This window comes from Benincasa hispida, chromosome 5 (assembly GCF_009727055.1).
Source record: "Benincasa hispida cultivar B227 chromosome 5, ASM972705v1, whole genome shotgun sequence".
Taxonomy (NCBI): Eukaryota; Viridiplantae; Streptophyta; class Magnoliopsida; order Cucurbitales; family Cucurbitaceae; genus Benincasa; species Benincasa hispida.
This window is the reverse complement of record NC_052353.1, coordinates 23,495,192-23,638,627: the sequence shown is the minus strand read 5'-3', so window position 1 is coordinate 23,638,627 and position 143,436 is coordinate 23,495,192. Positions and strand designations below refer to the sequence as shown.

At 36.0% G+C, this 143,436-nt stretch overlaps 1 protein-coding gene and 1 non-coding gene across 6 annotated transcripts; one reads left to right on the top strand and one right to left on the bottom strand.

The window, feature by feature from the left end:
- Positions 1-23,244: 23,244 nt before the first annotated feature.
- LOC120077754 lies at positions 23,245-70,253 on the top strand. 5 transcript variants are annotated; one of them, XM_039031753.1, is made up of 23 exons: positions 23,245-23,643; positions 23,967-24,073; positions 24,160-24,221; positions 28,291-28,557; positions 28,665-28,704; positions 28,785-29,033; positions 39,572-39,671; positions 39,755-39,829; positions 50,803-50,901; positions 51,046-51,162; positions 51,291-51,406; positions 51,710-51,809; positions 53,057-53,409; positions 53,766-54,096; positions 55,006-55,211; positions 62,959-63,177; positions 65,755-65,941; positions 66,510-66,760; positions 67,437-67,529; positions 67,608-67,709; positions 67,924-68,281; positions 69,006-69,143; positions 69,211-70,253. In XM_039031753.1, exons 4-23 carry the CDS (start codon positions 28,341-28,343, stop codon positions 69,880-69,882), a joined length of 4,023 nt encoding a protein of 1,340 aa, XP_038887681.1. In that variant the 5' UTR covers positions 23,245-23,643; positions 23,967-24,073; positions 24,160-24,221; positions 28,291-28,340; the 3' UTR covers positions 69,883-70,253. The 5 variants fall into 5 exon arrangements, with proteins under 5 accessions (XP_038887681.1, XP_038887682.1, XP_038887683.1 ...); XM_039031754.1 differs by lacking the exon at positions 23,967-24,073; XM_039031755.1 differs by lacking the exons at positions 23,967-24,073; positions 24,160-24,221.
- Positions 70,254-143,282: 73,029 nt separating this feature from the next.
- On the bottom strand, positions 143,283-143,389 carry LOC120078828. Its single transcript, XR_005482110.1, has one exon. It is a non-coding gene; the product is annotated as a small nucleolar RNA R71 (small nucleolar RNA).
- Positions 143,390-143,436: the final 47 nt, after the last annotated feature.

Here is a 143,436-nt window from a genome sequence, read left to right as displayed (position 1 = left end):
CTGGGAACTCAGCTATACAAGATGGAATTCACTCCTTCCCCGAAGCAGGGGCAAGTAGATAGATAGCTCCCTTAAGGGTTGATTCTAGGGCTTGAACGATATGGCGCTATACACCTTCTCTTGGCCTGAGAGGTATTCACACATAGTTGGACTATGATGTATTGTTCATTATAGGAATCAGTGGTACTTAAAAAGTGAGATGTAAGTACAGAGGTAAAATGATAAGTAGGCCCAGCTGTACTTATGAGCATCTGTGAAGGTTCATCGTACTCATGATTGGTTATATCCGATGGACATAGAAATATATCTGTGGTAAGAAGAGTTAAGCTGTTGGTCTTTAGTGGAATGTCTAGCAATTAATGGATGGTGGATCTCGTTGCTAAAGAGTTTAGTCCATTATTCACGTACCATTGGAGGTTGGTGCCACAAGTCCATAAGGTCCCCTAGGTAGCTTGGATAAAGTCGAGAATCAATTTTTGGGTCAGTTTGAAATGTTCAAATTGACAAGAGAAAGTTCGATTATATATGATATAATTGAACTGGTTAATTATATATGATATAATTGATTAAATGTATGAGATACATTTTTTTGGAGGAAATTAGATATAAATAAGATTTATATCAAGTGGAGGAGAAATTACTATAATAAATATATGATATCAAACTATAGGTAAAGAATATAATATGATTATATTCATTTATTAATTAATTGGTTAATTATGTGATAATTAGCCGGAAACTTCTCCTCAATCGTGCGTTAATGGAAAAATCTTATTCGGTTATTGTACCTGAAGGATAAAATGAAAATTGGTTTCATTTTGCAAAGGGTTCGGAAAAATCGCTCAAGGTGTGGAAACATATCGATCACTTAGCTAAGAGCCTATGCAATAGAACCATATCGCCTAAATGATCGCATACCCCGTGTCTAAATGATCGCACGCATTCTCTAAACGATCGCTCAACTTTTCTAAATGATCGCTTAGCGTGCCGAATTTTCTAAACGATCGCTTACCAAATACTAGACGATCGTTTAGTAAAACCTGCACGATCGTGTAGCTTTCTCTAAATGATAAGCATCCGCTATACGATAGCCTCTCCCACTTGTTTATCGTTCTACACGATCACCCTGTTCCTCCTTCCTCTACAATTCCAATAAAGACCACTCTTTAGATTCTCACTCCGAGAATACCAAGGGCTCTAAGTGGTGGTGTCGTCCTCACTCCTGCTTGTTCGTTTGTTGTCGTTCATGTAGACGATCGTGTTGTTGGTAGCTAACTGTTTTCTGGGCGATAAAGAAAGTAGAGGGTCGCTTCCGCTGGGTTGAGTTCGAAGTGAAGAGAGTCTTCAACTGGTGCGTATACTCAATCTTTCATTTATCAAAGCATGTCGTTAATTAATTTTGAATTGCATACTTGCATGTTATAATGTGTGTGTGGTAATTCGGTCACAATAAAATAGGAAAGATCCAAACATGCTCATGGATACTCTTCTTTAAGAGTTCCTTAAAAAACATCATTTCTAATGATGGGGTCGAGGATCCATTGTCTTATAAGCAAGAAATGGAGTCTATGTACTTCAATAAAGTCTGGAAACTTGTGAATCAACCTGATGGGGTAAAACCTAAAGGGTATAAGAGGATCTACAAGAGAAAATAAGGTATAGATGGAAAGATGCAAACATTTAAGGCTAGACTCGTGGCGAAGGGTTATACCCAGGTTGAAGGTGTGAACTGTGAGGAAACTTTCTCACATGTTGTCATGTTGAAGTCTATCAAGATACTCCTGTCCACTGCCATATTTTATGATTATGAGATATGACAAATGAACTTCAAGACTGCCTTTTTTAATGGTAATCTTGAGAAGACGATCTGCATGGCTCAACATGAGAGGTTCATTGTTCTAGATCAAGAGCAAAAAGTTTGCAAGCTTAATAAGTCCATTTATGGGCTGAAACAAGCGTCTAGATTGTGGAAAATTAGATTTGACAGTATGGTCAAATCATTTGGCTTTGATCAGAATGTTGATGAGCCTTGTGTTTATAAGAAAATCATCAATAGCTCCAGTAGCTTTCCTGGTATTGTATGTGGATGATATCCTACTCATTGGGAATGATGTAGGCTTTCTGACTAACATTAAAAAGTGGCTAACCACCCAATTCCAAATGAAAGATTTGGGAGAGGCGTAGTATGTTCTAGGGATCCAGATCATTCGGGTGCGTAAGAATAAAAGTTTAGCCTTGTCTTAGGCATCATACATTGATCAAATGTTGATCAGGTACAAAATGCAGGATTCCAAGAGGGGTTTATTACCCTTTAGGTATAGAATTGCTTTGTCTAAGGATCAGTATCCTAAGACACCTCAAGAGGTTGAGGAGATGAGACAGATTCCCTATGCTTCAGTTGTTGGAAACTTAATGTATGCAATGTTATGTACTAGACCTGACATTTGCTATATAGTAGGGCTTGCCAATCGTTATCAGTCCAATCTAGGATTAGATCAGTGGATGGCGGTCAAAACGATCCTTAAGTATCTTTAGAGAACGAGGGACTACATCTCGTGTAGGGAGATAAGGATTTGATCCTTACAGAATACACAGACTCTATGAACCCCGAATCCTAATTCCTCTACTTGAGTATGTTCCTACTAAGACTAGTGTGATGAGTAGGTTGATGTGGAAACTAGTGTGAAATGGTAGAGGAAAAAGTGGAGATTTGAAGAAAATAGGAAATTTGGAAGTTTTAACTTTTGGGAAAATTTGGAAAATTGAAATTTTGTGTGTTGATGTGTTGGAAGGGTGGTTGATGCGTTGGAAGAGTGGTTGGGGATGGCATGCGGCTGAAGGAAGAAAGATAGAGGTGATTCATTGGAAGGCAGCCCATGCGTCGAGTAGCCTCGGCCAGCACCCTTGCCATGCGTCAAGCAGCCTCGACCAGCGCCCTTGCCATGTGTCGAGCAACCTCAGCCACGCTCGTGCATTGAGCACATTGCCAAGCGGCCACGCCCATGCATTGAGAACCCTGCCAAGTAGCCATGTCGTGTGTCGAGGTGCCCTGCCATGCAGCCAAGCACGCCCATGCGGTCGAGCGAGCGAGCGATGGTCAGGATACGCCACACGCCCATGCATCGAAGCAGCACGCCTATGCACCGAAGCACCCAGCCAAGCATCAAGATGCCGCGCGCAGCCCATGAGGCCAAGCAAACAAAATGCGTCGAGCGGCCAGCGCGCCCATGATTCGAGCGACCAGCCTATGCAGCGCACCTATGCGTTGGTGATGGTTAGCTCTTGCGATAGCTAAGTTGAATTGTGATGGTAGTGATTTGGCTTGCTATGTGTTGATGATAGGCTATGCGTTGAGTATGGATTATGTGTTGAACATCCAAGAGTTAGACGCTTACAAAGGATGAGATCAGCAGAAGAACATCATCAAAACCATGTGTCTTCTTGGGAGGAAAGCCTTAAGCCTTAATAATTTGAGGTGGTGGCATCAGATTAGAGGCTCATGCGTTGGCAACGTGAGTGGAAGACACTTAGCTTACGATGATCACAGCATTGCGTTCATGGGGTAAGAAGGAGACACTTGGCCATGCAGCCAAGTAGGTGGTGTCAACTCTGGAGAAGGTTTGGACACTTATAAATAGAGCCAAAAGACTTCATTTTTAGATCATAATTCATAAATAACGTAAAAAGAGTGTGAGAGTTGAGCAAAGCTTGCGTTGAAGCCAAATCCATGCGTTAGTCATAGAGGACGCATTGGATAGTGAGGTCTGAAGAGGATGTATCAAATTGGGACGAAGAGTTATCCAATTTACTCGTGCATTTGGAGTGATTCCAAAGCCACCTAAAAGCTCTGAAAGTCTAGTTTTTAGTGTAGGGCTACCGGAGGAAAAGTTCGAAGGGATTGAGCAAGAAACTGAGAAGAAGACAGAAGGGTCAGGTTGTCGGATTAGTTTGGGCCAGTCTTGAAGATTCTGTGATTTCGGCCAAATCACGAGAGGTTCTGGGCTCACATTTTAGGGTAAGCTTCTTGAGAAATTTTAGAATATGTTTGTAGAAGGAAGTATTTCAAAATAAGATTTAGAACTATGAGTAATTTGAGCTCTAAGTTGAATCTAGATTCTAGGGGTGAAAAGGGAGCCCAAGGTAGAAAAGGGAGCTACTAGAGTGAAAAGCTCCTAAGCATTCAAGGTGAGTGGCTAAAACGTTTTGACTAAAACATTTGCTTAAAATGTTTGATTACAACGTGTTATAGAAAGCATGTTTTAAAGAAGATTATTCTCATGCCAGCTAGTTTTACAAAGTGATTCCAAGCAAACCATGAGTTATGTTTTAAACACATGCATGTGTGAGAAATTGTTGAAAAGCGATTTATATGTGTTAAATATACTCAGCATGCATTAGCACCTTTAAAGCCATGTTTTTATATGTGTTATACTTTACATGCTTTAAAAAGAAAGTCATTTATGACTAGTTTTACTTAAAACATGATACCGAAGGACATTTGAGAAGGTATCTGCCCAATTAGATACTGAAAGACAATTGAGAAGGTATCTATTGGTACTGAAGGATGTTTGAGAAGGTAAAAAAACCAACCAGATACTGAAGGACGTTTGAGAAGGTATCTGAACAGAAGTACCTAAGGTATAATGGCACTTAGTATGGCCACGTGCACGTACGTAGAGTTAGAGATTGAGAAAAGGGTTCTCTCTTGACTAGTAGTTGGTGTTGGGATTGTTTTATCCACAATAAGGGTTATTCTCAACCAAGAATTAGTTTTACTGTTTTATGATTAAAACAGCTTTATATGTTTTATGCTTCGAAAATGTTTATACTGCAATACAATTACTGTAGAAGCTTATATGTCAGTTAAACTCTTTATTGAGATTTTGCATGAAAATCAATTATCTTTCTTAAGTCACTCACTGGGCGCAAGCTCACCCCATTTTCAAATGTTTTCTTCCCCACCCCCACAGGTAGCGGTCAAATCCTCTGAAAGAAAGCTTTGCATCTACTCTGCCACTAAAGGAATAAGAGATTGGTAACCCGTCAGTTTAGGTGGTTACTGTTAATATTGTACACATGTAAGTATTATTCATATAGGGACTAGGGTTTTTGGGTTTTGGGACATGTGAATCTAGTGTTGTAATGACTCTAAATATGTTATTTTGTGAATTAATAAATTTTGGCCTAAAGACATTCCGCTGTATATAGTTTATATTTTAGTATCAGAGTTATTCCGTAAGAGTTATTAGGCACTAAGTGTCAGTCAAAGGGTTGATAAATGCTGCAGTCACGCCTTTTCTCAGGCTTAAAGGTTAGTCTGAGCGGGGTGTGACAACTCGGTATCAGAGCAAAGGTTTACATAAAACCTGGGAGAAGGTTAAGTATAAAGTTTGGGTTGATACCAGCTTGGTATCAGAGCAAAGGTATACGTAAACTTAGGAAAGGTTTGAGCTAGTTTAAAGCATAAGGTATTGGGTGAAAGAGAGAGTTCATGCATTAGATTAATTCCCATAGATAAGTCCTTAACATATGTACTTAATAATTAGACAAAGATGCTGAGGAGAAGTGGCAAGCGGAGCAAGCAGAATGAGGAGAGGAATGTTGACCCTACCAGCGGAGGTTCTGAAGTTAGACGGGACCCAGATCCAAAGGGGAAAAGAGTTAGAGACTTAGTAGAGCAGGAAGCAACTTCTGCAAAAGAGTCGAGTACACCAAGGGTAGATGTAGAACCCCAGATGGAGGATCGAGTATTTGATAGAATCACTCAAAGGTTAGCGGCAAGTGTAGGATCGATTCAAAACGATCCAAAAAAGAAATTCGGCATCGAGAGGCTGAAAGCTTTAGGAGCCACAACGTTCAATGGAGCCATAGATCTGGTTGGATTTGATTGAGAAATTTTTTAAGGTTATGAGGTGCCCTGAGGACAATAAAGTTGAGTTAGCGGCATTCTTGCTGCAGAAAGGGGCTGAGAAGTGGTGGAAAGTGATAGAGGCTAGAAGGAATAGTTCGGAAACTATGACTTGGTCTGAGTTTATACAGGTATTTGAGGATAAATACTACCCTAGTTCTTTTAAAGAAGCAAAGAGGGAGGAATTCCTTAGGCTAACTCAAGGAGTGATAATGGTTGCTGAGTATGAACAAAGATTTACTGAGTTATCTTAGTATGCCCTTCCGATCATCGCAGAAGAAAAGGAGAGGTGTAGGAGATTTGAGAATGGCCTAAGAAGGAAGATACATACACTCGTTACCTCTACATCCAATTGGGTGAATTTCACTCAATTAGTTGAGACCACTATCCAAGTAGAGCAGAGTGTAGCGAGGGAAGATGTACTCCAATCAGGTGAAGGATAGTTTAGAATGCCTGGAGAAACGAGAAGTAAGATATTTAGACCCTCATTCTCTAGACAATCGGGTATAAGGAGTTTTGAAGGCACGAGCCAACAAAGCTCAGGTCGAAAAAGGTCAAGACCTGCAACTGGACTGAGTGGTAGATCGATATCAGGTCGTGCTAGCGAGTCATAGCTAGTACAGAGAGGAAACCACTTTGTGTAAACTGTGGTAGGCCTCATATAGAAGTATGTTATGGTAATAGGAATGTGTGCTTCCAGTGCGGACAAGCTGGGCATTTCAAAAGAGATTGTCCTCAGCTAGGTCATGGAGCACAGAGTGAGCAAAGAGGAGTTACCCAGCCTAGAGTGATCGAAACTAGAGGTGATGGATCCGGTGTAGCTAAACAGAAAGAGGTAGCTGGACAACCCCAACAAAACAGCAACAGCAGCAGCAGCAGGGTAGAGTATACGCTATGACACACCAGGAAGCGGAACTGGTATGATAACTTTATGTAATCAATCCGCTTATGCATTATTTGATCCTGGTGCTACGTATTCATTCATATCTAGCATGTGTGCATTACATATAGATAGAGTGCCTGAGCATATGAATGAGGATTTGTTTATCTCTACGCCTGTAGGAGATACTCTAGTTGTACATGAGTATTACAGGAATTGTGAAGTAATTCTTGGAAATCAGAGTTTTTGGGTTGACTTGATTCCATTAGAATTACTAGAGTTTGATGTTATCCTAGGTATGGATTTCCTAAGTAAACACTATGCCACTGTGGATTGTTTTAAAAGAGAAATAGTGTTTAGGAAACCAGATGAAAAAGAAATAACCCTAGTGGGAAGTAAAAGGATACTTCCAGGAAGTTTAATATCAACAGTAAAGGCTAGGAAACTGTTAAGTAAAGGATGTGAAGCCTATTTAGTCTATGTAGCAATTTCACAGGATAAGAAACTGAGACCTAAGGATGTACTTGTGGTACAAGAATTCTTAGATGTGTTCCCTGAAGAATTATCAGGCTTACCACCTGATAGGGAAATAGAGTTTACTATTGAGTTAGTTCCGGGTACAGCACCTATATCCCAGGCACCATATAGGATGGCACCAATGGAACTGAAGGAACTAAAAGTTCAGTTACAGGAACTTGTAAATAAGGGGAACATTAGACCTAGTGAGTCGCCTTAGGGAGCACCAGACTTGTTTGTTAAGAAGAAAGACAATACTCTTAGATAAGCATAGACTATATACAGTTGAATAAGGTGACCATTAAGAATAAGTACCCATTACCTCATATAGATGATCTCTTTGATCAGTTAAAGGAAGCCACGGTGTTCTCTAAGATAGATTTGAGATCGGGTTATCAACAGTTGAAAGTGAAAGACACAGATGTTCCAAAGACTGCATTCAGAACTAAATATGGACATTTTGAGTTCCTAGTAATGCCGTTTGGATTCACGAATGCTCCTGCGGTATTTATGGACTTAATGAATAGGATATTTCATTCTTATCTAGATTAGTTTGTGATAGTGTTCATAGACGACATACTAGTGTATTCTAGTAGTGCGGAGAAACACAAAGAACATCTGAGGATGGTGTTACAGATTCAAAGGGAAAAGAAGTTATATGCCAAATTTAGTAAGTGTGATTTTTGGTTAAACCAAGTCGTATTCCTTAGGCATATAGTTTCAACTAACGGAGTTAGCGTTGATTCCCAAAAGATAGAAGTAATAGTCGACTGGGAACGACCCCTGAATGTAACCGAAGTACGCAGTTTTCTGGGTTTAGCAGGTTATTATAGGAGATTCGTGGAGGGATTTTCTAAGATAGCTCTTCCATTGACAAACCTAACCAGAAAAGATGCGAAGTTTGAGTGGTCGTCAGAATGCGAGCATAGTTTTCAAGTATTGAAACAGAGGTTAGTGTCAGCACCAGTATTAACTCTTCCTACACCCGGTAAGGAGTTTGAGGTTTATTATTATGCATCCTGACAAGGGTTTGGATGTGTGCTGATGTAGGAGGGAAAGTTAGTAGCTTATGCTTCTCGACAATTAAAGAAGTATGAATGTAACTACCCTACACATGATTTGGAGTTAGTAGCAGTTATGTTAGCTCTAAAGTTGTGGAGACATTACCTGTTTGGTGAGCGAAGTCATATATTCACGAATCATAAAAGTCTAAAGCATATCTTTGATCAGAAGGAATTGAACTTAAGATAGAGATGGCTCGAGTTGATCAAGGATTATTGTACCATTGACTATCACCCAGGTAAAGAAAATGTTGTAGCTGATGCTTTAAGTCAAAAAACTCGATCAGCTAGAGCTAGTATCAATTCAGTGAAGGGTACACTGATTCATGAGTTGTATAATGCTAGGGCAGCATTATCAATCGGTCAAAAAGGAGGGTTATTAGCTTCATTTCAAGTGCGTTCTACGCTCGTAGAAGATATTCTACGCGAGCAGTTAGAGGATTCTGATCTTTAGAAGTTAGCTGAAGAAGTAGATAAAGGATTGAGGATGGACTACCAATTAAGAGCTGACAGAGTGCTATTGAAAGAAGGTAGGATATGCGTACCTAAGGACTTAGCACTTAAACAAGCTATTCTAGAGGAGGCGCATAGTTCAGCCTATGCTATGCATCCAGGCAGTACGAAGATGTACAAAACATTAAAGAGATCGTACTGGTGGCCTGGTATAAAAAGAGAAATAGCAGAGTATGTTAACAGGTGCCTAATATGTCAACAAGTTAAACCAGAAAGATAAAGGTCAGCAGGATTACTTAATCCACTCCGAGTACCAGAGTGGAAATGGAAGCATATTACGATGGATTTCCTGTTTGGATTACTAAGACACCAGCAAGCTATGATGGTATATGGGTAATTGTGGATAGATTGACAAAAACAGCTAAGTTTTTACCTGTTAAAGTTACTTATACCCTAGACCAATTAGTTAAGTTGTATGTTGATCAAGTCATGAGTCAGTTTGGAGCTCCAGTTTCAATTGTATTAGATCGAGACTCTAGATTTACATCAAAGTTTTGGCCTAGTTTGCAGAAAGCTATGGGAACCAAGTTATATTTTAGTACCGCTTTTCATCCACAGACGGATGGTCAGTCTGAGCGGACAATCCAGACATTAGAGGATATGCTGAGAGCATGTATATTGCAATTAAAGGGTAGTTGGGATACGCATTTGTCGTTAATCAAATTTGCATATAACAACAGCTACCATTCGAGTATCGGGATGACACCGTATGAGGCACTATACGGAAGGCCATGTAGAACTTCGATATGTTGGAATGAAATCGGTGAAAGGAAATTACTAGGTCCAGAACTTGTGCATCAGACATCAGACAACGTTAAGATTATAAAAGATAATCTTAAGACGACCCGAGATAGGCAAAAGAGTTACACTGATAAGCGGAGAAGAAAATTAGAATTTGAAGTGTGTGATAAAGTATTTCTGAAGTTATCTCCGTAGAAAAGAATACTCAGATTCGGTAGGAAAGGAAAATTAAGCCCAAGATATATTGGACCCTATGAGATAATAGAAAGAGTCGGCCCAATGGCATATCGATTGGATTTGCCTCCAGAATTATCTCGTATTCATGATGTGTTTCATGTGGCAATGCTTAGAAAGTATGTGCCAGATCCTACCCATGTATTGCTTGAGTAACCGGTACAGTTGAAAGAGAATTTGTCTTATGAAGAGGACCAGTAGAAATCTTTGACAGAAAAGAACAGGTTTTACAGAATAATCAATCCCATTGGTAAAGGTACTATGGCGAAACCATAGCACGAAAGAAGCAACATGGGAAGCCGAAGAGCAAATCAGAAACAAGTACCCATAGTTGTTTAGTTAACAGACTTGTACTGAAATTTCAAGGACGAAATTTTTATTAGGGGGAGGTAAATGTGAACCCCGAATCCTAATTCCTCTACTTGAGTATGTTCCCTACTAAGACTAGTGTGATGAGTAGGTTAATGTGGAAACTAGTGTGGAATGGTAGAGGAAAAAGTGGAGATTTGAAGAAAAGAGGAAATTTGAAAGTTTAACTTTTGGGAAAATTTGGAAAATTGGCTAAGTATAAATTTTGTGTGTTGATGCATTGGAAGGGTGGTGTTGATGCGTTGGAAGAATGGTTGGGGATGGCATGCGACTGAAGGAAGAAAGATAGAGGTGATGCGTTGGAAGGCAGCCCATGCGTCGAGCAGCCTCGGGCAGCACCCTTGCCATGCGTCCAGCAGCCTCGACCAGCACCCCTGCCATGCATCAAGCAGCCTCGGCCAGTGCCCTTACCATGCATCGAGCAGCCTCGGCCATGCCCGTGCGTTGAGTGCATTACCGAGCGGTCACGCCCATGCATTAAGAGCCTTGCCGAGCAGCCATATCATGCGTCGAGGTGCCCTACCATGCAGCCAAGCGGGTAGCCCATGCGTCCAAGCACGCCCATACGGCCGAGCGAGCGAGCGATGGCCAACATACGCCGCACGCCCATATATCGAAGCATCACACCTATGCGCCAAAGCACCCGACCAAGTATCAAGGCGTTGCGCGCAGCCCATGCGGCCAAGCACGCCCAATGCGTCGAGCAGCCAGCGCACCCATGATTCGAGCGACCAACCTATGCAGCGTGCCTATATGTTGGTGATGGTTAGCTCTTGCAATGGCTAAGTTGAATTGTAATGGTAGTGATTTGGCTTGCTATGCGTTGAGTATGGATTATGTGTTGAACATCCAAGAGTTGGACGCATACAAAGAATGAGATCAGCAGAAGAACATCATCAAAACTATTTGTCTTCTTGGGAGGGAAGCCTTAAGCCTTAATAATTTAAGGTGGTGGCATCAGATTAGAGGCTCATGTGTTGGCAACGTGGGAGGAAGACACTTAGCTTGCGATGATCACAGCATTGTGTTGATGGGGTGAGAAGGAGACACTTGGCCATGCAGCCAAGTAGGTGGTGTCAACTCTGGAGAAGGTTTGGACGCCTATAAATAGAGCCAAAAGACTTCATTTTTAGATCAAAATTTAGAAATACTGTAAAAAGAGTGGGAAAGTTGAGCAAAGCTTGCGTTGAAGCCAAATCCATGCGTTAGTCATAAAGGACGCATTGGACAGTGAGGTCTGAAGAGGACGCATCAACTTGGGATGAGAAGTTCTCCCAATTTACTCGTGCGTTTGGAGTGATTACAAAGCCACCTAAAAGCTCTAAAAGTCTAGTTTTCAGCGTAGGGCTGTCGAAGGAAAAGATCGAAGGGATCGGGCTGGAAACTAAGAAGAAGACAGAAGGGTTAGGCTGTCGGATTAGTTTGAGCCAGTCTTGAAGATTCTATGATTTCGGCCAAACCACGAGAGGTTCTAGGCTCACATTTTAGGGTAAGCTTCCTGAGAAATTTTAGAATATTTTTGTAGAAAGAAGTATTTCAAAATAAGATTTAGAACTATGAGTAATTTGAGCTCTAAGTTGAATCTAGATTCTAGGGGTGAAAAGGGAACCCGAGGTAGAAAAGGGAGCTACTAGAGTGAAAAGCTCTTAAGCAATCAAGGTGAGTGGCTAAAACGTTTTGACTAAAACATTTTCTTAAAATGTTTGATTACAACGTGTTATAGAAAGCATGTTTTAAAGAAGATTATTCTCATGCCAACTAGTTTTACAAAGTGATTCCAAGCAAACCATGTGTTATGTTTTAAACGCATGCATGTGTGAGAAATTGTTGAAAAGCGATTTATATGTGTTAAATATACTCAGCATGCATTAGCACCTTTAAAGCCATGATTTTATATGTGTTATACTTTACATGCTTTAAAAAGAAAGTCATTTATGACTAGTTTTACTTAAAACGCGATACCGAAGGACATTTGAGAAGGTATCCGCCCAACTAGATACTAAAGGATATTTGAGAAGGTATCTATTGGTATTGAAGGAAATTTGAGAAGGTACCAAACCAACCAGATCCTGAAGGACGTTTGAGAAGGTATCTGAACAGAAGTACCTACGGTATGACAGTACTTAGTATAACCACGTGCACGTAGGTAGAGTTAGAGATTGAGCAAAAGGGTTCTCTCTTGACTAGTAGTTGGTGTTGGGATTGTTTTATCCATAGTAAGGGTTATTCTCAACCGAGAATTAGTTTGACTGTTTTATGATTAAAACAGCTTTATATGTTTTATGCTTGGAAAATGTTTATACTGAAGTACAAGTACTGTAGAAGCTTATATTTCAGTTAAACTCTTTATTGAGATTTTACATGAGAATCAATTATCTTTCTTAAGTCACTCACTGGGCGCAAGCTCACCCTGTTTTCAAATGCTTTCTTTTTCCTCCCATAGGTAGCAGTCAAATCCTCTGAAGAAAGCTCTGCATCTGCTCTGCCACTAAAGAATAAGAGATTTGTAACCCATCGGTTTAGGTGGTTACTATTAATATTGTACACATGTTACTGTTGTTCATATAGGGACTAGGGTTTCTGGGTTTTGAGACTTATGAATCTAGTGTTGTAATGACTCTAAATATGTTATGTTTCTGAATTAATAAATTTTGGCCTAAAGACATTCCGCTGTATATAGTTTATATTTTGGTATCAGAGTTATTATGCAAGAGTTATTAGGCAGTAAGTGTCAGCCAAAGGGTTGATAACTGCTGCAGTCACGCCCTTTCTCAGACTTAGAGGTTAGTCTGGGGCGGGGTGTGACAGACTCTGACTTTCAGACTGATAGAAATTCTTGGAAATCAACATCAGGGTCAGTGTTCACTCTAAATGGAGGGGTTGTAGTATGATAAGGCATCAAGCAAGGATGCATCACAGACTCCACTATAGGAGCTGAATATGTAGCCGTTTATGAAGCTGCTAAAGAGATTATTTGGCTAAGGAAATTCCTTACAGATTTGGAAGTCGTCCCAAATATGTTGTTGTCGATCACTCTATATTGTGATAACAACGGGGCTGTGGCAAATTCAAAGGAACCTCGGAGTCATCGTAGAGGCAAGCATATAGAATAGAAATATCATTTGATCAAGGAGATTGTGCATCGTGGTGATGTGATAGTTACGAAGGTCACGTCGGAGCACAATGTTGTTGATCCGTTTACAAAGGCTTTCACGACTAAAGTGTTCGAGGGTCATCTAGAGAGTCTGGGTCTATGGGACATGCGGCATCTTGTCTAAGGGAAGTGGGAGATGATACTGGGGTATAAAGTATGCCTTAGTTTATTATATATTGTACTTGTTTTTTCATGTATTGTACATTAGTCTCCTGAGGCATTAGGACAAGTGGGAGATTGTTGGGATTGGTGTCATAATTCTCCCAGAGTCTCGTAGTTTGTAAACATTGTACACATTGTTATGAATAAAATAAGAGTTATTTTATTTGCATCCAATAAACAAAGATCCATGGTTATTGTATGTCAACTTAAGCATGTATATGAGATATACAAGTGGATCATGCCTTAAGTAATAACTTAAAACGTTTGTAGTATAAGGATCATTCCGGGTCTTGAACATAGTCTCCACATGAATGATAAGGATCATATCATTGTAGCACTTTACAACACTTGTAACAACTACAAAATGGGTCGTATCCATAGTGTCACTAGGATAAGGTACCCAGCCTTATCCATCTATTACAAACCGTTTAGGTTATTACTTAAACATGATCCACCTGTATGTCTCCACTACATGTTTAAGTTACATAAAATAACCTAGGATTTTAGTTTATTAGATTGAGTAAATGCACATAAAATAGCAATTATTTTATTGATAACAATTTGTTTTACAGAGGTATACAAACTACCAGAATAGAGATAGATTTAGAACACCAATCCCAATATATTGTTCACTCCTTCTGTGCTTAAGTTCTTTTGTGAATTAAGGACAATGCTATATTTTAAGTTTGGATATTGGAAGTATTGCATCCTTCTGTGTCTTTGTGTGATCCTATTATGCATGTTAATTTGAAAAATATGAATTATGCATGTTAATGAAGTTAAAGTTGAACAACTAGAATTTGAGTAATTTTTTTTCGATTTGAGTATAAAATATGATTTAATGAGAGAAATTCTATAAGTATGTTGAGGACTATGATTATCTATGAGTTATTCGAAATTGCATGTTAGATGATAAACTGCAGAAATAGGGTAGCATAGGCTTGAGTTAAGCTATATTTAAGGCCATCTTTGACTCCCTTGAATATTTGAGCACGTAGCCATGTTTGTTTAAGTTTCTAATAGTGAATCATGAGTTTACTTGAAAATTTGCTTCCCTAACATTTCGAGGAGCATTGGCAAGTAGAAGGGGAGAACACCCTCCATCAGGACAAAACGAAGGTAATCGATGATCATAATAGTATTGATTGTGTTTTTTCAACTAGCGTAGTTTTCACCCATTAATTTATCGATGACTAGTAAACTTAGAGTAGCAGTAGCCATTTTAAGACTTTGCTGAAAAAGAACAAACTTATTTTAGTCTACTTACATTAAACCACTTTTTAGAAAACCAATCAAATTTTTAGCAAAATAGTTTAATGTACCCTAAGTGACATCTATTTTGCAATGATGCTTCAGTGAGGCAGGACAAAAGTCACTGTAGGGTGATAAAGTGCCCCTTTAGTGAAATGAGACATTCGAGACATTCTCAATCATTAGACAGAAACAACTCCTTGTCACTGTAACTAATAGTCACCATTGTTCGGTCTAGAATTTGTTAACATCTTTAACAATTCTGTGCAAGTGTAACCCCTCGTTTTAGGTTCTAGAGTTCCGCCTCAATGAGCCACAGGTAGGGAAAAGCTGATTGGAACATGAAGCTAAAGCAACCCTATCCATTTCTAGAGATTAAATAAAGTGTCATGCATTACAACCATCCTTTAGGGGGACACCCACGATGCCTCGAGGGGATGCATGAAACTTTATTCAACCTAATGAGAGAAACTAGGGATGTGTTATCACATGTCTGCTCCCACTTACTATAAACACTCTCTGATATGGACCTACCCAAATGCCACCCGTAAGGGTGTTGGGACTGGTGTCCTAATTCTCCAGGAGTCTCGTAGTTTGTAAACATTGTACACATTGTTATGAATAAAATAAGAGTTATTTTATTTGCATTTACTCATATCCAATAAACAAAGATCTGTGGTTATTATATGTAAACTTAAGCATGTATATGAGATATATACGTGGATCATGCCTTAAGTAATAACCTAAATGATCTGTAGTATAAGGATAAATGAGGGATACCTTATCCTGGTGACACTACGTATACGACTCACTTTGTAGAGGTTTACAAGTATTGTGAACTACTACAGATGGTCTGATCCTGACCATTCATGTGGAGATATGCGAGCGAGTGTCCTATACAAAGAGTTTGTATAAGACCGGACCATGAGATGATTCGTTTCTTTATATAATGTCGATGATACTTGAGACTTACATCTCACCTAAATGACCATAGGTGACATGACCTTAATCCTGAGTGTTTTCGGAACTCCTACCTTTGAGGGCGGTCCTTTGATTAGTATGGGTGAGAGTGGCCAGATTGTTAACTGAACAAGCCTACCTTTTGAGGATTTGTCTGATTAGGGAGTTGAGAACTCAGTTACACAAGATGGAATTCACTCCTTCCCCGAATCAAGGATAAGTAGATAGATTGCTCCCTTAAGGGCTGATTTCCGATCTTGAACATAGTGGTCATATCCTCTCTTTGGAAGAGATGACTCGGTCATAGTAGGACTATGACTTATGTTCATTAGAGAGATTAGTAGTACTTAAGGAGTTAAATGTAACTATAGAGACAAAACGGTAAATTGGCCAAGCTATACTTACGAGCGATTTGTGAAGGGTTATCGCACTGTTGATTGGTTGATATGGACACAGAAATATATCTATAGCGAGGAGAGCGCAACTGTCGATCTTTAGTGGAGTGCCCGATAATTAACCGATGGTGGATCCCATGACTTAAGAGTTTAGTTAGTTATTCACGTGTCGTTGGAGCTTCAAGCTACAGGTCCATAAGATCCCTTTGGTAGCTCAATAGTTCAAGTTGAGTATCAGTTCTTGGGATTGATTTGAAATATTCAAATTGACAAGAGGAAATTCAATTATATATGATATAATTGGTGTGATGTATGGGATACAGCAAGTGGAGGATTAATGTAAATATGATTTACATTAAGTACCATAAAATAGAAAAAAGAAATTATGATTTATATGTTTCATGAGATGAAATATTAAAACTATAAGTTATAAATATAATATGGTAAGTTGGTTATCATATTTATTTATAATAATATTAATTATTTGATAATTATCTCCTTTTCTCTAATAACCAATTGAGTGGGAGGTTATTGGTGGTTTTATGGTAACCGTGAGATTAAAGGAAAAAGGTTTTCCTAATTTTGGAAGAGTTGCTACTTTCGGAAAGTTACTCACGGAGAAAGCTATCTGGTGAAATTGTTTCACTAAGCGATAGCTATAGAGAGACTAAACGATCGTGCACATTGATTGTACAATAGTTTATTCAACTGATCGTAGCTAAATGATCGCGTGGCTCTGTCTATACGATAGGTTGCCATCTTCTACACGATCAAGCATATTATCTATGCGATAGACAACATCCTATCTCCCACTTGCTTGATTGTCTACACGATTGTTGTCTTCCAGTCTCTTCCTCAAGCTAAGTCCATACAGAGCCCACAACTTCTGGATTCTCACCTGAGAATACCAAGGTAACCATTGTGGTGGTGTCCTCACTCAACTCGATTTATTTTAAGGATCTGGAGACCGTTCGTTGGGTTCGTGATCGTTGTGTTTGTTGTGTTAGTACTGTGCACCGGTCGTTTCCGTTCAAAGGTTGTGTTGCTGAACTTGGACGCTTGGAGATTGATCGAAGGAGTTTGAAGAATGTTTCTTCAAAAGTATGCATACTCTATCCCTTGATACTTTTGGTCGCATGTTGTAATTTCGTGATGTGCATGACCTATTAGTTTCCGTTCTTGTACTGTAATTATTTATATTCAATTTCGAATGGAATTTGGAACGATCTTTCTGCTGCTCATGGAAATCTTCATGTTTGATTTCCTTTAAGGGGGACACCCATGGTGCCTCGAGGCCGAGAGTATATCTCACGGTGTGAACTTTTAAGGAGAAACATGTAGAGGATAAAATGAAGTATCATATACCCCATTTTCCTCCCATTGAGTGTTCTACTTAGGGTTAATTAACTTAGGAAAAATCGGCTACTGATTTTATCTAAGTGTTTGTTTAATTTGCTAAAAAATAACTATTTTCTTTGATGATTAAACAATTTTGATTGAAGTCTCATTAAACTCTTTAATAGACTTTTATCAAACTTGCATGCATGTAACAAATCTATCTAATTCATTTTTCTAGGTAGGTTCCCAGGTAGGGGTGTTACGTTTCCATCGACTTATGTACCCCACTCTAGTTAGAACCCCCCTTAGACAAAAGGTCCCTTATAGATACATTTGTTACATATTTAATTTTTTTTATTAGGAATCAATTTAATCATATTAAATCGATTTAAAAGATGAAACTTATATTTCTAATCTCATTAGAAATGTGATCTTAGGTCTATCTTAATCATATTTTAAAAAAGTTTTAAAAAATGATTATAGCCTAAGGTTTGCATGCAACTATTTATTATTGATTTTAATTCTAATTTCATTTAGTAATGATAATTATAAATAAATGAAACAATTAAAAACCAACTATTGCATGCTAGACACACTTTACTTAATTATAATATTTATAAATTAACCTAAGATAATGTCATGCTTCATGCAATATTCATTCATTACTAATATATATATTTATATAATTAAGTAATGAATTACGCTATAGCATACATTCTATAAACCATTCTACCATATATTATAACACTAATAATTTAAATGATGCATGGATATACTATAATGCATGCACACATATACTATAGCGCTTATATTATATGATGCATGAGCATGCTTTATGTAATTTAAATCATGCATATTCATATATTATAACACTTATAATATAAAATGATGCATGAATATAAATGTATAACCTATGGTGGGTTTTAAAACCATATGACATACATTATGACATATAATATAAAACATACATCGCATGTATATTTATACTAAAAGTTGATGGACCGGGATAGAACCTCTCTAAAAAGAAAAAACAAAATGCTAACTATTACAAAAATTTGAGTCAACCGGTTTAGAACAGAAGAACCGGGTCTTGAACAGCTCGAATCGAACTACCCTTCAAAGAACCACCTTGCAGCTGATCTGTAGCAAACACACCATGCGTCGAGCATCTAAACGATGAGCATGAAAGACTATGTGACCACATAGCTAGTGACTATGCGATAAGCATAAAAGTCTATGCGATCGTGTAGCAAGCAAGCATGCATTGAGCATCTAAAGAACCGCGCGATGGTGCGTTTGCTAACAATCACGCAGCATTAGTTATGCGATCGTTTGGCAAATACTACACGATCATGTAGCAAAAGCTACCTGATCGCATAACAAGAGCTACCCGATCGTTTAGCTGTAGCTACACCATCTAGAACCTCTGTTTCGTCTTCTTCATCAAAATAACACTCTGCAACCCTTCTTTGAAGCAACCCGGAACATCACGAGTGACTCAAAACTTACAAATTACAACTCGATTGCAACAATTAATGCCCAAAAATGCAGGGGCCTTTACAAAACAAACTTGTTAATTAAAGAAAGCCATAAACAGAGAGTTCTATCTCAAAAACATCCATTAACAAAAACATCCACAACTATTCATCACATAAATAGAATGCAGATAATAAAACCCACCATTACTATAATATGATTGAATACAAAAATGGAATTTGGAATCAGAAACCTACAACCTAGCTCTGATACTAATTGAAGGAACTCTAATGAGAGAACCTTGAGCGGAAGCGGATCGACCAAATTCCATAATTTATTTAATACAAAGTTTTACAGTAAACAAGCAAAAGATATGCATTTAAATCTAAAATACATAATGTTTTACAAGAAAGGGTTTCAACAAACCTCACATTTGAAGATCTTTTCTTCACGATTTCCCATCGAACGAATCATGAACATCTTGAAGACCTTCTTCAAGATAAACCTCAAACCAAAATCGGACACTACCACAATGGATACCTTGGTATTCTCAGGGTGAGAACTCAAGAGTGTTGGGCTCTGACTATTTTGGTTAAGAGGGAAAAGTTTAATGTGGAGGAAGAAGATTGAGAACTTTTCACACAAAGCTCAAAGACACATAACACTTCTGTAACCTTTCAATCGTTCAACAGCCTTCAACATAGAAGAAGAAGAAAAACCATTTTTCTTTTTAATCTTTTTACCATAAAAATAACCATCACCCATTAATATGGGTGAAGATAAAAGATGGGGAAGGGAGTTGTAACTCCCTTCCTTATAATCAAAATAATAATATTAATATAAATATAAATATGATAACTAACTTATTACATATATTATGTTATATGTTATATCAAATATAAACTATAACCTATAATTTTAATATTGTATCACACACAATATAAACTATAGTTTCTTTTATCTATTATATGACATTTAATATAAATATATATTAAATTTTGATAACTGTGAATCACATTTATAGAAAATATATTTGAAACTCATTCAAATATTTATTTCCTTCCATTAAGCTATAATGTATCAAATACATTATGACAATTATATCACATATAATTGAAACAACTTAATTATATCATATATATAATTAAATCCCCTATTAATTTGAACAATTCAGACTAATCCAAAAATTGATTCTTAACTAAATCCTATTGAGCTACCAAGGGACCTCATGGACCTGTAGTTTGAAGCTCCAACGATACATGAATAATTAATTAAACTCTTTAGTTACATTATTCACCATCCGTTAACTATCGGGCACTTCACTAAAGACCGACAGTTGCACTCTTCGCACTATAGATATATTTCTGTGTCCATTGGATATAACCAATCAACAGTATGATGACCCTTCACAAATTTCTCGTAAGTAAGCTAGGTTAAATTATCGTTTTGTCCCTGTAATTACATCTAACTCCTTAAGTACCACTGATCCATCTAATGAACAATAGATCATAGTCCTACTATGATTAAACCCCTCTCGGGCCACGAGAGGGTGTGGCGCCACATTGTTCAAAATCCGGAATCAGCCCTTAAGGGAGCAATTTATCTACTTACCCCTACTCTGTCTCTTATACACATCTAGATGTGTATAAGAGACAGACCCTTAAGGGAGCAATTTATCTACTTACCCCTACTTTGGGAAAAGAGTGAATTCCATCTTGTGTAATTGTGTTCCCAACTCCCAAATCAAACGAATTCCCAAAATGGTAGGCTTGTTGAGCCGGTGATCTGGCCACTCTCACCCATACAAATTAAAGGACCGCCTTCGAGTTCACAATTCACTTAAGATTCTTTTCAATAATGAACAATGATTACTTTGTTTCAATTATGCATTTAAGTTTGCAGTACATTTGGTACAAAATCTTCGTGGTCATATTTTAATCATGCAATCATGAGTTAGTTATTTTGTCTTACATTTTTTTGTACCTCCAAAAAAGAGAGGTTTATAGATGAAACACATGAATTTCATCCAAAAGTAATGTTCTTTTTTTTTTTTTTTTCCTTTTTGGTCATGTTAACCAAGGTACCTCCCAAAATGATTAAAAAAAAAAATTATGGTTAGCTTTTAGCATAAATTATAATCAAATTAATTTTATATAAATTGGTGAAACATATAGTAATCAAATTAATTTTATATAAATTGGTGAAACATATAGTCTTAATTATATTTTCAAAATATGATATTTCATATGCACAATTATTAGTATTATAAAAGATGGTAGTAGAAAAAGTTACACACGGTCTAAACTAATGTACATTCAATTACAAACTGTTATAATTTGTACTATAATAACCTACACTCCAAACACATACTATTATAAGATAGTAAAAAAAATAAAACTTACACAATTCAACTTTGAGGTAAAATTATGCATTGATGTGTTAAACTATACAATTTATATAATTAAGACAAGTCTATGAACCTTAAAAAACTTCCATTGAGCTTAATTGCTTCAAAAAAATCGAAATTCTGAGAATGGGGGAAATTCAAAATTCCCTCATACCGAAATTTCGATCGAGATTTTAAACTATAGTTGTAGGTAAGGATGTCCATTCATGGACTTGCCCCTAATAAGACATGAAATCTCTATTCATGGGGAATGATGGAGGTAGTAAAGAGAGAGAAAAAAATCCTCTCAGTAAAATGGGGAATACATGTTTCGTCTTTGTCCTCACCTTGCCCCGTTTCTCGTGGCTATCTTATTTTACCCCATGTTTATATATTATTATTGTATATACATAATATTTAAATTTCAAGTTTTATTGTTTAATGAATTAGATAATTTTATATGTTTGAGTCATAAAGTTGAATTCTTGAACTATATATACCAAAAATTAAATAATTTAATAGATCAGGTATTCTGTTTATAGTAGACGGTTTAAGAAAATTTTCAAAAAACATGGAATATAATTTATTAGAAAAAACTCAATCTCCATGAGTTCTACGTGGGAAATCCTCACTCTGATCATAAAAGCTTAATGGAGAATTTTTGTCACCACATGCTCGGGAGTGAATACCACCATATGCCATCTAATGTTCAATTCAAATTGCCACATCACCTAGATATCCACTTCCATGCTAGCAAATTTTGACAATTGAAGTGTAATGTTGTCAACAATAATTTGATGACCAGGACTGTCAGGTGTTGGTTTCTAGTTGGTTCACATCTTCATGGTTGACCATACCTTTCCCATTGAATGTTTGATTTGAGAGATTTAAAATGTGTTTGAACTCTTCTTATTGAGCTCTATGCTTTGAATATTTGTAAGCACTAAATCATAAGTTATCCTCCAAACAAATAGTACAATTGGAGCTAACTTTTTTACTCGATAATGGCAAACTAACTCTCAAGTCTACACATTGTGATTTATAGTTGATTTTTTTTTGGCAATTGCATGGCAATCCAACATACAATAATAGCAAATCTAGCATAATCTAAAATTATTGATAAATATAGTACAATTTTAACTTCAATCAGTACCTATAGTTAACTAAGGTCTATCATTGATAGACTTATCATGATAGATGTTTATCATCGAAGTGCTTATCTAAATATACCTATCCATAATTGAGGTCCATTAGTGATACATGTCTATATCAATGATATATATAATTGTTTACATCCTCATCTACTACTACTATGTGTTGTTATTGGTATAACGTATGAATAAAATATAAATATGATAAATAAGAATCACATTAGTTCACTTCATTTACTATTAGGTGAATTCTTGTACGTTCAGGTTTATAATGGATATATGTTATTTATAAAATAGAAATACTATATCAATGATATATATATATATATATATATTTATTTATTTATTTATTTTTGCAATCTTTGATTATTTGCATGATCAACGCTTATTTTCTTTAAAATATTTGTATTTATAAATCTTTCAATAAAAATATATATTTTAAACCATAATAAAAAGTATCTGATTATAATTAATAAGTAATGAAATTAATTATAACATCCTAAATTTTCAGATAAATTTAATATAATTATCTTTAATATAGGTGAATTTTGGATTTTCGACGTCAAAGAATTATTTGGATAAGATAATTCAATTTAGATCAAGCATAATAAAGATCTAAAATTTGAATTTAAAGGGAGGGATTTGGAGGTTTGAAATTTAATTTGGATTTAAATTATTTGGGCTTTAGATGAGTTTAATTTGGATTTTTTGAAGGAAAAGTGGGAAAGAAAAATATATATTAGATATATATGCATTTTCACGATCTCTAAATCTCTCTCTCCCCCTTCTCAAGTCATCAACTCACGCCGATCGTCTTGTCGGAGAGTAGGCGCACGCCGTCCGTCTCGTCAGTCGCCGCTGCTGCCTGAACAGGTCTCTCCGCCATTGCTCGTTAGGTGTTGCCACCGTCGTCCGCGTGTCCAGTGTCGGTCAAGTCGAGTTTGTCCGCGGAGCGAGTCAGATCTCTTTCTTCTCCGTCCGCTCGTGCAACCAGCCCTCATTCACCGCCGATCCGAGTTCCCTTCGAACCCTGAAGACGTCTGTCGTCCGCTTAGACCCGCCAAACGTTGACCAACCCTCACAGTTGACGCCGGCAGCCACTGCTCAGTCGTCGCTCACCTTTGCCGTCACCGGATCCATCGATTTGGGTAAGATTTCTATCGTTTTGGTTTATTTTCGGTTGATTCTTGAATACCCATTTACTTTTGGCATCAATCGGTTGATGCCATTGTGTCTCAGCTTTGGATTCGAGTTTTTGGAGGTATTGAGGTGCTAGAGAAGTTGGAGTTTGTTTCTGAGAGTTTCGTTAAGTTTTTGTCTTGATGACCCTCCTGTGGATTAATTTCGGAGAAATTTGGGTAAAGTCATTTGGACCAAGCTACACATGGTTAATTTATTTGAGACATTCATAGTGAAGTGTGTATTTGGTTTAAGCTTTAATTATGTAAATCTAATTTCAATTTATGATTAGGGGGCTTGATTCAATAATTTCACTAAAGATGAAGAGAAATTTGGTTTGCTAATTATCGGGGCTTAAATTGGAGGATTGGAGTGAATTCGAATTAAGCCACACTTTGGGTAAATTTTTTTAGATGTATTTTGATTAGTTCTATGGTTGGATTTTAAGCCCTAGAGATTTAATCTAAGTTTGGGTTGTGTTCTAGGTTTTATTCAAGAATTCTTGTGGAGATTGTTGCCGTGTTAATATTGTGGGCTTAATTTTACGGTAAGTGCTTTACTATTGGAACTACCTTTGTGCCAGGTAAAATAAATTTAAAATATTATTTGTGCTTTTTGCCAAACAGTGTTTAGAAAAGATATATTTTCATTGTTGAAAGGAATTTAATTATGCATGCTATGAGTTTATGAGAAATTATGCCATAAATTCATGAATTTATAAGATGTTATGTTATGATTTCACGTTATGGGACTTTTATTGCATGTTTCATGAAAGACCAATTTAGGGACAATTTCCCTCCTACCCATAGTTACGTACACCTCAAATTCAATTATGTGCGCCTTTGATTCCACCGGATTATGTGTACCTTCAGGTCCACCAACTATGTGTGCCTTCAGGTCCACCAAGTAGGCTAATCTTTGACAATATTCTCATCAATCAAGAATGTTTACATTATATTCTTAATAAAAGGTATGGGAATAGGGGATTGATAAGAATATTGTCAGAGATTAGCCTACCTGGCACAAATGCACTATGGGTCTCCCAAATGATACGAGGCAAAATGATTTTCAGTCTATTGGCGATAATCTTCACAATAACCTTGTAGATGACATTGCACAGACTAATTGGCCAAAAATCTGACGTCGAGGGGTTTTCTTCTTTGGAATTAAGACAATAGTGGAATGGTTTAAACGACTAACTGAACTCTTTCTATTAAGGACTTCCAGACAAGCAGCCAACGTTTTGACCTTGATAATATCTCAATACTTTTGATAAAAGGATGCAGGAAACCCATCAAGGCCAGGTGCTGTAGAAGGCCTCATTTGAGACAATGCAACTTTAATTTCCTCCTTAGAATAACCTCTCATAGGAAATGAATTCATCTTGGCCAAAACCTTTTTATGAACAACATCCAAGGCAGGTCGCATGTGCTCAACAGAGGGATTGCAAGAGGTAAATATACTAGAAAAATATTGAACAAACACATGTTCTAGATCTTGATCAGTCGTAACACACCTCCTTGAAATATTGGTGATCCCTTTGATAGTATTTTTCTTCTTTTGAATGGGTGCTTTTTGGTGGAACCACTTAGTATTTCTATCCTCCCACTTCAACCAGTGCTCCTTAGATCTCTGATGCCAATAAATCTCCTCTCGATTAAGAACATCCTCAAGTTTCCTTTCAAGAGCATGAACAACTTGAAAATCGGACCCTTTCCCATTATTCATTACTTTATTAATTTGATCACACAACAAGTAGGCTGCCTGCTGAGAGTAGTTTCTAGGCTTAGTAGAGCACCAAGCCATAGGATTTTTCCTGCAAGATTTTATAGACATAGCAAGTTGCAAACCAGATTCACTCCCACTCCCACCATTCATCACCCCTTCATTCCAACGGTCTCAGATAATGCTTTCACACTCCACATCAAGCATCCAAGCTTCTTCAAAACGAAAATTTCTAGCCTAACCTCTTCGTTGATGACTATTTGAATCCAATAGCAAGTCAAGGTAGATGGGCCGTGATCAGAACTATTCCATTTGAAATGCCGCACACGACTAGATGAAAATAACCCACTAAACTATTCATTGCCAAGAAACGTGTCCAATCTTTTGAGTATCGGTTGCCTGTTCACCCGTTTCTTTGTCCAAGTAAACTTGCTACCATCAAAACCCAGATTTGGCAGATTGACATCAAACAAAGTCTCCCTTAATCTTATCGTATTAGGCTTATTTCGAGATGCACCTCCCTTTTGTTAGCCCAATGATTTGTTTAAATCGCCCCCAACAATCCACACCGAATCGTCATAGTTATATAGACGACGAATAAGCTCACAGGTAAACTTCTTTAAGCTATTTAGACACCTATAAATCCCAAAACAAGCCTAACCCTCCACCCCTTCCACAACATTCAACCGAAAAACAATTATCAAAATTGAGTCCATATTTAATAGAATCCATTCTGGAACCACATTTTGTTTTCGACAAAAAAAACAAGGGGATTATGATCGATCACTACTTTCTTGAGATCCTTGAACGCTTTCGGGCGCCCCATACCTCGAGTGTTCCAACATATAATTTTCATTGTGACGGGCGGGGTTCACTGAGCCTCCATTGATATATTATTGATCTCCGATACTAGTTGAATTTTCTGCTTTTTTAAATCAAGCCCCAGATCTAGATCAGGACCCTCCTCCACTGAGTACATCTTCCTCTTTCCTTTTATCAGAATAATTTTGGGACTCCACTCACCTTTTTCCCTGGTACCTCTTTTCTCCCATCGAAAGCCACAAATTTAGTGCCCATTTGCTGAGGATCAGGTTGGGATATCTTTTCAAAACCCCATGTTCCTTCTCCACCTGCCTTACCATCTCCAGCCCACCAAGCTCCACTCCCAGTGCCTCCATTTCCACATCTAAACTTGTATTTGATTGGACTATTACACCAAGATTGCCCTTACCCTCCCCTTCAGCACACTCATGGTTAGCTACAATTTCCCCGTCCCTTTTTTCTCAACCTGATCTCCCCCACCTTTCACCTCATTTTCCCCATCATGTGGCTTGGAGCCCCTCATCCCCATAGTATTTTTCCACTTCTCTCCCTCAGTACGCTAATGCCTTCCCCATTTCCTTTGTCACCTCTATTCCAACCATAATCAAGCCTGACCTTACTCCTCCCTCTCCTATTCCCCTAAATCTCGTCCTCAGATTTATTTTCTTGAATCCCCTTCCTCATATGGATGATTACCTGATTCACTATTCTTGTTTGAGTTTTCCTCACATTCCCTCAAAGTATGCCCAATAATTCCGCAATTGTAGCAAAAGTCTGGTAATTTTTCATATTTAATCTCACACCAAATTTCACTAGAATTAGTTACCTTGATCTTAATGCCACGTTGTAGAGGTATGGTCATATCCAATCGTATTTTGATATGCATGCATGGGTCGATCTATCCAGTGTGTTGTTCTCTGTCAATTTCATTCACTTCTCCAGTTGAATTTTCTATAAGCGCAACCATCTTTCTCAACATACACCCGAATGGGAGATTCTGTATTTGGATCCACATAGCTGTGTAATTGAAATCAATGGATGTAATATTTTCAGTATCTTGTAAATGCTGCATAATAATAAGACCATTATCAAAAGTCCAAGGTCCATTATTCATAAACCTCAACTTATCCCTCATAGATCTGAATTGGATTACAAAAAGGTTATCTCCAGCCACGTCAAACTTGTCTGCACATGTACCCTCCAAATTGACTCGAGGACCGAACAAAGAGTGTCGACAGTTACTCGTTTTGTAGACAAACTTTGCCGCCATACACAATTGGAGATCTGCTGGTTGTAAAAAAAGATTAGAATCATCCACAATGATTGTCTTTCTTTCCCTTTCAGTGACCAACAAATCATCACACAAAGTCACCAACTCATCCATATCTTCTGCCACAAGTTCACTTCGAGATACTCAAAACCCTATAAACTGCCGACCACAACTCTCATCAAAGAACGAAAACCCTCGCCCAATAGGGAAAACGTTCTAAATTACATTTTTTGTTCCATTTCTAATTTATTTGTTTTTCTTCTTTAACGTTTTTTTTTATTTCACATTTTTTACTTTTTAAAAATTGATTAATGTATATATGCACATACCATCAATTATATTGGTGACATTTTAAAAAAAAGTTCAAATAGAAATTAACTCACAACTTTTCTGCCACTAACACATAAAGTTCATATTAACTTAAATTGATATACTAAAATAATATTAAATTAATAGACCAAAATGCAGAATTATATTAAATAAACATAAAAACCATTAGAAATACAATATTCTATGTTATAAACTCAATTTATTTGTTTTAAAAATTAAAAAAATATGTTATATTGTGTATTATAAATTATATGATATTAAAAATAATGTATATAAAAAAATTAACATAAAACATTCATAAGTCAATTAATAATAGTTTATAATCAACCTAATATTTCGTGGGTAGCTACAACTAGTTATATAATTTATAAATATAGTATCAAATACATCTAAAACAATTGTTTAAATTAGAAATCAATTTTTGAATTAGTATTATTCATGTAACTTCAATCTCTATATTCAATTTCAGTTGAATTGAAGTAGGATCCGGTCTTACTGAACTGAAGGAAGGAAAGAAAAATGTTGAGGCTAAGAGCATTCCGGCCTTCGAGCGAGAAGATTGTGAAGATACAGATGCATCCGACCCATCCATGGCTTGTTACTGCCGATGCGTCGGATCATGTATCTGTATGGAATTGGGAGCATCGACAGGTCATTTACGAGCTCAAAGCAGGTGGAATTGATCAGAGGCGTCTTGTTGGTGCCAAGTTGGAGAAGCTTGCTGAGGGCGATTTGGGTTCGATCCGTTGTGATTTTCTTCTTAATTGTTTTGTTTTAAATTCTTTTCTGAACGTTAATATGAAAAATTTCTGCTGGTTTGTCTCTCTTGAACGTCATTGTTAGATTCGAAGGGGAAGCCGAGTGAAGCTATACGAGGGGGAAGGTGTGAGTCTGGCATCTTCCTATTTTCTTTCGTTTCCATCGGTTTGAAAACTGTCTAATGGGGTGCATTGTTTAATGTAGTGTGAAGCAGGTGAACTTCTATGACGATGATGTACGCTTTTGGCAACTTTGGCGAAACCGTTCTGCAGCTGCTGAAGCTCCTTCAGCTGTCAACCAAGTTACATCAGCATTGAGTACCCCTGCCCCTTCAACAAAAGGGAGACATTTTCTAGTTATCTGTTGTGAAAATAAAGCCATATTCTTGGACTTGGTGACAATGCGTGGTCGTGATGTACCGAAGCAGGATCTTGACAATAAATCGCTTCTCTGGTAAGTTTATCACATATTTATAGAATTAATTTGTGTTTTAATTGAATGAAATCTCAAATACAGTTTTGAAATCCAAGATTTCTCGGTTCTATTTAGATGTTGTGATTCCTTGATATTGTCCTGCCTTCAAATTAATTGCAAAGAAAGTTTTGAGCTTGAAGTAGCATTACCACAAAATAATTTGACATGGATTAATATTATGGACTACTCTCTAAATGGACCATAAAGGAATTTGGTTATACAAAAATGTACTGTATCACAGTGAAAAATTAAGAAAGCTCTGCAAGGAAATGAATCATTATTTATGATTTTCGAAGCCTGGTACATAAAATAACCATCATTGTTGGCCTAGTGGTAAATAAAGGACATGAGTTTGATAAAGGGCCAAGAGGGGATGTGTTCAATTCATGGCAGCCACCTACCTAGGATTTAATATCCTACGAGTTTTCTTGATACCCAAATGTTGTAGGGTTAGCAGGTTGAGATTAGTAGAGGTGCGTGTAAGTGGGCCTAGACATTCACGAATATACAAAAAGAAAACGAAAGAAGGGCTAGTACGTAAAATGAAGTTGGTAAGAAGTAGGTTATATGTTATCTACTTTTTCTTTTTGGAACATTTCTCCTCCCGAATATCTAGAAAGGAACTCCATGCTGCAACATGGATGATGCAAGGATTTCAAAAAGAAAAGGAAAAAGAAAGACAAGCAGTTTAGTGATCCAAAACCATAAACCACAAACAAAAAATTCTGATAGCAGCATAAGTAACACAGTTAAATACATTTGCCATGTTCCTGTAGATAGAAATTGAGGATCTTTATTAAAAATATCAACTATGAAAGATTTGCATTGTAAAAGGAAAATAAAAATTTTCATAAATTTTGGAAACATTTGAATAGCCAAAAGAAAACAACTGAGAATTGGATGAGGTAAAATGCAGTCTATAGAGAGATAAACGTGTTCTTTTACCTAATACAAGCATGCTCTCTCCTCTCTCCTCTAGCCTCTTTCTTCCACAGCGGTAACACCGGCGAATCTCTTTACTTACTCAGGTTATCCCTTAGCTAGACCTTGTTTTTGTTATCATGGAGATCAAAAGTTGCAATATCAATAACCATTTTTGTTGTATTTGGGAAGAGGAGTTTGGTTTTTCTGTGGAAGATTTGAAAAAGAATAAGAAGGTTACAGTTAGTCCACATGCTATGCATTGGGTTGAAGGAAAATTGTATGAACTGTTGAAGGATCAATGCATGTTTTCTTCTCTATAAAGAACAAAATGGAGCAAGGAGTTATTCATCTGACCAAGTTTCAATCAAAGGCAGGATGGTTCATGGAGATAGCATTGTTGCTTTCTTTCGGTGGAAGAAGAAACATTCACATACCTTCTGGTTTGAACAATAATGGTTGGAGATCCTTCGCAAAGATGATTATTGCTAGCTTAAATATTGTGAACATTGAAACTCCACCTGATTACAGTATTGAGGATAATGGACTCATATCGGAAGATAAATCTTCTCAACGAACTTATGCAGATGCTGTTGGGCCAAAGGATGATGTCGGAATGAAGCCACATTTTGAAGCCTCAGAGGTATCTGAAGTCCATGACTCTTTTTGGATTAAAACAAAAAAAGATATGTTGAATTTGGAATTCAATTCTCTATTAGTAGTAACAAGAAATATTGTGTTTTATTCTTGGTGTGAGGTTAAGCATACGTTGGAAGGTGTTTTTTTCCAAAAATCAATTTCCACTAATCCTTTCTTTGATGACAAAGCTCATTCTCGAAGGCAAATGGATGGAATATGAAAGAATGCAGCTTAAGAGTGAACAATAGTCTGAAATTCCACACTCTTCCAAATTTTATCAAATGCTATGGAGGATGGACATCAATTAAAAATCTTCCATTACCTTTTTGGAAGAATTTTGTCTTTGAAGCCATTGGCCAGCACTTGGAAGGACTAGTGGAAGTTTCTTCACAAACTTTGAATTTCTTGGATTGTTCTTCAACTCTCGTAAAGATTGAAAATAATATTTGTGGCTTTATTCCATCATCTTTACCCATTGAAGATTCACTTCTAGGTAAACTCGACATTACTTTTGAAAGTATAGGGCCATTGATCTCAAACATAAGTGTCCCCTACACTAAAAGATGTTTTTCAGCAATAGACTTTTTGAATTCTTTGGATGTACTTCGCATAAAAAATGCTATGATTGATGAAGGGTTGTTAGTGGACATTTTCGAAGAAAATATTAATGATGAGAACAAGGTTCCAAAAGTCATCATTGCAAAGAGAGACAAAGAGACCCGATCAGTGTAATATCTCAAGAAATCGAAAAGGCCATGATGATCAAAATACATAGCTCTATTGCTTTGGAGAGAGAAAAGGTTAGTTCTGGAAATGAGAAGTTAATTGAAAAGGCATCCAAATAATTAATTCCACTTGTTCAGCTGGATATATAATCTGAAGTAGGGATCATGCTGATTCAACTTTTAACTAAATTAATCAAGTCATCTGTTTCCAAAGAGAAAACTCAATCGACGGGGAGAATAAAAAACATGTTATAGAAGAAGGGGAAGGGTCTAACCACTTGTAGAAGAGGAAGATAGAGGTCAAGATTTTCAGGGAGATCACTTGGACGTTTTGAGTCCCTGTTATTCTCTGAGTACAACACCATATTTCAAGAATCAGAAGTTCAAGCAATCGATTGATGCCTTGATAAATCATTCTTCTAATCCAGATGCTTTAGAAGATACTTGTATTCGTGCACTTGTTCCCCAAGATGTAAGGCCTTCAAGAAAATGACATTCCTTTCCGGTAATTACTCAATCCAACTTCACAATTCTAGGCTCAAAGGTCGTTTTTGTGAAGGGAACATTTGCTCAGGATTATAAGAAGCCAAACACTCAAGAGTCAGATGACGAATTAGATGTAAGCTTTAATAGTGAGGAAATTGACCATGATGAACCTATAATTGTTGAGGAATCCACCCTCGATCATCTGGGGGAGGCATTTAGAACACTTCTTGTTAGCAACAACAAGATCTTGGAAGTGTTTCACACTGATCCCCATCTCAAATTTCATCTAAATTTACATCTTTAGTTGCGGCATGTGGCTTCCAATTGCAGGAAATCTCCAAAGGAGGTGGTTTAAGTATGAAGATTATTTCATGGAACATTAGAGGCCTTAATGGCAAATCCAAGAAGACAACTTTGAAGAATTTTCTACAAAATCAGCATCCAGACTTAGTGTTGATTCAAGAAACTAAAAATAGGAGGTGGATTAGATTTTTATCAAATCAATTTGGATCTCAAATGATCTCGGTTGGACATTTGTTGAAGCTTTTGGCAAATCTGGAGGAATGCTTACAATGTGTGATGAAAGCAAGGTTGCATCGCTGGAATTTCTTAAAGGTGGTTATTGTCTTTTAGTTAAAATCATGACTCAATGTTGGAATATCTGTTGGGTGACGAATGTGTATAGGACCATAGTTTATAGAGGATGAAGATTTCTTTGGCCTGAACTCATATCCTCATATCATTATTATGTGGAGTCATGGTGCATTGGAGGAGACTTCAATATTACAAGATGGATTCCTGAAAGATCTCCTATTGGGAGCCACTAGAGGTAAGGATAAATTTAATTCTTTCATTGAAGAGGTCGGGTTATTGGAGATTTCATTGTTTAATGGTAATTACACTTGGTCAAAGGAGGGAACTTCACAATCACACTCTCTTATCGATAGATTTGATAATTCCAGGGTATACAGAAAAGCAAGAGTGTTTTCAGATCATTTCCCATTGTTGTGTTAGAGGCTGGAGTAGTTAGTTGGGGACTTTCTCCTTGTAACAATTGGATGCTGATCAAGGGATGCTCATTGATCATCAATGGGGTGCTAGAAGTTGAGTATTCTAATGGCTGTGCTGGTTTCATAATTAATCTAAGGCTGCTAAAGGTGAAAGAGGAGGTGAAAGCATGATTTCCAAATATGTAACAGATCGGAAAAGAAAGGAGAGGGATCTACTCTTGGAGTTGGAACTTTTTGATTCAGAGGCAAAAATGGAAGAATTATCAACCTTAAAGATGGATGTTCGCTTAGCAATTAAAGGTGATCTATTGAATTTATATCTTTTGGAGGAGAGGAACCTAATTCGGAAAAGTAAAATGAATTGGTTGAAATTGGGAGATGAAAATACAAGTTTTTCTCATGGATTTCTTTTCGCCAACGAAGCAAAAATATCAAGTAGTGGGGTTGTTTTGAAGACTTTTTGAGAAATTGAATCAGAAATAGTGAGTTATTTTGCCTCTTTGTACACCAAAATACGAAGACTGAGAACCATCTGATATCTTATGGAAACAAGTTTCAGATGTTCAAAATTCCTCTTTAATATCACCTTTTCGGAGTGAAGAATAAAGCAACTATCAAGGCCCTTGGGAAAAACAAAGCTCTTGGCCCTGACGGATTTATAGTGACGTTCTTCATTGAACACTCGTCAAAATTCAAGGATATTTTCTTGAAAATGTTCGATGAATTCTATACGAATGGGAGGCTCAATGCTTGTGTCAAGGAGAATTTTATTTGTCTTATTCCCAAGAAGAAGATTCCTTAAACTTCAAAGATTTTAAATTTAAGATTTTAAATGAAATAAAGGAGAGACCCCAAAGCACCTAAAGGTGATTAGAAAAGATATTTCCTATTGGAAACTAAAAAGGAAAGACTCAAATATTTCCTTTCCAAACAAAATTAAACTTAAAAGATTTTAGACCTATAAGTCTAACTACATTGATGTATTAGATATTATCTAAAGTTCTTGCTGAGAGATTAAGGAAATTATTGCCAAGTCTCATTTCTAATACACAAAGTGCATTCACAGGTGGAAGATAAATCCTAGTTCTAATCCTTATAGCCAATGATGTAGTTGAAGATTATCGGGCCAGGAAACAAAAGGGGTGGATTTTAAAGTTAGATCTTGAGAAGGCCTTTGTTGGAGTTGATTTGGGTTTTCTTGAAAGAGTTCTTACTCTTATGGGTTTTCATTCAATCGAATGAATCATTTGATCGTCATATTGCCAATCGAATGATGGTTTATTGGGAGGACTTTCTTCCCCATCCAATCGAATTTGTAAGTATTATCACCACCTTTGTGAGTCGTTTGATCGTCATATTGCCATGGCCTTCCCAAAAGCACATAGCGAGCGTCTAAGACGTCACAAATTATTTGATCTTTGTAATGGTTTCCTATTGATTAAGGAACCGTACAAATGTGGTTAACCATCATTTCCCCCCTTTTATGATCCAACTTACTTTATAGGGACTGGGATGGTGATCAACCTTGAGTTTAAGAGCCTGAACCAGCTTCTTATACACTCACTGCTGCCACTATCTATGATGATCGTACAAACTTTACCATTTATGGTGCACTAAGTACAGAATAAAACATGTCTTTGTGGGTGAGACTCTGATGTTGGGGTAAGTAGGTGTGTTAAACCACACAAGATAGTTCATCTCCCATGTCCGGTTGTGTAACCTCAAGGTCTTCTTCATGTTCTTCATCTTCCTCTTCCGATTCTTGGTTTTCTTGAATTGTCAAGTTCCTTCTTTGAGGGCAGTCATTTGACAAATGAGCTTATGGCCACACTTGAAACATTTACCAAGATTAGGTCTTTTATATGGATTGGAAGCGGTCGAAGTCATACTCCCCTTTGTCTCTTGTTTGGGCTTTAGAGGACCAAGATCCCTTGTCTTTAAGGTTGAAGGGCTGGCAGCTGTAGTGGATTTTGAAGTCTCTGTGGGTTGTCTTTTCCCTTGAGCGGCTGAGTTATCCCAATTGTTCCTTCTTGTTGACCAACGCTTCTACTTTTGAGCTTCATCTTCTTCAATAGTTGAATTAATGGAAACGGCCTCTGACAAAAGAAATTGGATGTAGGTGAAGCTTTTCTTTTATGTCATTGTGAAGCCCTTCAATGTAACGAGCAATTTGCTGATTTTTGCTTTTTGCCAAGTTGTTTCGTGCACTCAGCCTCTGAAACTCTTCAATGTAATCTTCTACATTCCATGTCCGTTGCTAGCAATGTTGAAACTGATTGTATAGCAGTCTTTCATGGTTGATTGGTAGAAACCTTTTCTTCATAAGCCGAAGCATCTTAGGCCAACTTTGTATAGGTGGTTTTCCATAAAGCCTTTGGTTAGATTGTAATTGATCCCACCAAGCGGATGCTCCACTTTTGAGTTTGAGGCTTACAAATTTAACTTTCTTTTCCTCTGGAGTGCCCATATAATCGAAAAAATTTTCAACACTTTTAATCCAATCAAGAAATAACTCATTATTCATCCTACCATTGTACGTGGGAAGATCAATCTCCATTTATAATCTGGTTCTTGTATCCCACAATGGTGTCCATGAATTTTGGGATGATTTGGATGTTCTTGATTCCGTTCTTGATGGAGGTTTTTGTTGCAAACCTTCTTGCCTTGGTTCTTGGAAATCTTGATGAAATTCTTGAAAAGGAGATGGAGGAAGTGCCTGCCAAAATTAATAATCTGCAAAGGGTGGTACGGTTTCCTCATCCTCGGACGAGTCTGTTCCCGTGCCCATGACCGGATGGATAGGGATTGGTTGTTTGGCCTTTGAATAGGAAAAAATTGACTCAAGCTTTGGTTTTGAGTTGTATTTCCGTACCGTGGACCGAGGAACAACTTTCTTGAAGTAAATCTTGCTGGTTCTTGGACAGTTTGATGCTGATTCTTGGCTTGCTGGACGTGAAATCCCTTAATTTCTTGATTCTTCTTATGGCCATGGTCAATCTCCTTGCCCTTGTTTTGATTCTTCGCAATCTTGTTGGATGCCTGCCGCGGTGTTGCTGAGAGTGCCGATGGAGTCCTCCAAAACAGTGAGGCGTTGATTGACAACTTGAGGTGAAGAAGATGCTTCCGCATCCATGGGGTATGAATCGTTGTTCTTGGGATTTTTCCCACCCATCAGATCCTTTCATGAGGTGCTCTGGTACCACTTGATGAAGTACTCAAATCTGGGAGTAAATCTTGGACAGAAATTTTATTGATTGTGTAAATGAGATGGAAACAAGCTATCCATTAAATAGACCCAAGGGATAAGGGGTATACCTAATTAACTAACTAAACCTAGGCCCCTTGAATAGACCTAAGGGGGAAGGGTTGGATCACACCTAATCTAAAATTAAATTAATACATTGTATTTAGAGACAATTTAACAAATGAATATTGTTTCAAAATGCCCCTCTATCATGATGTTAGATACTCTGACTCAAACCATTGAATTTTTTAAATGATGTTCAGGCCAAAAAGTCAGTTGGGACAAATCGGCAGTGTATGGGGTAAACATTGATGAGGATACCTTGAAATTTACTTCTAATTGCAAAGTAGGTAAAATACCATTCATCTATTTGGGTTTGCCTCTTGGTGGATACCCGAAACAACACTCTTTTTGGCAGCCAATTCTAGATAAAGTCCATTTGAAACTTGATAGATGGAGGAGGTATAATCTATCTAGAGGAGGCCGGTTAACCCTTTGTAATGCGGTTTTGGCCCATCTACCTACTTATTACATGTCTCTCTTCCATATGCCTTGTTCGGTGTTAAATTATTATTTTTCAGATTACCAATTCCAAGGCCTCCATGCTGTAGGGCTTTTGCAACTGCATCCCATTTCACAAGATTATTGAGTTTGCTACCTTTATGACCTTCCCAAAAGAAGTCCATTTGAAACTTGATAGATGGAGGAGGTATAATCTATCTAGAGGAGGCCGGTTAACCCTTTGTAATGCAGTTTTGGCCCATCTACCTACTTATTACATGTCTCTCTTCCATATGCCTTGTTCGGTGATATTGGAGCTAGAAAGGATTATGTATAAATTCTTTTGGGAAGGTCATAAAGGTAGCAAACTCAATAATCTTGTGAAATGGGATGCAGTTGCAAAAGCCCTACAGCATGGAGGCCTTGGAATTGGTAATCTGAAAAATAATAATTTAACACTTCTATTTAAATGGAATTGGAGATTCTTGAATGAACAAGACTCTACGGTGCAAAGTGGTTAAAAGCATACATGGAGTAGATCCTCATTATTGACATACTTCTGGAAAGTTTGGTTTGAGTTTGAGAAGCCCTTGGATTAGCATATCAAAGACTTGGAGCGAATTCGGCCCCTTGGTTAGATTTAAACTTGGCAATGGTTGTAACATTTTCTTTTTGGCTTGATTCTTGTGTTCAGATTGTGCTTTTAAGATGAGCTTTCCAAGACTTTTTCGCATTGCTTCAATCCCAAATGGGAGTGTTAATGATCATTGGGATGTGGCTACTTGCACTTGGAATTTTCTGTTCCGAAGGCTATTAAAAGAAGAGGAGATAATTGAATTCCAACAGCTACTATGCCAGGTTGAAGGAGTTGGGGTTAATCAATCTTCTGATTCAAGGCTTTGGTCCTTGGATGCTTCAGGGAGGTACTCGGTCAATGTCTAAGCATCTGAATGATTCTTCTCCTATTGACGAGCAGTTATTTCATGCTTTTTGGACTAAAGGTCCAAAGAGAGTTAACATACTGTCATGGATTGTGATATATGGATGTCTTAATTGCTCGGGAACTTTGCAGCATAAGCTTTGGGACCAATTTTTGCCCCCTTCTATTTGTCCACTTTGTTTAGCAAATGGTGAAGATTTGCAGCATCTGTTGATTACTTGCTCATTTTTCAGCATTTGTTGGCTGAAGTTATTCTCTTATTTAAACTAACATTGGGTTTTTGGGCAATTAATTAGGGAGAACGTCTCTCAATTGTTGGTTGGTCCGTATTATCCTCCAAAGCCTAGATTCTTTGGTCCAATGCAGTTAAAGTCTTGATTTAAGAGACTTGGTTTGAACGCAAACAGAGAGTATTTCATTGTAAGCCTTCTGATTGGTCAGATTGTTTTGGTTTGGTCGTCTCCTTGCTTCTTCTTGGTGTGCTCAATCCAAGCTATTTGCAGATTACTCAATTCAAGATATATGTCTTAATTGGAATGCATTTATCTCATCTATATAGTTTTGTATCTAAGACTTACTGATTTCATGTATTGGGATATGATGAGGGTACTATGGATGTCAACCTAGTTGAGATACCCAGGTGCACCTACTGACCCTCCTACATTCTATGTTCTATGATCTTTGTTCTAGTGTTTACTTTGAAATTTGGTTTCTTTGTATTTTGAGTAATAACCTCTTTTCATTATATCAATGAAAAGTTCCGTTTCGTTAAAAAAAAAACATTTCTGATCATTGAATTTCTTCAAGAGGCATCTTATTTCTCATACAAAAATAGAGATTAAATCTATTGCTACTTCCAGTATCTAAACCTTCATTTTCTGTGAAACTAATAATGCTTGATTTTACATGCATGCACACACACAAAAAGAAAAAAAAAACCCGATCATTTTCCTGTTGTTTTTGGTTCCTGTTTGGTGAACGAACATGACCCCTGTGGATGCTCTATTTTTTGACGTCATTTGACAAGTGGACCTTTAAGGCGGTTTCGTAATCTTATAATACCAATGCAGCTACTTTGCCTTTACATTTATTTTGGCCAATGCATCTCATTCTGTGTTTCCCTGGGATCTTCGTGAATATTGAATGAGTTGTTTAGGCTTGACATGATAATTAACCCTCTTGCATTATTTATTTTGTTGTTTAACTTGTTTATTTATTAGAGGTTTTATGTTTTTATTATTGTAAAACAACACATTCTTGTTGGACTATGCATTCATCCGGTAATACCTACATCGTCAAGGAGTTTGGTTTTATGTTGGCTCATTAGAGGGATGTTAGAGTTTCGATCAAAAAGTTTCTCCTCCATTTTGCCTTTTAGTTAGAAGTCGTTTTCTTAAGTTTGCTGGGGTGTGTGCCTTGTTATGGGATCTTTGAAATAAGAGAGTTTTTATGGTTGTGGAGGGGGACCCTATTGCTCTTTGATCCTTACTGGAGTTTTATGTTTTTCTTTGAGCTTCAATTCAGAAAACATTTTTTAGTTTCTCTTTAGGCAATATTTTACTTAGTTGGAGCCCCTTTCTTTAGAGGGTTTTTTTTGGCTTGATTTTTGTATGCCCTTGTATTCTTTTATTTTTTTACAAAAGCAGTTGTTACCATTGTCAACAATCTCTCTTTCTCTCTCTCTCTTTTCAATAATCCTCTTCTTAATAGTCCTATTGCTTGTATTAAGTAAAAGAACACGTTTATCTCTATGTTGACTGCATTTTACTTCATCCAATTCTCAGTTGTTTTCTTTTCTCTATTCAAATGTTTCCAAAATTTATGAAAATCTTTATTTTTCTTTTTACAATGCAAATCTTTCATAGTTGATATTTTTAATAAAGATCCTCAATTTCTATCTACAGGAACATGGCAAATGTAATTAATTGTGTTACTTAGGCTGCTATCAGAATTTTTTGTTTGTGGTTTGTGGTTTGTGGTTTTGGATCACTAAACTGCTTGTCTTTCTTTTTCCTTTTCTTTTCTAAATCCTTGCATCAACCATGTTGCAGCATGGAGTTCCTTTCTAGATCTTCGGGAGGAGATGGTCCTCTTGTGGCCTTTGGTGGAGTAGATGGTGTTATCAGGGTCCTTTCAATGCTAACCTGGAAGGTTTGAGATATTTACTTACCGATCAAGTTTGATAGCATTATTGAAATGTTATTCTTATTTTCTAATTTCATATTTTCTTGCAGCTGGTGCGCAGATATACTGGAGGTCACAAAGGATCAATCTCCTGTTTGATGACCTTCATGGCTTCCTCGGGTGAGGTAACTCCATAAAATGTGATCTGGCTGTAATCTATGATTCATTGACTCAGTTCAAGTAATTTGATAGGAAATGCCCGTCTCATTTTTATCTAATGAGGTCATTTATTCATCAATTAAGTAAATAACATTTTGGGAAGAGAGGAATGATCATATTTTCAAAAACAGAACGAAGACAACAAAGGACATTCTCGAATCTTCTATTTTTATTGCTCTTTCTTGGTGTAAAGATTATCAACCCCTCAAAGACCACAACTTAGATTTTCTTGTTGCTAATTGGTCACATCTTTTATACTCTCTTTGATAGAGACCTTTTGTACATCATTTTAATTATTTCATACATCAATGAAATTGTTTCTTATATATATATATGTATGAAAAAAATATTGGTTTAATCTACATTTTTTGACATTTCTTTTTCAATTGAGTATCATCACGGGGTGTTTAGAAATAAGTATCATCACGAGGAAAAGTTAAGATTGGAGATAACATGTAAGTTTGAGGGAGTGAAGTTTGGTAAATGTGAAGATTCTGATGAAGATGATGGAAAATGGACTGTGATGGATTTACCCTTCTCACTGGAAGTTTTTATTGGTACTTTGGTGAGTATGTGTTGTGATCTAGTTCAGCCAGACACACACACACACATTGACAAGAAACATAATTTCCATTATCAAAAGAATTTACAAAAGGAGGGAGAGATAAGATATCCATGCACACGAACAGGTTACAAAAAAGAGACCTAACTAGTGTAAATTAACCTATGATATAGAAGACCAAGTAGAGGCAAAAAGAATAGCCAAATCTTGAAAGACATCCCCGTTCATTTGTGGACCATGAACAATTATGGAATTCCTTTCAAACCAAAGTCTCCAGAGGAGGGCAAAGATTCCATTGGATCAAATGATTTTCATTTGAGCTTTGAGATGAGGGTCATCAATTAGTTGAAGGAGGGCATTCAAAACTTTATTGGGCCAACAACATTGTTTAGCCATATTACTAGCCTCATAACTGGGATTGAGGGTTTGTGAGATCGGGACAAATTGCTCAACTCTAAGTAGACTTGATCATATTCATATTTTGCTATTAGAATTAATTTTCTTGTGGCTAGAACTTCTTTCCTTCATTCAACTCATGGGCTCTCAAAATGGTTCTTGCTTTAACATCGATCAATTCAATTGCTCATACCCATATCAACCAAAAAAGGGAAAAAAAAAGGGAGAAAAAAGAAGAAGAAGAAAGAATCGAATATATGGAAACCTCTAATTTGCAGGAAAGAGTGGAATGCCGGCCTACTCGTGCCAATGCATTGTCCAAGATGTTTTTGCTCTTGTTGGAAGACCATGGAGTCCATTCGTCTATGATGCTCACTTATGGTATGACACATCATGTGCCATGGGATGACTTATGTAGACCCAACTGGCTAATGGTGGTGGCAAGTCTAACACCATACTCCCTACAATATTCACTAAAGCAATTTTATTTTTATTTTTTATTATTTCTTTTAATATCCTTGTATGTCAAAATTAGCAATACTTCTGGAGTTTCGGAATACCGTAAACCAAATTATCTTTAGGTTTTGAAGCTTGTCATATGTTGTGGTTTGCGGTATCTTTATATTTCTTTCTATTTTTCAAGTTCTGTATCAAGTTTCTCTTTTCATCTCATCAATGAAAAGATCTCTCGTCAAAAAGTGGCAAGCAATTACTGCATGATCCACATATTTGGCTACATAATCCATGTTAAACCTCCAATTGACCCAAAAGCAGTAATTTAACTTGATATCAGAGTAGAGGAGGGCTAGGAGGTCTTGTGTTCAAACTCCTGCAATGTTATTTCCTCCTCAATTAATATTGATTTCCACTTGTTAGGTTTTCTACATATTTCAAGCCCACAAGTGAGGGGTGTTTATATAAATATTAAATTTACCATCATCCATCAATTTAAGCTTTTGAGTCAATTGGTGATATAACATAGTATCAATGTTTTAAAAATCCGAAGAGGCTTATGCCTTGAGGTGAGGTGGCTTCCTCATGCCTCAAGGCGTACGTTTATGTTAAGAAAAAAGAGGCTTACGCCTCTATATAGAAAGGCATACGCCTTTTGTCTTAGGCACCATTGAGGCTAAAGCCTAAAAAAATCTGAAGCACAAAATTAAATGGGTTGGGCCCCACCACCGAAACAATTAGGTTATTGTCTGCATGTGTTTTAATCCTTGCAATTTAGAGGAGTGGAATTGTCACTGGCAGACAATTAACAAAATATTGTTATTAATTGATATTTTTGGTGGAAGTGGAACCGACAGCAAGTTTTAAAATATAAACTAACCTAATACTGATTTAAAACCACTAAAAGATTAAGGCAGAATCGACAACTCAAAATATTCCAAGTGGGAGAGTTTTGTTCAATTTTTTCTACACAATTCAATCAACTTCCAAGGTTAGATTTTTTCACATGTTTTCATCTTCATAATAAAATTGGTTTCTATTTACTTTTGTTATTTTTAAAGAGTTTTCCCCTTAATAGTCACTGTTATTCTTTTGTTTTTTTTCTTAATTGATTTTTTTCTGTCTTATTCTTTTGTTTTTTTTCCTTTGGTTTAAAGAGTTTTTTTTCTTAATTGATTTTTTCCCCATCTTATTCTTTTGTTTTTTTTTTTTTTTTTTTTTTTTTGTTAAAAGTTACGATCTTATTCTTTTGTTTTTTTATACATCTTGAAGTTTTCTTTTTTTCGACTTTTAAATTTTTATACTTCTTTTTCCACAGTTTTTTTTTCACACATTTTTGTATTCTTTATTTTCCTAAATACAGAATTTTTATTCTTTTTTCCTATTTTGTTTGATCTATTAAGACTTTTTTCTTTTCCAGTTTTGTACTTTTCCTATTTGTTCCCCATGTTACCTTCCCTCAACTATGTCCATATTTATGTTTTCTTCCTAGATATGGTTGGAAGTATTAAAAAAACAAATAATGGGACTAGGAAAGATCCAGCTTGGAGGTATGGCATTGAACTGCAAGAAGCTCGAATAGGAAAATTCAACATTTATATCAAATGCAATTTTGACAAGAAGGTTATTATGGGAGGTGTCAAAAGAATGAAAGATCATCTTGAAGGAACATGTAAAATTGTTGCATCATGTAATATAGTTCCTGTTGAAGTTAAGCACGAAATTCAAGATCACCTTAAACAAGGAGAAATGGCAAAGATGGCTAATTAGAAGCAATTTGAGGATATGTGGGGGGGGGGGCGACTTTAAGTAGTTGTGATGTTTCTTTGAGAGGAATTTGAGGGCCAACGGATCGATATATGACAATTGATGCTAATGGTGTTGATAATGAAAATAAGGTTCAAAATCAAGTTATTCCTATGAATGCAAAGGAAGCGCGCAATTCTGTTCGTATGGATATTGGGAGATTTTTTTTTTTGAAAACGGTATTTCGTTTAATGTGGCGAGAAGTCCTTCCTTCGTAAATATGTGCCAGTCCATTGGATTATATGGTCGAGGTTTGAAGCCACTGAATATGCATGAACTAAGTTCATGGATAAGGAAGAAATGAAAAGTACAAATAATATTGTTAATGACATCCGCAAGACATGGGCGAACACTGAAGTTTCAATCTTATCGGATGGTTGGAAGGACGTGAGAGGAAGGAGTTTAATTAATTTTCTTGTAAACTCACCAAATGGAACAATTTTCTTGAAATTGACTGATGCTTGAAATGCCATAAAAGATGGAAACTTGTTGTTTCAACTTCTCGATGATGTAGTAGAGGAAATTGGAGAGAACCTCGTAGTTCAAGTGGTGATAGACAATGCATCTAACTACAAGGTAGCTGGAAAAAAATTGATGGAAAAGCGAAAACATTTGTATTGAACTCCATGTGTTGCTCATCGTCTTGATTTGATGCTTGGAAAACTTGGTGAGCTGCCTCAACATAAGAATGCATTGTTAAAGGATAAAGGAAGTTGGTAATTTTATTTATAATCATGGTAGAAAATGGGTGGATACCTCGGTGAGTTTTTTGGGACCATGTCCCGACCTCATTGGAAGCTCTTTACCCTCCCCATAATGAGGGCTCTGTAGTCTTGGGGAGCGTTGAAGCTTGCTTCTTCTCCAAGTTGCCCCCGTTTTCAATAACAAAAAAGAAAAGAGGGGCGAAGCAGCTCGACCGAGAGGGAGAGGGGCCGCCCGCCCTCTTTTAGAAGGTGTTAGCATTAATGAGATCTTTCACAAAGAGAGCTTGTTCGTCCAATCGACACTAGATTTGCTAATGCCTATTTGACATTGCAAAGTATTTGCCAATCTAAACAATTGTTACAAGCAGTGTTTATTTCTAAGGAATAACAAGATAGTGTTTCGGCAAAAAAACCTGAAGGAAAGGAAGTGGAGAATAGTTTCAAGTGACAAATTTTTGGCCCGTTGTAGTCTATGCAATTTTTTTGAAAAAGGAAACAAACCTCTTCATTAAGATAATGAAAGATGTTACAAGATAATTGTCAGGACACAAAAGCAATATAGAAGGATCAGTAAGTGCACCTAGACATCTCAACTAGGTTGACACTTCCTTAGCACTCTCATCATATCCTAAATAGAAAGGTAAGGAGGGCAAGACAACGACACGAAAACCATGCCTAGTACAATGAGCTTACACAAACGTAAATAGACCGGACAAAATAAAATCAACATAATAACTAGATACATTCAAACGTTTTTTAAGTAGAAGGAAATATGAAGACGTTCCAGTTGAGGCTGATGTCTTGAATGGAGAAATCTTCGAAAGCTTTGGATAGAGAGCACCAAGAAGAAGCATTAATATAGGCTATCTCATTTCTGTACGCCCAAGGAGAAGCTTTGTCATGGAACACTCTTTGGTTTCTTTCGAACCATAACTTTTATAACAAGGCTTTGACTGCGTTGATCCAAATTAATCTCAATTTCTTTTTCATTTTAGGACTAATTAGAAGTTGGAGGACATTAGCTTTGAAGTCATTACCAAAAACCCAACTAGTATTAAAACAATTAAGCAGATAGAGCCAACAGTTTTCTGCATACACACATTTGAAGAACAAATGTTGCAGATTTTCAGAATTTTCCGAACAGAGAGAACAAGCCTGTGGAGGGATATTGTGAGTGGGAAGCTTCTGTTGCAAAATATCTGCACAAATTAGCAGCCCATACAGCATTATCCAAATCGTAATGTTTATCCTCGGGCTTTTAGATTTCCACAATGCCATTTCTAAGTGTTTTCCAATTGGAGAGGCCAATGTTAGATGTTTGACGAGGGATTTTACTGAAAAAGAACCATTAGATTTTAAGATCCACCGTCTTTTATCTAGAACCGTAGTTAGTGTAGAAGTAGAAAGCTGTCCAATAAGGAGTTGAAAATCTTCCAACTTTTCTTCCTTCAGTAGTCTTCGGAAGTGAATGGACCATGATTCAAGTGCATTATCCCAAAAAATCATGGACAGCTTCGTCAGGCTTTGTAGAAATGGTGTAGAGTCTTGGGAAGGAGGTTTTTAGTGTAACAAAAACCAACCAAGGGCCGTTCCAAAAAGCAACCCTTCTACTGTTACTTATTTTAAATGCTGCCAATGTTTCTAACCAAGTCCTTGATATATATTAATCCAAGGACTTCGTAAGCTACAATTAACTTTTCCATTAGTATGCCAACTGAATGTGTTACAACCATGGATACTTTTTATCACTTGGCTCCATAGAGAATTTTCATCAATGATAAACTTCCACCCCTATTTAGCCAGAGACTTTGGTTTTTAATTTTCAGACCTCCAATATCGAGCCCACCATCTTCTTGCGCACAAGTGACAAAGTCCCATTTAACTAAGTGATTTAGTTTACCTCCTGAATGCCCTTCCCAGAAGAAGTTTCTCAATAGTCTTTCAATAATTAGGATCACCTTTTCTGGCATCAAGAAAATTGACATGTAGTATAAAGGGATGTGTGATAAAACAGACTTACAAAGCTCAGTTCTCTTGTGTTCCATGACAGAATCCTCATGATATGGAACTTGGGTGTGGGATCCTTTTCTCTGGGATTATCCTGGGATCAAGTCACAATCTTCCACAATCGAAATCAGATTTTTTGGAATTTCCTTCTTGTCAATAGGCTTTATGAAAGGGAAGTTGTTACAGTCTGTCATGGATTCTTCTTTTGATTGGAAAATGCATTGCGGGGCATTCAAACTCAATGAATCCACCCCTTCGTTTTCATAACTTGATTTAAACGAGCCAAATCAATTGGATTTGAAAAGCCTTTTTCAAATAATTCACCTTTAATTTTGTTGGGAGGTTCAAATAACTCTATATCTCCATAGTGTAAAACGATGCTTCCTCTGTTTTCCTTTGAATTTCTAATGTCGTAGGCATAAAACCCCAAAAGTTTTTCTTTACTTGGATTTTTGCTTCTGCCACGTTGAGTGGATTCAACGTTTCATTTGAAATTGATTCTAAACCTCTGAAGTAGGTCCCTATTGCTTCAAATGTTTGCTTACATCAATAGTCTAGATTTTTTATGGATATCCAACCTCCATATCCTTTCATTGATTTTGGCTGGCTGTGAGCTAATTTGTTCCACTTTTCGAACTTCAAGTGAAAATGTCCTAGCTTTTGCCATGTTCCGGGTTGCTCTATTTGATCTTCGAGATTCTCACTCTCCAATTTTATCAAAGCATTTTCATCTGAAAGAGGGTTGATTATTACTTAAGAGTTGAAATAGAGCTTTAGCACTTTGGAGACTTCTGGCCATTTATTGAACTCAGAAAGTTTTGTGACTACCCATAATTTGTTGAAGTCTTCCTTGAAGACTTCTTGGTTATTTTGGGATCCAAAACCCTGTCTTGCTTCGTTTTTAAACAACCGGAGCATGGGAGGAGCTCTGTTTCTTGTTGCTTATCTTAGATGTGCTTTGTTACATTGGTGGTAGAACGGAGTTTGTTGGAATCTTTCTTCCCTTTAACATATCCGCAAAGCTGACATCTTGAGTCGACTTAAGTGTTCGAGCTGTTGACTTCGAATGCTTTTGCGCGAACAAACTTCTCTGTATAGCTTCATAGAGTCACTTAACATGTTGACGAAGGAATGCCAACCTGAATTTGAATTACTTGATGGGATGTGGATGAAAAATCTTCCTCTAGATGCAGGCCATACAACACATCTCAATAACCAACTCGAGGATTTGCGAATCTTGGATAACCTTGTAACATTGGATTCATCTTTTCCACTTTTAATGAAGAAACTTGAGGTTGGGGACTTAATCAGTTCAAAGATATTCTCCACGAACCAGAAGAGCTGCGATTCTGATAAAAGTAGATGTTTCTTAACTTCCACGTCTTCTACGTAAAACTGTCCATCTTGGAGATAAGCACAAAAATGTATTGTATTTATCCTACAACTTTTGACTTCCATTGACAGAAGCTTTTTTGCGCAATGAGCAACTGGCGTTGAGATACTAACTAGTGGCTGGAATTTCTAGACGGAAAGAGGGAGAGGTGGGTATGGGAGAGGTGGACGGAAAGGAAGAAGGAGGTTGCTGTAGTGTATGCAATTAAGACTACAAAACCTTTGGTGGGTGTTTTGAGATTGGTTGATTCTGAGAAGGTGCCTGCAATAGGATTTATATATGGTGCCATGGATTCAACAAAAGAAGAAATTGCCAAGAATCTTGGTGGGGAGAAAGTAAGTTATAGGGAGATATGGAATATTACTGATGAAAAGTGGGAGTTTCAACTACATCGACACTTACATGTGGTAGCATATTTCTTGAACCCACATTTTCAATATGATGATAATTTTACCACTCTGAAGATTAAATTGGGCTTGTATACATGTATGAACAATTTGATAGCAGATGAAAACGAGAGAATAAAAGCTGACCTTCAAATGGATTCATTTCGAAGGAGGGAAGAATTCTTTGGGTTCCAACAAGCAATAGCCTCTTGCAAAAAAAAAAAAAAAAAAAAAAAAAAAAAAACTCCAGATGAGCATCATGAAGATAATATATCATAGTTTTATTTATTTTGGTTTTCTTAGTTGATGTGATATTGGGCGATGCAGTTGATTGGTGGATTCAATTTGGGGATGGAACACCAGAACTAGCGAGATTCGCCATCAAAGTTTTGAGTCTTACTTGTTCAGCATCTGGGTGTTAACGTAATTAGAGTACATTTAATGAGGTTAGGAAGTGTTCAATTGTATTTCCTTACTTTGCAAAGAATTGTCTAAGACTTTTACCATTAGTGATAAGTTTATGTTTCATGGATAGGTGCATACAAAGAAAAGGAATCGTTTGAGCACAACTATGTTAAATAACTTAGTTTTTATCATGTACAATAAAAGATTAAAGGATAGACACTGGAAGTGAAAGGGTCTCAAGGAAGAAGTTGATCCATTGGTGGTAGATGATGTGCCATCTGATGATGAGTGGATTGTTGAAAATAATTGTGGGGCTACAAATTCCTTTGTTGAGCAGGATGATGATTTTAACGTCAATGTTTATGAGCTTGGAGAGGAAATAGTTCTCAACAAAAGTAGTGATAAGACCAAACAACCAAACATTAAAAGTGGAGGTATATTATTTATTAAAAATATTTAATTTAAACAAATTTCCAGAATTCACTTAGTTGTAACTTTTATTTACCAATTTTATTTCACAAATAGATAAAGGGAAGAGGTCGATGACATTGGATGAAGAGAAATGGGTAGATATTGAGAGTGACAATGAAAATGAGGATGAAATTATTAGATACGAGGATGATTTTATGGAAGATCCTAGTAATGCTAATGATAATGATATTGAAGATGAGATTTAGATGGGTCATTGAGAATTTTTTTCTTTTTTGTGATTAATGATTGAGATTATTGTCATTGTCATGATTAGTTTTGAGTATGTTAGGTATTTTTAAGCAATATTATAGCATTATAAATATATAATAGTATATATTTTATGATTAAATTAGGGAGTTTATTTTAAATGATGCTATTGAAAATATTTACAAGCAATAGCAAAATATCACAATCTAGGCAATAGACTGTGATACACTATGTCTATCACGACACAAAGATACGCAAATAGTAGTCTATCGCGATCTATCACATATAGATTGTGATATTTTGCTATTACTTGTAAATATTTTGGTTCATTTTTCTATATTTGAAAATAGCCCATTTAATTATGTCTTATTAATTTAAAATGAGGCTTCCGCCTGTCTCATGCACGGTTTTGAATGAGAGAAAGAAGTGAGGAATCCTCTTTTCGACTCTGACTCTCCCACTCCAGTCGTTGCTTTTCTTTCTGTTACTTCGAAAGTAGCTGCTTCAGCTTCAGCCACTCGAATTTTCGATATTCCTTTTTATTTCTCATCAAACGAATGACATCTTCTTCTGGAAATCCTAGCACCTCGAGGATTACGCCTCACCTCTTTAAGAGAAAATGCCTTGAGGCCGCCTTTAGCCTTTTAAAACATTGCATGGTATCAGAGTAGGAAGTAAAGGAGATCCTATTTTCAAATACTATGATGTTTTTCCTCCCCATTTAATATTGGTTTCCACTTATTGGGTCTTTTACAAATTTTCAAGCCTACAAGTGAGAGGGAGTATTAAAGTGGTTATATAATATTAAATTTACCTTCACCAGCTTAAGCATTTGGGTCATTCGATGATTTAACCATACCCAACCTTGGCTTGCTGTCATGTGTTATTGGCATTGGCAAGTCCACTAAGAAGGAAGAGAATAAACTTGGTCTGAAAGGAGTTTTGGGGACAAAGCTTGTAAATTCCTTCAAATAATTATATGTAGTTTTGGGGACAAAGCTTGTAACAGACTGCCTCGGGTTCATTCAGAGTGCTTACTCTCAATTTAATATTATAATTATTGTCAAACAATTTGATGTACACTTGTAATTTTGGGCTTTGACTTGGGATAAGGTTTTAATTATAATTATTGCCCAACAATTTTGGGGAGAGGAATGATGGTACTTTTAGATGAATTGAGAAGAGTCGTATGACATGTGGCCCCTTGCCAAGTTCTGTCTTTTTGGGCATCGGCAAGAATCCTTTTTGTAATTATTTCCTAGATCTTATTATTCTTGATTGGAGTCCTTTCCTTTATTTGGACTCCCATTTGTGGGTTGTTCATTTTCTAAATGATATTGCATTCTTTCATTTTTTTTTTCTCTCAATTAAATTTGGCTTTTCATTAAAAAAAAAAATACGCATTTCAATAAATTGTCTTTCTGAGTTAGCTCTCTTATATATTTGCACTTAGTTATATTAAACTTGTATGATACACGAGTTGTATCGTATGATTCAAATTGAAATGAAGGAAAACAAAGAAAAAACTAAAAGATACAGTGTTTGGTCATTGTTCGCATGGTGGCCAAAGAAGATGACTTTGTTTTGTGCAGCGGTTTGCGACGCCGCTCAAAGAGCAGCGTGTATGAAATAATCATAGAAGAATGTGCTTGAAACAAAAAGAAAAGGGGAAAAAAAGGAGAAGGAAAAGTCTAGAAGGAAATGACGAGGCAGTGGGCACGGCCGCACGAGTAGTGAGAAGAAATAACAGAAAAGGAAAATGAGACGGCTTTTTGAAAACCCAAATGAATTTTCGTTCTTATTTTTGAAGTCAACTGATGTTTTCTTTTCCTGGTATTTTGAACTTTGAGGTTAGTTAATGTTTTAATACTTATTTTGGAGTTGCTTAATATTTGACTATTCATTCCTTTTATTTTAGGCTTTACTAGTTATATTTTTATTTTAATGTTATTTACCAAATTGAAACTTATAATACACGATGCCTTACGATACACGATACACTAAATTTAAACTTCGATATGTGTTCTATTTCACGAGTTAAAAATCTTGTCTGCACTGTCTTGATCTCCTGTTTTTTTTCTTATTGATGCTTTCCCTGCTTTTCCTTTTGGATTTATTATCATTTTGTATTTGTGAATTTGATTGCCAGGCACTTCTGGTATCTGGTGCTAGTGATGGCTTACTTGTACTCTGGAGTGCAGACAACAGCCAAGATTCACGAGAACTTGTACCAAAACTAAGCTTAAAAGTGTGTCCTCTACTTCTATCTGGTTATTTCTTTAAAAGTTGTATACTTAATGCATTCATATCCTTTCCATGATAATTATATTTATATGTGCTCCATAAAGATTAATGAACGGGTTAATGATAAGATCTATTGCATTCTTGATAGGCACATGATGGTGGGGTAGTGGCTGTTGAACTTTCCAGAGTGATTGGAGGTGCTCCACAGCTTATCACGATTGGTGCGGACAAAACACTTGCAATTTGGGATACTATCTCTTTTAAGGTATTTTTGCATATCTATAGTGCATTACATTTTACAATATTGGAGCACTTGACGTATATTTCCTAGCTTTTCTTCTTGCAAGTCTTCTTGAATATTTTATGATATCCCATTTAATCTTTTCTTCTCAGGAACTGCGTCGCATTAAACCTGTTCCAAAATTTGCCTGCCATAGTGTTGCATCTTGGTGTCATCCTCGAGCTCCGAACCTTGATATTCTCACTTGTGTTAAAGATTCCCACATATGGTAGGATTTTTATTTATTATTACTTTAAATTTTATTAATAGATTATGTCATATAAGAATGTTGAGCATTTCTATCTTTTTTTGGCGAAATAAAGAGTGGTGAGCTTGTGATATCAACTTCCATCTATTTCGTAGGTTATTTAATTTCAGTTCTGTTTTTTCAGCTTTCTTATTACATCAAGCCTCTTATAGGGTTTGTTTTTTTTTTTTTTAAATCATGAAGATTGTGTTTCTTATAAAAAAAATTAAAAATTAAAATAAATAAATAAACAAAATCAAGGCTCTGATAGATTAATTTTCTCAGGGCTATCGAGCACCCCACGTACTCAGCTCTCACAAGACCACTTTGTGAACTTTCTTCCCTTGTCCCTCCTCAAGTACTTGCTCCAAACAAGAAAGTTAGGGTACGACTTTTATCACAAGCATTAATTTTGTAACTATTCCTAATGAGTTTGTTATGTTTTTGGCTTCTATAAACATTCAACCTATATTTTTGTTGTTTTGTTGGGATTTTCTACCTAGCTCCTTGGTGCTCTTGCATTTATTTTTATTATTCTATTACTTTTTATTTTTGTTTTGTTTTGTTTTGTTTGTTTTTTTTTTTTTTTTTAATGGGAAACAACGGAAAGTATATTCATCAAAAGAGAAGAACACAACCAAGAGGCTTTAGAGATGAGGGGTCCCTAAGCCTAATTCAGAGGGTTGACAAGGAAAACCTCCAATCTAAGTTAATGAGGACACTGTGTATTACAAAAAGAATTGTGTGAGGCAGTCCAAGATGAGGCTGTAAACTATACATTTTCAAAAGGAGAAATTTGTATTTGTTAGACACCCATGAAGGACCCCCTATTTGTTCCATAACCACATCTAGAAAGACCAATCAACTTTGGTGCCATTTTTGCCTTGGAAAATCTCAAATCCCCAGGCCCCAATGGCTTCAATGCTCAGTTTCTGAAAAAGTTGGAGGACCATTAAAACCAATTTGTTGAAGGTATTACCGGGGCTTTTTTTTTTTTTTTTTTTTTTTTTTTGGTTTTTTTTTTTTGTTTTTGTTGTTGTTGTTGGTAAAGGGCATTATCAACAAGAGAACAAATGAAACACATATGACAGGTGGGAGGTTATAGACCAGTTAGTCTNCTAGAAAGACCAATCAACTTTGGTGCCATTTTTGCCTTGGAAAATCTCAAATCCCCAGGCCCCAATGGCTTCAATGCTCAGTTTCTGAAAAAGTTTTTTTTTCCAAATAACCTTAAGAATAGGGTTCATAGCTCAATTTAATTTTTTTTTTTTTTTTTTTTTTTGGTTTTTTTGTTTTGTTTTTGTTGTTGTTGTTGGTAAAGGGCATTATCAACAAGAGAACAAATGAAACACATATGACAGGTGGGAGGTTATAGACCAGTTAGTCTCGTTTCTTCTCTTTATTGGGAAGGTCCTAGCCGAAAGACTTCGAAAAGTGCTCCCTGCTATCATACTTGAGACGCAATATGCCTTTATATGGGGAAGGCAAATTATAGATGCCATTTATTCTTCCCTAGGGAATTCTTTTTCTTTTCTCTAAGAAAAATCAAACAACATGAATTATCAAACAGCCACCTTAACAATCTCATGTTGCTGGTTTATTGTATAATTGCTCATCAGTCTCATGTTGTAGGTTTACTGTATGATTGCTCATCCATTACAACCTCATCTTGTTGCTACTGGAACCAATATTGGTGTTATCATCAGTGAACTTGATGCTAGATCTCTTCCAGCAGTAGCTCCTCTTCCAACTCCATCAGGCGGACGAGAGCATTCTGCTGTTTATATTGTTGAAAGGGAGCTAAAGTTGCTAAATTTTCAGTTGTCTCACACTACAAATCCATCTTTGGGAAATAATGGATCCTTATCTGAAGGAGGAAGGTTAAAGGGAGATGAGCTGCTACAAGTCAAGCAGGTCAAAAAACACATCAGCACTCCAGTTCCACATGATGCGTATTCAGTTCTTTCCGTTAGCAGTTCCGGAAAGTAAGTTGGCCTCATATTCTTCTTTTTTGAACCTTTTGTGTAAAGTGGATTTTATATATTTGGTTGTGCATCCATATTAATATAGGAGGGGTTATCAGAATTTTCATTGGATGGTTAAGTTTGATCTGTATTTCCTTCAAGTTTTTGCATCAGGATCTATAATTGTTTTCAGCGTCTCTAGTAATGAGCAATCAATACATGTTTTTTTTTTCCTTTGGAAATTGTTTCTCTAGGACTTAACAGTTCTGTTTTTTCTGTAACATGCTATTGCTTGCCTCCCTTAATTTCTAGTAGATTAAAACAAGAGTCTGGTGAAAGTGGTAATTTCATTCCGAAGTCATAATCATTTGATGCAGGTACCTTGCTATAATTTGGCCTGATATTCCGTACTTTTCCATCTACAAAGTAAGTGACTGGTCCATTGTTGATTCTGGAAGTGCGAGGCTTTTGGCCTGGGATACATGTCGAGACAGGTTTGCATTACTGGAATCTGCTATACCTCCTAGATTTCCTGTAATTCCCAAGGGGGGATCATCAAGGAGAGCAAAGGAGGCTGCAGCAGCGGCAGCACAAGCGGCTGCAGCAGCTGCTTCTGCTGCTTCCTCAGCCAGTGTTCAAGTTCGTATATTACTTGATGATGGGACATCAAACATATTGATGAGGTCTATAGGTAGCCGCAGTGAACCGGTATTTGGCTTTCTGTCCTCACCATTTTTTCCCTTATACTTTCTCGTGAGACAATGGTAAAATGTACTTCCATAGTTCAATGTTATGGCAAATGCATCTTCGACAATTTAATAGACTATTTACACTTTACATGGTCTAATATCATAGTATGACAAATGAATGTCAACCTACTTCGTTTTACCTTGAACACTCTTATGTCTCTCTCTCTCTTTTTTTTTTCCCCTCCTTTTTTGGTGGTGTTTTTGATGAAAAAGTACGCTCTTACCATTTAAATTAAATGAAAACAACCCCTTCATGATTTGATGCTAATTTAACTATTCTCCAACAAGTTGTTTCCTGCTAAAATTCCTTGACACTCCTGCATGCGAGATTGCCACATTAAGAGAAACCTAGGTGAAGATTAAGCATTGAAAGTGAAAACAAAGAATTTGGTGATGAGGAGTTCTTTTGAGGCCACATTGGTTTATGAAAAAGAGAAGGCAAATCCATTGAGATTATATTAGTATTGTGAGAAAGTAGGGGTACCTACAGTTTGATTTAGGCTAGTGTTGGCTCGAACTTTAATCGACATTACATCTATAGCTATATAGTGGGAAACTGACATGTTAGAAACTTAGATATCTGGTTGAATTTTTTGAAAATAAGAAAACAAAAGCAATTATATTGACCAACCCAGTGCTTTTATATGGCTGAGATGCTTATGGAGCTTTAATATTATTTATGTCTAAATATTTAGCTATTTCCTATACATTTGTCTGATTATCAGAGATATGCATTTCTTTTCAGTCATTGGATATTCTACTGCATTCATCTCATGTAATGCCAAACTTCAATGAGCTTAGCAAGTCATTGCACTTTTCATATTATTTTCTCAATTACTTCATGTAATTGCTAAAATAACGTTTTTAGGTTGTTGGTTTGCATGGTGGGGCTCTTCTTGGAGTTGCATATCGAACATCTAGGAGAATTAGTCCTGTTGCTGCCACAACAATTTCAATGATGCCTTTATCAGGATTTGGCAACAGTGGTGTTTCTTCCTTTACAAGTTTTGACGATGGTTTTTCATCCCATAAATCTTCATCTGAAACAACACCACCAAACTTTCAATTGTATAGGTGAGAATAAATTTGCATGGGGAGCTCATTTCTTTCTTTCTTTCTTCTTTTTGTTCTAAATAAGAAAAAAAATCTATTCAATTCAAAGAGTCAATGGACACTAGAAAAAGGCTCTGATTAGCATGAATCACAGAAAAAAAAAAAATAAAAGAAAAAGAAAAAAAAAGAAAAAAGAAAAAAAAGACAAAGTAATTGAATAAAAAAAAAGTAATTACAATCTTTTTTGATATATAATTAGGTTATTTTTCAATTATTTGGGCTCAAAGACTTGAGCCATTGTGGAAGCTATCCTTCAGCCCAGATATATTATGAATTTGTAGGTTGGTTGATTCTTGATTTTTTTGAACAAGAAACAACCCTTCATCGATATATGGATGGAAGAAAAATGTTCAAGGAATAGGATTCAAGTTTCCAATGGGAATAAAAAAGACAAAACAACCAAAAAGAAATCCAAAAATTCAAGAGGAAATACACATACATATATTTTAATATATATCTTGATGAAACAAGAAGAGGAGGAAGAGGATTTCTTATAAAAAGAAAGATGAAACAAGATGATAAAATATTCAAAGAACAACAAACTGAACATCCAAAAACACATCAAGAATCTTCATAATGAACTCCGAGTGACTTGAAATATCCATGATGAGGTCTACTACCACCCTCAACAAAAAACTCTGAAGCCTCTTCAGAAAAGAATAAATCACCTTCCTTTCAACTAGAGACATTCTTGCTACCTTCAAGAGAATTACAAAGGAGTGTTTTTCCATAAGGTTGACATAAGCTTCTACTAACTTAGAGTAGAAGCTTGTTACTTAGAGTAGGTTTTTCCATAATGAATTTTCAAATTTGTTACTTAGAGTAGGTTTTTTGTTCGTCCATTTGATTGATATGAATGAAAATACAAAAGGGCGTAAAAAGAGTTCCCTAGTGTATAGAAGTTAAAAGTTAATTACAAAAAGAGTCTAGTACAACAAGAGGAAGCTGAAAGAATGATGGAGTCCCTATTACTACTTTGTAGTTGAAACTCTTCTATTACTTTCCAGCCAAATTTGACCAAGGAAGGTCCTACAACCATTAGTCGATAGACTTCTTTTTTGCCCTCTAAACTTGTTAACAAAAAAGCTTCACAAGTCCTGGACAAATATTTTTGGAGAAGTGGAGCTGAGATTCAACCACCGGGTATTACTAACTCCTGACTATATGATAACAACCTTGACTATGTTGATTATGGAGACCAAGGTCAATTTCTAATGGCTATGAAAGCCAGCAAAGCAATGCCAAAGTACTCAGCTTTACTATGATCACGATCTCTATGTCAGCTTTCACTAGTGTGTGGTCTGCTTTTGAATTTTTTTCAAAGTAGGTTTGTAGAACTCATATAACAAAAACAAAAAAGCTAAAGATTTGGTTGGAGAAGGGCCATCTTCAACATGGGTGTGCTATTGACTTCCTCCTTGTTTGTTTTTTGAACCGGGTGATTTGGGACCTGATTTTTGGGCTTTCTATCGGCTGTTGTATTCCAACATGTGCTTCCTTATAGCTTTATATCGTGGTCCCCTGTATTTTTGTTTCTTTCTCCAATTTGGTTGTACATCTTTAGTTCATCTCATTTGCTTCATATCTTTATTGGTTGTATCTTTACCTGTGTTCTGGGCATCGTTTATTTGGTGTACTCTCCATATTGTACTCTTTGGATAATTCATTCATCAATGAAATATTTCTTATAAAAAAAGATTATAAAAAAATAGGTGTTTTGGAACAATAGCTTAGTGAAACTATGTTTGGCTAGTTTTTCTTTTTGAAAATCTCAATTTGTTAATGCAGTTAAGGCTCTTCTTTCCAGCTTGTGGATGGAAAGAAACATGCTGAAAATATAAAGCTAGTTCTTGTGTGGATATTTTCAAATCAGCTCGCCTCAATGCCTTTTTGGTGTTCTTTATCTAAATATTTTTAGGGCTACTCTCTTCAAGATATAAACTTAAATTGGGCTGCTTTTATTTTTGAGAATAGTCTTGTTATGTCTTTTTATCATTTGGTTGTTAGAATTGCTTTTTGTTATTTTGTATGTTGATTGTTGTTATTTCACTCTCCAGTAGAGTTTGTATCTCTTGAGCATTATGATAGACCCCCCATATTTAAAAGGTATGAAAGAAAGGGCAAAAGGAAGAATAGAGAGAGGGGCTCAAATGTAAATGGGGAAAAGAATCAAATTAGTTAGAGGGGGACCACCAAATCTATGACAAATCGGTTAGTAGTGGGAAAGTTTGTTAGTAGGGAGGGGGATAACAAATTAGTATAAAAGATAGGAGTATAGAGGAGGGGAGGCATCTTTTATCTTGTAAAAGCTTAAGGCTGTATTGAGGGGGAGGACTCGACCTTCCGTGGCTATTTTGGGCCAAAACAGTGGATAAATAATTGAGGTTCTATCATTTGGTATAAGAGCCATCCGTTTCGTGGGAAAAGGGTATGGTGAAGAAGATGGAGGCAAGATTAACAGCTGTGGAAGAACAACTTACCTTGCTTCACATTGGAATGGAGAACAGAATGGATCCAAGGTTCGGAGAAATGCAGTAGATCACGGAGAGCTTGTTGATAGTGAAAATCAAAGCACTAGGAGAGTCAATGGAGTAGAAGATGATACGAGCACTAGAGGTTTGGTCAAAGAAATCAGAAACAACCAAGGAGATGGGGTCGGATTCATCGGAAAGAACAGTGACTGATAAAGGCAAGCAGCCGACAAGTGAGGAAAAGGGAGAAAGAAGGGAGGTGCCCTTGTTCGATATGCGATCGAGAAAGCTGGAAATACCAATATTCAAAGGAGAACCAGGTGAGGATCCAATGGGATGGTTCCATAGAGTCGAGAGGTATTTTATTGTGAATAGGTTATTCGAGAAGGACAAAATCGAGGTTGCAATCTTGTGTTTAGAAGGAGAAGCTTTGGAGTGGCACCAATGGGAGGAAGAAAGGACTGCGATGGATACATGGGCCAAATTTAAGGAACAATTATTGCTACGATTCTTACCAGTCAAGGAAGAGGATCGGAGGGCTCTGTTTCTCACCTTGAAGCAGGATGGTAGTGTGCGAGCTTACCGGCGGCGATTCGAGCAGCTTTCAGGGTCGTTGAAAGACCTATCTGATGAAACATTAGAAAGCAAGTTTGTTAGTGGATTGAAGGAAGACATCCAAGTCCAAATGAGAATGTTTAAGTTGATTGGGCTGAAAGAGAAGATGAGAATGGCCCAAATAATAGAAGACACAGAGGAGGCCTGAAGAAAGAAGTGGGGCAACTCGAATCTGGCAAAATCAACAAGCACATCCTCGAGCTTGGGAGCTAACGCGGTCACGAGTCAAACCGCCCCAACCCGAATCAAAACATGCACGCAGCTGCTCGGACGATCTCTCTCAACCCGAACCGGCTTTCTAGTACGTCTTCAAACTCTGTTACCTTAAAGGATGTCAACGGAAAACCTTTCAAGTGCTTATCCGATAGGGAGATGCAAAGCCGAAAAGACAAAGGACTTTGTTACCATTGTGAGGAAAAATATACGCCAGGGCATCGATGTAAAAAGAAAAAGTTGAGCATTTTGCTTTACCATGACGAGGAAGAGGGGGATGATGATACGGAAGCAGTGAACGAAGCAGAGGAGGCCGAGATGCCCATGACAACTACCTTAGAATCGATGGTGATGGAAGAGAACGAACAAGAAGCAAAGCTATCCTTGAACTCTCTCGTCGGGATTGACTTACCTCGAACGATCAAAGTCAGGGGAGCCATAGGAGATAAGGATGTGATTGTCCTCATTGACAGTGGTGCTTCACACAATTTCATTGACAACAAGTTAGTATCAACCCTGCAACTACCACAGACGCCAACAACGAGTTATGGAATAATGTTAGGAACAGGGGTATCAGTGAAGACAACAGGCATTTGCAAGGGAGTAATTCTTAACCTTCCAAACTTAACTATCATCAATAACTTTTTTCCTTTGCCTCTGGGTAGTGCTGATGTAGTGTTAGGAGTGCAATGGCTGATGACCTTAGGACGTGTTGAATGTGATTGGGGAACGTCCGAGATGGAATTCCAAGTAGGTGATTGGAGAGTACACTTGCAAGGTGACCGTAGCTTGAGGAAGTCACAGATTTCACTGAAGACAATGATGAAGTTGGTAAAAGGAGAGGGCCAAGGTATCCTTCTTGAGCTAAAGTCCCTCATGACCTCTGAAAAAAGTAGAGAAATAAGGTCAATAACTGAGCTGCAATCGGAAATACAAGACATTTTAGAAAGGCACCAAGCCGTTTTCAGTCCAGTAGAAGGGTTGCCACCTATGAGACACCATGAACACCACATTCAACTCAAACCAGGGGCAGGGCCAGTGAAAGTGAGGCCGTATAGGTACCCACAATTCCAGAAGGACGAAATTGAGAAGCTGGTAGAAGAGATGCTTACTGCTGGGATCATTCAGCCTAGTGTGAGTCCTTTTTCAAGTCCAGTGTTATTAGTGAAAAAGAAGGGTGGTAGTTGGCGGTTTTGTGTCGATTATATGGCTTTGAATCAAGTGACAGTTCCAGATAACTTCCCTATTCCAATGGTTGAAGAACTCCTTGATGAGTTGGCTGGTGCATGGGTATTCTCGAAGATTGATTTGAAGTCAGGTACCATCAGATCCGAGTGGCTCTCTCAGACATACACAAGACCGCATTTCGAACTCATGAAGGCCACTACGAGTTCTTAGTTATGCCATTCGGTCTGAGAAACGCTCCATCCACCTTTCAATCGGTAATGAACGACCTCTTGCACCCCTACTTAAGAAAATTTGTGTTAGTATTCTTCGATGATATCTTAATCTACAACTTTTCTTTATGTGATCATGTGCATCATTTATCTGTGGTATTGCAAGCTTTGGAAGACCACCAATTCGTGGCCAATCTTAAGAAGTGTATGTTTGGGGCAAGGCAAATAGACTATCTGGGACATATCATTTCAGAAGGACCCTTCAAAGGTGGAAGCTATGCTCAAATGGCCAACACCTCCAACCGTCAAGCAAATTAGGGGATTCCTTGGGCTAACAGGCTATTATTGCAAGTTTGTACCTCAATATGGTTCGTTAGCCTTCTCTCTAACACAGCAGCTCAAAAAGGATAGATTGGAGTGGAATGAAAATACTCAGGCAGCCTTCGAAGCCTTGAAGCAACACATGACCCAACTACCCACCATTAAGCTTCTTGATTTCAATCAAACTTTCGTAATTGAAACAGATGCTTCTGGGGTAGGAGTGGGGGCAGTCCCGATGCAAGAAGGAAGACCGGTGGCTTATTTCAGCAAGGCACTCCCACCCACACATCGACTCAAGGCTGCCTATGAAAGGGAACTAATGGCCATAGTTATGGCTGTGCAAAAGTGGCGCTCCTATCTCTTAGGAAGGAAGTTTATTGTAAGAACAAATTAGAAAAGCCTCAAATTCTTGTTGGAACAGCGAATCATAGCAGGAGATTACTAGAAATGGGTTGCAAAACTGATAGGATACGAGTTTGAGATTGAGTATAAGAAAGGGAGGGAAAATTTGGCAGCAGATGCTTTGTCTGAGTACTTCCTTTGTTGGAATTGTCTATGATCAGTGTATTACATGCCCTGAATCAGGAGATATTCACGAGTCAAGTTGAGAGATCAAGAACTAAGGGCAATAAGGGACAACATTCGGGCAGAACTACCACACCCCAGGGATATACACTGCAAGGGGAACTTCTATTGTATAAGCAACGCATTGTACTACCACCTCAATTACCTACCATTTCGTCACTCCTACAAGAGTTTCACAACAATCCAATTGGGGGACACAATGGGGTAGTGAAGATGTACCAACGACTAAAAAAAGAATTTTTCTGGACAGGAATGAAGGCAAGGGTAAGGGCTTTTCTAGGAGACTGTTCTATCTACCAACAAGCCAAGTATTTGGCCTTAGCCCCTGCTGGGCTGCTCCAACCTCTACCAATACCCGAGCTCACATGGCAGATATCAGCATGGACTTTGTGGAGGGACTGTCGAAATCAGAGGATTACAACTCAATCTTGGTAATGGTCGACAGCTGTCCAAATATGCACATTTCATTGCCCTTCGCCACCCTTATACAACAGCAACAGTGGCTACTTTATTTATGAAGGAGGTCATACGTTTGCATGGAGTACCCAGGAGCATCATTTCTGACAGAGATAAGGTGTTTACTAGCCTATTTTGGGAAGAATTGTTTAAATTGATGGGAACACAACTCAAGAGAAGCTCATCCTATCACCCACAAACAGATGGGCAAAGAGAAGTTGTCAACGGAGGCTTAGAGGCTTACCTAAGGTGCTTTACTATGGAGACCCCTTCACAATGGCACAAATGGCTGGCATGGACTAAATATAATTACAACACATCCTACCACACAGCCATCAAACGAACCCCTTATGAGGTATTGTATGGTAGACTAGCACCTACTATCGTCTGTTACACATAGAGGAATGCCACAGTAGGAGAAGTTGATGTCCTACTTAAAAACAGGGACGAGATGCTCAAACAACTGAAGAAAACACTAGAAGCAACACAACAAAGAATGAAGGCCCTAGCAGATTCAAAAAGAAGAGAGGTAAACTTTGAAGTATCTGATTGAGTTTACATCAAGCTCAAGCCCTATCGCCAAGGATCATTGCTGGTGCACAAGCACCCAAAACTAGCACCATGTTACATTGGACCCTTTCAGGTAATTCAAAAGATCGGACCTGTAGCATATAAGCTTGATCTACCCCACAATGTCTCCATACACCCAGTGATACATGCTTCACAACTAAGAAGGGCAGAAGGGACCATATTGCCACGATTTTCCTCACCAACAGTAGGTCCTTGGGGAAACAACCAAAACCATTGGCAGTTTTGGGAGTTAGGAAGATTGGTTCAACAATATCTTCACCAAATGACTTCGAAGTGCTTATACAATGGGAAGACCTACCAGTAGAAGATGCAACTTGGGAGGGAGGAGCTCAATTGGCTGAACAATTCCCTGATTTTCACCTTGAGGACAAGGTGGTGCTTTGGGGGGAGGGTAATGTTAGACCCCCCATATTTAAAAGGTATGAAAGAAAGGGCAAAAGGAAGAATAGAGAGAGGGGCTCAAATGTAAATGGGGGAAAAGATTCAAATTAGTTAGAGGGGAACCACCAAATCTATAACAAATCGGTTAGTAGTGGGGAAATTTGTTAGTAGGGAGGGGGATAACAAATTAGTATAAAAGATAGGATTATAGAGGAGGGGAGGCATCTTTTATCTTGTAAAAGCTTAAGGCTGTATTGAGGGGGAGGACTCGACCTTCCGTGGCTATTTTGTGGCCAAAACAGTGGATAAATAATTGAGGTTCTATCACATTAGTCTCTTTTCATTTCAATAATGAGTTTTGTTGCTTGTTCAAAGAAAAAGTTCTAAGTAGTTTATTCTCATGTATGATTTATCTTTGACTTGTAAATGATGCTTTTGGACTTTTACAAGTCACCACCTCTATAAATAGCATGTTTTTTTTGCTATTGTTTCTTTTTCTTTTGTATTCTCTCTTGATGGTAGTTATTGTGTAGATTGGAACTTTTCACCCTGTTGACAATTTTTTTTCCTTAAAAATTGGGTAGGGGATTGATGCTGGTTGTTGGGATTAACATTATCCCCTATCTCTCCGGTTCTATTTTTCCTTTTTATTCACTCTGGATGTTGTATCTCATGCAGCTGGGAAACTTTTCAGCCTGTTGGTGGGCTTCTGCACCAGCCAGAATGGACTGCATGGGACCAAACTGTTGAATATTGTGCTTTTGCATATCAGCATTACATTGTCATATCTTCTTTGCGGCCTCAGTATAGATACTTGGGAGACGTAGCAATTCCATATGCTACTGGAGCTGTTTGGCACCGTAGACAACTGTTTGTGGCTACTCCGACTACCATAGAGTAAGTTTATATATCCCCCTTGTTCGTGTCACTTCTGGTTGTATTCCTGGCTTAACATTCATCATCTTCCTCATGAATTCTGTTTTCTCTCAAATATTGCAAGGGACGTGTCTTCAATTCTGGAGTTCAATCTTTTTTTTTTTTGGGATAAGAAACATTTTATTGATCAATGAAATAATCTAAAGAGTACAATATGAAGATACACCATAGGAGAAGTCCAAATGAGAGTGAACGATTACATCCAAAAGAAGAACAAATGAACATGTGAAGAAAAGATGAAGATATACAACCAAATATGGATTAAAAACAAAAGGGCAGTGTGTCTCCAATAACAAAAGCAGCAAGGATCTCGAAGATGAAGCATGTCTGAAAAGAAAAAGGCCAAGCTCTAGTAAGATCAGCATGGACGAATAATAGCCATAAAAACCAAATTATCAGCATTTTTAAAAAATGAACAACGCGGAGCCGTAAAATCAGAATCAAGTTGATAACAACCCCTCTCTAAGAAAATCTTTAACTTTCTAGATTTCGAAGTTCTCTCAGCCCCTTCTTTTTCTTGGTTGATAATCGGTTGGGATGCTTTTGAGTTGGGACCGCCTTTATGCAAAGACCAAGTTCTCTAAACCAAGGAGCCAATGCCATCTCATAATGTATTTGTTTCTGGAGTTGAATCTTTTAATGTGTTGGTTTCTTGAGTTCAATCTCGCAATGTGCGTACGCTCTGGGCTGTTTCCCTCTCAACTTTGGATCTTAGCTTTGGGCGTGGCACTAGTCTGACTGCTTTCCTAGCACAGTCAAAGTAACGAAAAAAGACGGGTTTTCCTGAAAGATGAGAGATAGGCCTTTAGCAAGGGGATATCGCACGGAGATTCAGTGTTAAGTGACTTGGGGAAAATGTACATCGTTCTGGAGCTTTATAATCTATCATCTCTTTTGACCAACGGGAGAAATCTTTTGTAGCTACATTGGTTTGGGCATCCTGGCCTTCTTTTGTAAATTTCATACACCAATGAAATTTGTTTCTCATAAAAAAATAAATTAAAAAAGGGAAGTTTGCCCATCCTTCATAGTCTTCCCCACTTTGTTTCCTTTTCTTCTAGAGTTTAGAACTTTCGTAGTCTCTAAGAAGCTTCCTCCATTTTTTTTTATTTTTGGTTCTTTTTTTCCCTTTTGGATCCATATGAATTCTCCATTACATTACGTTTTCCAAAATAACTTGTGTGACTGTTAGGGGATCAGAAGGTCTTCAATGACATTTGATTTGATTTGGTTTTTTTTTTCGAAAAGGAAACAAGATTTTTCATTGATGAGATGAAAAGTGACTAATGATCAAAGTAAATAAAACCTGAAAGAAGAGAAGAAAAAGAAGACCAAGAGAACATCGATTTGGGAAAAAATAAGTATCTCAAATAAAACATAAAACTTATAAAGAAGCCAACACATAGATGGAAAACAAGTGCAACAGGACGAGACATTGAAACGAGTTGGCTTCAAACTATCAAAAACATGTGAGACCATGAGAAATCTTCCAGATTACCAAGAACAAGACCTATCAATTCAAATAACTGAGAACAAGGCCTATGATGCCTAAACCCAAAAGAAACTGTTATCTTCCATCAACTTTGCAACATAACCAAATTAATGACTTTCATAGCTAACTATGATACTTGCTGTCATGCTACACAAATGAATTTGACCCCAAGCCCATGAGAAACCCAAGAAGATTGATCAAGTCATAATAGAATAACTTTGCCCAATCAAGCTGAAACCAATGGAGATTTGGGTGAAATACTTCTCAATTGTAATGAGCCATTTGCAATTCATACGTCCGCAACCATTTCTCTACTAATTGCAAATGTATTATTTGAATGGGCTTCTGAAACTCTTCCTTTGCAGTTCTGGTCAATCTTGCAATGTGAAAACCTCGTTTTTGATCTTGGTCATTGTTTCATGCCACATGGAGATGAGGAAAAAATTTGTACCACCTCCATTTTTTCTAGTAATGCATAGTGGAGAAAGGGGAGACAGGGTATCCAGGAGAGAGATGGGAGAAATTTGTGGTCCTTTTTTGTTGCTTGTACAAGTAGCTTTTCTCATCCATCTTTGTCATTTAATGTAATTCTTATTCTTTGATATCTTCTAAATTATTGTAAGTTCTAGATATTGTGTCTTATAAATTATTGTAAGTTCACATTGCATTCAGTAGATTTTTCAAGGCATTCCATTTTGATGGATGGATCTTTTGGGTTATGCTCCTCTTCTAGACTCTTCTTGGCATTCTTCATCGAAGCCTTATGCTAATTATTCTATTCAAGACATTTGCTTGTTTTTGAAAGTTTTTATTTTTCCATGTTTAAGTTTTGTATTGTTTCTATTATCTTATTACTCTTCTATGTTTTTTGGTATTTTGTATTTGTGAGCATTAGTCTCTTTTCATTTTACTTTTATCAATGAAAAGTATTATTTCCTTTAAAAAAAAAATTAAATAAATAAATAGAAAATGATAGACATCTGAAGTTTGAACTTAAAGGAAATACTACTAGAACTTATGCTACTTTGTTCTGCTGAATGTTCTAGATGTGTTTTTGTGGATGCTGGAGTTGCGCCCATTGACATTGAGACGAGAAGGATGAAAGAAGAGATGAAGTTGAAAGATGCACAAGCTAAAGCCATTGCTGAGCATGGGGAGTTAGCTCTTATCGCTGTAGATGGTCCTCAAACTGTTACCCAAGAAAGGATAACGTTGAGGCCCCCAATGCTTCAGGTCAAATCTTATTCCCTTTCTTTATAAATGACTCTGTGGTCACAATATTAGCAATGTTATTTAATTTCGGGTTCACATAATGTGAATCTTGATTTTGTGCACATCCTTTACCAATATGGGAAAGATCCATTCCTACTGACTTTAGAATATTTGCAGGTTCTGATGGGGAAAGTCTCTTCCATTGTGATATTTAACAATTTAAAATTTTTAATAGTGACTGACACCCCTCTTCAAGAAATAATGATGACATTTGGTTTTCCAATTGGAAACTAGTTCCTAAAACCATTTTTTTTTATTAGTTTGCTCTACTAACCATCCAACGTTGTGTTTTGGCATGTCCCAGCAAAGTAAAATTTATGAATAATTATTAGAAAATCACATTAAGAAATCGTGTCCTACAGATGTTGAGTGCACATCCATGTTGAATGTATGTTCAATACCTACCCTTTATTCAAAATAGTGTTTCTACGACTAAATTTTTGGTATATTTACCATATATGGTTTCTGAATCATGTGAATAATGGTGATTTCTCTCTAAATCTTTTAATATTAATCCATACTACTTCAGGTCGTGCGATTAGCATCATTTCAGCAAGCTCCTTCTGTACCACCATTTTTATCATTACCCAAACAGTCGAAAGCAGATGCAGATGATTCAATGATGCAAAAAGATTTTGAAGAAAGAAAAGCAAATGAGATAGCAGTTGGTGGTGGTGGAGTGTCAGTGGCAGTTACTCGTTTCCCAGCTGAGCAGAAACGTCCTGTCGGATCTCTAGTTGTGGTTGGTGTTAGAGATGGAGTTCTCTGGTTAATTGACAGGTACTTGAATCTTGTAATATATAGGAATTTAAAGGACAACTACCGTTCCTCTCAAAAGAAATCAGAAATGTTGAAGTTTTTCAGCACAAATGTTAGAAATGGTTCAGTATGCCAACGTGATGGCTCAACTAATCGTTACCATGCAAGCAGTTCAATCAGCAAGAAATTAGCATGAACATTGCTTGTATTTGTCAGTTTGAGATCACTATTCTCTGTATGTTTAAGTTGCTTTTTCTCCGTTTTCGAATGGAAGATTAGACGACTGATATTATCTGTGCTTGAAAAAGTTAAAAGACATCAAAATGCTAAAATTTAAAAAGTGCGTCTGCCATTTGTACATCATGGTTGGATGCGTTTATTCAAAAAATTGATAAGCTGGTTTTCTATTTGTTCACATATTTTCATTTTGTTGTACCATCCGAGAGCTATTGGTGAAAGTTCAGTAAATCTTTCATTGAACAATGTGCTTGTGAAGTATTTAAGAAATTACACTAGCTTTCTCCATTTTGATCATGTTAGTCTGGATAGAGTTTATACTGTCACTCGATCAATTCTCATCTCATTTCCAATTTCATTTTCTTTTATGCTCAGATGGATTCTTGAATTTTAAATCAGAAAAGAGTTTAAATATAATAATGAGAATCAGGACTTATGCTGCTCAAGTTTTCTTGGCCAGGTATATGAGTGCACATGCTCTATCCTTGAATCATCCTGGTATCCGTTGTCGGTGTCTTGCTGCCTATGGTGATGCAGTCAGTGCTGTCAAATGGTATTAACTTTTCTCATTCTTTTACATGTTGTCATGGTGGGAATTGTTTCAACTCCTAAATATTTCTTTTTCCTGCAGGGCAAGTAGGCTTGGTAGAGAGCATCATGATGACTTAGCTCAATTTATGCTCGGTATGGGTTATGCTACGGAAGCTCTACATCTGCCTGGAATATCTAAGAGGTAAACAAACACTTGCAGGAAAGATGATACCCTAATGTAAAATTAAAGGGCCTATGTTTCTTAAAGTCTGTTGTCGTTTATAAGCCCCTTAACATAGTTTCTCAATCACTCATTGAGTAGTTGCTAGTCTGTCACTTGATATGAGGTCAATGTGTCAAAACCATGTCCTAGTCCTAGTTCTACTTGTTAATCCATTTCTATTTGAAAATTTCAGATTGGAATTTGATCTGGCTATGCAAGGAAATGATTTAAAAAGAGCGCTTCAGTGTCTGCTTACTATGAGCAACAGCAGGGACATGGGCCAAGATAATGCAGGGCTTGATTTGAATGACATTCTTAGCTTAACAACTAAAAAGGAAGATATGGTTGAAACGTTTCAAGGAATTGTGAAATTTGCAAAAGAGTTTTTGGATTTGATTGATGCTGCGGATGCTACTGGACAAGCTGATATTGCTCGTGAGGCCCTAAAGAGGTTAGCTGCTGCAGGCTCCTTGAAAGGTGCATTACAGGGTCATGTGTTAAGAGGATTGGCTCTGCGATTAGCAAATCATGGGGAGTTGACGCGACTGAGTGTAAGTGCTTGGAAACACTTTTCTAGCCTTGGTTCATTTATGTTCAAAGCTTGGTAGTTGTTTTTCTTATACAAAATATGCCGTGCTCTATAGAATAATGCTTTTCCTAGGTTGGTTCATCCGATCCAAAATTTTGCCCCATACTGTTGTTTTGTGTAGCTTCTATCTTAACTATTAAATTTCATGTTGCATTTAAATGTCATTTCAGCATCATCGTTTTCTTTTCTGGCGTACTCTTATATGAGAATATAATTAGCAAAGAAGGGAGCCTGTATAAGTAAGGCTCTTCGAGCTGTTACTTGGTAACTGTAATCATTGCAAATTTGGGATCTTTAGATGACATTTACAATCCCAATTTTTTGGTGAAATTAATACAAAGCTGAGCTCAAAAAGTTGAGCTTTCTCTGAAATTGGAGAAAATTTCAGGCAATTAGTTAATGGAGTTTGACGGGACAGCAGTTTTTTTTCCTGAAAATTACCACTTTCATCTCTAAAACTTTGCTAGAATTTCAAGAATTTGTTTGAGTAAAATAAAAAATGAAGCAAAATATTAAAAACATATAAGGGAAAACAAAAAGAAAACATTATCAAAATGGCCTAATAATTTTGCATATTCTTCATCTTGTGAAGTTGCAGACTGGATAATTATTGCCTGCAGTGGTTGCATTGATATATTATTGTTTCTTAGGAAACCTAGTCTTAAATGACGATGTAAATGCTACAGGGATTGGTAAGCAATTTGATCTCAGTCGGCTCGGGGCGCGAAGCAGCATTTGCAGCAGCAGTTTTGGGAGACAATGCTCTCATGGAAAAAGCATGGCAAGACACAGGAATGCTGGCGGAAGCTGTGCTTCACGCTCAAGTAGGTCATCTTTATTTGTGCTATGTATGTACTTCTGTTTGGGAATTAACTTTCATGCAATTTCCAGGCTCATGGGCGACCGACATTGAAAAGCTTGGTCGAGTCTTGGAACAAGATGCTACAGAAGGAGATGGAGCACACCTCGTCAGAAAAGACTGATGCCACAGCTGCATTTTTTGCATCCCTTGAGGAACCAAAACTCACAAGCTTGGCAGATGCAGGTAAGAAGCCTCCAATTGAAATTCTTCCTCCAGGAATGCCAACTCTTTCATCTTCTATTCTCGGTCCAAAGAAGCCAACGCCTGGAGCACAAGGTGCATTGCAGCAACCAGCCAAGCAATTACTGTTGGAGGCACCACCTGCTAATCCACAACCACCACCAGAAGGTACACCGATCCAATCAGAACCAAGTGAACAGACTTTGGACGGTAATGCCCCAACTTCAACAGCAGCTACGGACACATCTCCGACTACTCCAGCAGAAAATGTTCCTACAACATCAAATGGTTCAGAGCCATTTGATGTCCAATTAGCGTCCTCAACACCAGTAGAGACTCAAATACCACTGTCGTCTGTAAATAATACCGCACGTCCAGAGGCCGTGTTAGAGTCGCCTGAGGCTCAGAATTCCTCTGTTCCAAATTCATCATCCACAAACAATGCACCGCCACCCTTAGAGGCCCCATCTGAGGTGCCAGAGCTTCAGAATACCCCTCTTCCAAACGTATCACAAATTTAAAATCTAGCTACAGTTGAGTATAGAAGGTGAGATTGATTTTGGTACCAGCTGTTGCGGCCTCTTGACCGAAGCACCAACCCACCTCACACCCAAGGGGTACTAACTAATTGCTGAGTCCTCTCTGAACCGCAGGTTGTAATGTATTCTTCATGTGTTTGAACTCTTGCCTATTGTGCTATATAAAGTTGCATATATTCTTTTGTTCGTTATTGCATCAGAACACATTTCATTATATATACAGTTCAATCTGTAAATTTTTTCTGGTGTGATTTTGTAATTTAGTGTTAGCTAAAACGTAGGATCGGTCTCGGGTTTTGACTTTCGTTTTACACTGTTCAATATATTAGTTCTTAGTATTTTTCCTTGTTTTACACTGTTCGATATATTGTTATGTTTTGTTTTAAATGTGTAGTCTATGAAGTATACCTGTATGGACTTCTTTGATTGTCGTGGTGAATGTGTCTGAGGACTATTTAGAACAACTATTTGAACTTTAAAGACAAAAGGGTTGATTTTAAAATTTGAGCTCAAATAGATGCCAATTTTAAATCTTATGAACTAAAATTTTATTTTTACCATTATAGGGTTAAATTGTAAATTTAGTCTCTATGGTTTGAAAAAAAAAACTTAAAATTGTCTCTCCCATGCCAAAAACTTCAGTGCTCCTCTGTGCTCTTTCAGCTCTATAGAGATGACTCAGATGAGGATATTGAAATATTGAAATAGTAATATAATCATTGTGATGTAAACATCAATTTAATTTAATTTAATCAGTACTATTTTTTATTTTTTATTTTTATCTTGCAACCTACAAAAGGGCAAAATATTTGAGAAGTTGAACTCAGCTAGTGAAATGGTAGAGATGACGCAGAAAATTTTAAAGTGCCTTAAAACTCCTTGATTATTTTACTCGTGGACTTTTTTGCAAACAATAACGAAATTGCTAAATTGGACATAGTTTAATTGACATCCGAATATGTTAGAAATCACGTGACTTCAAATTGTATTAAAAAAAAAAGAACCAAATTGATCACTATTTTTTTTGTTGGTCAAGCAAAGAGTAAACATAAACCCCTAGCAGTTTTAGTGTCAAACCATTATATCTCTCTTATTTTAGGATTAAGGTGTGTTTAGTTTTACAACTAAAAAAATGTGTTGGTTTAACTTTTTAAATGTTTAATTTTGAAAATAAGTCATTTTGAAAAATTAGTGTTTTGAAATCACTCAAAATAATTTTTGTAACATTTTCACTATATATTTTACAGTTTTTATCAAAAGAGTAAAAATAAAAATGAGTTTTTTGAAAATGATTTTGTTCTCTAGTCAATCCAAACAAACAGGTTGGAACTTATTCTCTCGATGCTAAAGTGGATTCCCATGCTATGCACACCTATAAAACATCCAATAAAGTAATAACATAAATTAAAAGTCTATAAATTTATTATCACGCGTAAAACTACAAATTTGAGCACTCAAAGAAATAATATAATCTTTAAAATAATAAAATTTTCTCTACCAAAAATGGAACAAGAGGAAGCTTTTAAAGTTTTTTTTAAAGAGCTTTAACCAATCGAACCTCACTTTTATGAGAAGAAAAGTTGAAAATGAGAGGCGCTCATACAATTAAATATACATAAAATTTAAATATCAAGTTTTGTTGTTTACTGACTTAGATAATTTTATATACTTGAGTCATAAAGTTAAATATTTGGACTATATAAACCAAAAACTAAATAATTTAATAGATTAAGTATTTTGTTTATATTAGAAGGGTTAAGAAATTTCTCTTTAAATGAAGATTCTCCTCGTGAAAATTAATAATTTAAATAACTATTTTGATGAAAAGTTAAGTATTTAATTAGAAAAAATATAAAATATAATTTATTAGAAAATACCCAATTGTCATAAATTTTATGTGGGGAGTCTTCACTTCGATCATAAAAACTTGATGGAGAATTTTGTCACCACATGTGTTTGCCTCGGGAGTGAATGCCACCATGTGTCATCTAACAATCGATTAAAATTGCCACTTCACCTAAATATCCACCTCCACAGTAGCAAATTTTGACAGTTGAAATGCATGTCGTCAACAATAATTTGACGGCTAGACTGTCACGTCAACCCACCTGCCAAGTGTTGGTTTTTAGTTGGTTAACATCTTCTTGGTTGATCATAACTTTCTCATTTAAGAGTCGTTTGAGACGTGGAATTAAGATATGATGTCTAGATTTCATGTCTATGGAGTTCATATATATGTGAAGTTCATATGTCCGTGTTTGAGGTGTAGAGTTGTGAGTATGAATTCATATGTTTGTGTTTGGAATGCAGTTGAATTTGTATCTATGGGATATCTGATGCAGTTTTTTGGACTCTAAATAATCTACTTTTGTTTTGAAACTTTCTTATTCAATAATTCTACCAATCTTTGTGTTGAATAAAATATAGATTGCAATTTTTTCTTTTAATTTTAAAAGTTTTTCTTTCTATCTTTTTTTTTTTTTTTTTTTTTTTTTTTTTTTTGTAATGAATGACAATTAACCTACTACATTTCTTTCTGGAATGCAGTTAAATAAAATGAGAAACCAAAGAAAAATCAAAACTTTTGATTCCTAGTTTTTCTCCATGGATTTCATCATTATCTACTTTTTCTTCTTCTTCCTATTGCACCCCATTTCATATGCGAGTAAAACCCTGAATCCTGCTCAACTTAATTACACCACCACTGAAAAAGAGCTCCTAACTATGATTTTTGCGTTGGAAAAATTTCAGGCATACTTGTTGGGGACCAAGGTACTCATTCATACTGATCACTTAACAATCAAATATTTGATGACAAAGAAGGACGCAAAGCCGAGATTGATCAGATGGGTTCTCCTCCTTCAAGAATTTGATATCAAGATAATTGATCGTACGGGGACAGAGAATCAAGTTGCAGATCACTTGTCCAGACTGGAGAATCCTGAAGTTGACCGCAATGAATTTGAAGTGAGTGTCGTGTTCCTGGATGAACAGCTGTTTCGCATAGAAGAACTGCCATGGTATGCAGACATCGTTAATTATTTGGTATGTGAACAATTTCCTGAAGATTACACCTACCATCAACGGAAGAAGCTCAAGAATGAATGCAGACACTACTATTGGGATGAGCCGAATCTGTATAAAAGAGGTGCAGACCAAATCATTCGATTATGTGTACCAGATGCTGCTCAACAATGCATATTGTCATAGTGCTACGATTCACCTTATGGAGGGCACTTCGGAGGACAACGCACTGCATCTAAGGTTTTGCAAAGTGGATTCTTTTGGCCTTCATTATTCAATGATGCTGCTGACTACGCAATGAAATGTGATCGATGTCAACGCACTAGCAACATTTCATGGAAGAACACAATGCCGATGAATACTATCTTGGAGCTGGAATTATTCGACGTATGGGGGATTGATTTCATGGGACAATTCCCTCTTTCAAATGGTAAGCACTATATTTTATTAGCTGTGACTATGTCTCTAAGTGGGTAGAGGCAATTGCATGCGTCGCGAGTGATGCGGCAGTAGTCTCCCAGTTCCTGAAGACAAATATTTTTATGTGTTTTGGCACTCCCCGTGCCATCATAATTGATGAAGGATCGCACTTTGTCAACCACCATATAAAGGAGCTTTTGCGCAAATACAATATCCTTCACAAAGTGGCCACTGCATACCATCCACAAACAAATGGCCAGGCTGAAGTGTCCAACCGTGAAATTAAATTGATACTTGAAAAGGTAGTAAAACCTTCACAGAAGGATTGGGCAGTGAAGCTTGATGATGCATTGTGGGCATACTGGACCGCATTTAAAACACCAATAGGTGTGTCCCCCTATGTATTGGTATTCGGCAAAGCATGTCACTTGCCCTTGGAGCTGGAATATAAAGCATTGTGGGCAGTCAAGAAAATGAATTTCGATTTAAAGAAAGAAGAGGAAGTGTGGAAAATGCAATTGGTCGAGCTAGAAGAATAGAGGAACAACACATATGAAAATGCAAAAATTTATAAGGAGCGTACCAAGCGCTGGCACGATCAACGCATATGCAGCAAGAACCTCCAAGTCAGACAGAAAGTCTTGCTTTTCAATTCACGCCTATGACTCTTCCCGGGAAAGCTAAAGTCTTGTTAGTCCAGACCGTTCATAATTTGACAAGTACTTCCGCATGGTGCGGTAGAATTATCAAATGACACGGTACCAACATATTCAAAGTCAATGGGCTACCACGGAGAAGTTTGGCATCGCCAAGTCGACTCCATGGAACTAAGAAACTTTGAATAAAGAAGGAAGTAGGTGGTCCCTGCGTTGTCACATGATCGCAATTTCTCANCATGGAACTAAGAAACTTTGAATAAAGAAGGAAGTAGGTGGTCCCTGCGTTGTCACATGATCGCAATTTCTCAGGGACGCAAGCTTGGGCTTCAAGTCTTCAACTCTTTTTCTCCACTAACTTAGAATCTTCACTATCATTCAACTATCTTTTTATTTTTCATTTCTAAAAAAAAAAAAAATTTAATTTGCGTTAACGATTTTCCTTTTGTTTAAAATAATTTGACATTCTCTTTGTTTTCTTACAACGATCGAGGCGCTGGATCACGGCGATGTCATGCGAAGAAGCATTCATCTTATTCCATCGCTACGACCCACAGAAGAAAGATCGCCGCAAGGATGGATGTGTCAACACAATGTAGGCGACATCGCAAAATTTGGAGGTGTACTCTTCCTTATCTTTATTTCAAATTTTGCACTATCACATTGCATATCGCTTTTCGAAGTTTTATCACCGCATCCTTCTTGATTACCACAATCATTTAACAAGTAGATAAATTTAGTAGTTTACCGTATTCTGTTTCTTTACCAAGTAAGATTTCAATGATGAAAAATATGCTTCTATTTCTTTCATATATATTAGAGTCAACTTAATCTTAAGATAGCCACCTCATAAAATATTCTAGAAGTTAGGAGTTTGCTAGCTTTCTTTCAAAGTCTCTTTACAACGTATTCTAGAACATCATATAATTTATTTTAATCTTTTGGCAATGGGAACATTGCCGCATTTCAAATTTGGGAGTGAGGTATTTATTTTTCGATCTTGCTATTTTCATTTCTACAAAAAAAAAAAAAAACCTTTTTTTTTAGAATAACAACTCCACTGTCAATGAGAAAGGGAAACCTATGTTGATAAGAGTTAAGTTATGAAAAACACTTAGCCGTAGTTGGATGTCCGCATGACACACGTGGGGGCAGCCAAAACGAAAGTAAGTTACCAACGCATAAATCGATGATCGCAACTCCAATGCCAAATCGGTATGAGTTTAGTCTAAGAAAGAGTGCATTGCTCGTAGTTGGATGTCCGCATGATACCCGTGGAAGCAAGTCAAAACGAAGGCAAGACACTTGAATCAGTGCAAGATAAAAAAAAAATAGTAATAAAGAAAATTTTTGTGCAAGGATAAATCTTTTGTCACCCCAGTAGAAAATTTTCTTGTTGAAATAAATCATGTGATGCCCAAGAATTCAGTAAAGTTCTTTTGAAAGTTAAACTTGCAGTCCCCAGGTCTTAGAAATATTTTAAGAATAGACTTGAATAAGACTTAGTAAGTTCTGGTATATAGGATTTGAATGAAGTACCCTTGAGAAATCTAGGAAAAGAACTTTGCGGTGGACTTGCTAAAGGAATCTTTAGCTTATGCTTGAGGACAAGCCTTGTTTAAATTTGGGGGTGTGATAACGGGCAGAAATGCACGTTATCATAGCGCTAAGTTATTAAACAATGTTGGATTGTGTTGATGAAAAAATGATAAATTGCATTCATTAAGCATAAAATCTATAATATTGCGGCCGCGTGCGTCAGCGCATTGAAACTATTGATTTTTGTATTTTTTGGTGCAGAATATGGGTTAACGCATTACAGAGATTGCAATCATAGGAATTCATCGGTCGAGTGTAACTTGACCACAAGATTTTGTGTTGATCACGCTCGCAAATATTCACCCAAGAAAAATCACCGCAACAAGGTGGGTGAATCCGGATGAAAGGACAATTAAGATCGATGGGACAGAAAGCTGACAGTAGTCAGATCCAAATTAAGTTGACAGCCGATAACGGTCACAAAGTACATCCAGCTTTATTGGTGACAATTATCCAGCGCATCAGTTAGGAATTAAAGCAGTCCCATCTGTACAGCCAGGGAAGTCGCCTTTCACATTTGATGCCTTATAAATACCAAGTGCATTCTTCAAAGAAGGGGTTAGGCAGTCGATTACTCCATCACTTTACAAGTTAACGCCTCTGTTTATAGTTTTCTTTTTTATTACACGACGGAGCTAGAGAAGAGTGGTGACGCCGGAGATCGTCCAAGGCAGCTCGAAAGAAGACCTAATGTCTTAAGAGAGCTAGGTTAGAATCTGACTTGAAAGAGCAAGATTAGGCCTGCATAAACAAGAAATAGGGACTTAGAAATAAGCTCTGTTTGTCAACGTGCATCACATTTCAATCCTAGAATAGGAATAGTATTATGCGGTCGCATATTTGTGTGAATGTCATGTTGTCATCACATAAATAGAAATAGAGGTTTATGTGTAAACCCTGTAGACTTATCGCATATTTATCGCATGCGTTCTAGCCTTAGAAGCCGTAGAATTCACACCGAAAGGTGGTTTACTATTGTATTTGCAGGATTCGCAAGGCACGAACGCAACCCAAGGAGCGTTAGCCGAAACCCTTCTCAACCCATTCACCGTATATTCATCGTATTTTTCGTTGCCAACTCTTTTCAAACTCTGCTGCATTTATTATTATTTTCATTAACGCAACAACAACCAACCACCTTATTTAATTACCGGTTACCACAAAGTTTTCATAAGAAAATTATCATCACAAACTATTTTCACAAGTCCCTGTGATCGACCCTAAACTTACCAAGAAACTCAGAGGAATTTACACTTGGATTCCGTTGAGGAAACTTGAGTGCACAACGTACTTCCACCAACGCATTCCATCCATATTTCCATTCAATAAAAGAACGCATCAAGTTTTTCCTACATTGGCTACAAAGATAGAACGTTGAATGCACAATTAACGCAAAATACTTTGTTAGCTGAGATTCGACATGCTGATCGATGAAAACTCATATTCTCGTGAATTCTTATCATGATCGATGCAATTTCTGCCTAATGACCTTCCTAATTCTAAGTAAAAGGCCTAAGATGACATGCAGTCACAATTTTCTGAGACCACTGCCACCCCCAGACTTGGCAACGTTCTCACCGCAAAGCTAAAAACAAAATTACAAGAATGCGATAATAAATGTTTGAACAAAGGTTTGCACAAAATCAAACTCAATACTTTCAAAATTTGAAGAAGCTAATAAAAGTAAAGAATGCCTTGTGTTGATTAGTTAGAAAATGCGGTGAGCTATACGTACCATCATAGAAACATTGCAAAACAACGCAATCGAGAAAAAGAGAATTTCAAAAGGATAAGGCATACAAGATAACAAGAAAAAACCTTAGGTGGAACTACGCATGCGCTCATGCATTGGAATCCATGCAATTGAAGCCATGCGTTCAAGGGTGAAAGGAATTCTTCCGTTGAACTATGAACCGAGGTGACTTATTGTTGCACCTGCAAGAGCAAACGTACCACAACCAAAGAAGCAGCCATATATCTAAAATAACAATAAAAATGAAAATAACCTATATTAAGAAAGCAATTTAAAGATAGAGTAGAAGACGTCCCTGGAAAAAAATAAGAGTGTTGTCACTGCAAGGAGTCTTCCATGCAGGAGATGGCTCTCAACTGCTTGGGTCAACTTGCCTTGACCATTGGAACTTCCAGCAATTGTTGGGCACATGCAACCGACATGTGCTTAGAATCACCTTCAGCTCTTTTGCGACTAATTGCCCTTCTACCTTGGGGTCAACATTGGCTTTCAACACATCGCCTACACTTCAATATTGTTTGCAACCTGGTTGCACAAGCTACAATACTCCCAAGATAAAAAGTTTGCTCGCAGAGACACAAAACATAACAAACATTTAGCTACAAAGTCCCCGGAAACGGCACCAAAAACTTGATGGCGAGAAATTGGAAGTCAATTTTACTCGACAACCAAAATCCCATGAACGCGGTATGCGATGCATGTTCCTAAGATATGCGTTGATAGTCATACATCGATGGTCATGCATTGGAATGAATATGCGTTAATAAATGTATGCGATGACCATGCATCCTGCCACAAGTTTTCTTGCGTTCACGCCATGTATAACATGGACGCAAGTTTCTTGGGTAATCCGAGGTTGAACACAGGGACTTGTAACTATATGTTTGCGGTGATGTGCATGCGGCGGTTTGAATAAATGAATGGAGGGGATATTACTAAGCTAATCCTATTCCTACTTCTATCTAGCAGCAACACAATGAGGATATTCATGAAAGGTAGAGATATGACAAACCTTGACATGAAATAAATGTATGGGAAAATAGATAAAATGCGGAGATGTTTTCATTGCAACCCTTAAGAGTGACTGCAAGGGCAACCCTAGTCAATGCAACCAATGCGCTCATGCTACACTCATGCACGACAAATCATTTTCCAATGGAAATGTGGTGCTTCTAAGTCTAGGACGCATGTGTTGAATACAAAAGTATCCATAGAGCTTATTTCTAAGTCTACTCTTTTTCTATGCAGGATGGAAAATGCACACAACGCTGCGGTGACCGCACTCAATCGTATCCTATCTCTAAGATGCATGCGATTGGTTAATAGCAAACAATGCTTATTCCTAAGCTTCTATCTCTTGTATTATGTGTTCTAATTTGACTCTGCCGAGCCTAGATTCTGACCTGACCTTCCCAAGCCTAGATCCTGTCCTTAGACTACCCTCCCGAGTATCCCTAATGGACGAATGAAGCATACATACTACAAGACAATCGCATGAACTTGGTTGACATAAGTTTGTTACTATCCCTAGTGAACAACGCATACATTGCTTAATGCGTCCAACCACTTACCCTTCCAGGCAGTTGATTGTTGCTGACTTCATTCATAGACAAGCATTGTGTTAGCCCATAGACAGGCATTGCAGTAGCTTCACACTAAGCAGATAAGGTTTTCTCACACACTCACGCAATGCACACCTCTCGGTGGTTTGCTACATGCTTCATATCCCTAATCCACGTGACTAAGTATGCAATACCCATGCAATCCCACTAAGTGTGCAATGAAAGTAATGATGCTAAGCAAGAAGATGGAGATGGAGTCGAAGGAACAGAGAAATGCATTGAAAACAATTGTATTAATCCCTTAATTCCAAATGTCATACAATACAATATAGAAAAAGAAGGGAAAAGAAATGACTGGCTGGAAGCAAAAGTTTTGCTTCCAGCAGATGTGCGTCAAGGCTGCCGGTGATGCCATGGATGGGCAGAGGAACTGACTCTCTCGAGATCTAGCTCCGGTCGAAGGCTCCGGTCATCACTCGAAAGGGATGAAGGAGGTGAAGAACTCTCAGCCGTCTTTTCACACGTTTGTCTGGATCGCAAGGATCTGCCATAGGCGAACCTCAGGCGAAAACCTTGGTTTCAACCTCGGGTGAAAACCGTGGATAAAATGAATTTCAGCTCATTGGCTTCTATTTATAGAGCTTGGATTGGAGATAACATTAATTGGACTACTCTGAGTTTGACGTTCGGTGCGTTCGTCCTTTCTGAACCTCTGCCACTAACAGTGTGGTAGGTGAAATGTCAACATCATCTTTGGATTTTCTCGAGGTAGATGCATTGATGCATTCATTCCACCTATCTTGCGTTGATCCCGTTAGTTTGCGTTGTCGTATAGCCGCAATCATTCAATGACCGCATTCGCTTAATACCGCAACTCTACACGATGACCGCAATCGTTTGACGAGCGCAACTCCCATGCGATGGACGCATACGGCTGATTACCGCAACATCCATGCATTGATCGATGTGTTTGCCTTTGCGATGGAGTGTTCCTCCGCGTGCGGTCATCTATGCGATGGTCCGGTTTCTGCGTTTGCGTTCATTTCCTGCATTAGCTACAAAAATAGAACATTGAACGCATAATTAACGCAAAGTAACGGGTTAGCTGAGATTCATCATGCTGATCGATGCAAACTCTTTTTCTCGTGAATGCCTATCATGATCGACACAATTTCTACCTAACAACCTTCATAATTCTAAGTAAAAGACCTAAGATGACATGCATTTGTGCATGTCATCAATAGGATACCCCCGCTCACATGCTTCCACATGAATGATCAGGATCAGATCATTTGTAGCACTTTACAACACTTGTAACATCTACAAAATGGGTCGTATATGTAGTGTCACAAGGATAAGGTACCCAACATTATCCATCTACTACAGACTGTTTAGGTTATTATTTAAAAAAGATCCACCTGTATGTCTCTATATACTTGTTTAAATTACATAAAATAACCTAGGATCTTAGTTTATTGGATTGAATATATGCTCATAAAATAACAATTATTTTATCAATAACAATTTGTTTATACAAAGTTTACAAACTACAAGAATACAAGAGATTTAGGACACCAATCCCAACAATCTCCCACTTGTCCTAAAGCTTAGGGAATCTAATGTACAATACAAATAAAGTATAAAATACAATAAACTAGAGTATACACTATACCTTCGTAACATCTCCCATTTGCCCTAGACAATATGCCACATATCCTGTAGATCCAAACTTTCTAGATGACCCTCGAACACTTAAGCCGTGAGAGCCTTTATAAATGGATCAACAACATTGTGTTCGAAGCAATCTTCATGAAAGTCATGTAACCTCGATGCACAATCTTCTGAATCAAGTGATATTTTCGCTCAATGTGTTTGCCTCTTTGATGACTCATAGATTCCTTAGAATTTGCCACAGCACCACTTTTATCACAATAAAGTGTGATGAGTAAAGACATATTTGGAACAACTTCCAAATCAATAAGGAACTTCTTAAGCCAACGTCCTCTTTAGCAGCTTCAGAAGCAACTATGTATTCGGCTTCCATAGTGGAGTCTGTGATGCATCCTTGCTTGATACTTCACCAAACTATAACTCCTCCATTTAGAGTAAACACTGACCCTGATGTGAATTTTCGAGAATCTCGATTAGTCTGAAAGTCAGAGTCCGTGTATCCTGTAAAGATCAAATCCTTATCTCCATACACAAGCATATAGTCCCTTGTTCTCTAAAGATACTTGAGGATTATTTTGGTCGTTGTCTAGTGATCTGATCCTGGATTAGATTGATATCGACTGACAATCCCTATTGCATGAAAAATTTCAGGTCTAGTACATAACATTGTATACATAAGGCTACCAACAGCCGATGCATAGGGAATTTGTTTCATTTCCTCAACTTCCTAAGGAGTCTTAGGACACTGTTTTTTAGACAATACAATTCCATGCCTGAAAGGTAGTAAACCCTTCTTGGAATTGTGCATCGAATATTTGACAATTATCTTGTTAAAATACAATGCCTGAGACAAGGCCAACCTTTTGTTCTTACGATCCCTGATAATCTGAATCCCTCGAACAAACTGCGCCTCTCCCAAATATTTCATTTGGAATTGGGTGACCAGCCATTTCTTATCAGTAAAAAAACCTACACCTTTCCCAATGAGTAGAATATCATCCACATACAACATGAGGAAAGCTATTGACCAAAGCCATAAGATTTGATTTTCTTGTAAACTCAAAACTCATCAACATTCTGACCAAAGCTATAAGATTTGATCACAACATCAAACCTTATATTCCATGATCTAGATGCTTATTTTAGTCCATAAATGAACCGATTAAGCTTGAAAACCTTTTGCTCTTGATCTTGTTAATGAATCATTTTGGTTGTTTCATATAGATGGCATCTTTAAGATTACCATTAAAAAAGGTAGTCTTGACGTCCATTTACCATATTTCATAGTCATAATATTAGGCTATGGATAAGAGAATTCTGATAAACTTCAACATGACAACAGGTGAGAAAGTTTCTTCATAGTCCACTTCTTCAACTTGGGTATAACCCTTTGCCACAAGTCTAGCTTTAAAGTGTTGGGGTTGATGCCCTAAATCTCGTAGGGTCCTATAGTTTGTAAACCTTGTATGCACAAACTTTTAAGTGATTTATAATATATGATATTTTATTCACTTTTTCTATGAAATATGTGATATTTAGTTGCATTAACCACAAACCAATAAACTAACATCTAAGGTTATCATTGTAACTTAAACATGTATATGAAAACATATAGGTGGATCATGTTTAAGTGATAAACTAAATGGTCTGTAGTATATGGATAAGGCTAGGTATCTTATCCTGGAGTATGGCCCGCTTTGTAGGTGTTACAAATGTTGTAAAGTGCTACAAATGATCTGATCCTGATCATTCATGTATTAGACATGCGAGCTGGGATATTTTATACAAAGAAGTTTGTATAAGACCATACCACGAAATGCTTAGTCTCATTATATAACACCGTTCATAATAGAGACTTTCATTTCACTAGAATGACCATAAGTAACATGACCTTAATCCTGAGTGAGTTGTGGACTCTTGCCTATGAGGGTAGTCCTTTGATTTGTATGGGTGAGAGTGGCCAGATCACCAACTCAACAAGCCTACCTTTTGGGGATTCATCTGATTGGGAAGCTGGGAACTCAGCTACATAAGATGAAATTAACTGATTCCCCGATGCAGGGGTAAGTAGATAAATTGCTCTCTTAAGGGCTGATTCCGGGTCTTGAACAATGTGGCGCCACACCCTCTCCAGGCCTGAGAGGGGTTTAGTCATAGTGAGAATATGATCTATTATTCATTAGAGGAATCAGTGGTACTTAAGAAGTTAGATATATCTAAAGGGGTAAAACGACATGGCCCAACTGTACTTACGAGTAATTTGTGAAGGGTCATCGTACTATTGATTGGTTATATCCAATGGACACAAAAATATATCTGTAATGCGAATAATGCAGCTGTTGGTCTTTAGTATAGTGCCTGGCAGTTAACAGATGGTGGATAATGTAATTAAAGAGTTCAATTAATTATTCACGTATTGTTGGAGCTTCAAGCTACAGGTCCATAAGGTATCCTTGGTAGCTCAAAAAGATTAGTTGAGAATAAGTTTTTCGGTTAATTTGAATTGTTCAAATTAATAAGAGAGAATTTAATTATATATGATATAATTAAATTAATTAAATTTTATATGAATAATGTATTTGATACATTATAGTTTAATGGGAGGAATAAATATTTGAATGTGATTCAAATATTTTTTTATGAATGAGATTCATAGTTGTTAAATTTAATATAAATATGATTTATATTAAATGCCATAAAATAGAGAAAAAGAATTATAGTTTATATTGTATATGATGCATTATTAAAACTATAGGTTATATATATAATATGATTAGTTGGTTATCATGTTTATTTATCTGAGTTATTTTTTAGTTGGTTATCATGTTTATTTATATGAGTTATTTTTTTGGATAATTAATCTCTTTTTCTCTCTAACCACCTTAGTGGGTGGTTAAACAATGTTTTATGGCAAATGGAATAAATAAAATATGATTTTATTTTTCCCACAACCAAGCTACACGAAAAACAGAGACTATACGATAAACACTCTTCTTTACTATACGATTGAGGTTTCTTTGCTACATGATAGAGAGCTTCCTCTATCATCTTCCTTCTCCAAACTCTCAAACTCCCTCTTAACCAAAATAGTCAGAGCCCACCACTCCTGGGTTCTCACCCTGAGAATACCGAGGATACTAAATGGTAGTGTCTTCAATCTTTTAGTTTGTGATTTACTTGAAGAGGGTCCTCAAGTACTTGTTACTATTTGTAGAGTTCGTAAAAGTTTGATGGGTTTACGCGAAGAAAATTTCTTCAAAGGTATAATCACTTGAACCCTCTTTTTTGTTTAAAAAACATGCTGTAATTTTGTTAAAATGCATAATCTTTTTGTGTTTACTGTAAATTTATGTTTTCAGTCGAAATGGAATTTGGACGATCCACTTTCACTCATGGATCTCTTTCCATCTACACCATTTTTTCTCTTGTAGATCCATTTACAATCTATCGATTTTACCCCCATCAGGTTGAGCTACAAGCTTCTAGACAGAATTGAAGTACATGTACTCCATTTCTTGATTCATGGCTTTAATCCATTCATCTTTGTCAACATCTTCCATTGCTTGTTCATAAGACAATGAACCTTTAACCCCATCATCAACTATGATGTATTGGGCTTCTATTAAACCCATGTAGCGTACATGTGGGTTCATAATCCTCCCACTACATCGAGACAATCTCAACTCTTGAGATGGATGTGTATGACTAGACGAACCCACATCAACAACTCTTGTTGATGTATCAGCCTCAACAACCTTTGTTGAAGTCTCAGTAGATTCAATAGAAATTTCACTTAAAACAATTTTACTTCATGGCTTATGATCCCTCATGTGGTCTTCTTCAAAGAAGGTAGCATTTTTCGACACAAACACTTTATTCTCTCTTGTATCAAAGAAGTATCCACCTCTCGTTTTCTTGGGGTAGCCTACAAATAGGTATACTTTTGAACGAGGTTCCAACTTTTTAGGGTTTTCCATGAGCACATGGGCTAGACATCCTCAAATTTGAAGTGGCGTAAACTACCTTTACGATCTCTCTATAACTTAAAAGGTTTTTCAGAAACACTCTTTGAGAGAACATTGTTCAAAATATAAACTGTAATCTCTATTGTATATCCCCAAAATGAGTAAGGAAGTTGAGCATAGTTCATCATCACCAAACCATGTCCAACAAGGTTCTGTTTCTCCTTTTCGATATATCATTCTGTTGAGGTATACCAGGGGCTGAGAGTTGGGATGAAATTCCATGTTCTATCATATAGTTTTGGAATCTTAAGTCTATATACTCTCCACAATGATCAGATTGTAGTGTTTTTATCTTTTTACCTAACAAGTTTTCAACTTCAGTCTTGTACTTCTTGAACTTTTCAAGAGCTTCAGACTCATGTTGCATTAGGTATAGATACCCAAATCTAGAATAATCATTTATGAAAGAGATGAAATATTCATACCCTCCTCGTGATTTTACATTCATCGGACCACATAGGTCTGAATGTACAAGCTCCAAATTTTCTTTGGCTCTATAACCTTTCCAGTAAAAGGTCGTTTTGTCATTTTACTTTCAAAACATGACTCACATACAAGTAAAGAGCTTTCTTCTAAACCATTTAGAAGTCTGCTTTTTACCAATCTCTCATTCCTATTGAGATTGATGTGACCTAATCTTAGATGCTAAAGATGGGCATTTTCTTTAGGACAAACCCTCGGTCTTTTTACAGTTGTTACTATTTTGAACATTTTAGTATTTAGCATGGATTTTGTACCCAATGACTTTAGTACATATAAGTTATTTTCCATTGAACCAAAGGCTAATTCCATTCCATTCTTGAGAATAAATAATTTATTCTAAGAGAAGGATATGGAATACTTTTGTTCAATTAGACAGGAAACAAAAATTAAGTTTCTCTTGATATGAGGAACTACATATACGTCATTTAATAACATATATCGTTTCTTATCTAAAAATAACTTAAGCCTACCTATAACAACAATTGAAATGGCCTCACTAATTTCGACTCTGCAAGTCATTTCTCCAGCTACTAATTGTTTTCAGGAATTAAATCCTTGATGGGAAGAACATACGTGATTAGTAGCTCCTGAATAAACTATCTAGGTAGAATCATCATTCTCTATTAAACACGTCTCCAAGAAAAATAAATCAGATTTATTTTCTTCAGAGTTCTTCCTTTTTTGGAGAATAGTGGGATCAACTCCACAACATATATCATAAACTCCAAGTTTCATCTCAGAAGACAATCCTCGGTGATTAACTTCACTCGAGTTAGCAACTATTGCTTTCTCTATTTGTCCCTTGACATTCAATATGGACGAGAATTTATCAATAGAGCTGATATTAGTAGTTTCATTGTCATCAACCCCATTTTGCTTGAATTGTGAGAAATTTTGCTCAAAAAATTCTTGCATTGATTGCATGATCTCATGTGTAGTGATCATGCTCTCAAAACTTTTGGCTAATGCATCAGATATGCTTCCCAAAATGTGAACTCGGGCCTTGGAATTACTCTTTGTCCACTTCTCTATGCATCACGAACATTTTGTGTTGCATCTGGGGTCGGAACTTGAAGACAATCCTAAGTCATAACAATGTTTAGGCCGTTAACCACGAAATAGGTTTTAAGTGATTCTTTCCCCGTCATATAGTTAAAGGCGGTCAAACAATTAAAGTAAATTGATGAAAAAAAAACTATTTGACATTATTGCTGAAAACAAACAAATTTATCTACATTAGATTTTAGCATAACTTTAAAACATCCAATCAAGTTTAGCAAAATCTAAATGAACCCCATATAACATATAATTTTGCAATGATGCTTCAGTGATTTAGGACAAAAGCCATCAAAGGGTAGTCAGTTTTCCCTTCACTGAATTGAGACACCCTCAACCAATCATTACGCTAGAATAACTCTTATTCTTATAACAATCAATCATCATTTATTTGGTCAAGAAATCATTAACTTGTTTAATAATTTTCCGTAAGTGTGACCCTTCATTTTAGACACTAGAGTTTCGCCCCAATGAGCCAACCGAAGGGAAAAATCGATTGGGACAAAAACTAAAATGATTTTATCCATTTTTGGAGTTCTCCTTGATATTGATCTACTGGACAAACCATCTGAAAGGGAATGCTCCCAGGGCGCCTCGAGGTCGTGCAAGAAGATCTTACGGTGCAAACCAATGAAGGAGACCGTAGGATATATTGACACACAACCCTCTCCCACTTATTATAAGTACTCTCTCATTCATCTTGATATTGACCCATGCAAACACCATCCGAATAGGGATGCTCCCAGGGTGCCTTAAGGCCAAGCATGAGTCTCATGATGTGAACATTAAGGGAGAAATATAAGTAGAAAAATTTGATGTATCATATACATCTTTATCATCCCATGGAGTATTTTATAACCTAGGTTTATTTTACTTAAGAAAATTTCGACTAATTATTTTTACTAAATTACTGTTTAAGTTTGTCCAAAAGTAACACTTACTTTGGATAGTTAAACAATTTTTATTAATGTTTGTTAAACACTTTAAGAAACCTTAATAAAAAATTGCATGCTTGTAGCTAACCTATTTAATTCACCTTTCTAGGTCAGTTCTCAGGTAGGGGTGTTCCGTTTTCGTCAACTTAAATACCCCAACCTGGACAGAACTAGACTTAGAAAAAAGGTCTTGTATAGATATGTTTGCTACAATTTTAATCTTTTATTAAAACCAATTTAATCATATTAAACTGATTGAAAAGATTAATCTAATTTCTAACCTTATTATAAATTCGTGACCTTAGGTCTATGTAAATCAAATTTAAAAAAATGATTTTACCTAAGTTTGCATGCAATTCTGAATTATTGATTTTAATTTCTAATTTCATTTTGTTATAACAATTATAAACAAAATTTGAAACAAATTAAAAGCATATAATTGCACAAATGATATACTTTATAAAATTATAACATTTATAAAATCATCTAAAGTAATGTCATGCATCATGCAATTACCATTTCATTACTATATACATATAACAATTATATAATAAAGTAATGAAATAAATAACATACATTGCATCCATACATCCGAACTATATATTATAACTGTTATAATATAAATGAAGCATGACTATGTTATTTATGCATGCTAGTATAATACTTATATTATGATGCATATGCATGCTATAAAAATAAATCATGCAAACATATATTATAACATTTATAATATGAATGATGCATGAAAAATGCATAACCTATGGTGGGATTTTACTATACGACATACATTATGACATATATAAAACAATTAAACCATACATCATATGCATAATTTAAACAACAATTATGGATCGAGATTGGACTCCTAAATGTTGGGGATGATGCCCTAAAGTCCCGTGTTCTGTAGTTTGTAAACACAGTTTGTATGAACGCTTGTGATGTATAATATATGATATTTTCTTCGCTACTTGACTTTGAATATTAGATGTTTTATTTTCTTCACCACAAACCAATAAACTAAAATCCCAGGTTGTCATTATGTAACTTAAGCATGTATGTGGTGACATATAAGTGGATCATGTCTTAAGTGATAACCAAAATGATCTGTACTATATGGATAAAGGAGGGAAACCTTATCCTGGTAACGCTATCGATGCGACCCGCTTTGTAGAATAGTTACAAGTGTTGTGACTTGCTACAGATGGTCTGATCCTGATCATTCGTGTGGGGACATGCGAGCAGGGGCATCCTATACAAAGAGTTTGTATAAGACTTGACCATGAAGTGTTTAACGTCTTGTATATAACGCCGTTCATGACAAAGACTTCACTTCACTAGGATGACCATACGTAACATGACCTTAATCTTGAGTAAGTTGGGAACACCTGCCATTGAGGGCGGTTCTTTGATTTGCATGGGTGCGAGTGGTCAGGTCACTGACTCAAACCTATCACTTTGGGGATTAATCTGATTTGGGAGTTGGGAACTCAGCTATACAAGATGGAATTCACTCCTTCCCCGAAGCAGGGATAAGTAGATAGATTGCTCTCTTAAGGGCTAATCCTGGGGCTTGAACGATATGGCACCACACACCTTCTCATGACCCGAGAGGTGTCCACACATAGTGAGACTATGTGTATTGTTCATTAGAGGGATTAGTGGTAGTTAATGAGTTAGATGTAACTACATGGGAAAAATGGTAAATTGGCCCAACTGTACTTACGAACATCTTTGAAGGATTATTGTACTGTTGATTGGTTATATCCAATAGACATAGAAATATATTTATTGTAAGGAGAGTTTAACTGTCGATCTTTAATGGAATGCCTGGTAGTTAATGAATGGTGGATCTCGTGGCTAAAGAATTTAGTTAGCTATTCATGTACCGTTGGAGCTTCAAGTCATAGGTCCATAAGATCCCTTGGTAGCTTGGATTTAAATTGAGAATTAGTTTTTGGGTCAATTTGAAATCTTCAAATTGACAAGAGGGAGTTCGATTTTATATGATATGATTGAACTAGTTAATTATATATGATATAATTGACTTTATGTATGAGATATATTAATTGGAGGAAAATGGATATAAATATGATTTATATCTAGTGGAAGAGAAAACACTAGGGTTGATATATGATATTAAACTATAGGTTAATGAATATGATATGATTATATTCATTATTTTATTTTAACAATTATGGGATAATTATGCACGTTGTTTTCTCCGTAACTGTGCGTTAGTGGGAAGTTTCATTCAATTTTCATAACTGAAGAATAAAATGAAAATTGTTTTCATTTTGCATCACGGTTAATTGCTCACAAAGGTGTTTACTGCCTATCGCTTAGTAAATCAAAGACTATATGATAGCTTGAGTTTACTAAACGATCGCTGACACATGCGCGCTTCTTTTTAAACGATTGCCTACTTTTTCCTAAACGATCGTTTAGCGTCGAGCTTTTACTAAACGATCGCTGATCTTTTCCTACACAATCATGTAATTCACCTAAACGATGAAGCACTTTGTCTATACGATAGACATAGCCTTCTCCCACTTGCTTGATCATTGTATACGATCTTCGTTCCTCCTCCCCTCTACCAAATCCGAACAGAACCCACTCTTTAGATTCTCACACCGAGAATACTAAGGGTTTCAAGTAGTGATGTCATCCACATTTCCTTCTGTTCGTGTGGAGTCCGTTCATGGTAGATGACCGGAGTCTTGGTGAACGATAGCTTGTTGTTCCAGCGAGAGCGAGAGCATCCATTCGTGGAGAGAGTGAGATTTGTCGAGAAGAGTCTTCAATTGGTAAGTTTTCTTGTTCTCTTGGTTGTTTATTTCTTAGCATGCCGGTAATTTAGTAGTTTAATGCTTATATGTTTGTTTGAATGTAAATGTGGTAATTCTATCACAATGTCTTTGAAAAGATCTGCTTCCGCTCGGAGGTGCTCTTGTATAAGAGTTCCTTCACTGAAAACATTAATTAAATTAATATAATGTTTATATTAATTTAGTTAACCAAAACTACCCATTACATTAATAAATAGTTCAATCGGTTTGAAACAAGTGAACTGGGACTTGAAACAGCTCGAATCGAACCATCTAGCAATCAAACTGTACTTGACCCACTTGAACCAAGCGAACCGGACCTGAACCAGCTGTAAACCAAACCGAACTGCCTATGAATCGATCGTTTTTCTCCGTCTCGAAGCCTTGCAACACTATGCCCTAGCGTCGTGACATTACAAAGCTCACAGCGTCGCGACGCTATTGTACAGATTCGATCCTCTTCGAATCAACGTCCGATTTGAGTCCCATTTCACCATAAATTCACTGAAAACAACATGAACGACTCAAGACACTAAAATTTCATACTCTATAACAACTTATGCCCAAAAAAAAAGTGTCCTTACACAACAAATTTGTAAGAAGAAGTCTGTAAAACTAAGAACCCAATCCCGTAAACATCCATATTCGCAAACTACATTCATAAACAATTCATCAATATGAATACATAATGATACCCACCATGGATCTGTAATTAAATTCTAAAAAAAATGGGATTGATATCGTGCTCTGATACCAATTGAAAGGAAAGCCAATGACAGTTTCGCAGTGGAAAGCGGGGATCATTCCCATTTTTCGTATTTCACAGAATTTACAAAAATTATAGAACCAAAAAGAACAGAGATTATGCATAATTAAACCTTAATTTTTCTAGCATGCTTTTGAATAAGGAAATAGGGAGAAGAAATTACATACCCTTGAAACACCCTTCTTCATGTCGTTCCTAGATCCTCTTTGTCTCCAATTGGTAGACACCACCACAAAAGAGATCCTTCTATATCCTCTCAAAATACTTTATATTCTAATGTATCTAATACATTGTATTAATTATATCATATATAATTAATTTAATTAAGGAAAATTGCATTGTATGTCATACATTTTAAGAAACCGAAGTCACGATTTCAACTTTTTTGTAATAGCAGATGTAGCAATCACATAGTAATCACATAGAAATTAGATAACAATCACATAACACTCACATAGAAATGAAATAACAATCAAATTTTCAGATGGAAGTTTTTTGACATGTTTGCAAAAAAGCAGAACCTAGAGTCATATGCCCAATTTTCAATTTTTTTCTATTAAAGTTGCAATTTCTTCTTTAATCAATTATATCATATATAATTAATTCCCTCAATTAATTTGAACATTTCAAATTAATCCAAAATTAATTCTCAATTAAAGCCTTGTTGAGCTATAGAGGGGACCTTATGGACTTATAGATGGAAGCTCTAATGGTACTTGGATAATTAATTAAACTCTTTAATTAAATTACCCAACTTTCATTAACCGTCGGTCATTCCACTAAAGACGAACAGCTGCACTCTATGCACTACAGATATATTTTTGTGTCCATTAGATATAACCAATCAACAGTTCATGACCCTTCACAAATTATTCGTAAGTACATTTAGGTCAAAATTACCGTTTTGACTCTGTAGTTACATCTAACTCTTTAAGTACCATCGATTCTTCTAATGAATAATAAGTCATAGTCCAACTATGATTAAGTCCTTCTCGGGCTAAGAGAGGGTGTGCCCACATTGCTCAAGCTCCGAAATCAGCCCTTAAGGGAGTAATTTATCTACTTACCTCGACATCAAGAAAGGAGTGAATTCTATCTTGTGTAGCTGTGTTCCCAAATCCTCAATATGAAGAATCCTCAAAATGGTAGGATTATTGAGTTGGAAATCTGGCCACCCTCATTCATACAAATCAAAAGACTGCCTTTACGAGTAGAAGTTCACAACTTACTCAGGATTCAGGTCATGTCACCTATGGTCATCATGGTGAAATGTAAGTCTTTACTATTAACGGTGTTATATAATGAGACTAACTATTTCATGATCCGGTTTTATACAAACTCTTTGTATAGGATACCCCCCTCACATGTTCCATATAAATGATCAGAATCAGATCATTTGTAGCACTTTATAACACTTGTAACATCTACAAAGCGAGCCGTATCCATAGTGTAGGATAAGGTACCCTATCCATCTACTACAGACCATTTAGGTTATTATTTAAACAAGATCCACTTGTATGTCTCTACATACTTGTTTAATTACATAAAATAACCTAGGATCTTAGTTTATTGGATTGAGTGTATGCTCATAAAATAACAATTATTTTATTAATAACAATTTGTTTATACAAAGTTCACAAACTATGAGAATACAAGAGATTTAGTACACCAATCCCAACATTTTCATCACGAGCTTCAGTTGAGTTGGATTGAGCTTGTTGAGCTTCATTTTCCTTTTGTAAAACTTCATGTTCTCCTATATTGGTCATCTCTTTATCACCAAGGCTGCTCACAGGGCCTCTAAACGAACAACATCCAATGCCTTTCTAAAATTGTCTATAATTTAATATTTTGTGCTGATATGTTCCAACATATATAATTTGTTTACTCTCAACTAGGTCATGAATAAAGTGGTATTGTATGTCAACATGTTTAGCACGATTGTGTTGAACAAGATTTCTAAAGATATTGATGGCACTCATGTTATCATGTTAAAGAGTCATGACATCTTATGGAACATCATATGCTTTTAACATTTGCTTCATCATATCCATTGAGTGCAACAACTCCTAACCACTAAAAAATATTTTAAAATGAATGAATTAAAACTTTTTTCAAAATTATCATAAAAATGATAAAAAAAGAAATACACCAGAGGTTATACAGTTCACAAAACAATCATTAAAAAACACATTAAAATAAATTAGCTTACACAAACCCATGCCTGCACCCCAAATACAAGCTTTGTGATTCTTGAGGGAATGATCCCCTTTTCCAGGCTTTTGATTTCGAATCTGTAGCCCAAACACCCCCTCAGGGTATCTTGGTTGAATCTTAAGGAGAGTCTTAGCTCATAATCATGAAACAAATAAAGTTGGAAATGTAAAGAAAATAATTGATAGATCACTCACAAATGCTTTCATTGATTTAAGGTCAACAATAACTACACAAGAAGTGATGAACACCTAAAATAAAAATGGAAACTAAGAACTAAAAATGAAGTGTTAACACAAGATAAAAACTTAACAAAGCTCAAGATTAATCCCCTAACTCAATTTTTCTTCATACTTGAACACCTCTTTTAAGGGATAAGTCCTTCTTTTGAACGGATGGTATAAAGAGAATAACAAGTTAGGGTTGTCTTGGTGTAGCAAGCTTACAGAAAGAAACTAATAGAATAACAAAAGGAGTACTTTTCTAATCTCTCTTTATTTCCTCCTCATTTTATATACTTTCTATGAGCTTGAGCTGCCCATTATAGATTAGGGTTTATGTTGAGATCAATGTGACCAAAACTTGTCAAATAATATCTCTTGATTTGAGATAAAATCTTGAGAATCTGGTTATTTTGTGATTCCTGAAGTTAATTTTACTGAAAAGGTCAAAATGCACCTGGAGTTGCATTTTCTTGAGTACTTTCACCTCCATTATTCTTTGAGTAGTTGATATTCATATAAATATGAGGCAAAAAAACAATGGAAATGGTAAGCAATATTCATTTACTTGGGAGAACAATAATAGTTTGAGAACTACTGTATTATTTTTGTATCAATTCCTATATTGGGCTTTTTCTCATTGGGTCATGTTTTGGGCTCCTTCATCCCCACACAAATTTTAGTTTCCAAATATTCTATCACAATTATGGGTTCAGGTTGGAGTATTGAAAATATTAGTGTGAACATAAAAAATAGATACTTGTATAATTATTAATTCAATATTTTTCCTTTAACGTTTCATTTGGGGTCTTTTGGTAACTATTTTATTTTATTTTTTATTTTTTTGAAAATTAAGTCTATTTACTCCTCATTTCTTACCATGATTTGCATTTTTACTAAGTACAATGATTGAATTCTTAGACAAACTTTAAAAGCAAAAACAAATTGTAAAAGCTACTTCTTTTAGTTTTCAAATTTTGGCTTGGTTTTTAATCATTGGTAAAAGATAGATAACAAATAAAAAATTTGAAGGTAGAAATAATAACAATAGGCTTAATTTTCAAAAACAAAAACAGAAGCTTAAAAAAACCGTTCTTAAAAGTATGACTCATATGAACAAACAAAGATTGTTCTAGTAAAGAGGATTCAATCTTGAACAATAATTTTGTAATGTCGATCTTCTACTCACAAAAGAGAGAGTTAATGAATGAAACAAAATCTTTTAAGATTAGTTATGAAGTTTGAGATTAGCTCCTACAAATGATTTTTAAGTAAATAATTATTTTGAATGATAGCACTAGCTATTAAATTGTTTTTTTTCAAAACCTCAAAAAAAAAAAAAAAAAAGTGTTTCCTTTCGAATAAGAACTTTAAACCCCATTTGGATCAACTTGAGAAAGAACTGTTTTTCAAAAAATTCATTTTTGTTTAAACACTTTTGATAAAAATTGATTAAAATACACTTCAAAAGCTATTTTGAGCAGTTGTCAAACACTCCAATTTCTTCGAAAATGACATATTTTTAAAATTAAATACTTGAAAATGTATTCCAAACACATTCTAAGATTAATATTGTGTTAAATTTATGATCCGACTTCGTTAAATCCTAATGAATCTTTAAGGCCCATTTTTTTCCAAAAATAAACTCTTTAAATAATTAAGAAAAATCGAGCCAAACATGTGCACCTATATTTTGGAAATGCTAGGAACAACTCAATAGTTCTGTGGGTCATGTTTGTAAAAGAGAGATTTACAAGACACATGGGATATGTTTGGTCCAAATAATTATTTGTTGTACCAAATTGTAGCCTTAGATAGCTTTAAAGGATAAATATGATAAACTCTATTTATTAAAGATAGACTGCATCATTGATTACTTCCTATAAACGATATAACCTATTACTAATAGATCCTGAGAGCTATATCTAAATTTTTTCTGTATTTAAAAAAATTCTTATATATTATAGTACATCTGCTAATACTTTATACCTGATTGCTATATTTGTAATTGCCTTAACTTAAACTATTGTGGATCCCACAACTAAAAAAACATCGATTTTTGATTTATTGAATCCTTACCTAATTACGAGCCTTACAACTAAACAACTCTCTCATCTCTACCATACAACTTAACTTCTTCTAGTTGGTAGTGGGAGGGGACATGATATTTAGTCACCTAAGTACATGAACCCCACATATTCATGTACAACCCGGTGGTTAAATTTATTAAAATTATCACTATATAATTTGAAATATGAAAGATATTCAATATCGCCACTATAAAGTTATAGAAGTTTGAGCATTAAAATCCTCATATTTCAAAGGATATATATGCCATTCATTTGTTGCAAGTGATATTAAAAGCTTCCAACTTAGATCGCGTATGTATTTTTCATCATTTTTTTTAAAAAAATATTGTAATTAAAGTGTGGAGTGGAGGATCAAACCTCAGACCACAAGGTTAATAGTATGTATTCATTTTCATTTATATCATACAATTTAGTTTCTTAAATGAATTATGATAGTCTCTCTTGAGATGTTTTCTTTTTATCTCTCATATTTTTGTCCATCCTCTCTCTTTTTTTTTTTTTCAATTTTTAATGCTTAATTAAAAAAATGTTTTGAAGTTTAATTATGAGTATATATCATAAAGATTTTATACAAAACTTCCTTAGATTATATTTTTAAATAATTACATAGGTGTCCGTTTTTAAATACAAAATATATCATCTGAGGTCTTAGTCAAATCTCTCAAAAATTACAAACTACGCATTTTAGTTTTCAAATTTTACTTTGAATTCTGAGAGAACTCCTAAAAACGTCAACAATTAGTTGTAATCCAAACCATTACGGATTACGATCAAGGAAAGAGAATACGCGACGGCTATGGTCACCTATATAGTAGAGCAATTAATTTTGTATGATAATTAGTTATAATGTCATCTTAACCTATGTACTTTGAGATAGGTTCAATTTTAATAGTCAGAGTATTTTCAAATGGACAAAATTTACTCATCATATATTTTCAATAAATCTTAAATATAGTTTTTGCAACTATTTTTTTATTGATTTTTTCAAAAATTTTTATTATCTATTATCATTTTTATTATAAATTTTAGAAATTATTCACATCTTTATTATTTTTTTTTTAAAAAAAGTAATTATTCTAAATGATAAAACTATTGAACATATTTTCAAGTATAGTAGAATATCATCGTCTATCAGTGATGGATCGTAATAGACCGCAATAAACTTCTACCACTGACATCAAAAGAAGTCTGTCGCAGTCTATTATGGTCTATCACTTATAAATTGTAAAATTTTTGCTATATTTATAAATAAATTGATTCATTTTCCTTTATTCGAAAGAACATAAATAAATAAAGAATTTCTAAAGAAAAAAAAAATACTAGAAATTATTTAAAAGTAGGGGTAAAATTGAATATCCTCCGACATTTTTGATGGATCGGCTCCTGAGGAGGAGGAATGGTCTATTTCTTGGGAATTATACCGACACCACATTCACAAACACAGCTAATAACCCCCAAACTCATCCTTCCTACTCAACTTGCCTTCAAACATAAATGCTCCCATTTCTATCAATACTATATTTTTCAATGGTTGCAAACTTTCAAAATACCTACCATAGTTTTCTCCACAATATAATACATATGCCTTTCGGATGCCCGGTCGGGTGATTTTTCAATTTAGTCTCTCATAGTTGGTGAATATTAAAATTAGTTGGTGATAGATTTATGACGTTCATATACTTACAGCGTGTTTGATTTAACTTTTCAAATGTTTAATTTTTAAAATAAGTTGTTGTGAAGTGTTTCACAACCACTCAAACTAGCTTTTCAAATATTTTCAAAGTGTATTTTGAATAGCTTTTATCGAAAGGGTTTAAATAATAGTGACATTTTTTAAAACGTTTTTTTTCTAGTCAATTTAAATAAGTTCTTGGTCAATTGGCACGAATTTAGAAGAGGAGAAAAGATCATTATGAAAAGAAAAATTGAAAATTTGTACCATTTTGAAGTGAAATTAAAAGTTTTCCTTTTAGCTAACATGATCTTTTTCTTCCTTTGAATTTTTGTTCAATTTACTAAGTATTATATCATGTATGTTTATCATTTATTAATTTATTTTTTTTACTTTTACTAATTTTAGTATTTTGATATGTAAAGTCTAAATTGTTTTACAAATAAAAGATATGAGACAATGTTCATAAGAGCCAAAGGGATGTATACTTTTCAAATAGTGCCCTAAATAAAATCAATGCTCTCAATTGATTGTGTTATCATTAAAACAAAAACATGTGATGAGGAACCATGGTCTTTTAGATTTGCCAAAATTTAGTTGGGTTATTTTTTATTGATATTCTTAGAAAATATCAAATGATAACCATAGATTTACGAGATTGTACCACGGTGAAAACCCTTAACTAATAATTGTACTAGTTTAAACTTGAATTTTAATAAATTTATCAATTTTTAATTCCATTTTAAATTTCAAACTTTCATAAGTGAATCAATTCAACTCTTTAGTTAAATTTTTTCTTTCAAAATTGTTTATGGATTAACTCAACCATCCATTTAGTAAAAATCGACATTTGAAAAATATCTACAGACTTACAAGATTTGATGTATAATTTATTTTCAAATGTAATGAAGTATCTAAATTGATTTGTTTATGAAAACTTAGGAGTTTAAGTGATATAAATTAACTATAAGCTTCCAATGGTATTCGTCAAATAAAATTTAAAATCTAAGTTTAAATTAATACAATTATCAATTTAATATTTTAATTGATACGGGATATATCGATAATTTTTAAAGATTTTTTAATAGTTTATACAAAAGTTCTTGATAGTTAAAAGGAAAACGAAGTTTCAAAACCCTAGAGGAGGTGGGAGAGTGAAAGGATAGCGACTTTAATTTAATTTTGTCCGTTCAAAGGAAACAAATGTATCAATCACATCAAATTAGTGTGGACCAAAGAAACCAACTGCCAAAATCAATAAGTTAACGAAAAAAAAAAAAAAAGGAGAAAAAGGAAAACAAACTACCTAAAGTTTACACGAAAGACCACTTTAAAAAAAACTTTTAGGTGCAACCAAACTCCAGACTCTTTATTTTTCTATATAAAATTAATTTTTAATAATTTTAATAAAAAAAAGTTTAATTATCATGTAACAATTTTTTCTTACTACATCTAAGTTTTTTCGACCTTTAAAAAGTGTGAAGCTTAAATTTCGAAGGAAGAAAATGAGTCAAAATGTATGAACTAAAATAGTAATTCTGTAAATGATAAAATATCTTTTTAGTTTCTAAATTTTAGGACTTGTTTTTATTTAGTCTCTATGGGTCGAGTTACTAACTTTAATATATTAACTCTAAATTTATTAACTTTATTTTGTGGGTCAAATGACTCCTTAATTTAGAAATATTACATATTTAGTCGTTAAGATTTGAGTTGGATTCCAATTTACTTAAAAAAAAATGAGTTTCCATAAAACACTGAGTCAAACAAAAATAAGGAAGAAAGTGGAAAAAAAGTCTCATAAGTTTAAAAAACACACGTATTTTGTGGAAAAAGATGAAAATTTTAGTATTTCCTAAAATTGTGATTGTGATTAGATGTTGTTAAACATTTATTAAGAAAGAAAAGAAAAAAGGAAAATGAATTAAAATTAACCTTAGCTTCTTTTTTCTTTTCATCTTCTTATTTCTCTATAGTGAAAAATCAGCCACACCCACCGTGAAGCTTCAGTCTGATGATTGGGAGTATGACAATAAGTGTCTTCTTCCCTTGCGAAAACTACGATCGTGCTACGACGAGCAACAACAAACCCAGAAATTGCGTTTCTTTGCTATCTGTGAGGAACCATTTGGATTATGGTTTTTTCAATATCCAAAAATTAAGGATGCTTGAGAATTATATATCTAGGAATAAAATTATTGGGAATCAAGGATGACTATGTTTGGTTGTGCATGGAAAAACAATGCCTGGGTATGTGTGGAAATTAAAGATAACTATGTTTGATTGTGTAGGAAATGTGTTTGGTGTTGCATGGGAATTAGGGGTGTTTAAAAAAACCGAAGACCCAAAAAAACCGAGCAACCCAATCCAATACAACTGGTTTGGGTTGGTTAAAAAAAAAAATAGTTTTGTTTGGGTTTTTTTTTTTAATGAACTCGAATAGGTCAGTTCGGTTCTCGGGTTTGTAGGAAAATCGTTCGGTTCGAACCAAACCGACCCAGAGATTAGACGATCGCTTAACAAGTCCAAACGATTGTTTACAAAATACTATATGATCGCTTAAATTATCTACATGATCGCTGAGTAACAAAATGTTATACGATAACCTACCCAATGCTAGACGATCACCTACCAAATGCTACACGATCGCTGAGCTCGACTACACGATTGCTGAGCTCGACTACACGATTGCTGAGCTCGGCTAAACGATCGCTTAACTCTGCTACACGAATACTGAGTAACAAAATGCTATACGATCTCTTACCCAATGTTATACGACCGCCTACCAAATGCTACATGATCACCTACCAAATGCTACACGATCGCTGAGCTCGACTACTGATGCTTTATTTTATGAAGTGAATTATGGATGATATGTGATGGTGAAAATGCATTGTGCACTCAAGTTTCCCCAGCGGAATCCAAGTGTAAATTCCACTGAGTTTCCTAGTAAGTCCAGGGTCGAACTTAGGGGCTTGTGAAAATAGATTGCGATGATAATTTTTATGAAAACTTTGCAGTAATCAAATAAATAAAGAGTTGTTTTATTGTTGATTGCATTATTGAAAATAAACAAATGCGGCGGATTTGAGAAAAATCAGTTGTGTGATAGATACACTGAGTATGCAAATGAACGGGTTGAGAAGGCCTTTAGCTAGTGTTACTTGGGAATACGTTGAACTATGCAATCATGCTACAACCATACACCGCAAGTCATTTTCCAATGCAAATGCGATGCTCCTAAGTCTAGGACGCATGTGTTGAATGCAAAAGTATCCATAGAGCTTATTCCTAAGTCTCTACTCTTATCCTATGCGATGATGCGAGATGCATAAAGGCAAGGTGACCGCACACAATCGTATCCTATCTCTAGGATGCATGTGATGCATTAATAGCAAACAATGCTTATTCGTAAGCTCCTATCTCTTGATTATGCGTTCTAATCTTACTCTCCCGAGCATATATTCTAACCTAACCTTCCCAAGCCTAGATCCTGTCCTTAGACTACCCTCTCGAGTATCTCTAATGGATGAATGAAGCATACATAATACAAGATAATCGCATAGAATGAAGATTCCCTAGTTCTGCTAGCTAAATGCTTCTAAACGTATTCAACAAATTTAGTTACGCATGCATAAATAACAGAGAGTGAACAGATATAGAGAAGGAAATTCTATTTTTATAAATAAGTGGAGTACAAAATAACAATGGAAGTTAAAGGTAGAGAGCCTGGTAGCAATTCCTTGGTGAGGCTTTTACACTGTAAATCTCTCTTCGGTTCCAAAGATGTTCCCGCTTTTGCAGGCATCAGCCCTCTCCCTATCCTTGAAGCGTCCGGCGCTCTTCTAAGCTTACCGAAACGATCTATCGGCACAACCTCCTCTCTCGCGTCTGCCTTAAAACGAAAGAAAAATATGAACAAAGACGTCCGAATTGAAGTATGAAATTTCGAACTGCTGAACCCCTTTTCTGAAGGTCGCCCTTGGTATTTATAGTGCATCCAGAGTGAAAGTCGGCTTCTCTTTCATTATTGTACAGATGGGACGACTTTAATTCCTAACTGATGCAACGAATTTTTTTCACCGAAAAACTGAATGTACTTGTGTTCGTTATCGGTTGTCAACTTAATTCGGATTCGACTGTCATCAGCTTTCTGTCCCATCGCGATTAATTTGCCTTTCCCCAGATGTGCCCATCATATTGCGTTGACCAAGTTGCGGCGATCCTCCTTGAGCGAATATTTGCGAACACGATCACCACAAAGCCTTGCGGTGATGCTGCGCTCAACCAACGATTTTCTACGATCGCAATTTCTACCTTGTTTATCGCATATTCTGCACAAAAATACAAAAATCAACTGTTCTAATGCGATGAACGCATGCAACCACAATATTATGAAATTGATGCTTAATGGACACAATTTAATATGTTTTATCAATGCAAGCCAACATTGTTTAAGAACTTAACCCAAATTTAAACAATGCTTGTCCTCAAGCATATGCTAAATACTTCCTTTAGCAAGTCAACCGCAATGTTCTTTTCCTAGATTTCTCAAGGATACTTCGTTCAAATCGTATATACCAAAGTTTTCTTAAGTCTTATTCAAGTCTCTTCTTAAAATATTTCTAAGACCTAGGGACTGCAAGCTTAACCTTCAAAAGAACTTTACTAATTTCCAGAACATCGCATGATTTATTTCAAAAAGAAAATTTTTTTCACCGGGGTGTCAAATGATTTTATCCTTGCATATTTCTTGTCATTGTTATTTTTTTTCTGACCTTGCGCTGATCCAAGTGCCTTGCCTTTGTTTTGGCTTGCCCTCATGTGTGTCATGCAGACATTCAACTACGAGCAATGCACTCTTCCTCAGACTAAACTCATACCTACTTGGCAGCGGAATTGCGGTAATTTATTTATGTGTTGATCCTAGTGACTTACTTTCGTTTTGGCTTGTCCCCACGTGTGTCATGCGGACATCTAACTACGGGTAAGTGCCTTTCACAACTTATCTCTTATCAACATAGGTTTCCTATTGCGTTGATAGTGGAGTTGTTATTCTTAATTTTTTTTTTTAGAGAAGTAAGAACGATGCTGGTAACAAAAAGGTAATTGTGATAATAAATAATGAGATGATAAAAATTCAAGAAGTGTTTGATGCAGGAAAAGGATATTCAAAAGGATTGCATCCCTAATGAGGTTGAATTATATAATAACTCAGAGACCGCTTATTCCAGGCTGGGTTGTTCACGTCCATGGTGGCTTTTCTCTCTTTTCTTTATCCTCTGGGATCTTTACTGCCTTAATCTGGAGTTTTTCCCCATGAATGCTCATTACAATTTCCCCCTTGTGCACATCAATCTGAGAGCGACTGGTTGAAAGGAATGGTCGTCCCAATATGATGGGCGCATCTTCGTTCGCTTTATAATCCAAAATGAGAAAGTCTGCCGGCAGGATGAATTTATCGATTGAAATTGTGGCATTTTTCAACTCTTCTTCAAGGTGTATTCTGGATCTGTTAGCGAGTAGGAGAGTTTCCTTTGTGGACGTAAGTGTGCCAGCATTCAATTGTTTGAAGATTGATAGCGGCATTATGTTTATACTTGCCCCAAGATTGCATAGTGCTTGGCCACTGTAGGTCCCTCCGATAGAGCATGGTATTGTGAAGATTCCTAGGTCGCCCATTTTAGGTGGGATCATAGCATTTTGCGCTGCAATCACTATTGCGATCTTTTCTTCTTCATTTTGTTCCTCTTTCCATCTTTGCGGAGTTATTGGTGGTTGAACTTCTTTTGTCTCAAGATCTAGAGGCTTAAGGGTGGACGCAACTTCAGGGTCTATTTTCTTGGGCTTCTCCAAACTATAGGTCAACGGGTCCTCGTTTTCACCGCATTCAAGTTGTCGCAATGGATTCTTCCTTACGTCCATAGTCATGTTGTCGCTTAGCAAGAAGACTGCTAAGCATTGTTTCCTTCCCATTACCCCTAGCATTGCGAGGGAGCTCAGTTGAACTCGGCAACGCTCCTTGCGGACTATTTTTCAGCTCACCCGCAATTTGTCCCATTTGAATTTCAAGATTTCTAATAGATGTAGCTTGATTCTAAAGCACTAATTTGTTTTTCTCAATGTATTGCTTCAACAAGCTCTCTAAGGATGAAGATTATGTGTTGTCAGCTGCTAGCTTGGCTATGCGCTGATGTTATTTTGGGGGAAAAACCCGGGTGGACCTCCTTTTTGTGCCATAGGTTGAATGCTTTATTGTTGATTTTTCCACGCAAAATTTAGGTGGTTTCGCCACCTCGGGTTATATGTATCGGAATAGGGATTATTCTCATGAAGCATACCGACTGTGGTTTTTTGGCATTCTTCCATCGGGGGAGCAATCTCCGCAAATGACACAACTTGCGTAGTTTGAATAATTGCGCTGACCTACCCTTTCTTCGCTCCCTTGTTGTTAATTGCGATGCCTTATATCAAACTCATCATCGCAAGTCATTGATTTTGCAGAGAGGTAATGGCCCCATTGTTTGCATCATAATATTTAATTCTTAATCTTTGATCACTTTCCTGCCAATCCTCGTGATTTTTGGATATGCGATCAAGTATACTCTTTGCCTCCTCATATGTTTTGTCGAGCTGACCACCAGCGGCTGCCGCATTGGCAGCTGTCTGCGAAGAGGGATTCAGTCGTTGGTAGAAAATCTCTATTGTAGGTAGTCTGGTAAGCCATTATGTGGATAGTCTCTTACCAGCCGCTTGAACCTTGCCCAGGCATCGCTAACTGATTCATCATCTCTTGTTCAAAATTTGTTATTAATTTCTGTCTCCTAGCATTCTCGTTGTTGTGGAAATACTTCTTCATAAACTTTCCACCACTTGTTCCCACGAAGTTATCTCTATCAGTTCGAGAGAATATGCCCATTTCCTTGCCTGATCACACAAAGAAAATTGAAACAGAGTTAGTCGAACTTTTCGGTGGAGATATTCGGGAATACAAAAGTGTTGCAGATTTCTATGAAGCTTCAGAGGTGGGCGTGCGGGTCTTCGCCACACCTTCCTCCAAACTGCTAGTAGCCTGAATCATCTGCAACATTACCGACTTCATTTCAAACCTCGATCATCTAATGCGGCCTCATGATTCCTAGAGAGAAAATCATAGATTTAGGTGACGCAAAGTCTCGGATGGGTTTATTGTGATCATTCGCCAGAAAGATGGGGTTGGCCATTATGTTATTTCGTGTTAGCAGCCCTGCGTCCGGTTGTTCCACCATTCTGGTGTTCTCTCTTGTGTGTGTTGGCGGTCTCTTAATCTTCTTCTGAATGTTCCTTTTCAATCTCAGGCGTTAATTCGCCAGAGATTGAGAGTCTGCAACGAAATAAAAAAAAAAAATTACCGTTAGCACACTATTTTGCCGAAGTCCCCAGCAACGGCGCCAAAAACTTGATGCTTTATTTTATGAAGTGAATTATGGATGATATACGATGGTGAAATTACATTGTGCAGTCAAGTTTCCTCAGAGGAATCCGTGTAAATTCCACTAAGTTTTCTGGTAAGTCCATGGTCGAACTCAGAGACATGTGAAAATAGATTGCGATGTAATTTTTATGAAAAACTTGCGGTAACCAAATAAATAAAGAGTTTTTGTTTTGTTATTGATTGCGTTAATGAAAATAAACAAATGCGGAAAGATTTGAGAAAAGTTAGTTGTGTGATAGATAACTGAGTATGTGGATGAACGAGTTTGAGAAGGTTTTTAGTTAGCGTTACTTGGGAATGCGTCGAACTATGCGATCATGCTACAACCATGCATGGCAAGTCATTTTTCCAATGCAAATGCGATATTCCTAAATCTAGGACGCATGTGTTGAATGCAAAAAGTTTCCATATAGCTTATTCCTATGTCTCTACTCTTGTCCTATGCGATGATGTTGTTGGATTTTATGTCCTAAAACTTGTAGTTTGTAAATTAATAAATATATTCTTTTTTGTTTTTCGATAAAGTTGTTATTGAAATTTGTAATCTTTGAATCAATAAACTAAGTTTCCGAGGCTATTTAATGTAATTTGAAACTTTATGTAGTGACATAAATGTGGATCAAGTTCAAATAATGTAGCCAAATTTGTCTATAGTATATGAATAAGGTTGGGTGCCTTATACTGGGACACTATGGATGCGGCCCACTTTGTAGATAGTACAAAGGATGTGATCCTAAATCGTTCATATAGAGATATGTGAGTAGAGGTATCCTATGTAAAGAGTTTACATAAGACTGAACCATGAAATAGTCACTTTTTACGTTCTTAAATGCCGTTTATGTATAAAACTGACTATTTCGTTAATTGATGACCTAGGTAACTTAATCTTAATCCTGAGCTAACTATGAACTCCTGTTCACTCAAAATTATCCTTAGATCCCATAGGTGAGGGCAGCTCAATATCGCTGCTAATAAGCCTCCCATTTCAGGGGTAAGATCGGGTGGATAGCTATGTGGAACATAGGTGCAAGGCGGAATTCACTCCTACCGTTATAGGGACAGTAGATAGGTTGTTCCTTTAGTACTGATCCAGGTCTTGAACAACGGGCCCCCACCCCTCCTTGGCCCGAGAGGGATTCAGTTTATAGGTTGGACCTTAAACCAATTGTTTATTAGAGGATCAGTGGACTTAAGGAAACAAATGTAGTCTTGGGGGTAAAACGATTTTTATGACCCAGCCAAGATTACGAACAACCTGTGAAGGATTCACTTACTCATCATGGTTATATCAAATGGATACAAATATATCATAGTGAGGGGAGTGTCAACTACGGGACTTTAGTGAATGACCCGTTAGTTAACGAATGTTGATTAGCTCCGTCTAAAGAGTTTAGCTAGCTAATCTTGGATTCGTTGGAGCCCATGATCTATAGGTCCATTAGTTCCCTACTAGCTCTTATGGAATAAACTTAGAACAGTATGATAGAATAATTGAATTGTTCGAATTAGGTAGAGAGAAAGAAACGACAAGTATATGTGATATTGTGGTCGGGTCTTTTTTAGCTAGAGATACAGCTTTAATATTTAAAATTTGATTTAAATATCAAGAATATGAATACGTTCATATTCAGAAGTCCGAAAATGATGGAAATGTCAAAGTTAAAAAAGTCAAAGAGTTGACTTTTGACTTTGAAAAGTCAAAACTTTGACCGACCTTATATTCAAATGATTTTGAATTTCGAGAAAATGAATGTGGATTCATGCTCAGGAGGTCAAAAATTAGTCAACACGGAAAAAATCATAAAAAGTCAAAATGTTTGTCTTTTTGGTCAAAGTTTGACTTTGACCAAATGACTATTTTGCCCTTTGACTATAGTTAGTGGGAAAAACAAACCTTTTATTGGATAATTCCACTAACAAAATAGTGGGCTAGATGTTGGCTTATAGTGGAGACATTAAGCCTACTAAGTGAGTGGATTCTAGGTGTTAGGTTTTTGTGAAGATTTTTCATGCAATCGTTGCATGTCTTTTTTCTATAAATTGGGTCTTAGTTAAAAGACTTTTTCCATTTTAGAAAAAGGGTGCTCTAAATTTGGGCTGGAAAATCCTATGTTCTTTGAGTGAAATAAAAATCCAAACTCAAATTCATCTTATTTTCCATCTCTTTTCTCTCTCTCGGTTCTCTTCATCCACCGGGTCCCACAACTTGGTTCTGAGTCCAGAGGATAGTAGGTCAACTCTAGTGGTGGTCCGAAAGAGTTCGGGTCGAGATTCAACAAGGAGAAGCAGTTTTCGGGGGCTTCAAAGGTAGTATCCTACACTTTTTAATTCATTGTTTTTTCCTTCATGATGCATGCTTATTTCCTTTAATTTAAGAGCAATTAGAGTGTAATTAGATCCTAATTCCGCTGCGTATGTCTCGAGTTCCATCAGACGCGAGATGCATAAAGGCAAGATGACCGCAAACAATCGTATCCTATCTCTAGGATGCATGCGATGCGTTAATAGCAAACAATGCTTATTCCTAAGCTCCTATCTCCTGATTATGCGTTCTAATCTGGCTCTCCCGAGCCTAGATTCTAACCTAACCTTCCCAAGCCTAGATCCTGTTCTTAGACTACCCTCCCGAGTATCTCTAATGGACGAAACAAGCATAAATAATATAAGATAATCACATAGAATGAAGATTCCCTAGTTGTGTTAGCTAAATGCTTCTTAACCCATTCAACAGATTTAGCTACTCATGCATAAATAACAGAGAGTGAACAGATATAAAGAATGAAATTCCATTTTTATAAATGAGTGGAGTACAAAATAATAATGGAAGTTAAAGGTAGAGAGCCTGGTAGCAATTCCTTGCTGACTGAGGCTTTTACACTGTAAATCTCTATTTGGTTCCAAAGATGTTCCCGTTTACACAGGCATCGGTCCTCTCCCTATCCTTGAAGCTTTCGGCACTCTCCCAAGCTTACTGGAACGATCTGTCGGCACAACCTCTTCTCTCGCATCCGCCTTAAAATGAAAGAAAACTATGAACAAAGACGTGTGAATTGAAGTATGAAATTTCGAACTGTTGAACCCCTTTTCTGAAGTTCACCCTTGGTATTTATAGAGCATCCAGGGTGAAAGTCGACTTCTCTCTCACGATTGTACAGATGGAACGACTTTAATTCCTGACTGATGCACCGAATATTTGTCACCAAAAAGTTGAATGTACTTGTGATCGTTATCGATTGTCAACTTAATTCGGATTCGACTGTCATCAGCTTTTCTGTCTCATCGTGATTAATTAGCCTTTTACCTAGATGCGCCCATCATGTTGCACTGACCAAGTTGCGGCGATCCTTCCCAGATGAATATTTACGAACATGATCACCGCAAAGCCTTGCAGTGATGCTGCGCTCAACCAATGATTTCCTACGATCACAATTTCCGCCTTGCGTCATCGCATATTCTGCACAAAAATACAAAAATCAACTGTTCTAATGCGATGAATGCATGTGACCGTAATATTATGAAATTGATGCTTAATGGATGCAAGTTAATATGTTTTATCAACGCAAGCCAACATTGTTTAAGAATTTAGCACTATGATAACGTGCATTTCTGCCCATTATCAGCTACACGATCACTTAGCTCTGCTACAGGAACACTGAGTAACAAAATGCTATACGATCGCCTACCAAATGCTGCATGATCACTGAACTCGGTTACACGATCGCTTAGTTCTGCACATGAACGCTGAGTAACAAAATGCTATACGATCACCTACCCAATGCTATGCGATCACCTACCCAATATTATACGATCGCCTACCAAATGCTACACGATCGCTGAGCATGGCTACACAATCGCTTAGCTTTGCTACACGATCACTGAATAACAAAATGCTATACAATCGGCTACCCAGTGCTATACGATCGCCTACCAATTTGGCTTTAATCATTGAATTTCAAAAAAAAATTCCCACATTTTGAATAGAGAAACATGTGCAAAGACGGGTTCTGATTACAAAAGAGAATTTGCCTAAAGTAATAGTTTGATTATAAAGAAATAATGATAATAGTTTAGAGAAATGATAATAGTTTGATTACAAAAGTGAATGATATTTTTGTGGGAACAAAAAAATCCCGTATAACAAAAATGTGGGAATAGAGAAACATGTGCGAAGATGGGTTCTGATTACAAAAATTTTCATATATTACAAAGGGCTGAATAAATGGAGAATAAATCAACACTGAAAAAAGAAGATAAATCACACCGACGAGAAGAGAGGAAGAGAGACAGCAACACCAAAGCAGAGAGATGGGCGGCACTCAAGGTAGAGAGATGGGTTTTCACGGCTGGAAGGAAGGAAAATGGTGGTAGGAAGGGGAAGAAGAAATGAAAACTCACACTTCTCAATGGGTATGCAATTCCTTCATTTATGTGGGTAAAAGATACCTAGGAATTACCTTTTCCAAGATAAATAAACAAAGCCCACCAACCAAAAATGGGCTTTGTAGACCCATTCCCATTCCCACCCTCTTTTCCCTCCAACCAAACAGCCCCTGAAGGGTATCTTCTCCTCATAATATTTCTATCACAAAGAACGATGGTACCCTCAAATGACAACCATAACCTACAAATGATGGGTGTCTTCTTCTTATAGAAAATTATTTTAAATGATAAAATGGCTATAAATATTTACAAATAATAAAAAAATATCACTGACTATCTATAATAGACTGCGATAGACAACGATAGACTATTATCTGTATCTATCTGTATCATGATAGACACAGATAGTTGTCTATCACTATCTATTGTGGTTTATCACAAATAGACTGTAATATTTTGCTATTAATTATAAATATTTTAATTCATTTTCCTATATTTGAAAACAACCCTCTTCTTATGATACGACTGGTTGTTATTCGATAAGCTTCTCTAGCAACCCAGAGTGACCCACACAATTTCAGCAAGATTATTAAGTTGTTCAAAAGTATTAAGCATAAACATGCTAAAATAGTCCATGCATTCAATAATCCAAGAAATAATATATAGTAAAATTGTCTAGAGATCGAGTATCATCGTCGGAGAATTAGCTATCCAATTTAACTAGCTATCAAGCAATCTTCTCAACTTTATCTAGGCAATCGAAACTGGATGGTTTTGTAAGCATAAAAATAAAGAAAACAAATAAACGTTCGAATTAGATATTCACTTGACTAGAACGTCCTAGGGTATTGATCTCATTCAACATTGTTATAGATTCAAAATATTTTCTTTCAACTAATTCAAATTATCAACTTAGGCCTAAAAAGTCTATAAGCTAGGTTTCCTCTTTCGAGCTCAACCCTTTTTAATGTCTAAAAGCTGATTTTATTTTCATGCAATTGAAACTAGTAGACATAATATTAAGCCTCTTTGTTCTTAGCATCTAACGTTTTTTTATCACTCTCATGCATATTCCAACTTAAGTATATCATGCTAATTTTGATTTAGAAATCTTTTTCTCAAGTAGGTTAACAAGCCTAAATCAATTAAATGATGATCAAACATTTAATTGAGAAATCACAAACATGATAAAAGCCAATAATTCAATTAATTAAAATAGTTAAGCACTATCCATAAACAATATCGAAATCAACCAATTCCTAGAACTACAAATATGTTTAACCACTCATGTTCAGAATACGAACCTTAAACATGTTTTACATAAACATAAATGAAGAGATCAAAGAGAAAAGAGAGTTATTTGCTGATCAATCTTTTGTCGACATTACATCAACATCCTCTTCTTGATCCAACTTTGACACACCCCACGATTAAGCTCTAAAAATCCCTCTGAATAGTAGCCTCACAACCCTTGTGGAAAGCTTTCAATGATCCCAAGTCGAACTCCCTTTTAAATGATGATGAAAAGAACTTAAAATAGGGCAGAAATCGATATTGCACTACGACACTACTTAAAATACGTGTTCGAAAAATGAGTAAATAAAGCATCAAAGAACTTATTTATGAAAAAAAAAAATTAAAAACCCAACTAAAATCTAAGCTTAAGAAAGAACTTTTTAAGTGCTTTGTGCTTTTTAGGCCAATAGGCATTAAAAACTCATGCTTAGAATAAGACTCATCAATGCTATCACGTCTATGACACTACGTACCTTGTTTGAGCTCTTTAAGGATCGATAAATACTAAAGGTTACCTTTTCCTCATTGACTCTAAAGGTGAGTTTACCTTCCTCCAAATCAACGATAGCTCTCCTCGTGGGGAAGAATGATCGTCCTAGGAGCTCTCCTTGTGGGAAAGAATGGTCATCCTAGGATGATGTGGATCTTAGAGTCCTCCATGTACAAGACCATAAAATCTGTAGGAAAGATAAACTAGCCCACCTTTAATAACACATCCTTGATAGCACTAAAAATGTGCTATCTTGTCCCGCTTAATTTGAGATTATTCTATATGTGTCTATTTGGCTATTTTGTAGATTTCGAGCACATTAAGGATAAAACTAGACATTAGTAATAGAATTGAGCTAAAACGGGCTAAAATGGAGCAAACTTGCACCAACCAGAAAGGAAGAATGAAGTATTAGAAGTTTTGCCCCTGCCTGCATGGTGTCACGACGCTCTATAGTGCCATGTTCGACACTGAAAATGCAGAATGCTCCAAATTGTGAAAAGCACACAGCGCCGTGGCACTGCCTTAGAGCGTCGTGGTGCTTCGAAGTCTAGACGCACATAATTTTCCATCAACGCTATGGTGTCGTGCCGATTTTATAAATAGTTTGTTTAGCCGTCTAGGGTGAACTCTCTCCAATTTTTGTCGACTGGAACTTGATTTCTCTCTATTTTCCTCTTCTTTCTACCTATTAGATGTACTCAAACGTAAATTCATTGATCGACATGTCGATTATGGGATAAAGTAACATTTTCTAGCTTGGATTTTAGGACCTTTTCCCTATTCTAATGTATTTGTCAATTTTCGAACTAGGTTTCTTGTAATTGATGGATTCAATTATGCTTCAATTTATATTATGATCATATAATTGCATGCTTGGTGATTTGTGATTGTTGCTTTAGATTGACATTGGATGTCTAACATTTAACCTTATGTTAATTTCTAAGAAGCGATAGGTTAAAGTAACTTACGAATCAATTGAGATTAGTATTGTTCTAACCAACCTAGAATTGAACCAAAAGAATATTTAATTAGGAGCTTGAAAATTAAATATTCAACCTAATTTTGTCCTAGATTTTAATGCAATTAGTAAAACTTGAATTTTTATGCTTTTCATCAATTTTAATTGGACTAATTAGTTGATTAGCATGAATTAATTGACTTTTCCAATTAATTTAGTTAGGTTTAAACAATTACTTGGCCCTAGTAAAGAACATTCTATGATCAAATATATTGACTAGGGGAAGTCCGTTATTACCCAAGCTAGGCTTTCTCATATATAGTAACGACCCGACCCCCTAGGACTTAAGTTAGACCGTTACTAAACACATGCATGCATGGAACTTAAAACGACACTCTGTTATGGTGAAATAAATGCTAATTAAATAAGGTAAATTTAAAAGACTTTGCATTTAATTTCAAATATTAAAAACAACGGTAGGATACCCATAAATCATAAATGATAATAAATAAATCTGGAAGCAATTCTAAATAGTAAGTTTTAAACATCAACACTGAAAGCAAAGAAAAACATGAAAAGAAGTTTAAATCTCATGAGCGGAAGCATAAAACTGGTCCCAGTGGCTCGTTCACGAATTCCGCTTGTCATTCGCCGATGCGTCCCTACTCTTACCTCAACTTGGTAAAAAACACAAAATAAAATCTCCTTAGAACTTCTTTAGCACACTTGAATCAACCTAAAGTTATGGCTTGGTCCAAGACAAATTCCAATACTCGATTTAATTAGCCAATCGATCTTCACCAATTTTTTTGCAAAACAAAATGGTATCTAGCTTGATGGTCAATGCCTTAAAACTTCCAAACCTTGAATCCAAGGTTTTCCTCAAAATTCCGGCAAAGATCAAGGTAATGGAGGCCAATGGCACGTTGAATTTTGGCTGCTATAGATAGGCAGCATGTGTTGCTGTCGGACGACATAAATTGTTTAGGCTAACGGCTGGTAGTGAGGGTCTTGTTTGTGGAAGTTTTGCGAGAGTGGGAGAGAAGGGGAATTTTCTAGTTTACAGATTTTATTCAGCAGCTATTACGAATAAACTAGAGTTTCAAACAATGATCCAAACTTTTAAAATGAAACTCTATATGTCTCGAATAGGCTGACCAAAATTTGAGCATGAATCCAACGGTTAAAACTCTGGCAATCAACAATTTTATTGGAAGTTTTCGCTAAAAAATCGAATTGCTTTCTCCCCCAATTTTTTTTACCTCTTTTCACCTCATTTAATTTCGAAAAAAAATCTCAATTCTTTTATTTTTTTTCAAAATTTTGAAAAGATAAATAAAATATTTTATCAACAATATCTCCAAAGATTCTATTAAATTTAGAAATCAATTAACTTTTCAAATTATCTTAATTTAGGCTTCAAAAACCAAAATTAAAGGGCATAAGATCCATCAATTTGTTACATATTAAATCCTTCCAAATATTTAAATCAATTCAAAACCACATGAAATTAATTATCTCTTTTATATTTATTATTATTTTTTTAAGTTGGCCCTAAAATCCAAAATCAAAGGGAAGTAAAATTCAATATTTTCAAGATAATTAGTTCAAATATCTAATCAATTAAATTCAATTTAACCAATAAAAGTTTTTCAATTATTTCAATTTAACCCCAATTTTCCAAATGAAAAGGAAAATTAAACTCAATAATTTTAGATAATTAACTTAAATTTTCCTGAAATTCGGGATGTTACAGATCATATATTGACTAGGGGAAGTTTGTTATTACCCAAGCTAGGCTTTCTCATATAGAATCTAAACCTTATACTCTTTTCTTTTATTTTATGCAATTAAAATTTCTTGCATCAAAACAAATTTCGATCCCTCCCTAACGGTTAACCTCGGGTTGATTGAGAAATTCAAGAGCTCCCTATGTTCGACCCATGCTACCACTACTACCTTAATTTTAGTGGAAACACCAGTTATTTGGTCTGGATTTAGGCAACGAAATTTGTCTGACCAAATTGACGCTATTGCCAGAGAAACAAAAATTTTCTCTTTTAAAGGGGTTTTAGTTCTTTATTTGTCCATTGTTTTTTTCTTTCTTTGTATGACCTAGTCCTCCCAAGATTGAAATTCTTTGTTATATTTTATTGAGTTAGGATGAGAAGATAAGCGACATAGAGAAAAGCTAGAGAACGAAGAGCTTTGAAAGAGAAAATTCATGCAGAAGGCACATTGGAAGAAGAATATTCGAAAGAAGATGAAGGGACAATGGTCCACCTTGAGCAAAAACATACATTAAGGGGTCTTGCTACCCCTAATGTTAACCAACACTCCCCATTCTGAGACTACAGGTAACATTGAGCTTATATTTGGATTGATTCACTTATTACCTACTTTCTATAATATGGCAAGAGAGGACCCACATAAGCACTTGAAAGATTTTCATATTGTGTGCGACAGTATGAGACCTCATGGCATTACAGAGAAGCAGATGAATATGAGGGCCTTCCCATTCTCCCTCAAGAGCGATGCTAAGAATTAACTTTACTACCTTCCTGCTGAATCAATGACCACCTAGGCTTAGAAGAAAAGCAGTTCTTAGAAAAATTCTCCCTTGCATCTAGAGCTGTAGGGATTAGGAAAGAGATAATCAACATCAGCCAATATGGAGAAAAGACCCTTTTATGAGTATTGGAAGCGTTTCAAACACCTCTATGGCGGTTTTCAACATCATCAAGTTTGTGATGCATTCCTGATACAATAATTCTATGAAGCGCTTGTCTTTAATGATAGGAGTAACATTGATGCAACTGTAGGAGGAGACATCTCCACCATGGTAGTAAACGACATGAGATTGCATCTCCCAGTCTTCTACATCTTCACAAGAAGTAAGTACACTTAGAGCTTAAATTTACGAATTTGTTCGGGTTGATGACCTAAATCTCATGGGTCATGTAGTTTGTAATTATAATGTACAACTGATTTATTTATTTAATAAAATGTGAAATATTTTATTCGAAATTTAGTAGCATTAACCCATAAAACCAATAAACTAATATCTAAGGTTATCTTCTGTAGCTTAAACATGTATGTAGAGACATACATGTGGATTATGTTTAAGTGATAACCTAAATGGTTTGTAGTAGATGGATAAAGCTGGATACCTTATCCTGGTGACACTATAAATACGACCTACTTTGTAGATGTTACAATTGTTGTAAAGTGCTACAAATAATTTGATCCTGATCATTCATGTAGAGACATGTGAGTGGAGGTATTGTATACAAAGGGTATAAGACCGGACCACGAAATGAATAGTCTCATTATATAACACCGTTAATAATAAAGATTTACATTTCAGTAGGATGACCATAGGTGACATGACTTGAATCCCAAGTGAGTTGTGAACTCCTACCTATGAAGGCAGACTTTTGATTTGCATATGTCAGAGTGGCCAGTTCTCTGACTCAATATGTCTACCATTTTGGGGATTCATCTGATTGAAAATTTGGGAACACAGCTACACAAGACGAAATTCAGTCCTTCCCCAATGTTGGGGTAAGTAGATATATTTCTCCCTTAAGGATTGATTGCGAGGCTTGAACAATGTGGCACTACATCCTCTCTTGGCCCAAGAGGGGTTTGGTCACAGTTGGACTATGACTTATTGTTGATTAGAGGGACTTAGTAGTACTTAAGGAATTACATGTAACTACAGGGGAAAAACAATAATTCTGGCTCAACTGTACTTACAAGCAACTGTATATATGCAGTTTGAAGATTGCAGTTGTCGGTCTTTAGTAGAGTGACCGACAGTTAATTAATGTTGAGTAATTTAATTAATTATTCAAGTACCATTGGAGCTTTAAATCTATAGGTCTATAAAAGGTCCCCTCTATAACTCAATTGAGATTATTGAGAATTAATTTTGGATTAATTTTAGTTGTTCAAATTAATGGAGGAAATTAATTATATATGATATAAACAATAATGTATTTGATACATTGTAAAATAAAGTTTAATAAGAGAGGAATTAAATATTTGAATATGATTCAAATACTAATTATATGGATGAGATTTATATAATTATGTTTAGTATAAATGTGATTTATTAATACCATGCATTAATGAGAGAATTAAAAACTATAGGTTATATTGTATTTGATACAATATAAAAACTATAGGTTAATTATTAATATAGTTATATATACATATAATAAGTTAGTTATTATATATATATATATATATATATAATTATTATTTAAATTAAATTTAGTTTAATTTAATTTTAAGTTTTAAAATTAAAGGGAAGGAAATAACTTCTCTCCCCTTCATTCTCTCCTCAATCAATCATGGAAAGGGGAGTTGAGGGGTTTTGATGTTTTCTTCTTCTTCCCAAGAGAAGATAGATTCTTGTGTAAGCTTTACATAAAATCTTCCCTGAAACTTTTCCTCTCAATTTCTTCTCTCCCTCTTCTAAAAGAAAGAAAGCCCACACCTCCTACCAATTCTCTACCTAAAACAGAATAGCTCCGCTTGGTGGTGTCCTCATTGGGTATTCATGATCAAGGTATTCGTGACAGATCGAGGAGGGATTTCGTGAAGACAGATTGTTTCTTCAAGAGTAAGTTGAATTCTAACCATTTTCCTCTCTTTTCTAAAGCATGTTGTCAATTATACTATATATATGCATAATTTTGTTGTTCTGTAAATTTTAATATGTGAAAATTGGGAATTGGGAACGATCATGCTTCCATAGTGGACCTCACGGTTCCTTCAGAATTATCTACTCTTGTGAAACATATTTGTTCTGTAAAGGCTGAGCGAGCTTAGGAGCTAGAAGTTGCTGTGAATTATGTTGGGAATCAACAAAGCGGTCGGTTGAATAGTCATAATTATTGGGGCAACCAAGAGAACCATGGTCGGAGCAGTTCGAGTATGTCCTTGGAGGACATGGTGAAGAGTCTGGTCGAGTCTACCTTACAAATCAAGTAGAACCAGAAGTAGTTTCAACAGACTACTGCCATTTACATGTAGAGTATGACCACTCAGATCTCCCAGCTGATCGACGTGGTCAGCAAGCTGGACACTCAGTATAGGAAACTTCCTTACCAACTTGTGTTCAATGTGCATAATGTTAGTGCCATTTTTTGCTATCAGCTGCATTGAAAGCTCCCCAATGCCTATTTCTGAGCTTTTGATGGAGTCAATAGAGGCTGTAAGTGAAGGCGATGTTGAGGATGTTAAGAAAGAGATGAACATATTCCTAAGAAAACGTAGGGTAAGTTTTGATCCCCCTTTGAATTTAACATCTTATGTTCCTGATGCTCATTCCCCTTGTAGGTTTACTGTTGCTAAGGGAGTTGTGCATAAAGAGAAGGTGCATTCTATTAAGTCTTCTGTTGAAAATAACCTTATTAGAAAGGGTAAGGAAATCTGGGCTGAGGTACCTTCAGAGTGAAAAAGACAAGAGAAAAAGGTCAAGTAGGAAGTAGTCCTTCCAAATAATTTACCTACAAAGTAAGAAGAGGCAGGTACATTTTCTATGCCTTATGAGATTGCTACTAGAAAATTTGAACATGCGATGTTAGATATATGGTTTGTAAGAAACATAATGCCTAATCCTGTGTATGTTAATTTTTAGTCCCATTTCTTACACCCTACTGATATTTTGGTGTAGTTAGCCGACCATTCTCTTGTTAGGCTAGTTGGTTTGATTAAAGATATGTTAGTTTGAGTCAATGACCTAGTTTTACTTCTTATTTTTATGTGATAAATATGAATATTGATTCTTCTTCTTTTGAATTATCTATGCTGTTAGCATGACCTTTCTTAAAGAATGCTAAACTAATATTGATGTTGATAAGGGGAACTTAACTCTTAGGCATGATGATAAATTTGATTTTTTTTTTTTTTTTGTTTCTAAAACTTCTGCTACTACTTATCCTGCATTTTCTAATTCTATTCTTTTTAAGATGATAGCCAAACTTCTAAGTTGGGGGTGGGAGATGGTGACTTGGCAAAGTTTGATGGATATGGATGATAGAGCCGAGTCCCATTGAGGATAACAACCTTAAAAAGTTGTGCTACCTAGAGGCAACCAGGATTTACATTTTTTTAATTACTTTCTTAGTATAGGTTTCTTTTTCAGTTATTTTTATTTTTGATCAAGTTGTAGCATTTCTATCTTTCTTGATTATTAGGTTTTTGGTAGCACAATGAGAAGATGGATAGAATTATTTTTTTTATGAGTCATAAATAGGCCATCCAATGTGCCAACTTTCAGGGAAGATTTCTATTTTCCTTGCATTTGTCCCATATTTTCTATTCTTTATCACATTGGGAATAATGTAGGATTTTAGGGTGGGTTGAGGGATGCATGTGTTCTAGCTGGAGCCCTTGCACACTTGAGCTTAGGCTATTTTGTTTGTGTGCTTTATATGCATGTTTGCTCATGTTATGTGGTTCGTTAATATGACTAGTTGATGATGCACTTCATTGTGATTGTAATTTGTATTGAATTATATTTGAGATGAATAATCATGATGTTTAGTCCTTTAAAAAAAACTTTCTTATTTTTCATGCACGATTATGTTCTTTGTCTGCCTATATTAGGTCGTGCATGCTTAGAATCTTACGTTTGGTGATTTATGATTATTGCTTTAGATTGACATTGGATGTGTGACATTTAATCTTATGTTAATTGCTAAGAAGTGATAGGTAAGGGTAGCTTGTGAATCGACTGAGATAAGTGTTTCTCTACAACCTAGTATTGAACCAAACGAGTATTTAATTAGAAGCTCAAAAATTAAATATTCATCCTAATTTTGTCCTAGATTTTAATGCAGTTAGGACGACTTGAATTTGTATGTTTTTCATCAATTTGAATTGGAGTAATTAGTTGATTAGAATGAATTAATTAACTTTTCCAATTAGTTTAGTTAGGTTAAACAATTACTTGACTCCAGTAATGAAATTTCTAGGATCAAATACGTTGAATAGGGGAAGTTTGTTATAACCCAATCTATGCTTTCTCATATTGAATCTCAACATTTTACTCTCTGCTTTTATTTTATGCAATTGAATTTCCTTGCATCAAAACAAATTCCAAACCTCCCCCCTCCCAATCGGTTACCCTTAAGTGTAGGCTGTTTGATTGAGAAATTCAAGGGCTCCCTATGTTCGACCCATACTACCATTGCTACATTAATTTTAGTGAAAATAGTAAAAAAGTTATTTGGCCTGAATTTAGGCGACGAAATTCATCCAACCAAATTAGCATCGTTGCTGGAGAGCTAAGAAATTTCTCTTTTAAAGGATTTTCAGTTCTTTATTTGTCCTTTGTTTTCTTTTCTTTCTTTGTATGACCTGATCCTCCTATGATCAAAATTATTTGTTATATTTTGCATAGTTAGGATGGGAGGAGAGGCAGTGCAAGAGAGAAGTTAGAGAAAATAGTGAAGGATATCATTAAAGAGAACCTTGAGCGGAAGCGAGATCGTCCCAATTTTCATTTTTAGAGAAAGTAATTTTTACAGAAAAGAAATAACATATTATGCATTTACATAAATTATAGCATGCTTAATTAAAAGGAAAATTTGGGTTTAGAAATCCTTACCTTTGAAGATCTTCTTCAAGAATTCTTCGATCAAGAAACGAAACTATTACGAAGGTGACCTTGGTATTCTTAGGTAGAGAATCTAGGAGTGGTGAACTCTGACTATATTGGAATAGTGAGGGAAGGATTGAGAGTAGAGAAGAGGATGAAGAATTTTTATTGATCTCTAAGAATAACAACTTTCACAGAATGTTGTCTGTCTTACACCTTGAAGAAGGAGAATATTTCCCTTTCAAAGACAACAAACACCATCCATCCACTTAACTCCCCCCATTAAAAAAAAAGTAGTTTTAATATTGTATCTTATACAATATAAGCTACAGTTTCTTTTCTCTCTCATATGACATTTAATATAAATCACATTTATATTAAATTTAACAATTATGAATCTAATTCATATAATTAATATTTGAATCATATTCAAATATTTAATTCCTCTCATATATGCTATAATGTATCAAATACATTATAATAATTATATGATATATAACTAAATCTCTCAATTAATTTTAACAATTCAAATTAATCCAAAAACTGATTCTCATTTAATCTTATTGAGCTACCTAAGGGGACCTCATGGACCTGTAGCTTGAAGCTCTAACGGTACATGAATAATTAATCAAACTCTTGAATTAAATTATTCACCATCCGTTAACTGTCGAGCACTCCACTAAAGACTGACAGCTGCACTCTTCGCACTACAAATATATTTCTGTGTTCATTGGATATAACCAATCAACAGTACGATGACCCTTTCACAAATTGCTCGTAAGTACAGTTAGGCGAAAATTACCATTTTTCCCTTGTTATTACATCTAACTCCTTAAGTACCACTTACCCTTCTATTGAACAATAGATCATAGTCCAACTATGACTAAACTCCTCTCGGACAAGGAGAGGGTGTGACGCCACATTGTTCAAGCCCCGAAATTAGCCCTTAAGGGAGAAATTTATCTACTTACCTCGACCTCGGGAAAGGAGTGAATTCCTTCTTGTATAGTTGTGTTCCCAGCTCCCCAATCAGATGAATCTCCAAAATGGTAGGCTTATTGAGTCGGTGTTCTGGCCACTCTCACCCATACAAATCAAAGGACCGCCCTCATAGGTAGAAGTTCACAATTTACTCAAGATTCAGGTCATGTTACCTATGGCATCCTGGTGAAATGTAAGTCTCTATTATGAACGATGTTATCTAATGAGACTAAACATTTCATGGTCGGTTTTATAGAAACTCCTTTATATAGAATATTCTCACTCACATGTCTATACACGAATGATCAGGATCAGATCATTTGTAGCACTTTACAATAATTGTAACACCTACAAAGTAGGTCATACTCGTAATGTCACCAGGATAAGGTACCTATCTTTATCCATCTACTATAGACTATTTAGATTATCACTTAAACATGATCCACCCGTATGTTTCTAGATACATGTTTAAGCTACAAGATAACCTTAGATGTTAGTTTTGGTTTGTAGTTAATGCAACTAAAATATGGAATAAAATATCATATATTTTATTAAATAAACAATGAGTTTGTTCAAAAACATTTAAAAACTATAGGACCCTACGAGATTTAGGGCATCAAACCCAACAAAAATAGCTTTGGAAGAGCAAACCGTACGGAAGGAAAATTGGATGAAGAGCAATAAGAAAAAGAAGAAGAGACGATGGCCCAGTGATAGCTCTCAAAAAGAGCTATAATTCCTAGCTTAATTTAGGCTCGTTAATGGATTTTACGTGTTAAATATCCTATTTCTTAGGTATCGAGCAACCAAGAGGTAGAATTGACCAAGTGATGAGAAATGGGGTTAATTTGAAGCAATTTTGAGGTAATTTGAGCATCCAGGCTTCAATGGAGAGAGAATGACTATACTGCCTCTGATTAGAGCGTTGTGATGCTCATACATGCATAGCTCTAATGCCTGCACTATGTTGAATGGCAAAAACTGAAGATGTAGGACAACATCTGAACGTTACCTTTGGCATTGCAATGCTGCGATGATTAACAGAATGCCAAGCATCCGCGAGCGCATGCTTGTCGCAAGGGAGAGTCACATCATTGTTGCAACGCATGCCTAACGCTTGAGGGTTAGATCGACAAGAGCATTGCAATGCTCTTCCTAGCGTTGCAATGTTGAAATTGTATTATAAATATTTTCTTTCCAAAGTAGGTATGGGGGAGGAGAGTTACGCCATCTTAGAGAGCATGTTGCTTGATTTTGGCCATTCCAGACCAAAAGTCATTACATTTCCTTTCCTTTTGAGTTGTATTTGTAAATCTTATCATTATGAGTTAGTTCGATGAATGCCACTTCATCAGTTTTTTAGATTTGTAGGGATTTTCTTGAACTCTTTGAGATTTCTTATTGATTTTTGATTGGATGTTTCTGTTTCTTTATAATTTCCATTCTTTGGTTAAATTTTTAGCATAAGCATATAGAATTGATGAATTGAAAACTTGATTTCTGGTATGTTTGTCTTTGCTATGTATGTTTTTGGTGTCCATAATTGCATTGAAAACATGCTTAATTCAGTAGCAATAGGTTTTAGTTTAGTTTATGGCATGATGTCTAGGCTATCTAGAATTACCTAATTGATAACACAACCTAAGGATTGAAAATGCATTTTGATAGAATTGGTTGTTTTTGTTTAATGTATTAATCAATCTAAGAACATAATGCAATTAACTAAGTAAATTGCCTTTGTAATAAGCTTAGTTAATTTAGGGATTAACGACATGTTGATTCTCATTAGGGAGTTTGTATAGGTTGACCCTACATTTGACTAGACTTAAGAAATAGTTAATTCAAGCATATTTTTTCATAAGTAATCGATGATTAGATTCATAAAAAACCCTATGATCTATAAATCGATGAAGGTAATCTTATGTTCAATCTCTCTCTTTCTCAATCTATCTTACTTTTCTGCACTTTAATTTTCGCATTTAGTTTTCCTGTCAATCAAACAACAAAACCTCATTTTTATCGCTTGCCATAGTCAAATTTAGCTTATAAGAAGATTAAATCCTAACCTCCTTGTGGTTCGACCCCGTACTTGCGACTATTGCTACATTTTTGTAGTGATAGGATTGGTTCGATGTATTATAAATTTCTTTTGATTCTTGGCTCTTTTCAGGAATTAAACGACATTGAAAAGTGCGAACACCCAACCTGAACAAGAGTGTACATTAAGGGACCTTACTATCCCTAATGTTGACCAACACCTTCTCTACATCAGATATATGAAGACTATGGGTAAATTGAGCTTAATTCTTGATTGATTCACTTATTACCTGTTTTCTATGGTTTGGCAGGAGATGACCTGCACAAGCATTTGAATGAGTTTCATATTTTGTGCAATCATATGAGACTTCATGGCGTTACAGAGGAGTAGATGAATCTGATGGCCTTCCCATTCCCCACTCAACGACGATGCTAAGGATTGATTTTACTACCTTCCTGCTGGATTAATGACCTCCTTGGTTTAGATGAAGAAGTAATTCCTAGAAAAAATTTTACTTGCCTCCAGAGCTTTAGGGATCAAGAAAAAGATATAAGGTATCACCTAGTATGGAGGAACAACCCTGTATGAGTATAAGGAGTATTTTAAATGCCTCTGTGGAAGTTTTTCACAACATCAGATCTGTGATGCGCTCCTAGTACAATATTTCTAAGAAGGGGTTTGTCATTAATGATAGAAGTGTTATTGCTGCAGCTGTAAGAGGAGCCCTAGTTAATAAGACCCCTTCAGAGACTAGGGCACTCATCTTCACCATGATAGTAAATGTCCAACAATTTGAGACACGAGATTGCATCTTTCGGTCTTTTACATCTTAACAAGAGATAAGTGAACTTAGAGCTGAAATAGCTGAATTATATATTATGTGAAATAGGTTTGTTCTGCAAAGGCTCACCAAGCTCAAGAGCTAGTAGTTGAGGTGAATTATCCTGGAGTCAACTGATAGGATAAACATGCATAAAACGGAAGCTAACAAAATCATTAAGCATTCTACTTACACTTAATTTGAGTTCAAAGCATGCTAAAAACATTTTTTTTCACAAAAGAGGGTTTCTAGAATGTATACCTTTGTAGATTCACTTCAATTCCTTGCTGAATACCATGAATTGAGTCTTTAAATCCTTGGTAGACCACTAAGAGGAACTTCTCTACTATTCTCAGCCTTGGATTTGAGTGGTGGAACTCTTAATTGAGATAAATTAAGGTTGGGAATGGAGAGGTTTGAGAGAGTATCAAAACTCCAGAATTTTCAAAATACCAGCATGCAAATCTACTCCAGTTTCTGAAAAGTGAAGTATTTAACAAGTTTAAGCATGTAACCATTTAGTATTTAGGCTAATTGAAACTTCATAATCCATTAACTAAGTGGCCACTTCATAATCTAACACATAGGCCACTTAGTTAATGGATTATGAAGTGTCAATTTTGGGGTTAACCCACTTTCAAATTAAAATCAATTTTAAATTTGAAATTTAATCTAATTAATTTTATCTTAAAATTAAATTAGATAAAACTAAAATTCAATATTCAAAATTGAATTTTTTAAATTAAAATTTATTTATTTAAATAATTAATTAGTTAAACATATTTAATTAATTAAATNAAATAATTAATTAGTTAAACATATTTAATTAATTAAATAATAATTTAATATCAAATATTAAATTAATAAAACACCTAATTCAAACATGAATCCTTATTTATGTAATCAATATTTAAATCAAAATTTAAATATTTTAAACTCTCCAATTGTGTTTAATTTTGATAAAATTAAGCGTTTAATTATATCGAATAACTATATAAACTCTATGTAATCAATATTTAAATCAATATTTAAACATTTTAAACTCTCCAATTGTGTTTAATTTCGATAAAATTAAGCATTTAATTATATCAAATATAATTATCCAAACTCTAAATTGAATTTGAACACTTCAAATTGAAACCCTTATTTTGGATTTGAATACCTCAAATTTGCTCAATTTTATAATCCAAGGTGTAATGTTTTACGAGCTAGTAGATGGACGTTATGGACTTATAGATCATGAGCTCCAACGATTTGAGATTAACTGCCTATACTCTTTAAACTGAATTAATCAATATTCGTTAACCACCGAGACATACCACTATAGTTTGATGGTTGCACTCTCCTCACTGTAGATATATTTCAATTCACTTGATTTAACCATGATTAGTAAGTCGATCCTTCATAGGTCGTTCGTATTTACAGCTAGGTCAAAATTACCATTTTATCCCTGTAAATACATCTATCTCTTAAGCTCCCACTATCCACTATTGAACAATTGGTTTATAGTCCAACTTATAAATCACGTCCCTCTCAACCACGAGAGGGCAGGGCCCCTTTGTTCAAGACCAGGAATCAGTACTTAAGGGAACAACCTATTTGCTAACCCTAAAATTAAGGGTGGAACTGAACACCTATTTGTTATATTTTTTTAATTAAAAAATGATTCGGTTCAATTCAGTTTTAAATTCGCTTTTGTTCTTTAAATTAAAAACAGTACAATTTTAAATTCGATTTTACTTTTTTTTTTATATATATTAGTTAAAAACATTTTGATTCGGTTTCAAATTCGGTTTTCAAAATTAAAATCAAACTGAACCGAATTAATTCGGTTTTAAAATTTCTTCAAACCGGACTGAACAACATTTTTTGGTTCCATTGAGTTTTTGGCTCGGTTCGGATCGATTTTTAGAAACAATTTGGTTTTTGCGGTTTGAATGACCACCCCTACCTAAAATGGGTAGGAGTGAATTTCATCTTGTAGGACTATGTCCCTAGCTATCTATCCGATCTTATCCCTAAAATTGGAGGCTTGTTGAGCAGTGCTATTGAACTACTCTCACCTATAAAAATCAAAGGATAATCCCAAATAAATAGGAGTTCATAGTTAGCTCAGGATTAAGATCGAGTTACCGCCAGGTTATCAAATTGAATAGTCAGTTTTAACAGTAAACGGTTGTTATAAAGAATTGACTATTTTTTGGTCTGATCTTATGCAAAACTCTTTTGCATAGGATGCCCCTACTCGTATGTCTCCATATGAACGATACCGGGATCACGTTGTTTGTATCATTATACAAAGTAGCCTTCATCTATAATGTCCCCAGGATGAGGTACCCAATCTCATTCATATACTTATAGACCCTTGTTTTGGCTATATACTACAATTTGATCCTCTTTTATATCTCTACATAAACAGTATTCATACTATAGCCATGGATTCGTTTATTGAATTCTTATTACATAATGCAATTTCAATAATACTTTTATTATGCTTCAATAATACTTTTATTGGTAAATAGAATATGTTTCCATGATTACGAACTGCAAGTTTTAGAACATTCCCAACATTAACAAATCGATCGATTGTATAGTCACCACCGTTGGGGCAACTAGGGGAACTATAGTTGGAGCAGTTCGAGTATACCCTTGGAGGATATGGTGAAGAGTTTGGCCGAGTCTACCTTGTAGATCAAGCAGAATCAGGAGCAGTTCCAGCAGACCATTGCCACTCACATGTAGAGTATGGCCATTCAGATCTCCCAGGTTGCTGATGTGGTCAGCATATTGGACACTCAGTATAGGAAGCTTCCTTCCCAACATGTGTCCAATGTGCATAATGTTTGTGCCATCTCTACTGTCAACTGCATTGAGAGCTCTCTAATGCTTATTTCTGAGCTTGTGATGGAGCCAATAGAGGTTTTAAGTGAAGGAGATGCAGAGGATGTTGAGAAAGAGATGACCATCTCGCCAAGAAGATATGGGGTAAGTTTCAATCCACCTTTGAATTTAACATCTTATGTTCCTGTTGCTCCTTTCCTTAGTAGGTTTGTTGTTGCTAAGGAGTTGTGCACAAGAAAGAGGTGCATTCTGTTAAGTCTTCTGCTGATAAGAGCTCTACTAGAAAGGGCAAGAAATTTTGGGCTGAGGTACCTTCAGAGGGAAAGAAACAAGAGAAAAAGGTCAAGCAAGAGGTAGTCCTTCTAGGTAATTGGCCTACAAAGCAGGAAGACCCAGGTACATTTCTGTGCATTGTGAGATAGGTGATAGAAAATTTGAACATGCCATGTTAGATCCAAGGTCTGCAATAAACATAATGTTTGCTTTTTTGTTTGTTGGTTTTCAGTCCTACATCCCGCACCTTGTTGATATTTTGGTGCATTAGCTGACACTTTTATTGTTAGACCAGTTAGTTTGGTTATAGATATGTTGGTTAGAGTTGATGGAATAGTTTTTCCTTCAGATTTTTATGTGAAAAATATGAATGTTGGTTCTTCTTTTTTGAATTATCTGTCCTGTTAGGTCAACCCTTCTTAAAGACTACTAGGGCTAATATTGATGTTGATAAGGGGACCTTCAATCTTAGACATGATGATAAATTTGAAAAGTTTTTTGTTTATGAAACTCTCACTACTACTTATCCTGCATTTTTTAGTTCTATTATTTTTCAGGATGGTAGCCAACCTTCTAAGTTAAGGGTGGGAGATGGTGACTTGGAAACTTTGGATGGATATGAATGACAGAGCCGAATCCAGTCAAGCATAATGACCTTAAAAAATTATGCTACTAGGAAGTAGCTAGGATTTACATTTTTTTAATGTTTTCTTGGTGTAGTTTTTTTAGTTATTTTTACTTTTGATTGGGCATAAGTATTTCTATCTTTCTTGATTATTAGTGTTTTGGTAACCCAATCAAAAGATGGAGAGAATTACTTTTTTTGATGAGCCAGAAATCATTGTCATCTAATCTACCAAATTTCAAGGAAGATTTCTATTTCCCATGCATTTGTTCCATATTTTCTATTCTTCATCACATTGAAAACAATGTAGGATTTTGAGTTGGGGTGGGGGAATCAATATTTTGGTTAGAGCCCCTGAGCATCTTAGCTTGGACAACTTTATTTGTGTGATTTATATTCATGTTTGTTCATGTTGTGTCATTTGTTATTATGACTAGTCGATGATGCACCCCTTTCTAATTTTAATTTGTATGAAATTTTGATTGAGATGAATAATCATGATTTTTTCCCTTTTAAAAAATCTTTCTTATTTTTTGTGCACATTTAGGTTCTTTGTTTGCCTATATTAGGTCGTACATGCTTAGAATTTTATTACTTAGCTTGTTTGTTTGTTGTCACCCCGATAGGCCCCATTAATGAGAGAGTGTCTTGCATGATATGTTAATATAATATTGAGGAGTGAGAATGATTTATTTTCCATTTTGAAAAAGAATCTGCAAATAAAAAAATATATTGCAATGAAAAGAAAACATCATAAAAAAAAATAAACTTGTAATGTTGTGCATGTCTAGAGACAGAAAGAGTTACTTTTATTATGATTATCATGATGTGTGAGAGCTAATGCCTCTAGGTAAAATAAATGCAAGTTTAGGGTGCTAGAGTTTAATTTCAGGCACCTCTGTTGACATATTACTGCTTTGATTTTTCTTTGGCACTTGATAGTTAATGCATGAGCTATTGTAAGGGAAAATGAATTGAGAGCTATTTAAAACCATTGCAGGTTGCTAGAACTTAATTAGGAGGGCAATGAACTCACTGTTGCATGAATAAGTTTCAAATTAATTTTAAATTGTGCTTTATTGATTGATTATGAGTTGATTGCATTGTTGAGTATAAGTAAATTGATTATGAGTTTATTGCATTGTTGAGTACAAGTAAATCCTAGCGAACTATTGAAACTTAAGTAACAAACCATGCAATTTGAGTGAAACTGGGTACTTTATTCTACCTTGCTCAAGGACAATCAAGAATTAAGTTGGGGGTGTTTAATAGCACTGAAAATGTGCTATCTTATCACACTTCAGGATTATTCTAGATTTTACGTGTCTATTTGGTTATTTTGTAGATTACAAGAACATTAAGGGTAGAAATGGGCATTAGAGACAAAATAAAGAAAAAACAGACTAAAATAAAGCCTAATTACATCAACCGGAAAGGAATAATAAAGAATTACAAGTTTTACCTCTGCATGCACAATGTGGCAGCACTTTATGGTGCCCTACTCGGCGTCGAAAAGGCAGACTGCTCCAAATTCGTGAAATGCATTGTGACGCTTTGAAGTCTGGACACACATAGTTTTCCGTCAGTGCCGTGGCGTTGCAGTTTAGCATAATCCCATTGTGCCGATTTTATAAATAGTTTGTTTAGCCACCTAGGGTGAACTTTCTTCGAGTTCTATCGTTTGGAACTCGATTTCTCTCTATTTTCCTCTTCTTCCTTCCCAGTAGATGTATCAAACATTAACCCATTGATCGGCATGTCGATTCTGGGCTAAGGTAACATTTTTTAGCTTTGGTTTTAGGATCTTTTCTTTATTTTAATTTATTTGTGTGTTTCCGAACCAAATTTCTTGTAATTATTTGATTCAATTTTGCTTTAATTTATATTATGATCATATAATCATATGCTTGGTGATTCATGATTATTGCTTTAGATTGACATTGGATGTGTGACATTTAATCTTATGTTAATTGCTAAAAAGCGATAGGTTATGGTAGCTTGCGAATTGATTGAGATAAATATTGTTCGAACCAACCTAGAATTTAACCAAACGAGTATTTAATTGTGAGGCTTGAAAATGAAATATTAAACCTAATTTTGCCCTAGATTTTAATGCAATTAGGAAAAATTAAATCGTATGCTTTTCGTCAATTTGAATCGACTAATTAGTTGATTAGGATGAATTAATTGGCTTTCCAATTAGTTTACTTAAGTTCAAACAATTACTTGACTCCCATCATGAAAGTTCTATGTTCAAACACGTTAAATACGCCAAGCTAGGCTTTCTCATATAGAATCTCAACCTTTTACTTTCTAATTTATTTTATGCAATTAAAATTCTTTGCATCAAAGAAAATTTCAAACCCCCTCCATCGGTTACCCTCAAGCTATAGACTATTGAAGGAACTCTTATCAAAGAGTACTTATGAGCGGAGGCAAGATCGTTCCAAATTCATTGTGACAAAATACAAGCATTCACAAACATACATACAAGTTATGCATTTCAGAATAAATTATGGCGTACTTTCAAAAAATTGAATACAAAGAAACGATGGACTCACCTTTGAAGAACTCTTCCTCTGTCTATCTCCCGTTCTCGTCAAGAACAACACATCTCGTTGTCACTACAAATGTCTACCCAAATCTCTCGCTATCGCTTAGCAAACGAACTGTCTTCTCCACAAATAATCAGCAACTAGGACACCACCACTTAGTGACCTTGGTATTCTCGGAGTGAGAATCCAAGAGGTGTGGGCTCCGTTGAATTTGATAGAGGGAAGGAGGAAAGAACAATTACACTCAACGACGAAGTAAGTGGGAGAGGTCTGTGTCTATCATATAGACTTGTGCTTGATCAAAAAAAGTGCACGATCGTTTAGGTAATGTAGGTCTGATTGATTAGATGATCGTGTAGTGAAACTCGCTCAGGTGCATAATCGTTTAGTAAAAGCTATACGATCATTTAGACAGATGTGAGTGTACACGATCGTTCAGAAAAATACTTTGAACTGTTGTGTAGGCTCTTGATAATGGGCAGAAATTCACGTTATCATAGTGTTAAGTTCTTAAACAATACTGGCTTACGTTGATAAAATATGTTAAATTGCATCCAAAAAGCATTAAGTTTATTATATTGTGGCCACATGCGTTCAACGCATAGGAACAGTTGATTTTTGTGTTTTTATGCAGACTATACGTTAACGCAAGGCAAGAATTGCGATCATAGGAAATCATTGGTCGAGCGTAGCATTACCGCAAGGCCTTGTGGTGATTGTGTTTGCAACCATTTTCCCAAGAATAATTGTTGCAACCTAGTCAGCCAACATGGTGGGCGCATCTAGGTGAAAGACATAATTAATCACGATGGGACAGAAAGCTGATGACAGTCGAAAGGCATCCTTCAGAAAAGGGGTTCAACAGTTTTTACGAGTTCACCGTTCTGTTCATAGTTTAGCCTTGTTCTTAGATTTTCTTTCATTTTATGGCGGACGTAAGAGAAGAAGGTTGTGCCGACGGATCGTTTTGGTAAGCTTGGGAGAGTGTCGGAAGCTGCCAGAATAGAGAGAGGGTCGACGCCTACGGAAGCAGAAATATCTTTGGAACCGAATAGTGATTGACAGTGTAAAAGCCTCGATCAGCAAGGAATTGCTACCAGGCTCTCTACCTTTATCTTCCATTGTTATTTTGTACTCAAACTCATTTATAAAAATGAAATTTCCTTCTCTATATCTATTCACTCTCTGTTATCTACGCATGAGTAGCTAAATCTGTTGAACGAGCTGAGAAGCATTTAGCTAACACAACTGGGAATCTTCATTTCATGCGATTATCGTGTATTATGTATGCTTCATTCGTCCATTAGAGATACTCGGGAGGGTAGTCTGTAGGGATCTAGGCTTGGGAAAGTCAGGTTAGAATCTAGGCTCAGGAGAGTCAGATTAGAACGCATAATCAAGAGATAGGAGCTTAGGAATAAGCACTATTTGCTATTAACGCATCCCATGCATCCTAGAGATAGGATATGATTGTGTGCGGTCACCTTGTCTTTATGCATCTTGCATCATCGCATAGGACAAGAGTAGAGACTTAGGAATAAGCTCTATGGACACTTTTGCATTCAACACATGCGTCCTAGACTTAGGAGCATCGCATTTGCATTGGAAAATGACTTATTGTGCATGGTTGTAGTATGATCGCATAGTTTGACACATTCCTAGGTAACGCTGGCCAAAGACCTTCTCAACTCGTTCATTGGTATACTCAATGCATCTATCACGCAATCTAACCCTTTCTCAAATCCGCCGCATTTATTTATTTTTCATCACCGCAAACAACAACCTCAACAACTATTGATTTATTTGGTTACCGCAAAGTTTTCATAAAAATTACCACCGCAACCTGTTTTCACAAGTCCCTGAGTTCGACCCTGGACTTGCCAGGAAACTCAGTGGAATTTACACTTGGATTCCGTTGAGGAAACTTAAGTGCTCAACGCAATTTCACTATCGCATATCATCCATTATTTCACTTCATAAAATAAACGCATCAGCTCTCGTTAGCGAAACGATAGGTAATGTACTCTTGTGAAGCGATTAAGCGATTCTTTTGCAAAATAAAAACATTTTTCATTTTATCCTTTCAATTATGAAAACTGAATGCAACCTCCCATTTTCACGCATGGTTGTGGAGAAAACCACCAAGAATTATCTCATAATTGTTTAATTATAAATAAATATAATAACTAACTTATCATATTTTATTTATAATCTATAATTTTAATATCACATCATAAGCAACATTTAAACCATAGTCCTTTTGTCCTCTACTAGTTATAAATCATATTTATATCCTTTTCTTCCAATTAATGTATCTCATACATCATGTCAACTATATCATATATAATTGACCAGTTTAATCATATCATATATAATCAAACTCCCTCTTATCAATTTGAACACTTCAAAATGACCCAAAAACTGATTCTCAACTTGAATCCATTGAGCTACGAAGGGGACCTTATAGACTTGTAGCTTGAAGCTCCAACAGTACGTGAATAATTGACTAAAATCTTTAGCCACGAGATCCACCATCTGTTAACTGCTGAGCACTCCACTAAAGATCGATAGCTACACTCTTCTAACCACAGCTATATTTTTGTGTCCATCGGATATACCCAATCAACAGTACGATAACCCTTTACAGATGCTTGTAAGTACAATTGGGCCAATTTATCATTTTGCCCCTATAGTTATATCTAACTTCTTAAGTACCACTGATCCCTCTAATGAACAATATCTCATAGTCCTACTATGAGTGGACACTTCTAGGGCCATGAGAAGGTGTGTGGCACCACATCGTTCAAGCCCCGAAATTAGTCCTTAAGGGAGCAATCTATCTACTTACCCCTACTTCAGGGAAGGAGTGAATTTCATCTTGTGTAGCTGAGTTCCCAGCTCCTCAATTAGACAAATCCCCAAAGTGGTAGGTTTGAGTTGGCAATCTGGCCACTCGCACTCATTCAAATCAAAGGACTGCCCTCAAAGGCAGGAGTTCTTAACTCAATCAGGATTAAGGTCATGTTACGTATGGTCAACCTAGTGAAGTGAAGTCTCTGTTATGAATGACGTTATATAACAAGACTATACACTTCGTGATTCGATTTTATACAAACTCCTTTGTATAGGACACCCCTGCTCGCATGTCTCCACATGAATGATTAAGATTAGACCATCTGTAGCACGTCACAACACTTGTAACAATCTACAAAGTGAGCCACATCTGTAGTGGCACCAGGATAAGGTTTCCTTCCTTCATCCATATACTACAGACCATTTTGGTTATCATTTAAGGCATGATCCACCCGTATGTCTCCACATACATGTTTAAGTTACAACGACAACTAGGGATCTTAGTTTATTGGGTTGTGGTAAAGCAAATAAAACATCTCATCATAGACAACAATGAAAAAAATATCTCATATTATTACATCATAAGCGTTTGTTCAATACAGGTGTTTACAAACTACAGGACCCAACTAGAGTTTAGGGCATCATCCCCAACAACTGTTTGATTGAGTAATTTCAGGGCTCCCTATGTTCGACCCATAATACCACTGCTACAATAATTTTAGTGGAAACATTAAAAAAATTATTTGGTTCGAATTTAGGTGATGGAATCATGTCGACCAATCCTCAAATATTCCTCTCAAATAAGCTAAGGATCTATTAACCATCTATAGTGAAATTGTGGTGACCTTCCCTTCCTTAAGACCACGTTTCCAATAGACAGATGAAGAAATAAGATTAATAAAAGCACGTAAATTACATAGAGCTTTTTGAATAGAAATAAAGCCAATGGTGCTAGAAATAGTCAAAACTCCTTCAATCTTTTAACTTTTGAGGTAGCTTCTTCTATAAAATAGCATTGCACTTGTTAATTGTTAAAATAGCACCGCACTTTTGTAAAATAGTCAAACTCCTTCGATCTTTTGACCTCGAGATGTAGACTGTTTGATTGAGTAATTCAAGGTATTGCTTTGCCCAGCTTAATTCAGGACCGTTATGCTACTTAATGTTCAAATTCCTTATTTCATTGGTATCAAGAATGTAAGAGGTGGAACCCAGTGTTAGGAAGAATATAGAGCAATAACGGATTAATTTGGAGTTTTAACAAAGCAACCTTTCAAATAAAAAGGAAAAGACGAAAATGTTCCTGAAGAGGTCTGGCACAATGGCAGCGTGCTTGGTGTAGTTTCTATGGGCAGCACAAGGTGGGAGTGTCGTCGCTCTCCAGGGACTGACAAAGGGCATGAGTAGTTTGTGCACCACAATGTTACCCAAAGTGTTGCAACACAGCGTTGTAGGCAATGGGCTATCAAGGCGACAACATCACAACATTGCTTTTCAACGTAGTGGCATTATCGTGATTTTATAAATACTCTCTTCCAATTTAATTCCACAATTTTAAATTTTAGTCGATCTTTTCAGCCCACATATGATTTTCTCGTCTTTAGTTCTCCGTCCCTCTGTTTTTCTTTGTTCATGTGGATTGTTGATGATTCTAAAGGTCATCTTGGATTGATTTTGTGGCTAAGGTGAGTTTTAGCTTAGATCTAGGTGAAACCCATGGATTGATTATAAGGATTATGTTCTTAATCTGTATTTCTCTTTGATTTTATGTGATTATTGAATGCATGATAACATCTATGCTGAGATGTGTGTTTGATGTGGCGAATCTTCTTATGTTCTTTGTTAGGCTAGAAATGAATTCATCGATATGTATGAATCTCAACAAGGCAAAGGTTAAAGCATGCTCGGGTGTGGATTTCAAGTTGTCAAGGACGATCCTTTGACAACATTGCATGATTAATCAATTCAAGAATAAAATTGATTAGTAACATAGTTTATCCAGGTTATTAATAGTCTTCATTGAATCCATTGAGCTTAATGCAATTGTTCATTTGTTTTGGATGCTATAGAACACAAAGAATTGAACAGTTACTCTAATTAAGAATTAATTAAGGTAGATTTAAGGTTTATATAGACTCTATCGAACCCAAATAATCTAGCATCTAGTTTAATTAAGAAATTTATTAGTAATTTGGGTGTTTGACTTGGCTCTCCGAGCAAGTAGACTAAGCACATTAATTCAAGAGAAATAATCCTTAGTAATCCTATCAATCAAACACTAGGTTCATCCAAAGTCTTAAGATAGGCATTTTTATATTTCTTGTATTTAATTTTCCTGTAATTTATATTCTTGCACTTTATTTTCTAGAAAATCTAACACTCCAAACCCCTCATTACCTCTTTAGTAAGAAAATCTAACTAGTTCGAAACTATATTCACGCTACCTTACAGATCGACTTGATCTTGTCACTTATACTACTCAGTAGTATAGGTAGTCTAGATTGATAATTATAAATTTAATTTGATTGGTAGAGAGAGGTTTATGATACCCTTTCTTCTGTCCTATCAACACTCCTCGGTGAAGTTCAAAGTCTCATATTTTTCAAACTTCTTTTTTTTTTTTTTTTTTTTTTTGGATAACAACTCTATCATAAACTTCACTTAATTAGGCATTTTTTCAAGTGCATCTATGAAAGGAATATCAATGTGAAGCTTCTTAAATATATCTAAACATTGAGGGAATTGTGTATCCAAGTTCTTCTTTTGAAATATTTGATGATATGGCAATTGTTTAATAGGAAGAAGATTGGGAGTTGGAAACTTCTCTAAAGATGATGACTTAGATGCCATCTGCTTCCCTTTGTCAACTCTCTGTTCTTGATCATCAACATTCACTAACTTTTATGTTTCATCTTTCTTAGGTTTAAAGCCGAAAACAACTAGCTCATTTAGGGGCCCTCCACTTCTAAGGATCACTACATTACATTGCTCAAGGGGCCTTCCTCTAAATGTGCTAGGAATATTACTAACCCGAATTGATTTAACTACACCAACGATCTATTCTAGTTTAGTCTACATGTGTTGGATGGCCTTATCATGTCTTGCAACTCTGTATATGAAGCTTTGCACAGTGTTTTTCATATCGTACATGTTGCTAACTACGGTCTGTATAGTATTGTCTAGTGTTGTTGCTAAGTTCTTTGACTCCTTAATGAAGTCAATCCGTCCGACTGCTTTTGCTAAAATCATTACTTTGAATTCTCTCATGCTTTAGCAATTACACTACATACTGATTTCTTTTCGGTATTTAGGATACCGAAAAACACATTCCTAATTTTAGTGTAAGAGAAATTCTCATAGTTTCTCAAACCTAGATTATACTATGTTGGTTTGTTGTTGTGGGCATCCCTAATATCCTTCATTCATGCCCACATAGTTTGATGTCTTAAATTCAGATTGCTCCTATGTTTGTTGGGTAGTAATTTAAGCTACCATAGTTATTTGGCTGCTATGGTTGAAGGATTTACTTGGAGTATAAGTAATTGAAGTTAATTGAGCTTTTATAGATTTGACCTGATCAACTTTATATAACCTTGTTGCTATTTTGGTGGATGATTTTTCACTGGGTCAATTGTAACTTGTAGTGGCCATGTCTTCCAAAATAGCTTGAGCTTTTGATGTAGGTTTTTCAAAACAAGATCCTCCAGTAGCAACATCCATAATGGATTTAGTATTACTGGTCAACCCATTGTAAAACAATTGCATTTGCAACCAACTAGGATATCCATACTATGGGCACCTTCCGAAGAGAAATTAAACCTTTCCCATACCTCAAATAGTTGCTCATCAAGTTGTTGACAGATTGTGACAATTTATGACCTTAATTTTTGTTGGAATGGTACCAGAACACAACCGAAGTGACGAGGATTGATAAGCACTCTAATGGATTAATTTTGGTAGAAATGAAAGCATGTTCAAACAGAATTTAATGGGTTTTAAAACATACCTTTGAAGAACCTTTGGAATCTCGATTTCCAGCTGCTAATTCCTCCAAATCTTCATGCAGACCACCACAAGATCTTCCCTACTATTCTCTTGGTGCTCTAGATTGAGTTATGGGACTCGAAATAAGCTGGAATCAAAGGGAACTTGGAGAATGCTCACAACAGCAACCCAATGAAGAACACCTTTTTCTACCTAAATTTTCAGCTAAAATTCTATCGGTTGCATTGCTTCAACTTGACTCCAATCTCTTTAATATATTGCAGACTATCATGCAAAGAAATTTGCTACATGGGATGCAGCTCATGCTTGGAGTAAATGAAGCTTGAAGATGGTGGGTTGTTTGTAAGCTACTTGAAGATGAAGTAGGAAAAATCTAATTTTTCCATTTTGTGTATTTTCTATTTCCAAAATCCAAAATTGATTTTAAAATCATATTTGATTTCTAAAATCAAAATTTATTAATTTTACAAATTAATTTTCTAATAAAATTAATAAATAATTATTTAAACAATTTAAATAATTCTAATTAATTTAATATCCAATATTAAATTAATTTTACACAAATCCATCTTCATATATTTAAATCATATTTCAATATATATTCTTCAATTTCGTTTGATTCTAATTTGAACGTTTCAACTTAACTTATCACACTATTCTAGAGCTAATCCATTTTCGAGCTAGTAAGGGACCTCGTGGACCTACAGATCATGGACTCCAACGATTCGAGATTAATCGACTAAACTCATTAGACTGACCTAACCTCCATTCGTTAACTAATGGGTCACTCCACTAAAGTCCATAGTTAAACTTCCCTCACTGTAGATATATTATGTCCACTCCATATAACCATGATTAGTAAGTCAACCCTTCACAAGTTTTTCGTAATAACGGTTGGGTCGAATCTCTTTTTTACCCCGAAAATACCTCTTGCTTCTTAAGTCCTCACAGATCCCCTAATGAACAATTATTTTGTGATCCAATTAACAAAATCGAGTCCTTTTCAGGCTAATGAGAATGCGGGCCCCTTATTCAAGACCCAGAATCAGCACTTAAGGGAAAAACCTCTTTACTATCCCTAAAAGCGGGTAGGAGTGAATTCTATCTTGCATCCTGTGTCCACAACTATCTATCCGGTCTTACCCCTGAAATGGGAGGTTTATTGAGCTGGCGCTGTTGAGTTAATCCTCACCTATGAAAATCTAAGGATAATTCCAAATAAACAAGAGTTCATAGTTAGCTCAGGATTAAGTTCAAGTTACCTAGGTCATCGCTTTAAAATAGTCAATCTTAAACAGTAAACAGTGTTATAAAGTAAGAGTGACTGACTTCATGGTCCGATCTTGTATAAACCCTTTTGTACAAGGACACCACCACTCCTCATGTCCCAACATGAACGAATTAGGATCATTTCATTTGTAGCACTTTACAACTCTTTGTAACAACTACAGAGCAAACTGCATCCAACTTATTCATATACTATAAATCATTTTGACTATTTACTCGAACCTGATCCACCTTTATGTCTCCACATAAAGTTCAAGTACTCATCCAATAGTCAAGGGACTTTTAGGTTTATTGGATTTCTATCAAGCAAAACATCTATTTAATAACACCTTATTAAATTTTTCAGTATAAGTTCCATTGTTTACATACCACTAGTTTTAGGACATAAAACCCAACAAACTTCCACTTGAACTAAGACTGAGTTTCTGAGTTTTATAGAGAAATACAATAAACTGGGGCATCCCATACCCATGGTTTACCATTCGGTATCATATACCCGATATTTCTCCCACTTGCCCTAGGTTATCTGGTATTCCTAGTCCTATTAGGTGATTCTCAAACCTTTAGCCTAGAGAACCATTGTAAACATATCAATATACAATTGGCTTTTGAATAAACTATATGGGGAATGCATCTCAATAATGGCTAGGAAGCACACTTTCCTCTTACTACATTGAGGTACTCTCAACTTTTTGAGTAAGACGTATCTGACCTATCTTTAACAACTCTTTGTTAACAGTCACATCTAGAAATTTTTAAACTTTCTATACTTTGATGTAGCCCTTCAAATATCTAAATATTTGCAAATGGCTTTTAACAATTTGATTCTTTAACAGAAGTTGCTAGAACAAACATAATTTTTTTAAAATGAACATCTCATTTATCACAAAAATATATACAATTTGTTCTTTACAAGATTTACAAAAGCAGTAAAATCAAGCAGCAACTTCTCCCACTAGATGAGCTAAGCAAATGGTCCCTAGGAACTAGTTAGCCTGTTTACCTTTCTCTGCTCTCTTCTCGACAAGGTACCAAGGACAGTTTCTCCTCCAGTGCCTTTATTTGTTGTAGTGGAAACATTTCCCTTTCTCTGCAGTGTTATCATTGTCTTTCCAGCAGGCTTCTTCTTCCCTTTCCCATTGCCTTTCTTCACAGGAATACTCTTACTCTTTGAAGAAGAGGCATCATCAGGCTTGGAGGACGTTCCTCTCTTTTCAGCAATAGTAACATTTACTTCTGACTCTAGACTCTTTGTTCTCAACATTTGTCTGGTAACCCTGTAGCTCATTCAGCAGAGTAGTCAAGCTGTATTCAATTTTATTCATCAATGCATTCTTACATAATTGTAGAAAACTCTTCGAAAAAGATTTGAGAATAAAACCAACTTGACTTCTCTCATCCATGACAACACCATTTACCTCTGCCACATTAAAGTGGACCATCATGTCCAGGACATGTTCACGAACATTGGTCCCCTCTTTCATGCGGCTATTGTAAACATACTTGATGGCATCATGCCTCAGGGTGAAGGATGGTTGTCCAAACATCCCTTACAGAGATTCCATAATCTCTTTGGTAGTACTCATATCCTCATATTTCTTTGCCAACATATTAGATAAGCTGGCGAGGATATAAGCATGGGATTTATCATTAGCCCTGACCCATCTGTCATATCCATCCTGAACATTCAGTTTGTGTTAGAGCTAGGAATGGGAGGACATTCCTCCGTTAAGATAAATCACAAACCGTCTATCACAAGTATCATGTTCAAATTTGATTTCCAGGTCATGTAGTTATCCCCAATAAGTTTATCCGATGCCAACAATTGTATTATTAAACTTGTCATTATGAAATTACAAACAAATTCTATAAGTGATTTGCTTTTAAATCCAATCAAATTTTAGCAATTTTAATAATGTACCCAAGATTATTCTTCTGCAATGATACTACATCAAGACATTCTTGACTAAATACTACCTCTATAATAACTCACATTCCGATAGTCATTTAGGTACCGCTTTTGGTTAGAAATTATTAACACTTAACAATTCTGTAAGTGTAACCCCCCATTTTCAGACGTCAGAAGTCGGCCCCAACTATGCTACCGTAGTGGAGAGTCAAGGTTGGGAATGGACCTAAGAAATCTTATCCATTTCTGGAGCTTGAGTTGTTCTAAATCCTATATTACAACCCTCCGAGGGGATAGACGCGTTAAATGACTAGCAAAGGGCTGCTTAAAGCTAACCAGTAGGCACAACATAGGAATCTCATGGTCCAAACTAATGGAAGAGACTGCAGGATATGTTGACACATTTCCTTCACCCACTTACTACGAATTACTTCCTCCGTTCGCCTTAGTATTGACTCATACATCCACTTTTCGAATGGATGTCACTTCTAAGGTGACACGAAGCATCATATGAATCTCACAGTGTGAACTATGTGGAGACGTGGCAGTTGAAATCGCACACTTGATTTTTGTTCAAACAACTTTCCCTTATTCACCAGAATCTAAATTTAAGCTAAAAAATACTTTCCGAATGGAGGTCACTTCCAGGGTGACACGAAGTACCGCTTAAATCTAGACTGTTAACTCTTAGGGACGTAAGAGCTAAAAATAACATATCGTACATATTATTAATCTCCCACTGAAGTTTTCTAATAACTTTATCATATAGAAGTTATTGAATACCACTAAAGTGTTCTAATTTTTGGGTAAATTTATACTTAGGTTCTTTTCCGGCTAATAAAAACTACCCTAAATCTATAACATTTATAAATGGACTTAAACCTACGATGTCTAGGTGACAAACATTTTTATTACCTCACATCGCTCACGAATACTCATAAAACCGGTTACCAATGCTCAATTATTCGGCCGTAATCCCCAGGTAGGAGGTGTTTCGTTGACCGTCAACTTAAGTACCCCCAGCCTTCGACAGGATTATTTACTAGTTGAGTTTGTAACCCAAGTTTTACAAGTTTAATGACCTATTTTAACTATTAAACTAAGTGGTTAACCTACATGAGCATGCAACTGTTCTTTGTTATGGATTTTAAATGTCTAACCCAAATTTATAATAGCCTATAAAACTTTAGACATGCTAAACATCCACAACATACATAAAGGCATTCAATATCTAATATAACACTTATATTAAATGCAAGAAATCTTAACATGCATACTATATATTATAACAAATTATAACATACTTTCAATGCATGTTGCATGCTTCCTACGATGGAATTTTAAATCTACATGGCACTGTATGCACATACAAGATTTATTTAATTATAACATACATCCAATGCATAAATAAATAAACACGGACTGATATGGTTTTAGTTTTGGCAAAAACAAGCAAACAAAAGCCTAACTTTTACAAAAACAGCTTTAACACTGCCTGAACCGCTCCAAACTGCTTAAACTGGACCCAAACCGCCTGAACCGGACCAGACCTCAAGAGAACTGATCGAACCGAAAACTCTCGCTTTCACTCAATATCTCGCTAAGGCTGATTGTTTAACATTGATGACCATCGTCATGCGTTTGCCTGATCGTTTAGTGTTTGCTTAGTCGTTTAGCAGCCAATGCATATTGCCTGACCAAGTTACACGATCGTGTAGTGTCTGCCTTCTATCGCATAGTGTCATCTTCTAGTGTCGGAGGACGCTACACAATCGCTTAGTGTCCAACACTATCACGCAGCTCCATCGTTTAGCACAAACATTTACTACACGATCGCTTAGTGCCATTGTCTAGTGCCTCGTCTTGATCGTTTAGCACGCACACAAAGGTAAGCGATCACTTAGTGCTATTGCATAGCTCTTGACGCATCGCTCAGCTGCCACATATAGGTAAACGATTGTTGATAACTAGTAGAAATACCAATTATTAAAGCTCAAATTATTAAAACAATGGGAGAAAGCGATGGTAAAATAGGCAATATTACGATTGAATGCGACAAACTAAAAGAAAACTGCGATCGTTGATGCTCATCACATAAAAATAGTTAAATTGCGTTATTCTGTGCAGGTACTTCTATGGCGCGGTTTGAGTTTGTGATCCAAGGGCACAATGCGATGGTGCATTTGAGTTTACGATCATGATCGCATAAAGACTTTACATAAAGGCGACGGTATAATATGATGGGACATAAAGATGATAATAGTCAATTCAAAAATATAGTTGACCGTCGTTGAAAGACCATACTATTGCAAATACATTGAACTTTCGATGATTTTTAGATGGCGCAACAGGGTATGAAAATTAATGTTGCCCATCCATGCAATCATTAATGAGAAGAACTACTTTGCCTAAGAAGTCTATAAATACCCAATGCTACCAAACCAAAAGAGTAGAGCATGCAAGGAATCAAGGCAAAGTTGAGGGAAGTTTATTCTTGGGAAGAAATTAATTTTCGGAGAGGTCGAGAGGCTGCTGGAAATAGCACGAAGCAGAGACACCCAACCTTTGCGAGAGCAAGATTCTACAATTCAAGAAAGAGTTGAAAGGATAAGAGCAGTGTAAGAAGACAGAGGAAGCAAGATATTGCTTACTTGGCTTGATACTTCTTGCACCATTTATTGTTTTGTACTAAAACACTTTATTTGCAAAAATGGAAACTTCATTTCAATTTATGTTCAGTCTGTCCACACCATGTATGAGTAACTAAATTTGTGAATTGGTTAAGAAGTACTTAGCTGGCATGACTTAAGCTATGCACTTTATGCGATCATCTTGTCTTATGTATTCTTCATTCATCATTTGGAGTACTTGAGAGAGTAGTCTGAAGACAGAATCTAGGCTTGAAAGAGTCAGATTAGATCGCATAAGCAAGAGTAGAGACTTAGAAATAATTTCTATCTGCTACATTCCATACACATTGCATGCATCCTAGAAATAAGAAATGTGGCATTATGCATTGAGAAATGTAGTGCTTAATATTTGTGTATAGCATGATCGAATGACTTGTACAAAATCTTAAAAAATACTAGCTAAATCTCTTCTCAACCCCTTCATCGCATACTTGTTACAACACCACCCTTTCATCGCTCCACATTTAATTCCATCGCATTAGTAAATCTAAGTTAAATCACCATTTATTTCTTTATCACCATAGCAATAGGATCAGAGAGTCTATCGGATATCTATTTAGTAATCCCTACGTTCGACCCTAGACTTACCAGGACCCTAAGAAGGCAAACTTGGGCTTTGTTAGGAAAACTTGCACGATCATTGCATGATAAACCAACGCATCAAGTTGTTAGCGTCGTTGCCAGAGATTACAATATAGATTGCGCTAACATCAAACCTCTTTGATCTTAGCAGCTTTCAACCTTCGTTGTATTGCCATTCCACCTATAAAGGAAGAAGCAAGCGTCGTATAAGTGAAGGACATACTCCTGAGCTCAAGTATGACCTAGAGATTGAAAGAACTTTTCGCAAAAGGAAGAGAAACATAGGTAAACGGCAAGGAAGAGTTCACAGAATGGCTGAACAACCTGAGGAACGAGTAGCAAATGAAAATAACATGATGTAAAATCCTATCCTATTGGCAAATGATCACAATAGACCCATCCGGGACTATGCGTCACCAAACTTGTATGATTTCTCCCCAGGATCATGAGACCAGTATTGGATGGATCAAGGTTCGAGATAAAGCTAGTAATGTTACAAATGAAACAAACAACAGGACAGTTTGGAGGACGGCGTGGTGAAGATCCGCACGCCCATCTACGAAGCTTCATTGAAATTTGCATTCCTTAGAAGAGGTTCGACTCACATTATTTCCATTTTCACGATGCGATAAAGCATGAAAAGGAGCTTACTCACTCAAACCTAAAGAGATAACATCATAGGAGCAAGTTGTGGAGAAGTTTATGAAGAAGTATTTCCCTCCCACAAAAAATGCCAGAAAGAGGAAATTGATCACCAATTTTTAACAAGAAGAAGATGAATTGCTCAGTGACACATGGGCGAGGTTCAAGAGGCTAGTACGCGACTGGCCACACAATGCATTGTCGGATTGCCTCCAAATGGGGATTTTTTTTTATCATGGACTCAACT

Coding starts and splice junctions, on each gene's coding strand:
- LOC120077754 (XM_039031755.1), top strand. CDS start 28,341: ATGTTGAGGCTAAGAGCATTCCGGCCTTCGAGCGAGAAGATTGTGAAG. Junction 55,212..62,958: donor CCAAACTTTCAATTGTATAG/GTGAGAATAAAT, acceptor TATCTCATGCAG/CTGGGAAACTTTTCAGCCTG. Junction 69,144..69,210: donor AAGCTGTGCTTCACGCTCAA/GTAGGTCATCTT, acceptor TGCAATTTCCAG/GCTCATGGGCGACCGACATT.